This window comes from Panthera tigris, chromosome D1 (genome assembly GCF_018350195.1).
Source record: "Panthera tigris isolate Pti1 chromosome D1, P.tigris_Pti1_mat1.1, whole genome shotgun sequence".
NCBI classification, from domain to species: Eukaryota; Metazoa; Chordata; class Mammalia; order Carnivora; family Felidae; genus Panthera; species Panthera tigris.
The window spans coordinates 38,194,348-38,321,276 of NC_056669.1; the positions used below are offsets into that span (position 1 = coordinate 38,194,348).

Sequence of the window (126,929 nt, forward strand, 5' to 3'; positions counted from 1 at the left end):
TGGAGTTCTTTTTACAAAATATTTTTTTAAACCAAGCTTTGTCTCTAAGGCTAATTGCTAGTTAACAGAACTTAACGTAAATTAATGTAGTAATGTTACTTAAGTAACGTGCATCTCACTGAATCCCATATGCATAAAATACTTCAAAGCCCTTTAAAATGTATTTTTGTAATTTTGTCATTCTTAGAAATGACATCCGTTCACCTTTGCCATATTCTATTAGTTAGAAGCGAGTCACTGGGTTGTTCCCACTCAACTGATCACACAGGACGTATACACCAGAAGGTGAAGGTCATTAGGGGCTGTCTCAGGGGCTCTATCCTTTACCTGTCTTGTAAGGGACTTGATCTATCTTGTTTGCCACATCACCGTTAGAACCTCAACTGGAACTGGCATACAGTAGGTGTTAAATAAATACTGTTTAGTTACTTAATTAATTTATTGATCTGATAGACTACAATGGACAGGGAAAGAGCTAAGTCTGTGAAGTCAAACAGACCTGACTTGAATTTACGCCTTTGCCACTTGCTAGCTGTGTGACCTGAACATATTGCCTCAGTGTCCACATCTGGGAAATGGGGATAATAATATCTACCTTGCAGAGTTATTACAATTCATTTTAATCATAGATGGATGGATAGATATCATACATATTCATTTCATTTCATATCTATCTATCTATCATCATAATTCAGAGGATGACTCTCCTAACCTGGGAGTACAACTAAGCCTGGCAGCTGATGCCATGCACTGAGACCCCTTGGCTATAAAGACCAACCTGGAGAAGAGTGTGTGAGTCACTTCCCAGGAGGCTTCACTCCCTCCACACCCACCCCGGGGCCTTGTGTGGCCAAACTTAACCATAGAGAAGAGGGAAAGGGGGGGTACTGAAGCAGAGACGCGTACCAAAGTTCAGGCACACACTGCAAGCAGCTCATTTTTAGTTACCATCCAGCCCCAACCGCTCTCATGGTGAGTTTGTGCCAAGCCCTCGCGCTCTTTCACTCTGTCCCCCCCGTAACCGAGGGGGAGGCCCTGCCCCACAGAACTTCCCTGGTGCCATCTGGGGCTTGGGAGCTAACTGTGCCTACCCCCAAATAAGGGCAGGACTGTATAGGAAGCCAACCATCAGCACACATACTGACCAACTGAACTGAACTGCTGGGGTCACAATCAGCCGAGATAAGAAAAGTCCATCGAATGAGGGTGAAGCTTTTCTACTTCGGCAGACGGTTTCACGCTAAATAAAAAATGTACACAAACACTCATAGTAAATAATATGTCCATTACTTGTCTGTCCATTTGCTCCACAGTCATTTATTTAGTATTTGTGTGCAAAGCACCATGTATGGTACAAGAGGATTCACAGAGAACTGATATACAGTAGTCCCCCCTTAGGGGCAAAGGATGCGATCTACGACCCCCCGGTGGATGCCTGAAACACGGATGGTAACAAAACCTATATACGCTATGTTTTTTCCTGCACATACATACCTGTCATAAAGTTTAATTTATAAATTAGATGCAGTAAGAGATGTACAACAATAACTAATAATAAAATAGAATGTTTTGAGATGATGTGAGATGATAAGATTCCTAGTGAGGAGTGGAAGTGAGTGACGTAGGCTCCGTGACATAGCATTAGGCTACCGTCGGCAATAGGTCGGCAGGATCATCTGCTTCCAGAGGGCGGTGTGACCACAGATAACTGAAACTGTGGAAAGAGAAACTGGGGGGAATGGGGTCGGCTGTAATAACCTTGTGGCACGACCACAGATAACTGAAACTGTGGAAAGAGAAACTGGGGGGAAGGGGGTCGGCTGTAATAACCTTGTGGCTGTGCAATGGGGACTGCAAGGGAGCTCCTAACTCAGGTTTTCACGTAGGTAAAAACACCAACGGCAACCACAAAAACTTCGAAATGAGTTTGGAAGAATAAAAGATTCCTTGCTTCAATTCATACTTATCAAGCTCTGAAACCCTATACTAAGGAAAGTGCTAGGTGATGTGGTGGAGAAAAAAATAACAGTGAAAAACCCGCAGTTCCTGCCTTCAAATTGTTCATGGTCTTATGGGAAATAAAAGGGTAGGGGGAATTCTCTGGGGGAATAGATGGCTATCGGATTTTAGAAGAGGGAAGTTCAAGGCTTGGTTAGGAGACAGCAGTGTGGCTAGAATACATAAAGCGTGGGGATGAGGGGAACTTGGCAGGGGGTGGTGGGAGGCAGGCCTGAAGGGTGAGGCTTGGTTCTGACACGAAAAGCCTCATGCCAGGCCGAAAAGTTCCAACAGTATTCTGTGGGCAGCATCAGGCCGTAGATGGGGCACATAGGGGGCTGATGTTATCAGTTCTGTGTCTCCCAAGATCCCTCGGGCCCTTTGTATCATATATAGTTGAAGGGGAGAACGGTTTTGCAATTTCCCGGGCAAGAAATAACTGGGCCCTGAACCACGAAGGCAAGAGCAGATGGAAAGATGGGGAAGGATTCAAGAGCTAGATGGGAGGAAGAAACACTGAAATATGGGGAGATAAGTGCATATTCTGAAAGGATTTTTGGACTCTTTGGAGTCACCTACGTTACCCCTATTTCACAGATAGGAGAACTTCCTACCAGAGAGGTCAAGTAACCTGCCCAAGATCACGCAATTGCCAACCTCACCGGGGCTGAAGCGACAGCGGCAATTGTGGTTATCGCCATACCTACTGGTTAGCTCGGGCTGCTTGTAACAAAACACCACAAATTAGGTGGCTGCTTAAAACAACAGAAGTGTAGGGCCTTACAGGCTTGGAGGCTAACATCCGAAATCAAGGTGCCAGCGGGACTGTGTTTCCCCTGAGCCTTCTGGGGGAAACCTTCCTCGCGTCCTCCTAGCTTCTGGTGGTTTGCTGCCAGTCTTTGGTGTTCCTTGGCCTGTGGCTGCATCATTCCAATTCTCTTCACATGGCATTCTCCTTCTTTGTGTCTGTCTCCACGCTGTCACCTTCTTATAAGGCCCGAATTATACTTGGTGAGGGGGACCCGCACTACTCCAGTACCACTCCATCTTAACTAATCTATTCTCAAAGAAGTTCACATTCTGAGGTACTTAGGACTTCAATATCTCTTTTTTTTTTATTCTCAGTGGGGAGGGTGGGGCGGGGAGGCCAAAATTCAACTCAACCCATGACACCGTATCAAGTTGTCCTGAAACAAAACAGCATTCTCTTGGAATACTTTCTTTTTTTAATATGAAATTTATCGTCAAATTGGTTTCCATACAACACCCAGTGCTCATCCCAACAGGTGCCCTCCTCAATGCCCATCACCCACTTTCCCCTCCCTCCCACACCCCCCCATGAACCCTCAGTTTACTTTCAGTTTTTAAGTGTCTCTTACGGCTTGGCTCTCTCCCTCTCTAACTTTTTTTTCCCCTTTCCCTCCTCCATGGTCTTCTGTTAAGTTTCTCAGGATCCACATAAGAGTGAAAACATATGGTGTCTGTCTTTCTCTGTATGACTTATTTCACTTAGCATAACACTCTCCAGTTCTACCCACGTTGCTACAAAAGGCCAGATTTCATTCTTTCTCATTGCCACGTAGTATTCCATTGTGTCTATCAACTACAATTTCTTTCTCCATTCATCAGTTGATGGACATTTAGGTTCTTTCCATAATTTGGCTATTGTTGAAAGGGCTGCTATAAACATTGGGGTACAAGTGCCTCTCTTGGAATACTTTGGCTTCCCTTGCCTAAATACATGTAAAGTTCCGTGAGGACCTATATGTGGAGGTCAAGTCCTCAAAAACAGGCAATCTTGACTCCAGTCAAGGTAAATCCACTTGGATTTGAAGTGATTGGATTAAGGGAGGCAGTGTGAAGGGATCTCACCCTCCTGCAGTGTTTCCCCAGTCAGCCTCTGCATTTTGCCTCAGGTGTGGCCTTTCACAGTTCCCGAGCTTGCCCACAAGCTATCAGTTTATCTGGTCGTAAAGTGGGAAGATAGCAGCTTCTCAATTCCTTCTCCCTGGTACGATAAGCCTTGGATGAACAGAGAATGGACAACATTTCATCTTCCATAGCAAATGCATTTTTCAGAGGAAATGCCTGGTGGAAATAATAGAATATTACCACTCTGTAGTTTTCTTGACTGCTGACTAATGAGAAACCAGAGTCTAAAATAGCTGATTTGGTCTCGCCCAGGAAATGCTCTCCCCCCACTTCCTCCTATTTCCTCCCCTGGGCAGCAGCTCTGACCTCTAACCTGCCCTGGGGCTTTCACATCCCCTTGGACTCCCAGTCTGACCAGTCTGCAGAAAGCCTTTCTCAACTCCTCCCGGCACCAGGGAGCACGTCCCCTTGAGGGATGTTCAGACGAAGAAGGGGAAGACTAAGAACAGGATAGCTTCAGATACCTCACGGCTACACCTTTCTTGTAAAGAGTGCCAGGACTTTAGAGAAGCGTTCAAAGGCTCACTGCATTCCCTCCAAGCTCCCCCAGAAAGGTAAAACTTAGATCACACTAAAGCACCTTCATTTGGAGCTTGGGGTCATTCAAACAGAGTGTGAACAAAATTTAATTTTGCCCTAGCAGTAAGGATTTGCTGAGCAAATTAATGCAGGAGTGTAAACAAGGCTTCTTGAGTCCGCCTAAGAGCCTGTAAAGGACAGCCTGCTTTCAAGGCTTGGAAGCAATCCTTTTACATGCTAATTACAAACCCTTCGGTGTTTGTGAAAGCGGGTCCCTCTGGGATTTCTATTTGCCAACAAGTTGTTTATTTCCAGTGTAAAGGGAGTGAAGGGTCTATGAATTATTGAGCGGCTACACAGTGTTTTGCCTGTGCGGGAGGAGAGGTTGCTTATCTTTATCTTCACAGCCATCCTCGGAGCTAAGCAGTGCCCCCGGGGTTGCACCTGAGGAATGGAGATTTAGCCCAAGGCACCGGGAGCCTAGGTAGTAGGTAGGTTGCGGAGCCGGATGCAAAACGGGGGAGCCTGAAAGCCCTGCTCCAGCATGTTATCAACGTTTGAACATACTAAGTCTGCTTCCTTCCAAAATATATTCCCAAATTCAGTCTCCTCAGTATTTCAGAATGGCCTGTCTCTAAGCCCAAATTAGCTGGCTTTCGGAAACTCTGTTTTCATTTCAGGCACAAGGAAAATGAGGCATTCGGCGACCGCGAAGCAAGGGGTCAGGGGAGAGGCAGGTCTGGGCTACTACCTGGTGGTCTGTGTGCCTTCCTCAGCTCTACCAACCACTCTGCAGGAAGACACGATGGAAAATCACTCCCTCTTTGTTACATCTTTTCCTCTTCTGGAAAGATGTGTTTTCCCCACTCTCAGCAGAGACAGACTTCCTGTGGTCTCTGGGTGCAGGCCAGATAGGTGAGAAACCTGCTGGGAAGTGTAATAGCCTGGGATGCCAGTTAGGTGGGGTTAACCCTTTGAGCCCTTTTCCGGTACTGTAGGCACTGTCTGCTAAGGTCAGAAAACCTGACAAAATGGCAGGCGGTAACATCATGTTCTTAGAACAACTACAGAGGTCTACACTCCCTCACCATGAAGCGATATCTACAAGTCACATCATAACCTTCCCACTTAGACTTATTTTTAAAGCATACACAAAACACATTTCAGTGAAATTAGAGAACTGGAGCCTTTGACCCAGAAATGAAACAGCTGTTGGCTTCCAGACTGCTCGTGGTTAGAGAGAAGGCTTGAACCCTCAGATGCAAGTTCAAACTCTGTAAGGTACAGTATTGAACTTTGTATATAGTTCATGTGCCAAGAGCTGCCCAGCAGCACATAGTGCATGCAACTAAACAGGTTTCCAACAGTTATAAGGCACAATATATAAATCAAGCATTTAAAGTATTTATTAACGTTGAAATTTTTGAGGCAAAAAAAAAAAAAAAAAAACAAACCACTTGCATAGATATGACTCTTATTACCCACAGGACCCACTGTTTGGATGCAAATAATCTTAACTGCTTGCACACCCATTGGTACCCTTTCAGCTAAGGAGCCATTCAGTCTCAGCTTCAAGTGCAGAGGAAGTGCAAATAGCCTCTGCACTTCAGAGCTGAGTTTGCTTTGCTAGGAAACCGTTGAGCAAAATCCCAGCACGCTCTGATTCATTCTGCCTGCTGATTGGCCGCTCTCCTGGCCGCTGACGTCATCCTGTTGCTGGGTGGAAAACTGCTGCGGAGCTCTGGATCCAGACTTCAGATTCTTGTGAAGGGGACATTGTAATCAACAGCGAAATCAGATGGTAGCTCAAATGGAATGCTCTCCTTCGTGGGTGATAGTTTCAATCATTTTACGCCTCTTTTGTGTGCCTCCCCCCACCCCCACCCCATAATGTGGCAAAAGCTTTTGTGTGGCACTCTCCTCCAAGCCACCCAACCGCAACCCCGTCTAGAATACCTTTCTTCTTTGAGTGTCGGTGGTAGATGTTTTATACACCTCCCAGATGAGGCTGGCTTGCCGATTAGCTTATGTTCGCCTTTATCAACAGAATTGAAGTATATTCTTACTGGCTACTGTGAATTGTGAAGTAGCACTTCGGACTTTCTGCAATAAATGCCTTCCCAGCTCTCATTTATTCTCACGGTATTCTATGAGGCATTGATAAACGGGGGAGGTGAATGGCAAAGGCCAGCTGAGCTATTTATTGCCCTTTACAGTTTGCGAAGCACTTTCTATGCTCCTTCTCATTTGCCCCTCACGACAATCCCATGAACTGAGTATATTACTTCCTCCATGTTATAGGTAAGGAAACAAGTCCCTCCCCCCACCCCCCGTTGTCCGCCCCCCCCCCCCCCCCCGCCCAATATTACATTGTTTGCCAGCCACATAGTCGAAAATGACAGCTGGGATTCACACCCAGGCTTTCTGACTCTCCTTTCTGAATGTTTCTTATTCGGACGCAGCATCTGTAGCCCAGGGGGACTTAAGTGGCTTGCAAGGGTCGGTCCAAAGTAAATGGCTAACCCAGTGCCAGGATCCAGCACATCTCATTCTCAGTACAGGGTCTTTTCTTCTAAACCTCTTGTGAGCTCTCAAGACAGCATTCTTCAGGTTTTCTTTAGGGATGTTCTTAGATACACATTTATTTTAGAAATCTCTAGGCTTTCACAAGCTTTTACTTATTAAGTGAAGCTTTCAGGGGAAAAAATAGAAGGCTAATAATTCAGATGCACATTTGCATACGTTACATAAGGCTTCTATAAGAGGTAGGAGTCTCTAGTTGCAGGCTTATTTTAAGTTGCAATGGAATGACTTTGACAGAGCAGAAATCACAGGCTCCTTACCCAGCTCAGTAACTTAGATGGCAGAGGCATTTCTGCCATGGAAAGCCGGGCTCCTCCTCGTCCCTGAGGAGACCCTGGATTTCTCTTGTCGATCTCCGGCTGGGCTGATGAACCACCATTTGCTTGGCTTTCATCTTGTTCGTTGCTCCACACTTCTAAGTTGCTCTTCAACTTTTAAGACACATTTGAAATATTTCAGCCTCCCTAAGTAATTTGTACATACGCAGAGCAAAACCCAAGGAGTTACTCCTTGGAGCCCACCACATCTGGTTTGCTTAGACAAAAACAATACGCCCTCACTCAGCTTCATTTTAAAATGGGACAAAAATCCCTCCGCAATGACTTTGGAGGCTAAAATGTTGGAGGAGGGAATGAAGGAGTGAGGGGCACCGATGCCTCATGGAATTGTAGGTGTTTATTTTCTGTCTTGACCTTTGTGACTGCAGCCCCAAAACATAGTACTGCGACTTACCCATCACAATTTACGTAGCTGATCTCAGGTACTTTCCATGTTTCTGTCACTCTCTCAATAGTTACCTTTTCCCCCTTTGGGGACATTGTGGGGCTGCGTGTCCCTCTCAGTCCTCATGTTTCATGACTCCTGTGCGCGACTGACGTATTCACAGGTCACTCTCAATTGCAGCAAAACGCTCTATCTGAAACTGCTGACACTGCTCAGATGTCCATGTTTTCACTGCCTGTGGAAGTACAAACATACTGATTCTTGTCTTTCTGTGTTATTTCAAGCCGACAAATCATTTTTCACATTGAAAGCCAGAATCTTGGTCTCATGAACTCTCCAGAGGGACCCTAGGCAGTCTTCACAGCCAATCCTCTCCTCTCTGTTGAGTGAACACACTACACCTTTGCTCCTACCGTCCCTTGCCGGAAATGTGTATCTTACAAAAAGCACAGTTAGCTCTCAGTAAATGTTCAAGAAAAAAAAAAAAAAATCCTACAGCCACATAGCTAGTTGGTGGCACTTGAAATTAAAATTAGATCCTGACCTCACTTAAACAAATATTTTTTTGAGGAAGAAACACATTCACGTAGGTTAAGAAATGTGTACGGAATCCATCTTGTTCCAAAACCCCAGGCATGAAAGCTCTCTCCTGGGATCCCCGGAGCCGGATCACCCCTTCCTCTTAATCCATCAACTTCCCCTCCCTGACTCCCACTCTCTATCGGAAGATTCATTTTGCCTAGAAGGTGACAGAGCAAACCAGATCACGGAACATACATCATGCTCTGAGCTAGATGACCTCAAAGGACACTTCTGCATGGCATCCTAGGTCTTCCGGCCTTATGCAAAATCACGTGGGCTAGGTTGAGAATTCAGGCCCCGGAATCAAGCCTCATTCAAACCTCAGCTCTACAACACACCAGCAGACTGAGAGGAGGGACAGAAACCAATGCGGATAATTTAACCTCCCCCATCTGTTTCTTTTTTTCTTCTTCTTCTTTTTATCAGTCAAGGACAGTCATGGATGTACTTCTCATAGATGAGGATTAAAGAGCACGAGGCCCATGAAGTCCATATCGCAGACCTGGGATGTAGGATGTAAAAAAGTCCCAAAAAAGTCACTGCGTATTTTTGCCAAACAGACAAAAATTCAGATGCAATAAGGAAACAAACCAAGGCGATGAGGCATTCAGGAAAGCAGATTTCAAGAATGAGTGCCTGTGGTACCCATAGTCTCATTAAAGAAAAAAAAAAAAAACAAACATGTGAAATATGCGGGGATAAGACGAAAAACTACAAATACATCTAGAAGCTTAACATCAAAAAGAAGGACTTTTGCTGTTGTTCCTGAGCTTTGCCAAATAAAACCGTGGCTTTTATTACATTTGGTATGTTTGTTAATTAGAGTCCTGGGGGCAAAATCCAGCCCTTTTGATGTACTCTGTGGATGAAATTGGGGATCGGTGATACATAGAAGGAGTTGCACATTTCTTTTCTCCTGGTCTCACTGCATCACTTGCAGGCTCTGTAGAAGAAACTCCAGAGACCAAAAACTTTCACAAAATATCAGAAAACGTCTCTGGAGAGCAAAGCGCCTGAGGCTGTGGCGCCAACTCTGGGGAATGAACGTGAGCCCGCGTTACTCAATCATCATGGAGACCTGGGAAATGTCTGAAGGACTAAACTTTACATTTCTGTCCTGGAAATGTCTCAAATATCCGGGATGTTCTGTACAATTTCTTCAAGCCTATGAAAAATCATGCAGGCTAAGTTCCTGAGCCAATGTGTACTGAGTGTCCAGTGCACTCAGCACTAATGCACCTGTGCTCGGTGTGCGGAATCCCCTGATGAGAAAAACACCTGCCCCATAGGGACAGTCAGGTAGGCAGCAAAAGCAAAATACAATGTCACAAGTACTGTGACGTGGGGATGCACAGGGACCCTGGGTTCCCATCAGTACTGCACTTATCTCAGGCTACAAGACAGGGAGACACTTCCCAGGATAACAGTACCATATGGTCTCCAACATGCATTGATTAATCAATCAATAATCACCCAGAACGGAATCTCTAAATACTGCCATGCTAGGGGGCTTAAGGTCCCTCTGAGACCTGTCACCCAATTTTAAAAGTAGGATCTCAAATTAGCAAAAAGAAGACATGTTTATCAGATCTGCATATGGCATAAAGTTGGGAGAGAGCGCTAGTAAATTGACGACTTAAAAAGCAAGATTCGAAAAGATCTAGCAGCCTGGGAGGATGGCCTGAAACCAAGAAAAATGTAAAAATTTGTATTAAAAAACCAAATACATAAAAACAGGAGGAGAGAGAACTGGCTCAGAAGCAGCCTATGTGAGAAGACATAGGGAACGATGAACTGGAAGTTCTTCTTGGTTTGACTAACAAGCTTCTTTAACGAAACAAAATGTCATTATTAAACCGTAATGACCTTAAGGGCAGGGATCACACCTTAAATATTTTTAATATCCCTCCTTTGCCTACCATAGAGCCCAACACAGAGTATGAGCTCTGTAGGACTTTCTTAAACGGGGTCAGAAGCGAAAAAGCCTCAAGTAATAAGCTCCACTAAAGAATGGGTTGTGGTCAGGACCACCGGGGAAAGCTATAAACTCTTCTCTTATGTACAACTTTCCTGATACTGCCCTGGGCTTCCTCCTCCTGTTTCTTAAGCTGATAACCAAAATCAGAATCCTTTGCAAGACTTAGAAGTCTGACTCGATGCCCGCCTCACCTCCAGTCCCACTTGACAGGGTTCTTTTTGTTCACACACTGTTCCAGCTTTTTCGGTTCCTCCGAAGCCAAGAAAAAGTGCTGGACTCTGCACAGGAGACTCCTCCCCACCGCACCCTTGCCCCGCCTCACCCACAGGTTTTCCACCTGCTTCTCCCGGTTCACTATGGCACATTGCTTGAACTTGCTCAGGGAACCCTCCCTGAACCGCAGCCCAGGCCTGACCCCTTTATTGTACATTCTTCCAGCTCCCAATGTGTCCCCTTGCTAGCACTTTCTACAGGCCTCTTTCAACGTTAGCCAGGGAATTATTGTTGAAAATCTGCCTCCCCTGCTACAGCGTGCACTCCATGAGGGCAGGGGCATTGGCTGTCCTGTGTCTTCGCCACTGGATCCCACGTACCCAGGCCAGTGTTTCTTAAACTTTACTGCCTATGAATGGCCTCAGGGATCCTGTTAACCTGCAGATTCTGATTCAGGAGGTCTGGGGTGGGGCCTGAGATCCTGCATTTCTTCCAGACGATGCTGACATTACTGGTCTTCTGATCCACTTTGAGAAGGCAAGTTCCGCAGCACAGCCTATGCAACACCCTCTTCTTCCCAGATCACTCAGATGATCTAGTCCCGCCGAGCCGGTCTTCCCACCTCGGGTTCCTAGCGGTCCAGCCCCTAGGCCGCACACCTTCAAAGTGTCTTTCTGCAGTGTGAACCCAATCATGCTTCCCCCCTTCTTTTCAAAACTTTAGAGACTCCCTGCCACCTTGTAGGAAAAACAAACAAACAAACAAAACAAGCTTCTGGGTATGGCATTCAAGGCTTAACCCTGCCTACTTTTCGGGCCCTTCCTCTTCTGCATCACCATCTTACATCCCAGACTCCTGCCCTCTCGAAGCCCTTGCAGATCCTTAGACTCACTAGGCTATTTGACCCCTCTCTACCTTTGCTCGGGCCACTGACTTCCCTTGGAATACCCTCTCCGGCTCCATCTGCCTGTCAGAAAGCCACACTCTTGGTGGCTCAATCAGTTGAGTGCCTGACTTTGGCTCAGGTCATGATCTCCTGGTTTCCTGGGTTCGAGCCCTGCATCGGGCTCTGTGCAGAGCCTGCTTCGGATCCTCTGTCCTCCTCTCTCTCTGCCCCTCCCCTGCTCACGCTGTCTCAAAAATTAAAAAAATAAACTTGAAAGAAAGAAAGAAAAAGAAAGAAAGAAAGGAAGGAAGAAATCCACACTCTTAGGCTGTGTGAGGAACATTTCCAGGATTCCCCTCTCAAGGAGAACTGGCCTCTGCCTCGTTTGGGCTCTGCTGCAGCTCCTTGTGCTGTTCTAGATTATTTGCAGGACAGCTGTCTCCTTCCTGTCAGTGAGTCCTCTGAGCACAGAATTGTGTCTCATTTATCCCTGTTCCATTTATGCCTGGCACATGGCTGGCACTTAAAGAATGTGGAACACGAATGAATGGGTGTTACTATTCTCTGCTCCAAATGCCGTATTTTAAGGGGGATCCTTTGCCACAGTGGAGCCCTCCTAAGAAAGGAACACCAGTATTGGTCCAAAATCCACATGATACGAGAAACAGTTCAAGAAATGGCCTAAACATAAAGCGTGGAGAAAAGATGTGCCTGCGTTTAGTAGGTGCTCAATAAATATTTACTGAATGAACAAATGAGTCAGAATAGCTCTCTCCATCTGGAGCTCTCAACTAGAAGAGAGATTACCTGCGTTCTGAGTCATCTGTCGTTCCAGGAGCGTGAACATTATACCAAAGGCAGAGATCTCAGTCCAACAAAATGATGAATTTCCTAACAAGACCAAGATGTACCAAATTGCTCTCTCTCTACTCTAGGAGCCATCTAAGCCTTCTCTTTCTTTTAAGTGATGCGACTAAGTCTCTGGACCAGTAAGAGTTATGTTTGTGACAAATGACAGAAGAAAATTAAGTCGTGGGTGATTGATTGCCTCCGACGGTGTCACTAGGCGCCCCTCTTTTCCTCCCACCACCACTGCCCCTGTGCTGGCTTCAGTGCAAAGTCCCCCACAGCTCCAGCTCACTTGTCCCAACGCAAGGGAAGGACATCCTCCTGCTCCACACTCCTGTGACAGGTCCAGCTGGGACGGTGGCTGAACAAAACCCATGGCCCCAGGAAGGCAGTGATCTGGTGGAACAGAGTATCACCTGCCAATGTTGGACCCAGGGCAGTTGAGGGAGAAGGACGGGGACAGGGCTGAGAGTGAAGGAGAGGACGATTTCTCAGACCAAGACAGCATAAGAGTTACCCAACAGAGGGGCACCTGGGTGGCTCAGTCGGTTGAGCAACTGACTTCGGCTCAGGTCACGATCTCATGGTTTGTGAGTTCGAGCCCCGCATCTGGCTCTGCGCTGACAGCTCGGAGCCTGGAGCCTGCTTCGGATTCTGTGTCTCCCTTGCTCTCTGCCCCTCCCCCACTCATGCTCTCTCTCTGTCTCAGAAATAAATAAACATTTAAAAAAATTTTTTTTAAAAAATAAAAAAAAGAGTTACCCAACAGAAAAATAAGAGCAGGGAGACAAAAACCACAGTTAGCCACCACGGCCCAAATCTTTGTTCCTACCATAAAATGTGTAATTGCATTCAATAGTTGATGTGCACATAATATACATTTGGTTGACCACCACTGGTTATTAAAAACTCCCAAGCAATTCAACGCACATGTTACTAACCTGGTGAGAATTCACTAGACCAGAGGACTTTTGTATATTGACTTTTTTTTAAAATTTATTTATTTTAAAGTTGATTTATTTATTTTGAGACAGACAGCAACAGCATGAGTGGGGGAGGGGCAGAGAGAGAGGGAGAGAGAGAATCTCAAGCAGGCTCTGAGTTGTCAGCCCAGAGCCAGACGCAGAGCTCGAACTCACGAAACCATGAGATCATGCATGACCTGAGAGGAAACCAAGAGTCCGACGCTTAACCGACTGAGCCTCTCAGGCGCCCCTGTAACATTGACTTTCTTTATTCACCTCTTCAAAAAATGTTTATAATATTGAGGATATAATGATGAGGAGAACTGTCCTCATGAAGCCAATAATTTCATGGAGCAGGCAAACAGGAACAAAAACAATTGCAAAGCAGGTGACCAGTAGCATGAGGAAATCACCTATATCCCTATTATCACATCAAAATCTAAAAAGATAAAACGAAAGTTTAATCAAGCTTCTTCACCACTAAATATCAGTTTTCTTGGTTAACGTGACCAGCTGCCTCTCTGAGTGGTGATACAGATTGGCAGAAAAGTTATTTTTGCTGAAGGAATCTCAGTGTTTCCCTGGCGTATGGGAAGAAGAAACGCTACCCACTGGCTTGGGGCCGTCAGTTCCAAACCTAGCAAAGACTCACGGACGTCACATCGCGGATATTGCAATCCCCCACCTTCAGAGCACAGAAAACAACAGCTTACTTTCAATGAGATGAGCAGCTCCTATCAGCCACTGTGTCTATAAAGAATAAAAAAGGAGAAAGGGAGGAGATAAGCAATGTCTTGATTTGCAAACCCTTTAATTCCTTGCGTCACCCATACTTCTGACTTAAGTCCTCAGTTTCACTGATTTTTCTCAGGTTGATGTTTTGAACTTCTACCATGATCCCACAAAGCGTGCGACCTCTCAGGTGTCCCCTTCGCTGTAGACATTCTTTTCTTTGTCTGTAGTAACATGGCCTGCTCCTTCAGAACCTGCCGTAAGTGAGAAGGTTTGAGAATAACAAACCTCAGGCAGAGAATAACAATGCTATTTTACTTGTCTCTCTAGCCTTGATCATATATTTCAAGTTCGTTGGGTCCCGCATGATAGCAGTGGTGGCTGAATTTACAAAGCTTACCAGAATTCTGTTCTCTGCTTTTCACCTGGTTTAAAAAAATGTTTCCTGTTGCCTATTGAAATCTTAGCTGCTCTTAAGTAGCACGCTGTACTTATCCTGAGTTAAGGAACATCTAGGAAAGACTCGGGATTATTTTGTTATCCCCTTTTACAGGAAGCACAGATGTGCTACACTTAGGTGATCTAAGAGGCAAGGGGTTCCATTGTCATTGCTGGCCCACACTGTGGGCCCAGCTGGGCTGACATTTTAATTTGTTTCTTTTGTGGCTTCCATTATCCTGGGGACCAAGGTATAAACGTGTCTGGAATCACAATTTGTGGAAAGGCTAGTAAAACTTTGGAACAGTGCCAGGACCATTCAGTGCTTGGGATGGATTCCTTGGAGTCACTCCAAATGTATGGGTTGTCCATTTGTGCCATGTGGCCAGACTTGAGTCCAGAGTAGACAATTAAGACAAAATGATGTTTACTGCAGCTTTGCTGTACAATGGAAAAAAAACAAGGGAGCAGTCTGGAGAGGGTTGCCTCTGTGTTTAGAAGACTTCAGAAGGTTCCATAGAGGTATGCTGCTCACATGTGGAGAAGCTTGTGGATGCTTAGAAAGCAGTTGCTATACAGATATAAAAGATGATTTAAAGGGGAAGTGATGGTTAAGGACGAAAGGGCTCTGCTTTTTGGTAATTGTTCTGTCTATTGAAAGCAAAGGTAGCTCTATGCGACAAACCAAAGCGTGGCATCCTGGTTCAGCCTGGGTTGGTACCCCAGCTTCCCCACTTGTTGGTTGTCAGACTCTGAGAAAGTGAACTTCTTCTCAGAAAAGCAACCATATTGCGAAGTTAGGGTCAAATTAGGTAATACATACAAAATGTTTAGCATAGTGCCTGACCGCTGGAAAGCGTTCTGACAAGGCTCATAAGCAGACGATCTAAAACATTATATGAATCCAGTGGCTTATAAGGCTTTTGGGGTCTCAAGCCTTTCTGGAAACCTACTGAAAACTATTGGTCCTTGTTCCTCAGGGGGAAAAAAATGCACACATACAAAATGTTTGCACACAGTTTTAGGGAGTTCAAAGACACAAGGCTGTACAGCAAGGTTAAGAGCCTTTGTTCTAGGGCTAAGTCCATTCCAAAAAGAGAGAAAACTCCTCAGTTTTATTTATTTTGTATAAGTTTTGATCATTTATGATCAGAATTTCATAACTTTTTAGATTAGGAAGGGATTTTACCTAGTCTAAATCCCCTCCCCTTTGTTTGGAATAACAAAATATCAAGATCCTAAGAAAACACTTGGTGTCAGGGAACTCTATCAATTTCACCTTTACATAATTTAAAAGATAAATTTTCCTTTTATCAACTACTCTTCATTTTGAGATATTCCTTAAGATCTAGTGTATGTCCACTCTGTTCCTAACTCTGTACTCTGAGACACATTTACAGTGCTCAGCTCATGTCCATTCAAAGCCCCACGATGGACACAATGACCATTAATTCTGTGTATTTTGATCGGCACATCTGCTGTACCCATTTGATATTGTGCTATTTGTTGAACTATATTGCTGGAGTATAACTTCATCAAGTAGGAATTTGTATGAACAGAGTTATTGAGCACCGAGACTGGGACAGGCTCCATTCTCTCCTCCTAGGAAACATGGATGAATAGACAGAGATGTTTTCTCCCCATGGAGCTCATAGTGAAAATGATCTTTTCTTTTGGACAAACATGGCTAGGGTTGAGATTCTATACGTGGACAGGAACAGAGGTAACCTGCAAGTTTCCAGTCAAGTGAATGTCACCAAAGCCTCCATTACCATTCCCCAAGGACACATGCCTTCATTTGCTTAAACAATAGTTGACAGCATGGACAGCACTAAACACAGAAAAGCCAAAGTGTGTCTGGGCATAATCCCACCCATAACTTCCCTCTGGCAGGAGCAAGAACGATATATCAAGGGGTAAATAGGCCATGTTTAGATAAGTCATCCCTTGGTTTTTCATTGCAAAATGCTTTTAAACACTTCTACTTTGCTTCCAGGATGTTTTGGGTGACTTTTGAGGAAAATGTGAACAAGAGAGCAAAGGCCTCTTAGCTGTTTATAGTTAGAATGGAGCAGGGAATATGGCTGCCGATGTGGAGAAGACGCTGATTCATATAAGGAACAGGAGACTGGAACGTGAAAAATTGGAAGTAGGTCAGATAAGGGACTGGGCCAAAGGCAAGAGACACTAAAGGCTTTGAAATCATGGAATCTTGTTCAATCTACTCCTGGAGCCCCAGAAGCAGTAATGACACAAAGTCAGTGTAGCTAACACGTCACTGGGATCCATGGGCTCTGGGCAATTCACCTGATCTCACTCAGAATACAGGTAGAATGATGTTGCTGTAGCCCTGAAGACACAGGGCAGAGACAACAGTGTTGAGGTGGTGCTGACCTGGCTCAGGAACTGACAGTTGGGGCTAGAGCGTCCACTGACCTCAGCTTCCTGTCCTGTCTAGTGGAACGGACTACTGGCTTTCATCCTGAAGCTACTTTGGGTAACACCAGGTCTACGGAAACTATCGCACCAACACACCCAAGCATCTCCTTCCCTTCTTTGCTTTCCTACCTAGAACAATCTCATCCATTTTTGTTGCCCTCCACACCTACAGCCTCATCCTTGTCTGGCTAAATATACTCCACAGTTCTTCAGAAAAGGGGAAACACTCTCCGTGACGTTATCAGGAGGATCTAACTCAGCCTTCACTTCAGCCCTTTTTTACCTGAGACGTGACTGCACAATAGCCTAAGAACCACAGCGAAAAAGCAAAAATCATGTTCGTCACATCCAAAGAAGGTGAAATTAAGTGAGCTGTGTCGTTTGCTCAAGAGAACAAAATCATTTGCTTTTGACCTGGTAATGCAGTGACCTTTCTTACGTGCACCCGTAATGTGCAAGCCACAGTATTTTTGGCAGAAGACTTTCTTATCTCCTCTCCCAGTGAACGCTTTGATAGACGACAGTATAAATATCCTGTAGCCTGGGTCCTTGGTTTTGTAAACAACCAGGAAACAAATAAGATATTTTGCCTGGTGACCAAGGCAGACTCACAAATAGGCTCCTATAAACAGAGGGGAATTGTAAAAGGCAAAGACAAAACCGATGGTTTGGTCCATGCTTTATATTTAACTTGCCCATTACACCACTCAGAGTACCCTCACAGCCCAGACCTATGTTTAAAAAAAAAAAAACAGACCTATGAATGTGGTTAAGCCCTTGCTTGAGTCATACAGAATCCATCAGGTATATTATCTTTCATGATTTTGTTCATGTCACAAAAGGTAATTGCCTCCCGCAGACTAAAACTGGGGATCTTCAGCTATTGGCTAGTAGGCAAAACTCTTAAAGTATTCCAAGCCACTCTATCTCAGAATTCTAGCTTTTAAATGGATATAATATTTCCTTTTCCTGAGCTGGCAAACTGCCATCCTTCAGTTAAAACCTTAAGTAATAATCCTGACTGGCTATCTCTAGTTTAGCAAAAATAATGCATTGAGCACAAGACACATAAAGGTACATACACATACGTGTGTGTGTGCACACACTCACGTGTATACATGTATAAGCCCAAGTTCCAGAGAAGATCATCCTTCTGCACCCAGAGAGAGGTTAGAATGAGGAATACATTGTCGTCACCTCATTTCTCCAAGCACTTATGTTCTTCGTTATTCGACGTTATCTCTGACAGGGAGTTCTCTATCTTGGAATGTGATTCGATAGGCTAATGGAAAGCAAAAATGTTCTTTGCAAACACGAGTGCAATAAAGATGCTTAATGATAAACCTTGCATGTCATCAAGCACTTGAGGCCCTTTTAAATCAAAACAAACCGTGGCAAATGGTATGAGGGAACCCAGAACATTAAAATTCAAGTAAACTTCAATGCCTCTTGGAAAAAAGTACGATTGTTGTATGAAACCTTTAAAAATAACAACAGCGAACATCTGTCGAGTGCTCATGATAGGAGGAACACTGTTCTATGCACTTGGCATATACTTTTTATTTAACCCTCAAACACCCTCTAAAGTTCGATACTTAAAAACGAAATTTGAAGAAACATGAACAGTGACTAGAATACACAATATCGCGATAGAACAAAAAGTTTTCAATTTTGCCCTTACAGAGCTCTTTTTTAAAATTTTTTAATTTTTTAAATTTACATCCAAGTTAGTTAGCATGTAGTGCAATAATGATTTCAGGAGTAGAATCCAGTGATTCATCCCCTACATATAACACCCAGTGTTGATTCCAACAAGTGTTCTCCTGAATGTTTCTTGCCTGTTTAACCCATCCCTCCAGCTACAACCCCTCCAGTAACCATTTATTCTCTGTATTTAAGAGTCGTTCACGTTCTGTCCCCCTCCCTTTTTTACATTATTTTTGCTTCCCTTCCGTTCTGTTCATCTGTTTTGTATCGTAAATTCCACATGTGAGTGAAGTCATATATTTGTCTTTCTCTGCCTGACTTATTTCACTTAGCATAATAACCTCTAGCTCCATCCACGTTGTTGCAAATGGCAAGATTTCATTCTTTTTGATTGCCGAGGAATATTCCATTGTATATATATACCACATCTTCTTTATCCATTCATCAGTTGATGGACATTTGGGCTCCTTCCATGTTGGCTATTGTCAATAGCGCTGCTATAAACACTGGGATGCATGTGCCCCTTCAAACCAGCACACCTGTATCCCTTGCACAAATACCTAGTAGTGTAATTGCTGGCTCATAGGGTAGTTCTATTTTTAATTTTTTGAGGAACATCCATACTGTTTTCCAGCGTGGCTGCACCAGTTTGCACTCTCACCAGCAGTGCAAAAAGTTCCTCTTCCTCCGCATCCTCGCCAACATCTGTTGTTGTCTGAGTTGTTATTTTTAATCATTCTGACTGGTGTGAGTGGTATCTCATTGTGGTTTTGATTTGTATTTGCCTGATGATGAGAGATGCTGAGCATTTTTTCATACGTTGCCCTTACAGAGCTCTTAGGCAACATATTTCAGGTCACTGCTAAATTTGTATCTTTATATTTACATTTATAAAGACATATATGTATAGAATTATATGAAGGTTTTTCATTTTCCATTCCTCGACATTCTAGCTCCCCATAGATGTGTGAATCTCTGGATGTTCAGGCTTTCTCAGAGACATAGGAAATGCAAAGTGACAAGTCTCAGACACACGGAAATAACGGCAGAGTGATGTCATCAATAGCAAGTCCAACACAACCACAACCCTTCCCTTATGGCCCAGGGGAAGAGCCATTTCCTTCTCTTCCCCATCCATAAAGTTTTCAAACGTGTGGCAAGGCACACCTGCAATGATGATCCTCATTGATGAGGTGAGGTACCTCCCTCATTTTCCAAGGGCTTAGCCTAGCCTAAGAACTATTTACCTAGGAGATAGAGAACAGTTCAAGGCTTGCTGAGCTCAGAACAAGCCCAATGTAAAAGAGACAGAGAGAGGCCTTAGAAACACAAAGGAGTAGTGGCAAGAGAGAGAAAGAGAGAGACCTTAGGAAGAGAAAGGAGCAGTGTCTCCTACACAGGCAAGACATATAAAGCACAGGAATGGAAACGAAGAAAAGCCCAGATCTACTAAGGCTAGTGATTGGCTCTACAGAAACAGCTCAGTTTGTTAGGAACATTCCACATCTGGCAAGTTGAATCAAATTAAAACACTTCTATGTGCTTATATTTCCAAACCAAAATGACCTCCTCATATATGCCTGGTCCCCTCTGGACCCCCATGAAGACCACCAAAGTGATCTTTAACCTGCAGGTTGACACAAAGTCACGCTCATTCACTTTATCTTTTTCTCGACTACTTAGTTCTTGGAACTAAGGAAATTTGAGGAAATTGAACTTTGATTTCTGTTTGGTTTTGCTTTTTTAAAAAATCTTTTTGGTTCAAAAACCCTAGAAAATCATTAAACAGGGCCAGCAGGCATTAAGTCTGAATGAAGAATAAAGAGTGAGCAGGGAGAAGACTTTTTGTCTCCCAAAGTTTTCTTCACAGGCAGTTGCTGGCATAGGCACTTTGGAATCACTTTGGCATTTAACCTGAAGGGGAAAAGCAGTTTGGGTAATAGATTACTGATATCCATTGTGCAACTAGGAACACAAAAAGTTTCTAAAAAGTTTGAGGTTCGTGCAGAGCAGACTTTCTTCATGAAACGTGGGCTGTAAGAATTTTTTATGTGCAAAAACTAACCTGGGGTTTTCTGGCCCAGTGAGTTCTAGTTCTTTCTTCTGGGCTGTCTGACTTTCACATCCATTTACTAATGAGAACTAAAAGTAATATGTCATATTTGTAAGTGCTTGACATGGAAACGAAGGAAGACTGTTTCAGTCCGTCTTTTTTGCTTGAAAGAAACAAAGGTGCATTCAAGTTACTCCATAAAATTGGTGGCGGGAGGAGATTAGATGGGGGAAGGGAATTATTACAAGAATATGCAGCAAGGACTGAACAGGAAACACATCAGCACTGAAGGCATCTCTAACGACGAGTGTCTTAGTGCCTTTGCTTTCTTTCTGTGTGTTACTATGGCTGCCTCAACATTCACTCTCTATCTGTTCTGATCCTTCAAAGTTTGAGCTTGCATATGGTTCACGGCATCCTCTTACAATCTGACTGCTGCCAACTGGCTTAACATCTTAGCTTCCCATTGCCAAATCTCCAAGAGAGGCATCTGATTGGCCCTGGTTATCATTTTAAGCTAGTCTATACAGATGGCTGGCTGGGTTACAGAACGGTTGCCTTCAAACCAAGTGTCTACCCTTTGGTCCACTCATCTGAGAAGAGGGGCAAAGACATGGCATAAGAGCATGACTATTTAGAATGAGGCCCCAGTGGAAAGAGAAAGATATGGATGGGACAGGCTGAGAAAAGTATCTCTAGTTTGCTGGCAGATTACAGGAAACCAGTTTATCCATCTTCCTTCTGAGTGGAGCTAATCTTAACTAATCACAATAGACCTGGACTATTTTCGGAGTGGCATGGGAGCATGACAGCGCCATCTTCTTTCCTCTCCCTTGCCCTCAACTTTATCACCTTTATCTCCATTACATCTACCACTCTATCGCCATAACTGACCAAATGCCGAGGAATCTGCAGACTTCTGTATCAAAGTATTCGGACTTTCAACTTAGAGCGCCAACAAAAGTATTTCTCATTTTCCAGGGTCACTCAATTGTTTTATTTTAGAGTATCATGCCGGTAGACAATAAAATATTAGAATAGGGATCATAGATACCCCTTGGCCCACTCCCATGGCATTTATTGCAATAGGAATTCAATCAACAGAAGCGCCCAAACTATATTTGGTGAGTGTTGGGAGATCTAAGTCAGCTGACCTCACCATTTGGTCACCTAATACAGAGAATCGGTTCAAAGAATATTTACAATAATGACCGATTGTACAATGCCAAGACATGAGTGCATTAAGACTATTAACTCTGGCATCCAGCAAATATGTATTCAAATCACAGCTCTGTCTTGCAATATCTGTGTGACTTTGACAAAATTGCCAGTCCCTGTGAATCACTTGTTAAGTGGATGTAATAAGAACCAGTTCACAGGGGTTTTGTAAATATCTAGGCAAGATAATATTTATAATATTATTTAAGATAAATAAATATTTAGGCAAGATAATTTAGGCAAGATAAACCTGCATAGGTTATTGCAACATGCCTGGAACATAATAAGCACTCGGTAGGTGATAGTAATGGTTTCTATTGCTCTATTATCATTCACATGGGTGTTATGGGGATTGCAGAATGTGGATGAGAGATGTGAGGATTATCTTCAAAAACGAGACATCTTAGGAGAGATGACATAGATGTACTTATTAGAAGTGGGCATGCATAGAATTTGCACATACACAAGCGGGACTCAGAAAAATGGTGGGCTAAGTGGGAAATGTTATGTGTGAAACAATGTTAAGCGATAGTCTTTAATCGGGAAAAGGAGGTTCAAATTCTGGTGAATTTTTAATAGGGATAATGCCTCTGCAAAAAGAAAGGAGAGATCGCTCCCAGTGTGAAAGTGTATCTGCTGTAATGTAACAGGATGCCTAGGAGTTTCATAACTGGAACATGAACCCTATTAAAAGAGGGAATTAGAGCATCGAGCATTGCAAATGGAAAGGACCTATTGGATGGAAGACATGGAAGTCATTGTCAGAAACTAGGGACAGCCCACTGCTTGGGTGTACATTTCACTTCCCTGGGGAGGCTTAAACCTCCTGGGTTAGTGTCCCCTGCTGTATATTCTCTTCCTGTGTTTTCCCTACTAAAATACTCACTGCACAGTGGTATTACTTGTTTAAGGTCTATCTTCTGCTTATAAGCTCTGTTTGACCCTGACTCTCCGTTTATCGCCTTGTTTCCGCAACTGGCCAAGTTCCTGGCACGTGGTAGGTATTCCACAAACATGCTGAGTGAATGAACGCATGAATGCAAGAATGAATTAAGTAATGAACATGGAATTCAGAGGTGATTGCATCATATACTGGTCTGCATTGTTCTCTAATATTTATAAGGATTAGTCCTACTTTCCTGTTGACATTATAAATTGCGTTGAGACACAGCAAAAATTCTGCATCATATGTCTCCACCACTATGAGGTATCCAGTTACAGGCATAAATGGTCAAACGTCTTTCTGAGCTCTCTACTAATAATCCTTTTTACCCTCTAGTCTCCATTTTCTATTCTTTTTATACCAAGGCAGAAATTATACCTCTGTCTCACTATTACGTTATAAACATGTCTTTTGTTACTTTTTCTCACCAGGACTTACCACTTGGTAAAGTCCCTGTAAATAAGTAAGTGACTAAGGGAATATCTGGACAGTACATATTTCAGAGCACACTATCCAAACTTTCAGACTTCTAGAACCTCACACATTGCTGTTGTGATTTCAGGCTTATAGATCATGCAGGAATGCATCACCTCAAGCCAACATTTTGGGTTGAAATTGCTGTCTTTGTTGTTACCATTCACACAAATGTTGAATGTTTCTTCTCTTGTTAACAAGGAACATTTTACCGTTGCATGAAAATATTTTTACAATTTTAAGATAACTTGAGAACTTTTGTTGGTAAAAGTAACATGCTCAGTTGCTTCCTAGTTAGCGAACTCTAATATATCCCATCAGTTCATCCAACAAGCTTTTTTGAACACCTCTTAGGTTCCAAGCACTTGAATTACTCAGATCAATAAGACTGGCCCCTAAAGATGCTCCAAGTCTTTATGTATCATAGCCACCTTCAGAGGGCCTGAAAGTTGAAGTGTAGACTATTCCTTTCTAAGGGCCCCTTCAGTCTCACCTCTGTCCTGCATGTTGACTCCTACAAATCCCTCACAACAGACTACCATGGCATTTAAGACTTCTGAGTCTATAGATTATACTTCCTCTCTATGAATTAGATCCTACTCCCAAACTTCCTTACTGTCATGTAGATTTTTCTGTTTTATCCATCTACTTTCCCTTTTGGACAGCATATTTTACAATCATCTTGCTTTAAAATATATAAAATATTCCTCTGTCTGAGTTTTCTCATCTCTGAAAGAAGGATATTGAGAATTTGGGACCATGATTTTGGAATATCAAGGAGACAAACAGGTTAACAAGGAGAAATAATCCCTGAGTGAACAAAGTATAAACCGGCACAACTCTGGCAATTTTTAAGAATAGAACTTTTACTTTCTCTCTGCCTACTTGAAGAACTTCTCCTGCTTCTCCTTTATCCTTCTTATACTAGATTCTCATGGAAATCCTAAGATAAAGCAGATCCACAGAATTAGAGCTTGAAAAGGTCTCTGTACTCCAACATGAGTTAACCACGAATAAAATAAAGTTTATGCCTTAGGGTCCAAGGCCCTGGGAGAGGTCCAAGCAACGTGTGCACATTGTTATATTTTTAATTAAATGTCAAAAATAAGGGTTTTTTAAGTTTATTTATTTATTTTGAGAGAAAGAGAGAGCGCAAGCAGGGAAGGGGCAGAAAGAGGGAGAGAAAGAGGTAGAGGGAGAGAATCCCAAGCAGGCTCCACACTGTCAGTGCAGAGCCCTAAGTGGGGCTTGATCTCACGAACCATGAGATCATGACCTGAGCCAAAATCAAGAGTCAGACATTCAACGGACTGAGCCATCCAGGTGCCCCAAAAGTAAGCTATTTTAACCATTACTGGTAAAGATTATAGTCTCTGCAGCCTGATTTACTTCCTTCAAACTTCCCCCTTGTGCTGGAGGAACTGGGGCAGCCATGGGTATTTTTGTTGATATGGCTAAGGAGCAGTTGAGATGGAGATACCCTTAGCCTGGGTATACTGGGTCATATCCACGTACATGTGGATCACAGTTGTTTCAGGGGGTAGTTGTTCTTTTGAGTTGTTCCAGTGTAAGGATGGATTCTAGGAATAGTTCCAGTGCCCAGTGGGCTCATTAACTGGCATCATGTCACAAAGATGTAGGATTAGAGGCTGTTTCCTGATGCATATCTGTCTTAGGGCATTCAGCACTGGCAATGTAAGCTAGGGAAAAGATAAATTATCTTTCTATCCTCCCTGAGAAGATAATATTGCAAAAACCATTGTCACATGAAGAGGAAATCAGCCCCCAAAATGTAGGAAAAAAAGTAATAAAGGGTGGTATCGGATAGTTAATTGATAAACAGTTATTGGATTTTGTGATATTTATGGTATTTCACCCTAAAAATTTGTTGTCATTTTGTTACTGATTTTAAGTAGCTGTTCACTTTCATAGCTAATTTTGGATCTATAATTTTATATTCTTTTCATAAAAAAGATTCTTATTATATAAGCTTCAGTCTCCCCACCTGGATTTGGCCCCAGCCCTACTTAATCACCTCTCCACATTTAACAGATGGGGAAACTGAGGCCTAACCATACCACATAGTTCCAAGCAGTACTGAACTAAACCCTAGGTCTCCTGACTTTTTGTCTATTGTTATCTTTACCCACATCATCTTACTTTTGAGAAGTACCTAAAAAATCAAATATCTCTACTAAAAAAAAAAAAAGAAAGAATCAAGTAAAAAAAAAAAAATCTCTTGCCACAGTATGTAATAATAGTAAACCCTTACATAGCATTTCTTATATGTTAGGCATTGTTTTAAAGTGTTTCACATATAGCTCATTTAATCCTTAAAACAACTCTATGATTAAGCTAATATTGATACCCTCATTTTCAGAACAAAAATTTGTACAAAGAATGGTTACGTAACTAAAGTAAGGTCACAGTTTGCAGAGACTATAACATCCTTTGTACTGTGGATCCAGCAGCAAACATTTTTTAAGGGCTTATGATGTTCTAGGCACTTTGTTAAGCACTGTAGTTAGTGCATTATCTCGTTCAATCTTTAAAATCACCTGTTAAGATAAGTAGCATTATTACTTCATCTTATGCTTGAGAAACTGAAGTACGGAGAAATTAAACAATTTGTGCCCAAGGTCATATGTCTGGTGAGGGCCAAAGCCAGGACTCAAATCCAAGCTTGGCTCCAGGGTCAGGGCTTTGAGTTTCTGCATGATACTGCCCATCAAGGAAATACCTTCAATGACCTACCATTGCCACAATTCCTGTGGTTCCTTTCCCCTAAAGTTACAATTAGAATGGGTATGTGGGCAGAATTAGAATAAGGAGTGGGGTTAGCAGCCTAAAGGATATAGTAACCCCTTCTTTGACGACTGTTCTCCACCTTGTGAGATTTATATATAATCTCACTGTACACATACACACACACACACACACACACACACACACACGTTTGGATCTTAGTGGAATATTTGTTCTTTGAAAAATGAGCTTTGAAAAGAATTTTCTTGGTGGTGATGGGTGATTGAGTGTGTGTGTGTGTGTGTGTGTGTGTGTGTGTGTGTGTGAGAGAGAGAGAGAGAGAGAGTCAAGGCCATACATCATAATACTCCCTGCATCTGATCCTGTCCTCAACTTTTGCTGTCCCTTAGAGATGGCCACTTTATTTGTGACTCATATCCTGTGATAAAGTTAAGAATGACAACCAGCGGATCAGTGACTTAGATGCTGCAGAAGGTCTATCGAGGTGGCAAGTCCCTACAAATGTCAATAAGATAATGTAAATTAAGTGGCAAAATGTAATCCCTAGGGAGTGACAGAGACCTTGGTAAATAAAGTAGAGACCACATGTCCAAACTCGAATAGCAGATACCGGCCTCCAGGAAACGGTTGCCATGTGGCAATATAAGCCTAGTGTGACCATATCTTGACCATTCTTCAAGAGAAACTAGAAATCTAGATTTTTGGTGTAAAATCTCCTAAACTGTAAAAATTTTAAACTAATTCAAAAAAAATTTTTTTGTTTTTAAAGCACTGTGCTCGCTAACATTGTGCAGGCCAAACACACAACAACAAACCCCACATCAGTAGGCCTCTCCCTGGCAGTCTGCTCCAAAGGGGGTTAAATGCAGGAAGCTCCGAAATGGGAAATGACAAGGGAGGACTGACAGAAATTTGGATCTTGGTGGAATATTTGTTTTTTGAAAAATGAGCTTTGGTAAGAATTCTCTTGGTGGAGGTGGGTGTTTCAGGGTGTGGGATGGATACGGGCACTAAAGCAGTGGACTTTTTGGATCAGATCCTCTTAATTTCTCCTCTGGTGTAGCATTGGTCTTGGGCCCAAGGAAAAAATAGCAGAAATCTAATTAACAGCTCAAAGGGAGCAATCAATTTACAATTGTGTGAAGTGCAAATTCCTTTGTGCACGAAACAAATTACAGTATTTGCAAATTTGTAAATAATGCAGCACTTTGGGCTATCCAAATGCTTTGGATGCCCCCAGGGAGAAGGAAACAGAAGTCTGAGGAGGCAAAATGTTAGAAAATGACCTATTGTCTCACGAAATGGAATTTTAAAAACATCTTTAGTAATTGATTTTTTCAATTGAATCCTTATTTAGGAACTATAAAGGGGCCCAGTTCTTAGGTCAGTAGGAGAATATCTAGAGAAGTAAACAATTTCACATCCAAAAGTCACAGCATGTTATTTACAGAGTAACTTGTTTCAAAATGTCTGAACATAAAAAGTTGCCCCCAACTCTTCTTATGCTCTTGGTTTGTGGCTAGAACTTCCAATTTATAAAAAGAGATAGCAAGCCCTGGCCATAACAGCCATTATGTTCAATGTCAGAGAAGGAATTGGTGACAGTTCAGGACATGAATCTGGTCTATCTGTTCCATAGCAATAATTTTGTGAACCGTTCAATTCACAGAGATTTATGGAGGCCCTTTTATAAAATGCTAAGCTGTTATTAGAGATTCACAAGATGCCCTGGAAGAGTGTATGGTGTATTTAGGAAAGTAACAGTGAAAACTCATTATTTTTGCCCAAGATTTTTGAAGCACTTCTCTTTGGGTTGAGCTAGGAATTGAGAATAAAGTAAACGTAACTTCATCCTTACCCTGAAGGTGTTCACAGTCTAATGAGAAAATAAAATTTAAGCCAAACATCTCAGTGCGGAGATGGGTGCTAAAGAAGAGATATGAGGGTGAGCGCGTGGACACTTTGACAAGTGCTTGACTCTACCAGGAGATCTTTCAACAGGCGATGAAAATCGCCAGGCAGAAGGGCGTGGAAAGCATTAGAGATAGAGGTAAGTGGACTATTTATGGGCCTTATGTTGGAGAATGACGGTTCAGATTTGTGCTTTTCAAATATTCTTTCCCCTGTGTTCTCATTCACTATAAGAGGAGTGCAAATTGGTTGAACCTTCCCACAAAATATTTTAGCAAATCGTTAACAGGACCCTTAAAACATATTCACATCCTTTCAGTTAGAAATTCCATTTCCAGGAATGAGAGGGACTGCCAGAAACGTATGTATGAGGAAGCTTATCACAGCATTATTTATAACCATGAAAAACTGGAAACAGCCTCCATGTTCAATAATGGAGTAATGGTTAAATAAGTTATGGAACATTCAAACCATGTGATTTTAAGCTCTAAATGAAAAAAAAAAAATCACATCTTAAAAGAGTATTTCAAAACAGGCAAAAGTTATTTTAAAAAACAATGTAAAACAAGGGTGCCTGGGTGGCTCAGGGGGTTACGCGTCTGACTCTTGGTTTCGGCTCAGGTCATGATCTTGTGGTTTCTGGGTCCCAGCTCTGTGCTGATGGTGCAGAGCCTGCCTGGGATTCTCGCTCTCTCTCTCTCTCTCTCCCTCCCCGTCCTGTGCACTCTCGCAAAATAAATAAATAAACTAAAAAAAAAAAAGAAAGAAAGAAAGAAAAAAAGAAAGAACAATGTAAAACATTTAATAAAGTATTATCCTAATTTTATAATAAAAAGTTGAAAAGTACTTCCCAGTGTTGGTAATTTTCACCAATATCTTAACTTTTCTGAGGTTTTTTTTTTATTCCATACATACCACACAACAAAAGGGAGTTTCTCCTTGTTCTGTGCGAAATCTGAAGAAGTGACTTTTGTTTTCTTCCCTCTTAAAAGTGTGATCCAGGATTCACAAGTCAATTAGCCTCTGAGTCGCATTCCCTTTATAATGACCAGGCTGACTAGAAAAGGAAAGGAGACCACGTAAGGAATGGAAGAGCAAGGAAGGATCCAGAAGTCGAATGTTAACATGAGAACAGAAAAGAACACGTATGATGAGAGTGTGGGAGGTGAGGACTAGAAGAAAGGGTGGGGGTTGTGTGCTGAGGAGTTGCCAGATTGAAGATTTCAGGGGTGAAACATAGACTCATACGTAAGGGTTCCATGTAAGAAATGTCCCAATGCAGTACCTGGTTAAATGCCAAATAAATGGCCCTATGGACAATTAATGTTATAAAAGTTTGGAGGAGTTTGGTGGAGACCACCATTATTTGGTCACATACATGAATCTATGTATCGGTCAAGCTATTCCCTTAAAACCTCCCTTTAGCAATCTTTGTCAGAGGGTGTAATTGTGTAGCCTCCACTCTCTTGGCCATCTTTTCTGGGGAATTTAGTTACTGAAGAGCTTAAAGAACCATTGTGAAAGGATTTTAACTACTAAGTAAAAGGAACGGTTATAAGAATACGATGGAAAACAATTTGAATCTAAAGTACTATTTGAGAAAATTCAATCTCTGCACAAAAATTCACTTCAGCCTTCAATATCTCCTATCCTTTAAAATGCATTCACATAAAATCTGCTTTACAAGGGAGAACCAGCCAGGAATATAGCCCAAGAAATTTACCACTAAACAGGGACACATATGTGTTTCAGTTCTTAGGAAAACTGTGCCTTGCTAACTTTCTCCCTGGATTTCTTGGTTCTCTGCATTGACGAGCCTATGGTAATTTCCCTCCTTAATGTTCTTGCTTTTACAGTTTTTTTCTGATTGTCAAGCACCTTCCCCACACCATTGCTATTCTAGGCTATACATGTCTACAACAGCATCAAGTGACCTTTAGCTATTACTAGTTAAGTGGATCAACACATTTACCCAACCGCATAACTCAGGCCCTTCAGGGGTTTTCCAGTCAATTTTAATGTATTTCAACCTGACACTGGCAGATTTCCACTTCCTTTGTTCCTTGTGTAGACTTGGTTTATGTGTGTTGGTCTCTAAAAGGGACAGAGGAGGCAGCTGTTGAAAAAATAAGATTGACACTTTTAACCACACAATTTGGTCTAATAGCTTTGATATGCTAAACTTGCTAGCTCCTCCAAGTGTACCTTTCTGATTTTGCATTACAACACCACTCTGAATCCCTAAGGAAACCAGGCTCTGTGTGTGTGTGTGTGTGTGTGTGTGTGTGTGTCCGTGTGTTTTTTAATTAAAAAGAAAAGGAAGGAAAGAAAGAAATGCAAACCAGTGAAACCGTTGTTTGACATCATCTCCAGATTCATTCTGCGGACTGCAGGCCTTCCCAAATCCCGGTACACTAGAGACCTCTAAAAAAGGAGAAGCTGAGACTACAGATCATGTTCTAAAGAGCGAAAACAGGTGATGTCATAACGCACAGTCCTGTGTGGTCACGGCCAAGGCCGGGTGGGGAGCCTGGGCTCCAGTGAGCACGGAGCTCCGCGCCAGTGGGTGAAGCAAGTTGTCTCCGGGGCCCAGAGGACACCCGTGAGGACCCGGCACCAATCAGGTTCTCGCTTGGCGCCTGCCTTTGTTCTCACTGGGGAGCAGGTTTCCGGGCGTCTTGCGTCGGGAACCCGCATTCGACCCGCACGCGCGTTGCTGGCCTCCTCAAGAGACCTGGCTCCCCCCTTCGCCTGTTCCCCCTCGCTCTGCCAGCCAGAGCGTTCCCCATTTACATGTGGCTTCTCTCCCTAGAGCGTGGACGCCAAAATCCTGACTCACCATTTTTAGCTTTGGAAGAGGCAAGTCCAGCCCGATAGTTTACAGACGATTTGTTCTTCCTTCCAAACCTTCCTTCCAAGCCAAGGCTCTATGCTCTGCATGTTTCTGATCAACTGCCCCAGAAAGGGCTGTTAGGTGAAAGGATAACCCTGTTTCTTTGGCCTTTTCGTGCTGGACGAATAAAGGAACTTTCATTGCTGAGAGGACTGCGAGAAGGTGTTTCAGAGGGAGGAGGAAACCGCTAAACCAGAGGTTTTGCGTCTTTCTCCTCCTACCTCGATTAATGGTGTAAATCTAGCTCAAACATCTACCTCTACCCCCAGCCCAAGCCTTAGGTAATGGGTCTTTTGCAAAACAAGGCTCAAGATAAATGATGCATAAAGTTCTTTGAGATCCCTGGGTGCCAAGTGCTACGTGACTGCAGTCTTCTTTACAGCTAAGCTAAGATTTTGGCTGGGAGAAAGCCTACCAACTGTCCTGACAATGTGAACGTTTTAGCGACCGCCCCTCTCCCGTCCCCAACATCTCTCAAGAAACCAGGAAATATTAAGCTCAGTTTTAGACCCTCTAGCGAGGCTCTAGCTCCCAGCTATTTATCTCACTCTCCTTACCATTTTTGCAGGGACCTAGAGAAGGGGGCGTGGCCAGTCTTCGGGGGAGGGGCGGGGCCTCCAGGGATAATTTGCATCCGACACACCCTCTTCCTCCTATTGGCGGACCGCACAAGCTGTATTCCCACCCACCCCACTACCTAACTAACCCGCCATCTCTCTTCAGTTCCAAGCCTCGGAGATAAACTTAACTTGCCCGGAGATTCAAGGCGTCCTCGGCGTCTGTGATTGGCCGGCGCAGCTCCCAACCGGGCTCTAGTTGCTCATTGGCTGCGGGCTAGCGGCCCAGGGGCGTGGCCGGGGCTGTCCGAATGGCGGGAGGGGGCGGTACCGGAGCGTGGAGGTGGTGAAGGTGGTGGGGAGGCGGGGGCGGGGCCGCACTGAGGCGCTGCGGCGGCGGCGGAGGCGGCGGCAGCGGTGGCGGCTGCTCGTCCTAGCCTGGCGGGGGCGGGGGTCTGGAGGATGGGGGCGGGAGGAACAACGGGCCGGTGAGGAGCAGCCGCCGCCGTCTCCGCCGGCGCTTCGGCAGCCGCCGCGGTGGTCGCCTCGGTCAGCGCCGTTCACTCTCGGGCCGGCGCCTGCCATCCCGACATCTCGCCCGGGGGAGGCTGAGGCTGAAGCGCGGCCGGCGGCAGGGGGACGGTCCGGCCCCGGCCCCGCAGCGGCGCGGGCGGCCGCAGTGATACCCAGCCCCGGCCCGCCGTCCGTCTTCGCCCTCGGCGCCCGCAGCCAAGATGAACCGGGGCGGCAGCAGCCCGTCGGCCGCCGCCAACTACCTGCTCTGTACCAACTGCCGGAAAGTGCTGCGGAAGGTACGGGCTCGGCCTGGGGTCCAGCCCGAGAGGGGCGCTTCCTGCCGGCGGGGCTCGGGCAGCTCGGCCCGGGGGCGCACTGTTGGGGCGAGGCTCAAAGCCATCCCGGGGCACCTTCCCCACGCCGAGACCGAAGAAGGGGGCGTGGGTTGAGGGTGGAGGTTTGCACTGCTGCTTTTTATCTCCGCCGGGACAGATGCTAGTCCCGAGGGGTTGGGGATTTTTTTTTTTTTTCTTCCGATTTTCTTTTTGCTGCCGGTAGTCTTTTTCGGCTCACCTCCCTGCCTTGCCACCTCCGGCCTGCTCCGCGGGCGGAGGGAGGGGGGGAGCGGTTCGATCCTCCTCCCGGTGCTGTTGATGGAGGTCGGTGTGAAATCTGAACAGCCTGGTCTGGGCTTGAGGAACCTGGCTGCGTCTTTGCTGTGGCTAACTCTCGGCGGGGGTTGTTTTTGTTTATTCGGTCGCTTCTGCCTTCCTTGCCTGCTCTCCCTTAATACCCCCCCCCCCCTTTTTACATTCTTTTGACGGTAGTCTTGTGTCTGTAGTTCAGTGTTGAAAGGAACTGGTAAAGCAGCTTGAACTTTATGCCCATGGGAAATGCTGTTCGACCTTACAGTTCCTTTGGGGTTGGGGGAGGAGGAGACGGAGGTGGACGTAGGTTATCACTCCTTAGCAGCACCCCCCCCCCCCACCCGCCGCCCCTTGTAGGTCCAGAAAAATCAGAAGTACAATCAGTTTATTGCTCCAGAGTGACTGATAGAAAGTTTACTCCAGAATTGTTTAGTTTACTTGGCTTAATCACTCCGTTGAGGGGTGGGGGAGGGGAGTGAAAAGATGTCGCTTTAGAGCGAGAAAAGCTTTTAATCAGACTTTAACAGCCTCCACTGGGTAATACTATGATCAGTTTATTTTTCTCCAAACTCTATTATTACATTTCATCAAGTGGAAACGTTAGTTGGGGTGCTTCTGTTTGTCCAGTACAAATGAATTAAAATTGCTGAGCTGTGCAAATACATCGGGACTGAAAGACTAGGGTGAATACGGCACCGTTTTTAGTCAATTTCCCCAAATACAGTTCAATTGGGATTGTTATTTATATATTAAAAATATAAAGAAAGCATGTAAGTAAGCAAGCTCAAATATTTGCGCTCTTTGTCCAAAAACTGTTTTTCTTCCTCTGTGGGTCAGGCCAAGTGCCAATCAAAGTTGTTTTTCAAGCCTCTTTTCCCTGCAGTAGGGCTGCTGCTCCCCCCCCCCCCCCCCATTTTATTTGAGATCATGAAGAAAGCAAAGAGATTTTAGATTTGAAGTTAATCGAACAGTTAAATATGCCTTAAATTGTGTTTATTGGATATGTTTCTCTTGAAACAGATTTTTATTAAATGTGCATGTTGAGTATGTGCAGTTATTTTTTTCCATAAACTCTGGGATCGAATTACAGTTGATACTTGCTCAGCTCATTGTAGGGCAGCTTGTGAGAAATGTAATGGATCAGAAGTGCAGATCAGCTTAGTTGAATGTTAACTCTTTCACTTCAGGGTTAGATGTCATGGGAACCTAGCTTTAAAAAAATTATTATTTGCTAACTTCAAAAGTGGTTAGTTATGTTTTTAACACGAAACAAATTGTTGAGACACATTTGCTTAAACACAAGCCTGGTTAAAATAACAGCTAGTTATTTTTTTTTTTTTGACTGAACAAGGAACTATATTGACTTTGACTTTTTTTTAATGCCTCTGGCAATTTGGTAGGCTAATAAATTTGTTTGGAGGTGATATTAGGCTTCAAAATCTAGTTTTTCTTTTAGGAGAACCATGGTTATGGATCCATCACACTTTGCTAGCATTCTTTATATTTTCCTCTTAGCTTTTGAGAAACTATTTCTATTTACCTAGAAAGAACATCCTCATTTCTAGTCATTATTAAAAGAAAGAGGTGTATGGAAAATGGATATTCACCATTTTCATATTTTATAATTGCTATGTACCTCTGCCAGTATTCCAGTTTTTAGTAACTCCAAGGTATTTAATATTGATTCATGCAGTAGCATGAAATAACTTTAGATGGAAATGGGATTGTTTGAGCCAGTTATGACATGACTTGGCAACATTTGTAGCTTTTAAAGAGTGCTATTCTTCAGTGCTCTTAAAAGAGATCAAGTGCTCAGCATTTTAAATTCTTTGTCATTCTAAAAATAGCATGGAAGCGTTTATTTCTAATAAAGAGATGATTTTCTTTTTGCTAGAAAGTATATGACTTTAAAATTCATCTGTAACTCTCAAAATGCGATTCTTTGAATTGATCTTGTGTTTTCTACTTAATAAAGTGTTCAGTGCTAACCAAGTGAGTCACAGCATACTGAATTTTAGTTCAGCGTAGTCCATAATCCTCATTAATGATGGGGAAAGAGTCACCTTTTATGTGGCATGAAGCTATATCTTTATGTAGCTTAATCTGTTGCAATGTGTTGAGTTTGGGGGGAACTTCAAAAGGAACTGGATTCTTCAAATGGAATAACTTGGTTTATTTAACCCGATGTCTGAAAATTGAGCTGTATATTGTATGGGAGTCAACATTTATAATTAGAAGTGCCTTTACAATTTGGATTCAGTGCCATCAAAAGTAGAAACACTTTTTAAAATATTGAATATACCTAATTTGGTATCTTAGGTCAGGAACAACAATATATTTCCCAGATAGGAGAACAAATGAGCAAACAAAAAACTATCCTCACATCTATAACTCTATATAAAGTCTAACTTGCTCTGTTATCAGTGAAACAATTCAATAAAGCTTCTAATAAAAGAGGAATTGCTTCTACTTACTTTGGGAAAGTTAATGAGTTTTGAAGTGTCATACATTTTACTTGAAGAAATTCCAGTGACGCCTAGATAAATTTTAAAGCGAAGTACCAAACTGCATTAAGGTAGGTAACTATCAGCCCACTCATTTTCTGATGAATAAAAGGGGGCATATGACAATGTTTTTTTGAGTATTGAGCAGCTCGTGCTACTGAGGTGAGTAAAACTGCATGTAAGTTGGAAGATTTAACATTTGAAAATTCTTCATGTGTTCAGGTAGTTCTAGTGATAGATCTTTATTGGTTATTACATTTTTCTGCTTTGTTTATATAACCACTTATTTTGACAGCTTTTGGTGGGTTTTTAAGTGTAAAGACTGAAAATAAAATGGGGACTATTAGATGGAACCGTATGAACCACTTTTATAATTAAAATTGTCAATTAATAGCAATTTTTTCAGGTCCAACCAATAGAATGTAATTGCTTTGACTGATTTAGTAGCCCTAGTCTACCTCGGTTAATCTGGTTTCTTGCATATATATTTTTGATAAAAAAATAACAGTTTTTATTTTATCTTAACTGAACTAGGTGGAGATTAAGCAGTGAATTTATGACAGCAAACCATTATGCAGTGGTTTTCACACTGCTTTTCAGGGAGCCCTAAGAGGCGTCAGTGTTCATAAATGCATGAGTTGGATTACATTTTTCAGTACCTTTAAAATTATTTTTAAGTTAGAACTTAAAAATACAGCTACCCAAAAATACGTTTTCCCAAATTTTAACAAAGTTGTTATAAAAGTTATCTTTTGTTCCAGGATTATTCTTGTGCAGGCCTTGAATTAAAACTTGTTCCGCTACCTTTGTACGTATTTGAACTTTTTTGTTAATATGATATTGATAGGAAAGATTGTCATTGATTACGAAGGCTTTGGCCTTCAAAAAAAAAAAAAAATCCTTCCTGCACATACCTGTTCATACTTTTACTTGTGAGAACGCAAAGGTGTTGTTATCAGTAGTTGTTACTTTATAGCTGAAGCATATTACAATCCATTGCTTTGTATGTTTATATGTTTCATAGTTCAGTTTCAATTGAAAGTTCATTGGTAAAAGGGATTCTGTTGCTTTCTCCCACCTCCCCACCACCCAATAAGTAAACTGCCAAAACATAACTGCTAAAGTAGTGATGCTGGGAGCCACAAGATGTACTCATAGGCAGGTCTTGTAACGTGGGGCAAATTAAATTCCTGGAAGGCTAGCTTCCTCTGCAAAATGTAGATAATCTCTACTTGACTTAGGGGTTGCTGAGTAGCTCAGGAGAGGTAATGTGCGTTCGAGTACTTTGTAAACCATAAAGTACGACTATGAATCTAAGAAAAACATGAGCCTATTTATGTTCCCAGAAGACTGTAGTTCTTTGTGACTCGTGGCAGTCTATTTCAATACATACTGAGTGATTTGGTTAGTCTTCACCTTTCTGTCCTTTTTAATTATTGTCTATAAATGAGAAGTAAAGATATTCTGCAACATACTGATTTTTGATTTGCATATTTCTATTTGTACCTACCCCACCCCCTCTTAAACAGAGCAAGCCGGTGAGCGCTGCTTTCATTTTTTCCAATAATTAAATAAAATGAAATTGCCTTTTGGGCACTTCAGCAGATGAGGGGAATTAGCATTTAGTTTGAAAAGACTACAAGTCAGAGATGATCATATTTAATACAAGCTGGGGGAAATCCAGCTGGGTTAAGCAAAGAATGTTTAATAATTCTAATTTAGGAGAAGAGTTATGGGAGTAAAGGGGTCTTAGTCTTTTCATCTTCTCCCTTCTCCCTTTTTTTCCCTTTTGAAACTATTGGGTTGTAACTTCAGTTTGCCTAGACTTTCACAGTTTTTAGAGTGCTTTCACATGATGTCAGCTGTTTCTCACAAACAGAAAATTTAAGTGCCATGACCTCTGTCATAAAAAGTCCATTTCATTCTTAGAACTGCTTCTATAATAAAACTGTATTCTAATTGTCCCCTGCAGTATTGAAGCTGCCAGGGAGTGTCCTCACTGCCAGCCTCCGCCTCTGTGAGTGCCTGTAGGTCCCCACAAACTCTCCGTCTGACCACTCTTTTTATTCCTAGCAATGAATGTTGTCAGGCATTCCTGAATTTTCAGGACCACTTTTCGTATTTTGGAGCAAATATTTATCAATATCATGCCTGGGTAATAGAGCCATTAAAAGTGCAAGCTAGACAAATGGATTTTCCTATATGAGGGTATAGAAAGTTAAGTTTACTGATAGGGTTTCAGATCCCACATTGTAACTAACAAGGAGCTCTGCTCGTGGAGTTTTGGTGTGCTATCAAAGAAGACGACTCACAGTTAACTCTTTTATCTCTCAACTTCTTATCTGTGTCAGGCCAGATTTTCCTCACATACTTCAGTCAAAACATCGCAACAGATTGCATGCAGAATCAGCCATGAAATTCAGCTGTCTTATATTAAACAGACACTAAAGAGATTTGCACAAACGTAAATGTCACTCTGCTCGCTGTTTTTTTGTTTTGGAAAATAAAGTTATTTTCGTAAAAATACGTGCCTTATGTTAACATGTAATGGTTTTATTATTTTAAGGGAACTAACATTTAACATTTTCTCAGTTTTAACTTCTAATACAGTAAATATTGACAGTTATAACCCACACATCAACAAAAGCTGTTCGGCATTCTCAGTAATTTTTAAGAGTGAAGGAGTTCTGAGACCAAAACATTTGAGAACTGCTGAGTCAGAGTTCATATAAATGTATGGTACATATAAATGTAATTCTCAGGAGTCTATGGGGGAAAATAAGAGGCTGATACCACTGACAGAAAATGTGGATAAGGCCATCTCATCACCTCTATTTTGTGTGGGGATGACTTGCATATGCTGCCTGGCACCTTTTCAGTGACATTCTAAAAGCTTCTCTACTACCATAGTGAGACTGAGGCTGACTAGAAGTGATCTTTACTTTTTGTGGGCATCTGGTAGAAACCAGGGAGGGGGAAAACACACATCTCTGGCTCTGAAGGAATATTCTCCTAAGTTCTACACAATGACTGAAGAATGGTCAGATCCAAAGATTATGTCCATTGTGCTCTAATTGGTTTGTTTGGGGCTGAAAAGGAAAGAAAGGCTCTGAGTAGCCGGGTTAGCCTTTTTTTCTTGAAAGCTGAGACATGTGGGAGAAGCAACCAAAGAAGAGACAAGAAAGAATCAGAAAAGTATCAGTGCAGGCTGCTGATAACAAGCATGGGTAGAATAAAGGAATGAAAACCACCACTGTAGACAGAAGATAGGACGACCCTGAATGTAGGAGTTCCTAAATACTGCAATCCCCAAAGATACAGCGCATTTTGTATTTTGTGTGTAGGGGGTGCAGTTACCCTGTCCACACAAGCTATGGCAGACAATCTGTTCAATGTGGTCCCCAAGGCACCCGCATAAGGATCTATTTATCTGATTAGATCTGATGACACCTATAAATGACTACCAGTATCTGAACTGTCCTCGGATATCACGGGGGGGGGGGGGGGGGGGGGGATGGGGGAGGAGGTGGGATTCACCATATATAGTAAATACACAGCAAAGCCAAAATGTTTAGTCCTGTGTCCCACAGTTACATTAAACAAAGAAGTACATGTGGTATAAACTGTTTAAAAATACATATCGCATACCATCAAAATCTATAGTTAACATGTAGAATTCCTGCTTGTCTTTGGAAATTCTTCTTCAAAACTCTTAGGAGGTCTCAAAAGTGTTTCCTAATCTTTAAACCGTTTTCCTTCTATCTCAAGACTGCCATGCTGTCCATTTATCACACTTCACACGTTAAATTATGATGAACAATTTACATAGATCTTTCTGCTACTAGGTTGCCTGTTCTTTGGGATCTGGTTAATAGAAAGTTTATTTTTAGCAAAGTAGAATTTTGATTTAAAGATCTATTATTCTTATAACTACTGGCGGTGTACCTATATTGGATACATACAATCTGATAAAATGAAGACTTTTCTATTTTTCCAAGAGATGTTTGATATTTGTCTGATATATCTGTTCTTTGTGGTCATATTTTGTTCTATTTATGAAGAACACATTGAGAAGTTCAGAACAAAGATGATTTTAGTGATAAAATCATCTTTGCAACCACGGAAATGTTTCAATGAAGTATCTACTTTTTGTAAGAGGTTCTTTTTTTTTCTTTTTTTTTTTAATGTTTTTATTTATTTTTGAGACAGAGAGAGACAGAGCATGAGCAGGGGAGGGGCAGAGAGAGAGGGAGACACAGAATCTGAAGCAGGCTCCAGCAGCAGGCTCCAGGCTCTGAGCTGTCAGCACACAGCCCGACGCGGGGCTCGAACTCACGGAGTGTGAGATCACGACCTGGCTGAAGTTGGACACTTAACCGACTGAGCCACCCAGGCGCCCCTGTAGGGAGTTCTGATAGGGAGCACACACATCAGTTCACTAAAAGGGTCAGGACACTGATGTTAGCTATTGGTCCTTCTGAGAAACATAAAATGTCCATTGCTTTCATATGGACACCTGTTCTGTCTCCTGGAATGTGCTAGTGTTTTATAAGGGATGGCAGTTTTGGAGTACTTAGGACATACCTTCAAACTTACAAGATTCTTTGTAGGCCACCTCCTAAGGTTCTTTCCACATACTATCCTGGCTGAGGCTTTTCCTCTTCTACTTCCCCCAAGTCCTCTATTTTGGAAATCTCCCAAGCCAGCTGTGATCTTCTTGGCCAGCACGCACTCCCTTGGTAACTGAACCAGAGAATTGGTCCTAGGCCTGGACTGCCCCTTAGTTAGCCTTCACTTTTCAGATCCACCCAAAAGTGAGTCACTTGCTGGTCCGTGGGCCAGGTTATTGACTGCCTCCTGAGGGGCACCTCAATATTATCGGATATTTAATGGTGGGTCGACATTTTGTTGCTCAAAGCTTCTAATAAGGAGTAACAGGCATTCTACCTTACATTTCATGAAGAATATATTGAACATACCAAATATACATAAGTATGACCAAGTATAAAAATGGCTGATTTAGGGCCATATTCTTTCTTGCACCAGAGATTTCTTAAGGTATAAAATACATATTTGAGTAAGACTTAACTTTTTTTTCCTAAGTAATAGCAACTTGTAATGGAGGCATATGTTCTCATTTCTAGATAACATTTTATTCTTACCTCTCCCTTATCGCAAAGACGAAACTAGTCACCAGAAGAAATGAAATCTCTCTTTCTAGTAGCTAGAGGCTGAATATTGAGAAGACTGAAATTGACCTCATGGCTAACTAGAGCTGGATTTTGTGGAAGATCATTGTAATTATCTGAGATCGTAACTCTTAGTTTCGAAATGCATTTTATAAAATCAATAACGATACTAGCTTCTTTTGAATACCGCCTGTGTGCCATAGGCTGCTAAATATCGAAACCCTGCATATGTATCCTATTCAATCATCACAATGAACCTATAAAGAATTATTACTCACATTTTATGGATGAAGAGATTAGGGCTCAGAGAGCTTTAGTGACTCCATTAGGATCATAGTACCAAAACAGGTCTAACTCCAAAGCCTGGCTCATTATACAGGTATAAGCACCGCATTTCCTTACATTCCACGTTTTCTTTATGTGAACGACTCGCACAAGACATAAAATTAATGAAACTTAACAGGACTTGATTACTTAAGAGATTAATAAGAGTGATTTCAAATTCAGATATTTTCTACTAGTTTATTTTTACATTAGAAATGCAAATTTCTCTGAAAGATTAAATTGATTGAGAAATAAATTGAAGTTCTCATTGACAGTTTTGCCCTATCTGGTTAGCTCTCTTATCTCTATAAATCTGTTGTTAATTATCTTACCAGTCTTCCTAATCCCAGGATACATTTTTCCTAATTTTCCAGCAAACTGTGACCTATTTCTTTAGCCAGTCATTCATTAGTTCGGTAACATCGATTCACTCAGTACTGTTGAAATAATCTGACAAGGGACACTGTCTAAAAATATTTTAAGTGTTTGGTCTTTTGAATAGGACCCCTAAGAAATGTTCCCAGCTTTTGGTAATCTCTTTGGGTAAAAAAGAGTTATTTATGAAGATAAGAGATCATGTGAATGCTCATTTCCACCATTCATTTTGGCTTTCTGTGGTAAGGCAAAAATGATGGTAAAAGGAAACAAAGAGCCCCTGGGACTGCTGTCCTTCCACTGGCTTCCCCACCTGCATTCTGTGTTCTACGTCCACAGAAGACTTACAGAAGAGTTTCCGGTCTTACCAAAGGTGTATGTTAGGGAGAAGAGTTTGTGGGAAGATGGCAGTTCTGCTATTCGTGAAATAGAACTCTTGAGAGTTTTCCATAGCAACACAAAAAGATTCCTAGTTAAGCACTATGAATATTACAGGTATACTCAATAGGCGTTTACTGATTATCTTGGAAACCTAGCCACTAGGTGGAACATTGTTTCCAAGGGAAAATACACTCCAAAATCTGAGTAACTGCTTCACTGGAGGCTTCCCTAACTTTGGTATGCTTAACACTAAAAAAAGGGTAAGTGATTTTGACAAAAAAATAGTTTTTAGTATGTTCATTCTGGGAATATGTTTGGTCATTGTGTCTAATTCTGTTAATGCATCTCTATCCAATAGAAAATTCTGTTAATGCAGCTCTATCCAATATTCATGTAACGGTTGAAAAGAAGGGGATAAAAATTGGGTGATAATCAGGTGTTGGGATAACCAAGGGCCCAGCATCAGGCTGGCTTATCCTTCGGTGCTTTGTGTTTACTAAGGCTCTGCCCCAGCTTGGTGCATTTTAAGCTGGGTGGCATATTTTTTACTACCCATTTTGTCTTTAAGGTAATATAAATGAAAATCAATTTTATTTTATTTTTATTATTTTTTTAAAGTTTATTTATTTTGAGAGAGAGAGCATGAGCAGGGGAGAGGTAGAGAGAGGGAGAGAGAGAATCCCAGGCAGGCTCCGCACTGTCAGCACAGAGCCAGATGTGGGTCTCAAACCCACAAACGGTGAGATCATGACCTGAGCCAAAACCAAGAGTTGGGCACTTAACCAACTGAACAACCCAGGTGCCCCAAGAAAATCAAAATAAATCCTCAGCGAGTTTCCTTTTTATATGAAGCTAGGAATTTAACTTGCATATCTTATTGTTTGGGGTATAAAACGATAAAGAAAACAAACCCAGCCAATTTACTTCACCAAAAGAGAATTAAAACAAAAATCACCTAAGCTAATGGTACCTTAGCACTAAACCCCAAGTAATATTCAAATTCTTTTATTTTACATAAACATTTTTGTGTATTAGTTGAAATTAGTGAATTCTCAGGTGGGGTAAAGAATATTTGTTGTAGTCTTAGTTTTTGAAATACAGTATGACCTGTATAGTTAATAATCTTCTAAGATACTGTTTTGTATTATGTAACTATTAAGATAACTACAAGGTCTAGGTTTTAATATTCTTGAGGCAAAGTGCATGGTTGAACACCCAAGATTAGCATGAATTTGCAAGTGTTCTTTTATGCAAGAGAACTACTTAGTATTTAGTGCCCTTAGAGTGAGGGACAGTACATGTTTAGGTAAATAAGAATGTAGAAACAATTCTCTCTTTTGGTAAAAATATATACATTGCCCTTTTATGCTTATTCTACATCTCAATGTTATTACCCCTTCATGGCCTTCATACTCTTAAGGAGTCAAGGAATGTAAAGGCTGTTAGCATTTATAAACCACTTGCATACTATATGAATGTCTGTTATATTTATTAATTCAGCTCCTACCTCTTAGGTACTGAACTCACCGACAGCAAGGACATTAGGGCTCTTGCCTAAGCAGTGTAATTAGTTGCAGCATACATCTGGATCTCATAAAGAGAACTTCAAGATTATGCTCCTCATTTGACAGATGGTATAGAACAGTGTTTGGCAGATTTTTTTTTTTTTCTGTAAAGGACTAGCTAGTAAACAGTTTAGGTTTGCGAGCCTAAAGTAAGGCCTAAGTAGTTGTGTGACAGCTACTCAGCTCTGTCCCAGTGTTGCGAGAGCAATAGATAACCCATTACAGAATGGATGGTTTTGTACCAATAAAACTTTGTTTATGGTCACTCTAAGTTTAACTTTATATTATTTTCACATGTCATGAATATTCTTTTGTGGGGTTTTTTTTCAATTATTTAAAAATGTAAAACCCAGGCAGTACAAAAAGAGACAGCGGGCTGGGTTTAGCCCGCAGGCTAGCTTGCTGACCTCCAGGTGTAAAAGACGGCGCAAGGAATTTGGCATCTTCTGAGTTGTGCTAGCTCATGCTAACATAGGTAATATGTAATAGGTAATATTACCTGTTAAAAAAAATGTCTGTGTCATTCTAACTGTATAAAACTAATCAAATGCCACTCTGTAATAAACACTACATTTATAAAAACGTCTAATTGGAATGACCTATTTAGTACCTGGATAAGTTAGGACGGATCCAAAGTAAAACTTCTGAAAATCTGTAGTTACTAAACACACTAGAAAGCCCACATGTCAGGCCATTGAGCACTTCTAAACAGAGTGCTTTTTCACCTCTTTGGAAGTAACACCTTTTCACACCTTGTTTGATTTTCAGTAGCAGAACCGGTATGTATTACAGAGCTTTACATTGTAATTATGGTTACTTTTTTGAGAGTTTCTCGAAACCTAATTTATACGAATGGTTTGGATTGATAGGCCATAGTGCAAAACTAGTTTCTTAAGAGTCCGAATGTATTTTGTGCTGGTCAGAGTCCCCAGTTAGGACTGCAGAGCTGTGTCATTCATATTGTCTTTGAGGTCTTGGGTGGAGCGGGCATATGATAATTCCATAGATATTTCTTAGGACTGCAGCTAGGCAAGGCAAGAAGCTTCGTACTTTTTCTGTAGTAAATTTTAAACTGTTGAACTCATTGTCTTATTCCATTAAAGTCCTAATTCCCTAACTACCTTCCTCCACCAACAGTATCACAGTGGCAGTCAAGAAATGTGTCATCTGGTAAAGGAAAAAAACACACACTCCAGAGCCGACAGAGGTAGTACCTGAATGCAGAGATGTATGAGCGTTGATGTGGGCAGTGTGTGTGAGGGGAGGGTGATTCAGTGGAGACAAACCCCACCTCCAGCGAGCAGACGTGATGGCTGTCAATACTTTATAAAAATGGAAAACCATTAATTATCCAGAATACTTTTTAGGACAGTGAGCTTTAAAAATTTCACACTGAGCATTTAGTCAGTGAGTAAAATGTGGCACCGTTTATCAGGGTTGAACATTTGTAAAAGCATGAGTATATGATGTTTTTCCGTGGTTGAGATCTAATGATATCCAAAGCAATGACGCAGTTGGTACAAAGTACAAGATTTAGACCGTGTTCAGTCCAGAATTTTCATTGAAATGAAGATCGACAGCTATGCATGTTAATATTGTGTGCTTCAAATGAGATCTGATAGGGAGTTCTTTTGACCAACCCTTGTTATGATTGCATATTGTTATGGTTATACATGGGAGAAATAAATGTGCATAACCCAAGTATTGATATGGTTGACTATTTTATGTTATGAAGTAACCACTAATCTGATGCACTTGGTTTTAAGTATAATTGACGTACGTTATGTTAGTTTCAGGTATACAGCATAATGATTAGATGTTTATATGCATTGCAAAATGATGACCACAATATGTCTAGTTACCACCCGGCACCATACGGAGTTTCAAAGTTTTTCTCTTGTGATGAGAACCTTTAAGATTTACTTTCTTTGAAACTTTCAATTTTGCTATACAATATCGTTGACTGTAGTCACCATGCTGTATATTACATCCCCACTACTTATTTATTTTATACCTGGAAATTTGTGCCTCTTGATCCCCCTTCACCAATTTAACCCACCCCTCTATATCTTTCCTTCCCTCTATATCTCCCCTTTCCACCAATCCATTCTTTGTATCGATGAGTTTGATTTTGTCCTGTGCATTCCTTTATTTTTTTAGATTTTGACAGGTAAGTGAAACCATACAGTTTTTGTCTTTCCCTGTCTGACTTATTTCACATAGCATAATACCATCAGGGTCTATCCTTGTTGTTGTAAATGACAAGATTTCTTTTTTTTTTCCCCCCCATGGCTGAGTGGTATTCCATTGTGTGTATATATCACATCTTTGTCCATTCATCCGTTGATGGGCGTTTAGGTTGTTTCCATATCTTGGCTGTTGTAAATAATGCTGCAGTGAACATGGAGGTGTATAAAGCTTTTTAGATTAGTCTTTTTGTTCTCTTACGATAAATACCCAGAAGTGGAATTGCTGAATCGTATGGTAGTTCTATTTTTAATTGAGGAGCCTCCATACTTTTCCATCCATAGTGGCTATACCACTTTACATTCCCACCAGTAGGATACAAAGCCTCCCTTTTCTTCACATCCTCACTGACACTTGTTATTCCTTGTCCTTTTGATAATAGCCATTCTGACAGGTGTGAGATATCTCATTGCGGTTTTGATTTGCATTTCCCTGATGATTAGTGATGTTTAGCATCTTTTCATGTGCGTATTGGCCATCTGGATGTCTTTGGAAAAATGTCTATTTAGATCCTCTGCCCATTTTTTAATTTGGATTTTTTGGTGGTTTTTTTTGTCATCGTATGTGTTCTTTATATGTTTTCAATATTAACTCCTTCTCAGATATATGATTTGCAAATATTTTCTCCCATTTGGTAGTTGCTTTTTTATTTTATTGATGGTTTCCTTGCTGTGCAGAAGCTTTTTAGTTTGATGTAGTACCATTTTTGCTCTTGTTGCCTTTGCCTTTGGAGTCAGATAAACAAACAAACAAACAAACACAAAAGCACCAAGAATGATGTCCAGGAGCTGACCACCCTTGTTTTCTTCTAGGAATTACATGTTTCTCATTTTACATTCAAGTCTTAATTTTGAGCCAACTTTTGTATATGGGTTAAGATAGTGATCAGTTTCACTCTTTTGTACGTGACTGTCCAATTTTCCCAACAAATTATTGAAGAGATTGACCTTCCCTGTTGAATGTTCTTGCCTCCTTTGTCCTAAATTAATTGACTATATATGCTTGGGTTTATTTCTGGGTCCTCTATTCTGTTCTGTTGATCTATGTATCTGTTTTTTTTTGTCTGTTTGTTTGCCAGTACTGTACTATTTTGATTACTATAGCTTTGTAATGTATGATGTCAGGGAGTATGATCTTTGCTTTTTTTCTCAAGATAGCTTTGGCTGTTTGGAATCTTTTGTGGTTCCATATTCATTTTAGGACTGATGCACTTGGTTTTTTTAAAAAACAAATCCTGTCTGGGGCTCCTGGGTGGCTCAGTCGGTTGAGCGTCCAGCTTCGGCTCAGGTCATGATCTCAGTTTGTGTGTTCGAGCCCCGCATCGGGCTCTGTGCTGATAGCTTAGAGCCTGGAGCCTGCTTCGAATTCTGTGTCTCCCTCTCTCTCTGCTCCTCCCCAACTCATGCTCTGTCTGTCTCTCTCCTTCAAGAATAAATAAAAACATTAAAAAAAATTCTTTTAATAAAAAAGTAAAAAACTAATCCTGTGATGTAAAAGCAGCCATTAATGGAAAATATTTTACTTTTAATTGATGGTAAGCTTTTAAAGGTAAGTACATCAGTGCCTTTTTCTTTTGTTTCCTTTACGAATGACCTTTATTAAAGCTATTGCAGAGAACATATTTGTCACAACGGCAAATGGAAAGAATTGTTAACTAACGAGTACCTTGATGATAACTCCATTTCACTGCAGATATTTATAGCAGCAGTTGAATTTTTTAAAACCTGAGTAAGAAACTCAGAATCCTGCCATCAAAGCCCTGGCAGGTGTTGCATCTTTTGTTGCCGAGGGCCACTAAAATTTGAACCTGTCGTGACTTCATCCAACAATTGTAGCTTTTAATAAACCACTGTGTTCCCATTTATGAAAGGTACTCTGATGTGAAAAAATGAAGTAGTTTGTCCTCTCATACTTCTGACTTGTCCCTCACTTTGTCAGTAACAGGTATGCATTTCATGACCGTAAAATAGTAGAGGAGGATATTGTGACTGTAAAAGTCCGTTTCTTTTTATTCGATCGTTATAGTCATTTTAATGCCTTTTAGTGTTTCTGGATGATTAACTATTTTACAGAGCCGTGGAACACTTGAAAACCAAAATGCAGTGTGCTGCCAGTTGTAGATCGGTCAATTCAAGATAAAGGATTTCTAAAATGAAAATGGAAATCCGTGGGAAGGCTAGACTGGACTCACAGAAACTGCAACATACCTTTTCTGGAACATATGTAATGCATAATTGGTTTACAGTTGTTGCTAAAAGAAATTTACATTCAAATACTAAGTACCTTTGCACAAGTTTATAGCAGAGAGTTGCTTTTCAAGACCAGTTAGTTGATTCACGGGAGACACAAGCCATTTTCTGATGGGCAAGGGTGTGTTTTCCTGAACGTCATTGCAACCCCAGCAATGACCTAACCACTGGATAGCAAGTTTTAGGAATTAATTTGGTTTTGATTGAAGTAATATCCTTTCCAGATTGCTAGGATTGACTCTCCCGTCCCACCCTCAGACTGAAGCTATTGTTTTATTTAAAATGGTTCACTTGGGTTGAAGTCATTTATTAACAGAAATAACAAGTCCGTAAGTTAGTAAGCTTGTTTAATGTCTAGGACAATGGTTCTTGAAGTGTGGTCCTGGAACCAGCAGCATCAGCATCACCTGGGAGATTGCTAGAAATGCACTATTTTGGAATCCACTCCAGAGCTGCTGAATCAGGAACGTTGGAGGTGAGGTCTGTCCATCTGTGGTTTAGCAATCCCTCCAGGTGATCCTGATGTACTCTTAAGGATTGCGAACCTCTGGTCTATGGTCATTAACCTAATGCTTATACAAATCAGAATTGTGTGTGTCCCTTTTATTTTCAGTATGTATTATTAATTGAGAAATACGGTGAAAAGAGGAGATTGTTTCAGATTAAATCAATACTAAATCCCTACCCTTTATAGGTAGTAAAAGTAGGACGAGCTCCAGAATCAGAAGGATTCCTTTGCCTGTTTAAAAAATATAGTTGCAGATTTGAGACCATCTGGTACAATATGTTCTCACCTGAAGAAATCTAATGTCATATTCTATTGTTGCTGGATTCTGAAGTTTAGCTTCAGGAAAAAAAGAGAGTTGGATTTTGGAAGCTGTTTTATGACTGAAATCAAATGAAAATATCTTTTGGAATTGCTTGTTTACATAGAAATAAGTGTTTTAGCACCAGCATTGATAGACTTTGCTGGGCCTCACCATCTTAGATTATTTTTATTTCACAGAAGATTGATGTTTTAAGCTTTTGTGGAGAAGATTATACTGGACATTTTGTTTTTCTTAAACAGAAGGAGAAGTGACACTATTTGTCCTGAAGACAGGTTTAGGATCGAAAGATGGGGTTTTTTTTTTTTGTTTATTTGTTTGTGTATTGTTTTGAGTCTTTTAGGCAAATTTAAATATGCATGTAAACTACGGATATTCTTTTTTACCTGTAAACTGATAGCTTACTGTTCAGTTACACACAGGGTGTCAGAAAGCTGAATCAGGAAGTCTGAAAAGTAACACAAAGGAAACTTAAGCACTATTTATTATATGTGGGCTCTATATAAATCAAAAGGATAAAAAATTGCTCGTTGAAAGGAAACAGTGTTTTGGCTAGTTGCAGTTCTGTCCAGGATAGTGAATATGAATAATTTTATTTTCTTACTTGGTTGCATATAATTTCGAGGTCATGGGAATTTTTCTCTTATTGTCTCTCGCTGAGTAGTAAAATCTAACCTGTGTTGATCTGAGGAAAAATAATGGATTGTACTAAATTGCCCCCCACTCCCAAATTCCCTTATGTGTTAGCTGCCCCAGAAGCATATGTAATTACTTGATTCTAACCCATGGAGAGTGATGCGTTTGTATTGACCACTTTTCTATCCTTCTGTGAGGAAAGGACTAATATAGTACCTTAAATAGAACTGTCTCCATGGCAATGGGCAGTCAGCTTTTGACTTTGAGACTCATAAAAAAGGAAATTTAGAGAGGCATTTTCATGGTCTAAAATAGCAGTGCAGCGAAAGTGAGGTATGAGAATATTTCCTGTCAGTTATTGCATGTCTGATTAAGCTAGCATATCTCTTTTTTTACATAGCACTTTTTATCTGAGCATTTCAAAATGCTACACAATTCCTTCTCTTAATTAATGAGTGATAATCATTATCTTCAGATTAATGGAAAACTTGAGAAGCTCAGATGTATGTTTAGGATTGGGACCCCTGTCTGTGAAAAAAGAAAGGGGGGGGGGGTTGCCTAGCTTTAGTTGTAATTTTATTCTCATGAAGAATAAAAATACTGAGTTATGGGTCGTTCTTCATTATATTGAAATAGAGTTCTCTGGGGAACACTGGAAGCAATGACAAGATTACAAATCAACACTTTATGCTTATGTTTCCCCCCTAACTGCTTCCTATAATTATGAGTCTCTGGATCAGTTCTGTTTAAAAGACTGTCCTGGCAACCTGCCTGCCTTCCTTGTTCCTTCTTGCATCTATACCCACTTAAGAGGCAAAACTTTGGTTGGGCCACCGAGCTTTCAGTAAAGGTCAGTGAGAGTACTGTATCCTAGGGGCTAAAGAATGAGACCACATTATCATTTGTAATCTTTCGTCTTTTCTATATTTCCTTCTTGACTAAGCCTTATCTCAGTATAGGGTTAATTTCCAGTTGAATCATGTCTTACCTTGCAAGTATCATCATTAAATGCTTAATAGTCTAAGGTTACTTTTAACAAGGGAATTCATGAAACAAACATGCGACATAAATCCAATGGAATACTGGGCAGCTCTTAGGATTAGATCTATGTATTGAAGTGAACTGATGTCTATAACAGGTTGTTGAGTGGAAAAGGCTTTTTTTTTTTTTCCAGGATGTGAAGTTTTTCATATTTATTTATTTATTTTTCATTTTCATTTTCAAAAAGGTAAAGAGATACAGAAGAGTTAGACTCCAAAATTAATAGTATCAATTCCTCTGTGATGGGATTACTGGAAATTCTTTTTTTATCTTTTACTTCCCTTCATTGTCTTTTGTTTGTTTTAACAGTAAACACGTATTTCACAAATTTTAAGAGCTATTACTATTTTGAAATAATAAGTTGAACAAATAATTTAATGGAAGGATAGTGCCGAGAGTAAATCCAAATGAGATGGTAAATTAAAGGCCCATTGAGACAAAAACAAAAGCTCATAGATTTAATAGATATCCATAGTAGCTGTGGGTAAATTGCCAAGGGAATAATAATGTGTGTGTAGGTGGTTAATAAGGACCCAGATATGTAGGCATAGATGTACACAATCTGGAAAGGAATGAAGGTATTGTAGCTCTCCGTTATCATATTAGTTATTCCAGGATTTCTCTTGAGGAACCTGATGTCCTTACTAATATTTAAACAGAAAATTAGTTTTTCTCTTTAATTTTGAATTCAAAAGATAGCTATAGTTGTATTGTTTTACCTTTATACCATGTGGTAGATAAGACTTACTGTATAAATTCCAGGAATTTATCAATTATTTAATTTGAACACCATCTATTAATCTAGAGGTGTTACTTATTAGGACCTGAAGATAGGAATAGGTGGTTACTTTATGAAATAATTTAGTTAATTAATAATTATATTCCAGCATTTTTGAAGAATAAGAGGGTATGCATAGTATAACCTAGGTTTCAGAGAGCTTACTGTGTGGTTGGAGAGAAATATATTTTCTAGATAACTATGAAAGAAGGTAAAAATGGAAAACATATATTATTTTGGCGTTTTATAGATATTCGTCGATTATTACTTGTCTTTAGCAATTGCGAAGGCGTGAATAAAATGTCGATCATCTAAATACAATGTGTGGAAAAGGATAGTTAAATATTAAATACTTTTTAAAAATTTTCAAGGCAGAGCGATGTGATCTTGGTGGCTATTTTTAACGATTTTTTTAATCTAAATTTTAATTTTTGAAAATGATCATCACTCAGTAAGGAGTATCTATAACCAATTATTTTCTTAATGAGGGTTTCTCACTTAAGTGGCCGTATTTTCCAATTCCGTTTTCCATTCTTAATTGTCTGGGTCATTTGTTGAGCAAAATATTGAGTTAAAGGACTACTGTGAGCCAATTAATAGTTTTGTAAATCCAGTCTATGCTATAAATCTCTCCTTTAACTTGTTTGATAATGTTTAAACATTTTGACTAGTTACATGGTGCTCTGAGAACTCAGTGTTGCCTAATTCCAATAACAGCAAATATGTAGTTGGTAATATGGCACTGTTTTAAGCAGTTTACAGGTATTCATTCATTCACTCATATAATTTTTCTCACTACCTGTTTAATAGCTTGCTTTTTACCCCTTAGGTGAGGGAGAGATTCCCAACTCTGGGTCATGGCGATGGCCAGACACACAAAACATTGGACAGATGAGATGAGCAGTTTGTTATATATACTCACAGTCCAAGGGAAGAAAACACTGCACGTCACACAGGGCCACGTGGCGGTTGCATTCAGGAGTGAATGACCACGGTCTGTGGGGAAAAAGGCTTTTGTCGTATCAGGAGATTAAAATACCCGCTCCTGTGGGAATCTGTGATTGGCTTATTTGAGTAATTCCATTGGCTGATAAGGAACTGAAACCTTCTACTCGGGAATAAGCAGGAATTGTACCTGGTCCATTGGTGAGGAGAGTTGTTTGGCCTGGGGACCTTATCCATGGTGAACAGTGTAAGGATAGGACTTTGTACTTAGGCTATTTGAGATCCTCCTCGTTTTATTAGATGTCAAGGCAGCACATGATATTGAGCCTTAATTTTAGAGTTCACGCCATACTACCCTTTCAGGTAGGTACTCTTATTAGCCCCATTTCATGGGATAAAGTTACCAGGTACACGAGGTAACTTGCTTAAAACTATGACAACCATGCCCTCAACTATTTTCTTGTACATTTGCTTTCCCTCAACCTAGATGGAAATTCTCAGTATCCGAAAAGAAAAGCATATAGAAATGAACTAACTCGGCATTTTTATTACTAATTGCCAACGAGTTTTCATCTAAGTGCCCTGATGATTTTATTTCATTTCTTTTCATAAGTCTATAAACTCTTATACTTCAATATTTGCATTTCTTAATTGAGAATTGCTACACGTAGTTCTTATGAAGAGAGGTGATAGTTTTGGTTTCTTCTTTAGAGAGCCTTTGAAAGCAGAAAAATAGTAAGATAATTTAGATTTTATTTTATCTAGCATAGAGGGAATGGTCTACTGGTCTTCATTTCTAAAGGCTAGTATTTCTATGAGTAAGTTATATTTTTGATAAATAGGTAAGATACCTTTTGGTTGACAGAAATTTTGCTGGTTTGCTTGATTACAACCTTAGAATTTACAGACTTGATTTGTCACTTGATTGTCCCTGTTGTTTTATAAACATACTTTATTGTATGCCAAGAAGTAATTGGTTATTATCTGAGATATATATCGTATTTTTTTACTCTACTGGTGTCAGGGCATCTCAATATTCTTGATACAATTGGTCATCTTTTCCTGTGAGTTTGGTTTTCAAATAATGCAAATCTAATTATAAATTGCCTAAATTAACTGTTTTTGTTCTTTTAAAAAAAATAGGACCAAATCTTTGATGTAAGGAAGATAAGTATTTTTATAGAGTATTATTTATAATAAACTATATGACATATTTAAAGGCAAATTTTCCACATTTGAGTTCCTCTCATTCCCTTCATCTTGCCTGTGAACTTTGTCAAGTTAACTTTTTTTACATGAAACAATTTAACTTCGATGTGTTAAAGAGTCTTGAGTCTGGGATAGTGGGATGATGATAATAAATTTCTTTAGTCTTCCTTGTTTTTTTTTTTTTAAAGTTTATTTACTTTTGAGAGCGGGGTGGGGGGGGCAGGGTAGGGGGGAAGGGGCAGAGGGAGAGGAAGAGAGAATCCCTTGCGGGGCTTGAACTGAGGAACTGTGAGATCATGACCTGAACTAAAACCAACAGTCAGCCGCTTAACTGACTGAGCTACCCAAGCGCCCCAGTAAGACTTGTGTTTAAGTGATACAGTGTTGGATCATAACCAGTGTTATGAGTTCCACCCATACTCATCTGGTGTTAGAGCTTTCCATCCGATTTCCCATCATCCTCTTTCCACTGCTTTGTAACTCAAAAATGGGGTGGGAGGATATAGTACTAACAATAAGCTAATGCATTTCTTAATGCAGGAAGGTCTTAGGAAAACATAATCCAGAATGAAGGGAAATTAGTAAATCGTATCAGAAATTCTATCTAAAATTTGAATATAGGGCTACTTTTCATTTTATGCCCACTATATTCCTGACCCAGTAGTGGGCTTTTTCTTCATACCTTATCTCATTCCACTTTCATAACAATCTCACAAAGTTGAGATACCATCCTCACTTTATGAAAGAATAAATTGAGGCTTGAAGAGATTAAATATTTACCTGCTGCTTGGATGCTACCGTGTTACCGTTATAATGTATTGCTTTTCTTTTTCTCTGGGGAAATGTGTATTTTTTGAAACACTGGTTTATCTTTTTGTAATAAGCAAAGCACTATCGTTCTCCAAATTAGACAAAACACATTTTCTGGGGAAAAGAGTTTGTTAGCTTTTGTGGAGAAGGACACCAAAGCCTTATAATGTTGTAGAATATTACCATTCAAGACTGAAGAATCTGTACTTTGTGTTTTGCCACTATAGAAATAAATGTGACTTCAGTACTTCTGAAGGAACTTAAACCATGCCCTCAGTTCCATGTAACATTCTTATTTGAAACTTCCATGCTTTTCTCTAAGATCAAGTAATAACATTAACAAAATACAAAAGAAATTATTGGCTATCTGAAATGCAAGAGCCTGTTTAGTGTGTTAAAAGTATGTAAAAATATTTACCAACTAAATCTTGCTGGTTAAATAATCACATGTCTAATCAGACTGTTATTAAAAATAATTTTAGTCACATTATGGGCAAAAGTGATTTAACTTTGGCTAAGTTCACTTCTGCTCTTGATCAAAATTTAAAATCACCATTTGATTCGTCTTTAGTTTTAAATGTTTATTTTTGAGAGAGAGAGAGAGAGAGAGACGGAGCACAAGCAGGGGGAAGGGCAGAGAGAGAGGGAGAGAGAGAATCCAAAGCGAGCTTCAGGCCCTGAGCTGTTAGCACGGAGCCTGACACAGGGCTTGAACTCATGAGCCATGAGCCACAAGATCATGACCTGAGCTGAAGTTGGACACTTAACCTACTGAGCCAGCCAGGTGCCCCGGCATTTGATTAGTCTTTAAATCCTCTAAAAATTATCACTGGACTAGTTCTATTGGTTTAGAAATGTACTTTGTGAACTCAGTCTTTAGGTCTTGGTACCACTTGTGCTGAAGGAACTGAATTGTTCCCACTCTAATACACCGATCTTGGAGCGAAGATAGTCTGGGGTGCAACTAAGAAGACTAGAAGTCTTTGCTTTGGAAAGTAAAACTAGGCTTTGAAGGGCTATCAATAAAAACTCATGGGGAAGATCTATAGCTTCAGCCTTTGCCATTTGGACGCTGCTATTTGGAACCCAGCTGCCATACTGGAAGGAGGCCAAAGCAGCCCATGTGGAGGAGAAGCATGACACCCCAGCTAGTAACTAGCACCTGCCAGCCATTTGAGGGAGGCACCTTGACCTAGTAGCCAACCTACACACTCTGATAGTTGTGTATCTGTTTGACATACTGATGATCATATGACTCTTCTTTTAGAAGAGAAGAAAATGTATTATGGGGAAATTGCATTCTAGTGAAGAAATAGCTGAATTTGAAGACTGGTTAAGATTATGTGAATTCCTTAAAAAATAAGTTATGGAAAATGGACTCACTGAGTAATCCTTAATGGTGAAGCTAAAATTCTACATTATTTATTTTTTTAAATGTTTATTTGTGTATGTGTGTGTGTGTGTGTGTGTGTGTGTGAGAAAGAGAGAGAGAGAGAGAGAGAGAGAGTGTGTGTGTGTGTGTGTGTGCATGTGCATGAGGGAGGGGCAGAGAGAGAGGGGGACAGAGGATATGAAGTAGGCAGTGTGCTGACGGCAGAGGGCCTGATACAAGGCTCGAACTCATGAACCGTGAGATCATGACCTGAGCCAAAGTTGGGTGCTGAACCTTCTGAGCCACCCAGGTGCCCCTACAATACATTTTTAAATAGAAATATCTGAGAACAAGACCATACATCATTGTGAGGACTTTGAAAGATCATTTACAATACTAGATTATAAAGATTTTTAATCTTATAAAGCAGCATGGATCTTTTTTTTTTTTTTTTTTTTAATTTTTTTTTTTTTTTCAACGTTTATTGATTTTTGGGACAGAGAGAGACAGAGCATGAACGGGGGAGGGACAGAGAGAGAGGGAGACACAGAATCGGAAACAGGCTCCAGGCTCTGAGCCATCAGCCCAGAGCCTGACGCGGGGCTCAAACTCACGGACCGTGAGATCGTGACCTGGCTGAAGTCGGACGCTTAACCGACTGCGCCACCCAGGCGCCCCTAAAGCAGCATGGATCTTTATAAGAAATAGATTTTGTTTTATTTTAAGTTTTTTTTAGAGTACAGTATGTTTTCTTAACTGGATCATTTATACAGAACATAGAGTGTAGAATACTAAAAAGGTTTTTAGATATGTTTAAAGTGAAAATCATTCCGTTATGAAAATATGTAAATTATATAGTATATCTATAATGGGTTATTTTCTATTTACATTTCTATAAAATGTTTTATAACATTTTACCAAAAATTCAAAATCTGAGTTTATCAGCTTATTAATAGATTAAGTAAAATGGCTATCTAAAATATAATGTTTATTTTAAACTAATAAAGACAATGAGAAGGTAATTTGAAAGCATTTTGGTTATTTTGCTTCTGAAAACTCTTTTTCGGCATTTAGAGTTGCTCACAGCATTCTGTAAGACCAGAGAATGTGAATACAAAAAGGCCCTTAGAGATCATCTCTTTCATTTTTCAAGTGAGAAAATTGATACCCTGGAAACTGATCAAGGTTTCTCAGTGCTCAAGAAGGGAAGAGAACTCAGGTTGTTGGTACCTTTTTCATTATATCATTTTGCTTGTAGCATTTAGTTACATAGTATTCTGTTTATTATTGTTTGAGGTACCTATATCTAATCACACCAACTAGTTGTAAATTCCTTTAGGTAGCTTTTCTACTTTTTATAGTCTTGAAAGAGCAATTATGTAAGCTATTGAACAGTGAAGAATTCAGTAGTGCATACTGATTGATTGGTTGGTTGATTTGAATGTGTGTTTTTAACTTGGAATGCCCAGTGCAATACTCTGGTTCCTAGTCTATGTCTTTTTAGTGCTTAAAAATTAGTAAAGCTTAGATCATATGAATCATCTTTATTTTGAGTTAACTAAAATACTAGGGATTTAGTCTACTAACACTCAAGCCTTAAGAAGAGGCTGTCCTTAGTTTTTAAGTTAAATTAGTTACATAGAAGGATAAAGAAGAGAAGGGTGCATGAATAGCATCTGTATACAAGCTAATCTGGAAAATGGGAGGAGATATCAGAAGAATAACAAATTGGAGAAAATCTTTTTGATAATTAGAAGATAACTTTCAGAGAATTTAATTGTAACATAATTACAGCTCTTTCAATCAAAACTACACTGAGAATTTTGTTGCCAAAACAAATTCAAAATATTTGGATGTGGAATAATTCTATTCAGTGTTAAGTGTGTGTGTGTGTGTGTGTGTGTGTGTGTGTGTGTGTGTTGTATGTATGTGTTAGAAGTAGCATGAGTCTATGATGATAATAATTGCTTAAGATGGTTGTTGTCCAAAAGTAGCTACTTAATATCATTAAATGTATAACAGTCTTAGTAATATATAGAGATGTTATATGACCAGTCAACATTTATTGAGCAAAACGTTTAAATTTATTATCAAGTAAGATGGAACCCTTCTTTTATTTTTTTAGTTTTATTTTTAAGTTTATTTTATTTATTTTGAGAGAGAAAGAGCACACAAGTGGAGGGCAGAGAGAGAGAGAGAGAGAGAGAATCCTTCTGCACTGTCAGTGCAGAGCCCAACATGGGGCTCGATCCCACAAATGTGAGATCATGACCTGAGCTGAAGTCAGTAGTCAGACGTTTAACCAACTGAGCCACCTGGGTACCCCTAGAACACTTCTTTTAGAATTATGTTAGTGAAACAGAGGGAAAATCCATTTAAAGGTATGATCAGGTGTCATTTAAGTGAGAACCCAGAAGAGGATCGGTTTGAATGACTCAATGTAGAGAATGTAGGAACTGAGTGAGGTCTTGTGAGAGGAGTTGGCAACACTTTAATAAATACGAAGAAGAAGGGCACCTCTGTGGCTCAGTCAGTTACGCGTCAACTCTTGGTTTCGGCTCGGGTCGTGATCTCACAGTTCATGGGATCATCCCCCACTGACAGTGCAGAGCCTGCTTGGGATTCTTTCTCTCTCTCTGACCTTTCCCTGTTTGTACTCTCTCTGTCTCTCAAAATAAATAAATGAACTTTTAAAAAATATGAAGGGGGCGCCTGGGTGGCTCAGTTGGCTAGGCATCTGACTTCGGCTCAGGCCATGATCTCACGGTTCGTGAGTTCGGGCCCTGCATTGGGCTTTCTACTGTCAGCACCGAGCCAGCTTGGGATCCTCTGTTCCCTTCTGTCTCTTTTCCTCCCCCACTTATGCTCTTTCTCTCTCAAAAATAAATAAACCTTAAAAGAATTTTTTTAATATGAAGAAGGAATGTGGCATTCCACCTAGACGTTCAAGGACAAAGGAACAAAAGGCACAGGAATATGCAGGGGCATCTGGGTGGCTCAGTAGGTTGAGCATCTGACTTCAGTTCAGGGGCCATGATCTTGCAGTCTGTGAGTTCGAGCCCCATGTCGGGCTCTGTGCTGACAGCCCAGAGCCTGGAGTCTGCCTCGGATTCTGTGTCTCCTTCTCTCTCTGTCCCTCCCCCACTCATGTTCTGTCTCTCAAAAAATGAATAAATTTTTAAATTTAAAAAAAGTGTTTAAAACAGAAAGAAATATGCCAAAGAGTTTTTGGGAGTCAGCACACCAGGGTAGCTGACGTGAAGTGCTCATGTCAGAACACTTGGAAAACACATACTGGAAAGCTATGCAAGGGGCAGAAGGTTGAAAACTTTGCCTTCTTCTTTCTACTGTCCCCTTGCTCCCCCCACCCCACCCCCATAGCTGGGGATATAATGATGTATTAAAATGGGATAGTGGTGGTGGAAATGGAACACATACTCATCCCGAAAAGAGACTTTGTGAACTGGTAGTAAGATAACCTAGTGTGAGGTTGCTATTAAATGTTAGAGTGTCCTGAATGGTAGGAAGTGCATGCCTTCAAAGTTTTGTTTTGTTTTTAATTTTTTTTATTTTAGAGAGAGAGGGCACATGAGCAGGGGGAGAGGGGCAGAGGGAGAGAGAATCTTAAGCAGACCCCACACTCACCACAGAGCCTGATCTGGGGCTTGATCTCAAGACCCTGGGATCATGACCTGAACCCAAATCAAGTGTCCAATGCTCAACCGACTGTGCCACCCAGGCACCCTGGAAGTGTGGGTCTTTAAATGTGGATGAAAATAATCAAACACTTCACTCTTGCCAGCAGTCTCATCTCCATGAAATGCATTTCCTTCTGTATACCTACCTTGTAAACTTCTATCTCAGGATCGTTAGAGTCCACCTAAATCCAAGATGCCTCCTTCTCTTATTTCTTTTTTATCTGTTGGTGTCACCATTATCCATCTATCCACGCTTCCAATTCAGCATTCTGTGAGGCAGCCTAGACTTCTCTCACTACCTCCTCTCGTATCCAGTCAGCCAGTCCATTCCATTTATTCTGTCTCCTAAGTAGCTCTCCCCAAAATGCCTTTTCTTAATCCTTACTGCTTAGTTAACCCAAGCCTTCTCTCCTAGAAGTCATAGTAGCCCTCTAACACGTGTTCTGTTCTCCAGCCTCCCCCACACCAGTCCATTTTCTCGTCGATGTCAGAAATGTTTTCTTAAAAGATAAATAGAATCTGTTTAATATTGTCTGTTATTTATATGAAGTCCTAAACTCTTTGGTATGGCATTCAGGATATGACTCTTGCCTTATTGTGTCTCTAGCCTTATTCCCTCAGAGAATCCCTCAGGGATAATGTAGAACATCATGTAGTTCCCCAGCTGTGCCACAGCTTTACATTTTCTATTCCTTTTACCTGGGATGTTGTACCCACATATACCCATCTATTTTCTAGGTGGCCTGAAACACTTCTGTCTCTTCCTAGAGATGTATCCCATTGGGAAAGCTTTTTTGATCCGCCTTGCAGGCAGAGCTAAGTATTCCTCCTTTGGTCATCTCCGCTATAGCTCCTAACGTCTATTGTAATTGTACATCCATTTTTATTTACCTGATGTTGCCTGGAGGTCAGCACTTACGCTTTATCTTCATACTCCCAGTACTCAGCCCAAGCCCTTCCAAATAACAGCCTTTTAAAAACAAAACATCTGTTGAACAAATTAATAGTTCTTTATAAAAGTCCCAGTGTTTCACTTTAATCTCAGTAAGGTTTAAACACACGTAACACATTTTTTCGTCTTCTAGTTGTATTATAAGTTACCACAACTTTATTTTAATAATTGCCATGTAATAAGTGCCTGTTATGTGGCAGGTACACTGATAGGCACCATTAAAAAAATTACCATAAACATGTCTAGCTGTACAAAAGCAGAAAACATAGCACACTGAACCTCCAAAAGCCATCGCCAAATTCAGTATTGGTTAAGACTTTGCCACTTTTACTTCTTCGATCAGGTATTGTCATTGTTGCTGAAGTAATTTAAATTCGATCTCAAAACCCATTTTCTTTTTTTTAATTTTTTTTTAACAGTTATTTATTTTTGAGACAGGGAGAGACAGAGCATGAACGGGGGAGGGTCAGAGAGAGGGAGACAGAATCTGAAACAGGCTCCAGGCTCCGAACTGTCAGCACACAGCCCGACTCGGGGCTCGAACTCACGGACCGCGAGATCATGACCTGAGCCAAAGTCGGCCGCTTAACCGACTGAGCCACCCAGGCGCCCCGTAAACCCGTTTTCTTTTACCCTTGCATTTCTAAAATACGCGAATATATTCCTGTATAACTACAGTGGTAACACCACACCTAACAGAATTGGCAGTAATTGCTTAATACCATGTAATATTTCACTGTACTCATTTTCCTCCCATTGCTTCTGTCTTTCGGGTTGACCTTTTCTGAATTAGGTCCACCAAAGCCACGTCTTGGAAGTCTCACTTAAGAGTAGTCTCTCCTCTTTTGCTGCTGTTGTTGTTTCTCAGGCCTTTAAACAGTTGGCTAGTTGTCCTACAGAATATTTCATAATCTGGATATTTTTCTGCGTTTCCTCGTGTTGTCTTTTAAGTGTGCCTCTAACCCTCTGTTTCCTGTTAACTTGAAGTTTGGACTCAAAGCTTGATTAGATTCAGGTTCAAGTTACTTTTTGTACATAGACATTTTCCTAATCCTTCTTTATGGCTGTATCAATGGGATAGATTCTTAGAAGTGACCTTGCTGGGTCAAAGGATAAATGCATATGTAATTTTTCCAGGAGTTGTCAAATTCCTGTCCGTGAGAGTTCTTTGATTTTGGCATTCCCACAAGTTTTGAGAGTGTCTGTTCCCTTATAGTGTTGTCAATAAATAATATGTTGCCTAACTTGGATTTTTGCCAATCTGATATAAGAAATATATTTGCTCTTCTCTTTTATGAGTAATTTCTTCTCTTAATGCCCATTCTTTATCTAGTTTTTGATTTGGTTTTGGTTTTTTCCTCTTGATTTTTAGGAGCTCATTATAAAATTAGAGAATTAACTATTACCTGTGTTAAGTTGCAAGTATTTGCCATCTGATTTTGCTTACGGTATTTTTGTAGCGTGCAAATTGTGTATGTGTGTGTATGCGCACATGCATATGTGTGTGTGCATGTGTGGTTGAACTACCAGGTTGTTTTTTTTTTATTGTTTCTGGACTTCGAGTCATAATTAAGAAAGTTCATCGGTTTGTGCATGTGTTCATATGTCAACACAACTCTTACTTATAGAAATATATTTTACTATATGGTACAGGTAGCCCCCACTCCCAAATTGTGCTTCTTCCACAGGGTTTGCTTGGTCATTTGTAATTGAATGTTTATTTTACAAATAAGAAAATGAGCGCTTCCATAGAAGTTCTGTGACCATGTAGTAATGAGAAAAACAAACCATCATAATTGTTCTTAAGAGTTTCTTAATACTTTGTCTTAATATGAAGGTTAAATGTAGCAATCCTTTTGCGGATGACTGAAACCATTTATAAGGATACATAATTAAAAGAGGGACAAGAGCGTATTGGAAACATTTATTTCAATCAGTGGTTCCCAAAGTGCAGTCTGTGGATCTCTAGACCTTAGGTCAAGTCAGAGCAGAGGCATCACACGGTAATGGTAACCCCCGTTTTCCTCACCGCCCTGTAGTCACAGTAAACAAGTCAATTTCACTCAAGAATAATCTTGATGTTGATGAGACAGTAGAGATTATACATTTTATTATATCTCGACCAGTGAATACTTACCTTTTTGAGTCTGTTTCAGAATAGAGAATATGGGCAAAGCTCTTCTGCTCGCCAAACATGGTGGTTGTCTCAAGGCAAAGCAAGTGTGACTGAGTTGTGAGTCAAACTGTTCATTTTATTGAACACCATTTTTCGTGAAAGGATGACTGATAACCATCGTTTCAGACTTGGGGATTTAGCAGACATTTTCACAAAAATGAACACGGTGAGCCTGCCGCTTTAAGGCAAACAACTGACAGGATTTATTGCCAATGATAAAATTTGAGCTTTCACGAGAAAAGAATTTTAGAAGACTGGTATCCTTTACCATGAGCTTTGACCACTTCTCAGTACTTGCGGGTGTTTCTGATGTGATCAGTGGTGGTAGTAACAAATCTTATTTTTAATTTTATGTTAAATGTGTCAATATTTTAAAAACCCGCAAAGCCCAGGGAACCAATACTTTCTAAATGACCAGTGGTTAACATTACAGAAGCACAAGTGGGTAAATGATCGATTCAAAGTACAAGATAAGCCAATGGCTTTTAATGTGACGGAGTAAAGAGTTTATTGATAAGTCTTCAGATTCCACAGTGCAACAAACTTTTAAAAACTACCATTTGTCCGGTTTTAGTGTAGTACCAAAGGATGTGCAAAATTATGTGAAAAGGCTATTAAAATATGCCTGCTTTTCACAGCTACACCTTTGTGAGGCCAGATTTTACTCATGGTGTATAATCACTGCACCAGATAACAACATTTTGAATGAAGAAGGAAATATAAGACTCCAGCTCTTTTTCTTTTTTTTTTTTTTTTTTTTAATTTTTTAACACTTATTTATTGGTGAGAGAGAGTCAGCATGAACGAGGGAGGTGCAGAGAGAGAGGGAGACACAGAATCCAAAGCAGGCTCCAGACTCCGAGCTGTCAATACAGAGCCCGACGCGGGGCTCGAACTCACGGACTGTGAGATCATGACCTGAGCCGAAGTCGGACGCCCAACCGACTGAGCCACCCAGGTGCCACAAGACTCCAGTTCTTTTTAATTAAGCCAGATATTTGCACAAATGTAAAATAATGCTTCTCTTCTCAGTAATTTGTTGTTGTTTATAGTTTCCAAAAAACTCATTTGTGTTAACATGTAATGGGTTTTTTTTTTACTTTTAAATGTAAACAAATAAATTTTTGAAATGTTCGTTGGTTTAATTCCTTAAACGGTGATTATTGAGAGATGTTACTTACATCTGGGGTCAATAATTTTAACATAAAGATGTCCTGACATCAGGAAGTCTGTGAACCATCCATTTAAATGAGCATAACCATTAATGGTTTTCATTGTAATTACAATAGGTGTTAAGCTTCCCTTGTGAATATTAAAGCACAATTTTGTAGTCCTCTGTTTATAGACTTTGACAACTTAGAACAGAAATGAACTTAATGAGAATTTACAGATCAGATTTTTCTATTCCGGGCAAAAATTAAAACACAACAGTTCTTTTCAAAACTACGCAGAAACTTCCATTTTTCTTTTTAAATTTCACTAAAACTGAGGTTGAGTATAATTCAACGTAAAATCAAGCATACTTTAATTGGCTCAGCTGTTGTGTTCCTGGAAGGCTGTGTGAAAGGTATTTTCTCCATTCAAAGAAGAGCATGAGTTCTTGTTATTTTTGAATACTCAGTGTGTAAAGAAGTATTGGTTTTCAAGTGGTGAAAATGCTTACATTTTGCGAATCTCTAGAAATCAACTGTATTTAATGTTTTCTTCCTTTGCGTCCTCTAAGCTAAGCAAGGGATCTGTATTTTGTTAATCACTGTGGCTTGAAGGATCTGGAAACTGGCCTGGCGTTTTGTGTTCCAGTAGGGTGACATAAAGGCCTTTTGATTTTCTTACAACCTAGTCAGTAGATGCTGAGTTATAGAAGTTTGATTTAAAACTGTGTTTCCATTGGGGCGCCTGGGTGGCTCAGTGGATTAAGCATCTGACTCTTAGTTTCAACTCAGGTCATGATCTCATGGTTTGTGGGATTGAGCCCAGCGTTCAACTCGGTGCTGACAGTGTAGAGCCCGCTCGGGATTCTCTCTCCTTCTCTCTCTGCCCCTCCCCTGCTTGCTTGCTATCTCTCTCTCTCAAATCAGTAAGTGAACATTTAAAAAGAAAAAGACTATGTTTCCCTGTATACCAAGGGAACTACAGTCACAGCACTTTTTTTGTTTCTCCAAAAGACTTGTACTATTGACCATATACTGATTACCATCAGAATATTATGTAACTGTATTTGTCTCTAATAGGAGTCTTACTTTCTAAAACTCACAATTTTAATGTCTTTGAATCTAACGAGTACATAATTTTAATAGTAAATCTTTGTAAAATCAAGGAGAGTTTTTATTATTACAGAATACAAAACTTTAAAAAAAAAATTTTTTTTAACGTTTTATCTATTTTTGAGACAGAGAGAGACAGAGCATGAATGGGGGAGGGGCAGAGAGAGAGGGAGACACAGAATCAGAAGCAGGCTCCAGGCTCTGAGCCATCAGCCCAGAGCCCGACGTGGGGCTCGAACTCACAGACCGCGAGATCGTGACCTGAGCTGAAGTCGGACGCTTAACCGACTGAGCCACCCAGGCGCCCCTTTAAAAAATGTTTATAGGGATGTAAGTCTCTTGTTAATACTTTTGGGGAACTTGGGGAGAGATCTTATAATTGGTGGTAGAAAAGTATATTGTCTATATGTTAATAGGGAAGTATTGAGTTAGGTAGTTATTACAGATTTGCGTTGTCTCTCAGATACAAAGAGTAATAGTTTTCTCTTTTTTTTTTTTTTTTTTTTTTGAGAGAGAGAATCTCAAGCAGGCTCCACACAGGGCTCAATCCCATGACTCTGGGATCATGACCTGAGCCTAAATCAAGAGTTGGACGCTCAACTGATTGAGCCACCCAGGCGCCTCTCTCTCCTCATTTTCTTGGACTTTAGCCCAAAATTTTAATAGCATAGTCAGCACATATATTTCGTACTTCTGCATCTCTTAAAAAAAGTGCTCAATGCTGAAAAACTTATATAGGAGCCTTTGTGGCTCAAGATTAGTGTCACAGCATGTTATAACATTATTACTGATTTCTAGAAAATACTACAGATTATAGGAAATTGCAGATATTGCTTGTTTTATCAATATAAAAAAATAAACAAGTGGGAAAAAGTGTCACATAAGGGAATTCAGAGGGTACGAGGAAGGTAATGGATTGATATCCAGGACTGTGTTTATTAGTTTAACTTCTTGTTTCTCAATAAGAATACAGAGAATGACCTCAAGTCCATAGGATGCTCTTGCCGTGCTGAAAGAAGAGTAAAAGGATGGAAGAGCCTGTACCAGACTCCTGTCTCCTAAGTTCAGTGCAACAAATATACGAGTAGCTATTATTTTCATGTTGCTGTGTTATGCAATACTACAGATATTGCATCAGAAATCGATCATGCTCTTTAAGGTGCTTATTTATTGTTTGAGAGGAGTAATAAGATAATGATGCACATTCATAGCTATAAGAGAAACAAAATTGTGAATCTTAAGAAGTATAGCTTTAAATTCATAGCAGAGCTTGGGAATTGGTAGGAATGGGGGGAGGGGAGCCCAAAAGAGACAGTATTGGAGCTGGATCTTAGCACCTCAAGGAATGGGGAGAATTTCAATAGACATAAAAAAGGGAAGACAGAGTCTTGGGGAAAGCTGGTTCAAATCTATCTGAATTCCACAGACTACAGAAAAGACTTGCCGTATTAGAACTACCAACTTTTATTTTTTTATTTTTTTTTTAAATGTTTTTATTTATTTTGAAAGAGACAGAGAGAGAGCAGGTGAGGACCAGAGAGAGAGACAGAGAATTCTAAGCAGGCTCCACGCTTATCGCGGAGCCTGATGCGGGGCTCGATCTCACAACTGTGAGATCGTGACCTGAGCCAAAATCAAGAGCCAGACGCTTAACTGACTGAGCCACCCAGGCGCCCCAGAACTACCAACTTTTAATTTATAGGTGACTCTAACTTGATGGATTCATGCTACTCTGTGGCATTACATGGAACGTAGAAAGGGAGGTGTGTTCTTTGCTGCTCGCCTCTCGGGTGACCTTGGACATGAACACGATTTTAGATTGGCTCCGGTCTAAAGGGTTACCTAGCTAGCAGTATGATACTACTTGTGCTGTTTAAAGACTATCCTAGCTTCCGATTTGTTTTTAATGTTTCCACCTTTGTAAATTTGTGCCACTCTGTGGCTGTACAGGGTGCTAGTGGTCCTTTCGTTTTTGCAAGTTTGCTATCCCGTAGTCAGTATGAAAATGGAAGCACTTGCCTGCACTTTGCACACGTGTTCACCGTGTGTTCTAATGAGTAAAATTTAAGAGATTTTGCACTAGCCAACATTTAGAAAGTCATTTAGAAATTTTTTCATTTAGAAATTCAGCTATTCTGCAGTGCAAATTTAACTCAGTAGCTACCCTTTGCTCTATGGATATACATGTTTAATTATTGGTGGGATGAGACGTATTCATCTTTGCATACTTAAATACACCTACCGCAACAACTATGATTACTGATTCCTGCTAGTGACAAATAATACTTCTCCATAGGCGAGTTTGTCTACCTTTAGGCCCACAGTTGGTAAAACAAATTTCCCAGATGGTTCCTACTACTTTGGCACACCAAGGTTTTTAATTTTTTTAATGAGAGTTGCTTAATCATGATGTCTCGTTATTTCTTGGAGCTCCTTTTTTGAAAAATGAAATCGATAAATACTATTATTTAAATGATGATTACATAAGACTTCCAGAAATGGACGAGACGTTTCCCTCACACTGTATACTGTATTAAGATGAAATCCTCAAAGACGAACAAGGCACTTTCTGAGCCCACCTGGACTGGGCAGCCTAGTAAGGGAATGAGGAGGTAAAGACATCACTGAAACAAATACACTTGATGAGGGCATTGCTTTTGGTGGAAGTGTTATGAGATTGCAAGTTAAAATTTTCATCAGTATGTGTTGTTAATGCTGAAGTTCACAGTCAACAAGGTCTTTGCATTGTTCTTCCGGTGATTCTACCCAGGGTTGGAGCTACTGTCGTAGGAAGGACTCGATAGGCTTTCTTTCACTAGATCAGTTCAAAGGAGTCCACTCTTGGGCCCAGGCCCTGAGAATGAGGCAGGATCCCCTACCTGTGAACGGGAATTTGAAGTGTTCTTTGGAGTGTCAGTGCATTTCTGCCACACCCTCCGATGCCTGGCTCGGCTTCTGATGCCCAGTGGTTCTTTGCACCACCCTTCACTCTAAGGAATAGGAGAGATGTTGGTGAGATTTCCCCCTGGGTATAATTGCCATTTTCTGCTTCCATATCTTTTCTCACAAAATAACCTTAGATCTCCATTATTATAATATCAGGTAGGCTAATACGTATTATAATCTAGTGTAGGAGAAGTCACAATTTTGTTAAATTGTCTTTTAGGCCATTTTGGGGTGGTGGGAACATAAGGTATATTCCAGGTCATTACAGAAATTTAAATGTGAATTTACCGTAAAATTACCTCTGTTGTAGTTCATCTTGAAGCCTGTTCTTTTCTCGTTAAGGTATGGATAGAGAGAGTTTATATCTCTGTTCCTCTCCATTTGCCCTTTTCCTCTGAAATATGTAATGTCATCAATTTTTATAAAGCCAGCTATTATTCCTGAAATTGTCTGCCAAGGAATAAAAAAATGGCATCAGCATTATTTCATAGCATAGAGCCACCTGTCCATCTCTGCCCTTTTTGCAGTGGTTTGTGCCAAAGTGAAACATCTGTAAAAACAGGAGATTCAACAACCGAAATGTACTATTCGTGTTGATAATTGCAGTTGGCTTTCTTATAGTCACACTTAAAAACTCTGTTTGGGGCATGTGTTTCATATGTCAGATGTTTTGTCACTGTCATGTGTTAAAAAAAAAAAAAAAAAAAAGAACGTTGAAGCTATAAAACTGTCTTCTCAGGATATCTTTTAAAACTGTGGGATTAGTATGCTCCGTAGAGTCAAATCTCTGTTTTGCCATCATTTTTTAAAAATTTTATTAAGTTTATTTATTTATATTGAGAGAGAGAGAGAACAAGGGAGGGCAGAGAGAGAGGGAGACAGAATCCCTAGCAGACTCTGGCTGTCAGTGTGAGCCTGATGTGGGGCTCGATCTCACAGACCGTGAGATCATGACCTGAGCCAAGATCAAGAGTCAGACGCTTAATCGACTGAACCACCCAGGTGTTCTTGCCATAATTTTTATATGTTGAAGATATAAAAAGAAAAAAAAAGCTCTTCTTGTAAGTGTCTCTATGTAAAAACTTAATTGTACATATTACTCAGTATTTTTCTGTCCTATAGAGATAAATTCATAAGCGGTTTTTACATTTTAATAAATAGAATGTTATGTGTTTTGCTTTTCCATTGTAAACTGGTGAGATGGGTAAAAATTAAATTTAATTAAAAGTATTTAGGAGCAGGAAGTGCAGAAATTAATTCCGCTGAGCAGTCAGCTTTTTAGAGCCAAGTAATTTGTTGATTACCTCTAAAAACTCATAATTTTAAGAATTCCTAACTTCCAAGTATCTTAATTTCCTATTGGGATTAATTTATATAAAGTTATCTGGTAAACTGCTTGGCTGTTGCATGTCAAAAGAAGCAACTTTCTAAATATAATTAATCTTCATCCTTTCAGTGTTTTCTAGCAGATTATTACTTAATAAGCATAATCTCTGCTGATGAATTTCAAGCACAGTTTCTTTCAGCTATAATGACATATCTGAAAAAAAGAAACTTTCCTTATGGTAAGAATGGTAGCATTCTTGACCTTAAAACCCTTGTAAAACAATCTTAAAACACATAGAACTGACAGAATATCAGTTCCTATAACTATTTTTTTTTCTTGATTGAAATTACAGAGTTTTGTGGGAAAAAAATGTAAACAAATCCTGTGACTGCTAAGACATTTGAAAACAAAGCACAATTACATTTACTGTTGTCTAAAGTTTCTTGAAATTTTCTATACTCTTTGATTTTTTAACACTAAAGTCAACATTTTAGAGACTTTCTTCTTTTTCATTAGTAATTTGAACACTGTCATCAAATTAAGACTCCAAAGAATGGGATCTTCCGGCTTTTCTGCCATTACAGTTAATTTGTTGGTTTTCCAGTTTTAATATGCAAATTAACTTTGATTTGATTTCCATAAAGTGACTGTAATACGTGATACATGTTTATTATGCTTATATTCATCCCTGAAATTTTAACCATTCTGTATTTTTGCAACATCCCAGTTGCTAAAGTCAGGACTGATTGATGTTATGGAGCAATGCTGTACCACAGACCCTTTGGCGATGATTCGAAAAGTCTAGATTGGCATTGTATACAGCATGACACTCATTAGCAACATGTGACTATTGTACACCATCAGACATGACAAGTGTAATTAAGGCACTAAATTTTTAACTTTATTTAATGTTAACTTAAATTTCAATTGCCACATTGTGACTAGTGACTACTGTAATGGACAGTGTAGCTTCAAAAACTTTAAGGGCTAATTTGGGGATTTTATTTTATTTTTTTTAATTTTTTTTTTTAATGTTTATTTTTGAGACAGAGAGAGACAGAGCATGAACGGGGGAGGGTCAGAGAGAGGGAGACACAGAATCTGAAACAGGCTCCAGGCTCTGAGCTGTCAGCACAGAGCCCGACGCGGGGCTCGAACTCACGGACTGTGAGATCATGACCTGAGCCGAAGTCAGACACTTAACCCGACTGAGCCACCCAGGCGCCCCAATTTTGGGATTTTAGATGTCTTTACATTTTTTAATTTTTCTAAACCCAACGTGGGGCTTGAACCCACAACCCCAAAGATCAAGAGTCACATGCTCCACCAACTGAGCCACACCGGCGCCCTGGGATTTTCGATGTTTGTAGGAATAAAACAAGGCCATTGTACAAGAGTTGCTAGTACAAACAAAACCATTTGTTTCTGCAGAATAAGATATTAGTTTTATACTTAGAAAGAGGAAAATATGGCACTATTCTTCTCAAAACTAATGCAGCTGCAGGTGACTTTCACTTCTAGAACAACCCTTGAATTCTTGAATTAGAGCAGCATCTGTTGAGAAAATATAGCTCTTCTAGTTTGGGTGCTTTGTTTTGTTTTACATTAGGGAAAATTGGCAGAAGAAAAATAAAACTAAGACCTTATTTTGTATTGTGCTTTGCATTTTTTTTTAAATGTTTATTTTTGAGAGAGAAGATCCCAAGCAGGCTCCATGCTGGTAGTATCAGTGTGGGGCTCGACGCCAGGCTGGACCTGGGGCTGGACGCGGGGCCCGAACTCATGAACTGTGAGATCATGACCTGACCTGAAATCAAGAGTCAGATGCTTAACCGGCTGAGCCCCCCAGGTGCTTTGCATTTTTGTGTGTGTTATGTTCTCAAAGCCTCCCAAAAAGAGGGAACAAGAAAATTATTCTTATTTGTGAGAGGAAAGTATTTCTCAACTCCTGTGGCTGGGGAGGATCTGTGGAGAGGATGACTTAAAGCTTTAGTTGGGAAAAGGCAGTTACAGGATTTGTCTAGTGTTTGAACGCAGACTCGTAGGGTGCAGAGTCCAAGATAACTCTGAATCGGAACCAGGGCTACTGGTGCGTGGCAGTGATTTTATAAGTCAGACAGGAAGGTGAGACGGGACAGTGGCTCTGGGATAGAAGGTTAGTTTTAAGCTTGGTTTTAAGGTGCAGAGAGTACAAACAGGTGATGTCACAGGCCAATCAAAGCGCCCCAAAGCCAGACTGAAGGGCAGAGAAGAGCCAGATACAAGGAGTCCATTGCATGGCTTGCTCGTTTTCATTCACATGCCCTTTTCTCTCCTCCCTCCTCTCCCCAGGACAGTGACTGTCACACCATTCAGTAAATGTGGTTTTAGGTAAGGAAGATGGAAGCCCTGGAAGAAAATACTCACTTGAGAGAACGACTGTTCATGAAACAAAGGCAGAGGGTGTCTAGGAAAAGTGTAAAAATGGCCAAAGACTAGGTAGATCAGGTGGTCCGGCGTTATGGAAGCAACCAAGGGGACACATCTGAATCATGCAAGGAGGCAAGAAAACTGGCCATTGTGTAAGGAGCATCTCAGCTGGGATCTGAAGAGCACGCTTGTGTGAAAACCACAAAAGTAGTGGTTGCCAAGGGCCGGGGGGGGGGGGGGTGGAGGGAAAAGCAGAGTTGTTGTTCAGTGGGTATAAAATTTCAGTTATGCAAGAGAAAAAGTCCTAGACATCTGTTGTATAACATTGTACTTAACAGTTAACAATACTGTACCGTACTACCTGACTTGTCCCGAGGGTAGGTCTCATGTTATGTGTTTCTTAGCATAATTTTTTGAAAGGGAGAAACAGTTTTTATTTTTCTGGAGACGATCTGTAATACGAACAGAAACGGAGATAACGATTCTTGGAACGGGCCGATTTTGTGTGTTTTTCCTGAATTGTCCTTCTCTGGATTCACTCTTAATTTGAGAGCATTTCTGCAATTACGTTAAAATGCTTGGTTATGGGATTGAGGAGGTGTGATCATCAAGCTGATAGCTCAGCAGAGAAATCATTTCTCGTGTCAAAAAGGCATTAAAAATGCCTAAGATGTGATTTTAAAAAAGTAAATGAAGAGTCTAGAGAGGTGCTGTCTGGCAGAACCTTCTGCCTTGGCACACGGGAATGTCTGCACTGTCCTTTGCAGTAGCCATGGGCGCATGTGGCTGGTGAGTGTGTGAAGTGTGACTAGTGTGACTGAGGAACTGTACTTTTAACTTTATTTAGCTTTAATTAATCTAGATGTAGTCATATGTGGCTGATGACTACCTTACAAGGCAACACAGGTCTAGGGACTTCAGAAAAGTTAATCGGGGTATGAATGAGGTAGGAAATCAGTCCTGGATGCTTGTTGTTGTTGTTATATAAAGTTTCTTTATTTCTGACACACAAAGAGGGAGAGCGTGAGCAGGGGAGGGGCAGAGTGGGGGGAGAGAATCCCAAGCAGGCTCTGCCTTGTGAGCGCAGAGCCAGTTGTGGGGCTCAGTCCTACGAACCCTGAAATCATGACCTGATTTATTAACTGAATTACATAGTGATTTTTAGAAACCAGTCATATTGGTAGTAAATCATTCTTTGTCTCCCACAGTCCCTTTGTACGCTTTTAGTTTATTTTTCCTTCCCTATATTTTCTTTGAATTTTATTTATTATTTCTAAAGGACATAAAAACCTCCACTCATCTCCCCATTGGCATTTTCCTCCTCACACCTGTGATTGGTCCTCACAGTCTCTTAACTGCTTTTTTCATTTGAAATGATTAGTCATCAAGGAAATTACTTTTCATGTAATTAGGCTGTACTATAAAGAGAATATTTGAAATTTTGTTTTCTATAACTTACAGAGGCTAGCAGAGGGACGAAAGCTGTTATTTTCTTTTAAATTATTTTTCTGGGTAAAACTAGATTGTGGTTGATGTAGACCGGAAATGCCAATATTAGAAATTCTAAATCACTCCTTTTTACATGGAGTCCTCTAGTGTATTTGACCAGTAGGCTGCGATATGCTTATCATTACTTGATAAATACAGCCTAGATGCCTTTCTGAAACTTGAGCAGGTTTAGGTGACCATTATTCAATGTATTTATTCTGATACGATTCCGAAAATTGATGGGGATTGTGTGCCAGGCTCATGAGGGCAGGGACCCTTTCTGTTTCACTTCCTCTGTATGCCCCGAGTCTGACGCAGTATCTGATTAGGTTCTCAAAAACTCGTTGAATGCCTGGCCGCCTCCTTTTGTCAGTTTGTTTTGTAACTGCGATTGAAGTAAGGGATTTGATTAGCTATTTTGTGTTTGGTAGGCTTTCTGATTGTAAGGAATAGAAAAGATTCTGGCTACCTTTCTGGAGGGAGAAAGGGGCAGGAGGAAGGGAGAAAAAGACACAGGAGAGCCCATGGTTAGACTTGACTTCCTCTAGTGACTCCATAGAAACTCTAGTGCTGTTCTCCTTGGAAGCAGGTACTATTGTTGCCTCCTCTAATGCTTCCTTCTTGTGTTCTCTGCTCTGCTTCTGAGTGCTATTTTGTTGCTCTTCTCTCTGTCACAGTGCATTCCTTTCATACAAGTCTAGCAACTCTAGATCTTAGGGGTCCAGCTGAGTACCCTCAATTCTGTTTGGGCAGAACTTTTGCATCAAGGCACCCGTAGGCTGCAGATGAACCTCTGTGTTGATTGGTCTAGTCTGCTGTGGCCAGGAGACGAGGTCACGTGAACTAGATACTGCCATCCTTGCATAAGGAACCGTTTAGAGTGGCTTCCTCAGTTTACAGGTTTCCTGAGGAGGACTTAGTGGCATCTGAAACTTAGTACACTCTTTTCCAGTAGACCTCTGTTCTCATGTTTGATTTCCCACGCAGTCTTTATAATCTTTGTCAACCGTGACATTGACATACATTGTGTTAGTTTCAGGTGTACAACATAATGATCCGATGCTCACCTACATTGCAAAAGTCGAGTTACCGTCTGTCACCATGCAGAGTTCCACATTTTTTGGTCTTGTGATGAGAACTTTTTAAGAATTACTTTCTTAGCAACTTTCAAATTTGCTATGCAATATTATTGACCGTAGTCGCCGTGCTGCACATCGATCCCTGTGACTTACTCGTTTTATAACTGGAAGTTGGTGCCTCTTTATCTTCCTCACCACTTTGCCCACCTCTCCACCCTTCTCCCCTCTGGGAGTCAGCCATCGGTTTTCTCTGTCTAGGAGTTTGGTTTGGTTTTGTGTGTTCATTTTTTTTATCATTTAGATTCCACATGTAGTGAAATCATACAGTATTTACCTTTGTCTAACTTCCGTCATTTGGCATAATGTCCTCAAGGTCTATTCGTGTTGTCACAGATGGAAAGATTCCTTTCTTTTTTTATGGCTGAAAGGTATTCCATTGTCATATACAGTATAGTACATCTTTACCCATTCATCCATTCATGAATACTTAGATTATTTCCATATCTTGATTATTGTAAATAATGCTGCAGTAAACATAGAGGTGTATTTATATCTTTCCAAATTAGTGTTTTCATTTTCTTCAGATAAGTTCCTAGCAGTAGGATGGCTAGATCATATGGTAGTTCTATTTTTAATTTTTTTTAAGTTTATTATTCATTTTTGAGAGAGAGAGAAAACGCTCATGCAGGTGGGGGAGGGGCAGAGAAAGAGGGAGCCAACGCTGAGCTCGATCCCCCGACCCTGGGATCATGACCTGAGTCAAAATCAAGAGTGGGCACCCCTCCATTCAAGTCTTTAATCCATATTGAGACAATTTTTGTGTGTGGGGTAAGCATAGTCCCTATTTTTGTGTTGCGGTTTCATAGGGCCTCTTTTTTAGAACTTCAGAATATTGCTTTTATTATAGAAAATTAAGTGGCTCTCCTCTCTCTCCTTCTGGCTAAGAAGGACTTCAAGACTTGAGAGCCTCCCTCTGACCATTTCTGTTCTTCAGCATGCCTGCAGAGAAGTTATTACCTGATTGAAATATTTCTGGCTTTGTGAATATCACACTTAAATAGGGATACCACATATATTTTTAATTAAAAATTTTTTAACAAAAATTTTCTAACTTGAAAAACTCTAACCCTCAGACACACCATTGGCGGTCTACCAGTTCCTTCTCAGTGTAGCAAGAGTTGCCCTAAGCATCACTGTGCTCTCCATTTCTTGGATTAAGTGAACCTCCACTTCTCCACGTTTCACATTTTTTCTTAAAGCTTCACAACTTTATCTTGGGCATGTTTATTCCTGCCTTATTCAGGAAAAACCCCCACAGGTCAGGTCATTGCTTTGAGGAGTCGCAAGCAATCCTCTGAATTCCACCTTTCGTTGTAGCTCAGATTGAGGTGTAACAGTCCGCTAGTATAATATCAGATACGATTTTATTAGGGAGACCGACCGTTTTCAGCCATGTCAAAAATTGGCTAAAAATCTCTGGTGCTACAGAATATGACAAAGGGAAATGAAATTTCAGAAGCCTACTGTGTATCCCGCGCTGGGATAGGAGCTTACCCCATTATCTGTTTTTGTTTTTAAGTTTTATTTTGATTCCAGTTAGTTAAATACAGTTTTCATATTAGCTTCAGGTATACACTGTAGCGATTCAGCACTTCCCTTACATCACCCGGAGCTTGTCTCAAGTGCACTCCTTAATCCCCATCACCTGTTTCACCCATCCCCCTCCCCCCTCCCCTCTGGCAACCATCAGTTTGTCCTCTGTAGTTAAGAGTGTTTCTTGTTTTGTCTCTCTCTCTATTTTTTCCCCCTTGTATGTTTGTTTTGTTTCTTAAATTCCACATAGGAGTGAAATCATATGCTATTTGTCTTTCTCTAACTGATTTATTTATGCTCTCTAGGTACATTCATGTTGTTGCAAATGGCAAGACTTCGTTCTTTTTTTTTTTAATTTTTTTTTTAATGTTTATTCATTTTTTGAAAGACAGAGAGAGACAGAGCACAAGCAGGGGTGGGGCAGAGAGAGAGGGAGACACAGAATCTGAAGCAGGCTCCAGGCTCTGAGCTGTCAGCACAGAGCCCGACACGGGGCTCAAACTCACTAACCGCGAGATCATGACCTGAGCCGAAGTCGGACACTCAACCGACTGAGCCACCCTGGTGCCCCAAGACTTCATTCTTTTTTATGGCTGAATGATATTCCATTGTGTGTATGTATACATATATATACATACACACAGTGAAATATCTCACTTCTTTTTTGTCCATCCATCAATGGATGGACACTGGGGCTGCTTCCATATCTTGGCTCTTCTAAGTAATGGTGCTATAAACATAGGGATGCGTGCATCCCTTTGAATTAGTGTTCTTATATTCTCTGGGTAAATACCCAGTAGTGCGATTGCCAGATTTTCTGGGTTCTGAGATTTAAACTTTATTTTGATTTTATATAATTCTATTTATTTATTCAATTTGGTTGAGTACCTCAGCAATAAATCTGTACCAATTTAACTTTCCTTAGAAAGTCATCATTAATACATAAAACTTTTCTTTTAAAAACAGGATAAAAGAATCAGAGTGTCTCAACCCTTGACAAGAGGACCAAGTGCCTTTATTCCAGAGAAGGAAGTAAGTTTATCTGTGTTAAAATACACTAAGTGTGACTCACAAAAAAGCAACTTCATTATATCAAAGAATATTTCCATTTTTTAAAATATTTTTTTAAGTTTATTTATTTTGGGGGGAGGGGAGGGGCAGATAGAATCCTAAGCAGGCTCCACACTGTCAGCACAGAGCCCGACATGAGGCTCGATCTCACTAACTGTGAGATCATGACCTGAGCCAAGATTAAGAGGTGGACACTCAACCGAATGAGTCACCCAGGCTCCCCTCTCCGTTTTTAATATGGAAGTAAACCTGTGTTTTGCTCTTGTTTCTTATTTATATGTCAGAGAACCACAGAGGTATTTTCTTTTGAATGTCACTTGCAAGTTTATGTGTATAAGAATCTGCCTTTTTATTTTAGAGTTAGTTGTCCTATGAGGTTAGAAAAATTAAATTTTACCCTATTTGACTTCAAATATAACTTTTCTGAACAAAGCTGCTAACAGTAATGAAGTTTTTTTTTTTAATTAAGTTTAATATTAACTTGAAGGTTTTTGGGTTTTTAAATAGCCACCATTTCATGGTGAATATAGGTTATATAAATGTTAAGAAAATAAATATTTTGAAATGAAAATATGAGTTTCCCAACTAAACCTATTAAACAAAACATGCTGTTACATCATTAGCAATTACTCTTTTGTTTTGGTTCTAAGTCTCCGGGCGGAATGTCAACATAATCTGTATAATCTGTACCTTTGGTGAAGGTGGGGAGTCAAGATGGTAAATGCAAGAAAGAGAGGTTGTAAAACATAATGCAAAGGAAATTATAACCAATAGAAGATTTGTGCCTGTTTTGTGGATATACATCTCCATGAAAGATCATCGCAATGTGCAGGACTTCCTAGATTCCTAGGTGCCTCGCAGATAGAAACTTGAGCTAAGAAAAGTTTAAGAACCACTGATTGAGGAGTTTTTCTCTGCTTGAAGGAGTTATTAACTTACTGAATATGATTGTATATGCTGATTGACTATTTACTGCAAAGACATTCATCTTAGAGCATCGGCGTTATTCCTATACTGTTCTTAAAGTAGTCAAAAAAGATTGTTTACAGAGCAGCTCTTATCTGCGGGGCATTTTCTGAACAGAAGGGAAGAATAGAATTTGAAGAATGTCTACCAGGTCATGGCCAGTGTCAGTTTTTCTGCATCTTCATTTTGCTTTTTTAGTGACCTTACCGTTTGAATGGAAAGGTTAAAGGAAAGTGAACAGTAATGTTTGGAGAACTCGGCATCTCTAGCTGATCTTGGTAGTGACCAGTCATTAGAAAGACAGCTGTGCCGATGCCCATTTTCCTCAGACAGGGTAGGGGCGGCTCTTGGCGGAGTGATTGCCTCATATACATAAAGACTTCCAGAAACAGCTGTGTTCACGCTGTGTATCTGAAGGTCATCTGGTTTGCAGAAGCCACCACTGTTTTCGGGACCTCTTGCATCTATTAATGTCTTCCGCGTCAGTTAAACAAAAGAAACTGCTGGGGAAAACAAAACCAAACCAACAAATCTCTTTTTAATGACACGTGGTTGACCCAGATCTTACTGCTGTTCACATCACTTGGTCCCTGTAGTTGACAAAATGTGGGGAAATGGGCAAATGAAAGTGTATGTGGCTTTTTAACTAGCTGAACTGAAATTGCTCTTTTACACCAGTGTAATTAACATTTCCTCACAGTTCACACTTTTCAAACATTGTATTTCCTTTGGGATTACATTTTCCTCAGTCAATAGTGCCTTTGTGTAATTTGTACTTATTTTTTCAGAAGAGACTGTGAAGCCAGCCCTAAAGAGTAAACAGAGTTTCTGATAGCAGTACGGGTCTTTAGAAAGACCATTAGCCTGGACTTCAGAAAATCTGGATTCTAGACCAGGCTGTGCTGTTAACTCGATGCAAGAGCTCGAATTTCATTCTGAATCTAAAGTGGGGAAAATATTCTTAAGTCTGGAATTCTAATTCTAAAGTATCAGTAAGTAATGAACCAATCATAGAAATATTCATCTCCTGTCCATTAATTCCCACAGAGCCAGCTCTCTTCTACAAGGTGCTGATAAGCTCTTAGCACCTTCAGAGTCAATTCTTGGGGTGATGCCCAAGCTGTCATTGTGTATAAAGCTATATGGACTCATGTATTCTTGAGACAGCTCTTTTGATTCCCTGGGATGGAGGACGTCCATTTTAATAACTGACCTTGTTTGTAGTCATTAATACAATAGGCTGAAAATAGGAATGACCGTATTCTAGTGTCCTTACTAGTTTTTCCAATGAACACTTTCTACAAATTATCATATTTTCCTTTGTCCCTAAAAGAACTTCAGAAAGCTTTTTATTTTATGTTGAACGAAAACAAGCAAAAGATCAGACCGAAAATATTTGCCTTAAGATTATGTGATTAAGTATCTTCGTGGGCCGTTGCGATAAAATTGTAAATACATGAATCAAACGCCACTGCTTTCGCCTCACCACGAAGTGGTGTAATAACGGCCAGGCAAGTGGGCCCTGAAAATTTTGCCTTATGTGCCTGGTGCAGCAGATGGAAGCTTCTTTTCTCCAGACTCGTAGCTGTGTGTATAGTGTTTGATAACTCGACATTTGTTGTCTAATAAATGACGGTCCCAGAGCCAAGAAAGAGTGGTGCTTTCTTTTTTTTTTTTTTTTTTTTATTTCTGTTTCTAGCCTGAGCAACTGCGTAATTTCAGTGTCTGTTCCTTTGAAAAGAACATTCATTTGCTCCGATGGTGGCATAATTTCGGTCAACGAAAGATACGTTAGTTCTCGGTAATCATTTTGTGCGTTTCTTAGGTTGTCCAAGCAAACACAGTGGATGAACGTACTAACTTTCTCGTGGAAGAATACTCTACATCCGGTCGCCTGGACAACATCACACAGGTCATGAGTTTGCACGCTCAGTACCTGGAGTCTTTCCTGCGGAGCCAGTTCTACATGCTGCGCATGGACGGCCCCCTTCCTCTGCCGCACCGGCACTACATCGCAATAATGGTGCGCTGGGTTCCCCGGCTCCTAATTCGCGGGACGTCGTCCTCGCGCGCTCCTTCTCCGCCCTTCTAGTGTGTGTGTGTGTGTGTGTGTGTGTGTGTGTGTTCGTGTGTGTAGAGCTGCGTATCATTTTGTAGAACTAAGAATTGAAGAAGCCCGTGGCTTTTCGGACACCGTCTCTTGGATACATTTTGACTGCTTTCAAATTCCTTAAGGCACTGAATATTTCTCACTTAAGTGTGTCAGTCTCTTCTCTTGTTAATGATGCGTCTAGGGTCCAAAGCGATAGCCCTAATATCCCACAAGTTTGGGGTTTGCTACTGACACCTTGTTTTTATTACGAATATGAAACAGGTTGGTTGTGACCTCTTGTTTAGCCGTTTAATACGTGAAGTGCATCACTAATTGGGCCAAAGAAAAGTATCAGCACCAGTGGAGACTCTGGATGAGCGAATTCTTAAATGGATGATAACACTGCCAAGTATCGTACTTGGTACAAACTAGTTAATGTTTCGCTGGGGGTGGGGAGAGAATTATAAATCGGGATGGTAGGCAGCAGGAGCGAGAAGGATAGAAAGAAACAGTGCTACAGTTGGACTGTTAGTGGAGAAAAAGAGGAGGGACATGGCCCAAGTGCCATGTGTTGAGAGTGTAGGAGAACAGCTGGGGAGTTAGCAGGCTAGTTTAACGTGATGATCCTGTTTATGCACTCCCTGCGGTTTTAAACAAGAGAAGGGCAGCGTTCTGTGTTCTGTCGACTGATGAACACGCCCGAGACTGTAATTCCGGCTTACAGTGTTGACGACAGGCCGAAGGCAGACTTAGAATGATCACAAACTAAGAGAGAAACAAGATACAGAAAACAGAACGAGCAAACACTGCTATTTCGCTGAGAGGCAGTTCCTGGGGAAGAGAGCTGTGAAAAGTCTGCTTTGCATGGATTTCCCAGATTGGCGGTTTTGACTGCATAGGAAGGAACAGTGTCCGCCGGCTTCAGTTTTATCTCAGTAGGGCTGATGTGCACAGATAATTCTGAAATCACAGTTATCTTGCCGGGGTAAGAGAGACGGCCAAATTAGCCTGCCTTCTTGAGTGGGGAGAATACAAGTTAGTGAGCTTTTACTGTGTCTCAGGTAGAATATAGTTTATATCACTTACCATAATGAAACAGACATGTATTTTCTTGACACAGCTAGAAAGTGGATTCTAGGTTGATCTGTGCCAGCTTCTGGATGAGGAAGGAATTGCCTTCATGTGACAAGTGTTTGCTTGTACAGATATCAGCCACGTGTATTGAGTCAGGAATCTATGGCAGTATTGTGATAGAAGTTTTAGAAGGAAGAGGAATCTGTAAGAAAAGAATTACTGGTGTTAAAATTATTAAATGCCAAATAAATGATTTGTTTAGAAATAGTAGACTAAGACTTTTACCATGATGGTTCTGTCAACTAACTCTTTTTGTGTTTTAGGCTGCAGCTAGACATCAGTGTTCTTACTTAATAAACATGCACGTGGATGAATTTTTAAAGACAGGAGGGATTGCTGAGTGGTTGAATGGCTTGGAATACGTACCACAAAGACTGAAGAATCTTAATGAAATAAATAAGCTGCTAGCACACCGACCCTGGCTCATCACGAAAGAGCACATTCAGGTACCAAGTGCTGGGTTGTAAGAAGGTTTACTAATGATTCTAACTAAGAGCTTTTTTGTTTTGGGTTTTTTTGTTTGGTTGGTTTTTTTGTTTTTGTTTTTGCTTAAGACTTAGTTTTAAATACTTGCATATTAGAAAGTTAAACATAGTATATCAGTATGTAGAAGAGATAAATGTAGAAAGTCTGTAATTTAGATGCAGATGAATATGCCTCCTTAGGTAATCAATAATTAGCTCTATGGGTACTTTAGTGAGTGGCCAAGAGAAAAGTTGATTTCTGTTTTCAGGCAGGAGGTGGAACAAAGAAAATAAACTGGCAGTTTAGGATACCCGGGTTCTCACATGTTTGTGACCTTTAGTGAATTCACTTCTGCAGGCCTCAGTTCCCCCGTCTGTAAAATGAGGGGCCTGGATTAAATGAGTTCTAAACCCTTTTCTGGCCCTTAACATTTCATAATTTTAAGATTTGCAAGATACAGTTTTGCAAATACAAAGTGATTTGCCAAGTGGTGTGAACACTGAAATGCTCCCTGGACCTGCCAGCTTAGACGAGAAACAGAGTTGCAATTGACTGGAGCACTTGGTAGCAGAAAGGAGCTTCAGTGAGGCCATTATGCAATATCCCGGCACTGTGCTTGGCATTTGGTAACTATTCAGTACCTAGCAGCTGTCATTGAAATTACTATCAGAGAAGTCTTAGGTATTTAAAATCTCTGCCTCTAATGTATATAAATGTTCTTGGTTTTTTTGATACTCTTATTAGACTACATTTTTGTTAATTATTTCCCCAGTTAAACCAGGCCGAGCTTTGGTTATTCTTTATACTCGTAGCTTTTGAACATCTGTCTGGGAACACGTGAAAACATAATGCTGTCCTGAAGTTTATGTTCTGATTTGATAATGTGTAACTTAGATAGAAGAAGTAATCATTATTTTTATGTCATATGTTAATAACTTGGTGCCCTGTGGTTTGGTGGGTCTAAAAGGGGAGACCCTGCCCTTACCCATGCTTGGAATCTAGGGGAAGAAAGAAAGAGAGGTAATGACGATGATCACCGCACCGTAGTGTATGAAGGTATGAATAAAAAGAATGGGACCAGGAAGCTGCATGAAAGAGGTAACATTTGAGACAGGTCTTGAAGAGTAAGTGGGAATTTTCAGGTAGCAGAAGGTATTCCAGACAGACAATGGAAACATTTTATGTTGGGAAAGTAGCCAATAGCTTTGGGTGACTGAATCAAGGGCAGGTTATGTGAGGTGGGGGTAAGAGATGGGAAGAATTGAGAGCATGTTGTTATGACACGGCAGATACTGTACTAAAGAATTTATGTCCTATCCTTAGAAAGCTGTGTTCTCCAGAGTCATGTTATGTCACCTCAGGGGTACACAAGGCAGTTCTTCAAAATGTTAGCAAATCGTGTATATGCATGCATGTGTGCACATGTATTCTCTCCTTAATCAGTTCCTCTACTTGTATATTTTACAATATTAGTAGTACAGTATATTTTTATAACTAACTATATAAAATGTACTTTATGAGTATTTTTTTTTAGTATGTCTTGATTTATACGTAAATGTACGTGCTCTCGGGGGTTGGGCCCCTCCAACTGGCACTGTCAGAAGTATATGTGATCAGAAGATGTCGATCCTAGGGAATCCCTAGGATAAAGAATGAAGAACCATTAAAGGTTCTTGAGCTGAGTTGTAATATGAGTGTATGTGGTGGTGCAGAAGACAAATCACAAATGGTACAGGCTAGACACAGGGGAGCCAGTCATAAAGCCATTGCCGCAGTCCACTTGAGAGATGACTTTTTTTAAGCCCTGGAGAGATAAAGAGGAGCGATCAGACTGTATGTAAGCAGTCTGCATGAGAAAAAGCAGGGCTTGCTGACTCATAGAATGTGAGGGTGGAGGGGCTGGGTGAGAGAGAGGAATCAGTAAGGTTTCTACCTTCCTGACCGGGAAAGAGGCAGTGCCATGAGCGGGACGGCATACACGCAGCCCTGAGAATGGAAGATTGTGACATCTGTTTAGTGATGTCCAGTTACCGGAGGAAACACAGGTCTGTGACTCAAGATAAAGGATAGATTAGAAATAAAATCAGACAGTTATTTACAGATAAGTGAAGATCAAGTTGAACGAATGGCCGATCCTTCCAGGGAGATATTGCACAAGGAAAGGAGATCATGGGTAGAAGAGAGCATTTCAGAGGCAAGCAGAAGAAGGGGGCTGGGAGGGAGATGGGGAGACATGCATCGCAGGGTAGACAGGGTGCAAAACAAATTAGTGGGAGTGCTGAAGGCAAGGGAGGTTAATTTCAAGGGAGGAAGTAAGGAAAACATAAATTCTACAGAGATCAAATAGGATACGTGCTAAAAAAGAAATAGATCTGCCCTGTTGGAGGTCATATGTGCCCTTAGTGAAAGTAGCTTCTGGAGCTTGCTTCAAAAAGCAGGTTCTAATGAACTAAAGATACAGAAATGAATGTGAGATGCGAATTTCGAGGTGATGAGTGTTGGCTGTCTGTCCTCTCAGGTTTAATACTCTTGGAGAAGACTGGCAAAGGCATTGTAAATTCTACCAATCCTTTTGGAAGTCTCTTTGGCAGCATTAGCAAAAGTCTTCACATCATAATTGCCCTAAAAGTCCCATTAGGAGTTGTTTCTAGAATATGAACACAGCTGTAGCATGAAGATGCTATTTATAATAACAGGTACACAAAAAAATAGAAGCAATTTGAGGATCTGACAGGGTATTCGAAGATGGAGAAGTAGTTCCATATTTCCACTGCCATGCGATAGATGGCCCACGCTTAACGTAAGACCGTGGAGCCTCGTGAAAATTGAACATGTCAAAATGTGAGGCCCCCCAAAATAGAGGTATCCTCTGATGACGTAATTATGCTTATAAAAATAAAATAAAATACATAAAAACTATATTAGGATGGTAAATTGTGATTAATTTTTCCTTTTTCCTGAGCCTTTGGTAATATATTAAATTTCATGTGTGTGAGTGTGTGTGTGTCTGAGTGTGCGTGTTTGTGTGTGTGTGTGGTTAATGGAGAGTAAAGCAAAAGAGGTTTTGGTGGGGGGTTGGCTGTGAAGTGAGCAAAATTAAATAAAAGTTTAGGTTCGTGGGGAGCAGCAGGACACAGACATGTACCCCAAGCAAGAGAGCAAGAACACTGATGGGAAAGAATCCCCAGTGGATTGCCAGATGGAATTGGCTCTCGGAGAAAATGGGGATGGAAGCAGCACTGTTTTCAATGGCTTCACTTGTGATTCCATCATTCAGCTGGAGGATGAAGTAAAATAGCATACGAAACAGTGCTCTGAAACTTTTGAAGTTCTTGTTCAAAGGTGAGGTATGGTTTCTATCATCTGCCGTAGGCTCTTTCTCCATCAGGAAAGATATCTAAAAGACGACTAACAAAGTTGCCTTACTGAATTGGGTTTTTTTGTGTCACTTTTCAGGTAAAAGTCTTTACCTAAAAACCTTAAAATGAATGGTTTTGCAAGATCATCCCTAAAGTCCCTTCTAGCTTCCGTGTTCTTTGATTCTCTGAAATATCTTATGAAAACCACATAACATGTAAAAGTGCTTTGGAAGCAGAAGTTCCATTGAGCGTGTAAGGGATTTAGAAGAATCTGCCACAGAATTATATTGTTAGGTTTCACAGTTTAATGCAATATTGTTTGGCCAAAGCCATATCTTTGTTATGTGAAACATTTTCAAAAGGGAGTTTTATGTTTGATTACTATAAATGGACATAAAACTGGCGGAGTTTTCATGCTTTCCAAAATTGCTTTGTAGCATTCTGTGATTTTCATTTTTACTCTGATTTGCTTTTCTTGTTTCAGAAACTTGTCAAAACTGGAGAAAATAATTGGTCTCTGCCCGAACTGGTACATGCTGTGGTCCTACTGGCACATTATCATGCTTTGGCAAGCTTTGTTTTTGGTAGTGGCATCAATCCAGAGAGAGATCCAGAAATCTCCAACGGATTCAGGCTAATATCAGTCAACAATTTCTGTGTTTGCGATCTCGCTAATGACAACAGCATAGAGAATGCATCCCTCACAGGCAGCAACTTCGGGGTCAGTTTTCTGAACTTTGTTTTTCTTTACTATTTTGCCTTTAAATTCCCCAATGTTAAAAATATCTAAAAAGAAATCATTGTCGGACTCTACAGGATATCATATACTTGAAATATTTTTGTACAGTTTTTCTTACTGTAAAAATGCAACCTGTACACGAAGTTCTGAATTGTCTTAAGAGGCTTTTAAAGCAAATAGATATTATTACAAATCATAAGGCTGCCTCATTTTTTAAAATAAACTGTAATATATACCAAATGCTAGAATTCTAGGTTAAATATATCTATACTTGTCAATTTTCTGTGTTTGCAACTGAAGCAGAAACATCATACTTCTGAAAATGTCTGAAATCTGTCATTTGATTCCCTTTGGAGTTAAAACCCGCCTAAACTGTGCCCGTGCCACTGTACATAATAAGGTGACATTGGGAGACAGAGACATGTACTAGAATAATTCTTAATAACACCCAACATGATCTTTCCTGGCTCCAGATTGTAGATTCTCTAAGCGAGCTAGAGGCCTTAATGGAAAGAATGAAAAGGCTTCACGAAGAAAGGGAAGATGAAGAGGCATCTCAGGAAGAAATGACCACTCGCTTTGAGAAGGAGAAGAAAGAAAGTCTTTTTGTGGTCTCTGGAGATACTTTTCATTCATTTCCTCATTCAGGTGTGCTTCTGCCTAAGCCCCCACTGTCTTTGCCCTTGACTTGCTGTATCCCTGACAGACCACCTTCGGTATTTTTCGTATAGACATGTAGAAGCGACTCTGCGACCACCATGTTCCTCTTATGTAGGCCTCCTCCTCCACCTTGCCCGAATGCTGGTGCTCTCCCGTTAGGTTCATGCATCTTTCAATGCACCCCAGGTCCAGCTGACAGGAACTTCCAGCTTCGCAGGACGCGCTCTGTCCTGCAGAAAATGTTATTCAAAGCAGAACAGTTGCTTAGAAAGTTAAGAGATACCGGATTCATTCTACTTTTGTGATGTTTTCAAGTGATAAGTGAAATCCTGTTTCAATAGATAACATTCTTATAATACATCTCTGCCTTTTTTGTGTGCGCGTGGGGAGCGTGTGGGAGGATTGTTCTCGCACTGTTACTTTTCCACATTAGTTCTAAAATTACATTGTACTTGCGTTTGCAAGATTTCTTTGGAGAAATCTTCAGAATTTAATAAAAATGTATTATTTAGGTCATTTTCTTGTATGGAATTTGGAGGAATTCATTCTCTTTTAAAAGGAGGAATTCATTCTGTATTAAAAGCTAGGCTTCTTGGCTCTAGTCTTAAAAATGTACTTTTTTTTCTAATACTCTCAGAGACATTGAATTAGGAGACTTTTCAGTTATGACTAAAAAAGATGTTGAATACCACATAGTAAATGTTGTTAAAATAGCATTGACTCGGTAGAAAGCCGAAACCCTTCAAAGTCATCAATCTACATCACATTTTAAAAATAGAGTTCCATTGATTTAAAAAATTTTTAGTCTTAAGCCCAGTCTCATAAATTCCAAGGGTAACTGATTTGGCCACAACTTGTTTGTTAAACATAACTTGCTTGTTAAACATAGCACTGACCAGTAGTTCTCAGAAGTTTTGCCAAAAAGAACAAAAACCCCTTTTATCATCTCCCCTGACGATCTTTTTTATGATAGATTTTTATCCACCAAATTGAGTATATTAAGTTCTAGTTTCTCAGAGCTTCTAAGCGGCAGGAAATCCCAAGTAAAGAAACATGGTGTTTTAGGTATTAGCTTAATATCCATTCTACAAACATGCCTTGAGTTCCCTAGATGGTCTTGGCACTGTAATGGGAGCTAAGGCTTTCAGGCTAAATAGGACCCAACTCCTACCCTTTGGGAGCTCTCAGTGCTGATGGGAGAGAAACAATTTCAATTATGTAGCAGAATGTGAACAGTATAGGAGCTTAGAAGAGGGCCCTGAATCCACTGTTGGTGGGAGAGGAACCTGCACAGAAGGGGCCCTACAAGACTTCCTCCAGCCATTTGGTTCTAAGAGACTTGAGTGCAAGGGGGTTGGTGGCAAACAGTCAAGTGAGCCAAGGCATGATGGTAAGGAAACAGGATGCTGGGCACAGGAACAAGTGGTTCCGTGTTGTTAGGGCAGAGGTGATGATGTAGGTAATGTCATCACATAAGCCGGTTAGGTAAACAGAGGCCTTATCGTGATGACCTTTCTAACCTTCAGGAGCATGCAGTCTGCCATATTTGGGACATTTTGAGCTAAGAGGTCTGGAGATGTCTAGTACACTGCTTCTCAGACTTTCACTGCATGTGAGTCCCTGGGGGAATCTTGTTGAAATGCCGATTTTGATTCAGTCAGTCTGGGCTAGGACCTGAGAGGCCACATTTCTAAAATTCCCCCCAAGTCCTGTCAGTGCTGCCAGTCTGCAAACCACACCTGAGTAGGAAGGAAGGGGCTGGCAGATAGTCTGAGGGTCAGGAAAGGGTTTGATTTGTGTGTTTGTTTTTTTAATTTTTTAAGTTTATTTATCTTGATAGAGCGTGTGCGTGCACACAAGTGGGGGAGAGATAGAGAATCCCAAGCAGGCTCCCACTGTCAGCACAGAGCCTGAGGCAGAGCTTGAACCCACAAACCATGAGATCATGACCTGAGCAGAAATCAAGTGTCAGATGCTTAACCGACTGAGCCACCCAGGTGCCCCCAGGAGAGGGTTTTAAACTCAGGATGAAATTTTGGAAGTTATAGGCATGTAATTGGGAGTTAAAATCAAAAGAGTTATTTATAAAAACCATCCAGAGAGAATACATGGGACAAAGGAAAATTATAAACTTAGGGTGAACCTTCTGGGTAAACCAATATTTTAAAATGTGAACATTTTTATTAAGGTTAGTAATATCTATTTGCTTTCAGACATTAACTTTTTTTATTTTTTTATTTATTTATTTATTTTTTTTTTTAGACATTAACTTTTTTTAAAAATTTTTTAACGTTTATTTATTATTGAGAGACAGGGAGATACAGAGCGTGAGTAGGGGAGGGGTAGAGAGAGGGGAGACACAGAATCTGAAGTAGGCTCCAGGCTCTGAGCTGTCAGCACAGAGCCCGATGCAGGGCTCGAACTCAAGAACTGTGAGATCATGACCTGAGCTGAAGTCGGTTGCCTAACCAACTGAGCCACCCATGGACCCCCAGACATTAACTTTTAAGAGCTTCTCTAACATCACTAGAGCTTGAAGGATAGAAATATTTTATTTCTTTTAGTCGGTTTTGTTTTTAATATTGAAAATACATTCTGGACCCCAGCCTCTGCCTTCTTGGACCCTTGAGCAGGGACTTCTGCCTTCTACAGTGAATTTTTACTAGCAAGTTTTAAATCCTAGCCAGAAATTATGTTCTAGTTTTGACAAGAGAGGCTGTATCATTTGTAAATCATTCAGGGAAAGAAATCATTTTGTTGTTTACTCTTAACCATTCCCAATACTACATTTGCTAGTCCCACAAAGGTAACAGCAAAAGGACTCTGTACGATGGCTTATGGAGTCATTTTTATAATCTTAACCATGTTTTAAAATGAAAATAGAAATTTATATTTTTTCTGTAATGAATTTCTTGGTTTGACCAGTGTGGTAAAGCATTCCAGATTCCATGTGGAGATTCTAAGAATAGCTTTTCAAGCCTTTTGAAGAAAATGTTTAAAATGTTCTACAGAGGTAGTATTCTATAGCTTGGTAACCGAGTTAACTAGCTTTTATTCTTTTTTTGTTGCTCAAGTTAGAAAGCCATCCCATTACTGTAATAGAGTGTTTTCTGTGTTCTGTTAGGGGCAGATGAATCCAGCCTGTGTGCAACATACTATTTCCTTTGAGTCTAGACTGAAATATTTGTTTTAGATAGAGTTAAAATTGGAGTTTTAGATTTGTTGATCAGAGTACTAATTTTAACTTCTCGAAATAAATTTAGAGAAAAAGCATTTGTAGTTTGAGAGAGCTTTGTACATTTCTTTCCGTGGATGAAATCGGCAAACAGGTTTTGATTGACTCTTAATTTTATTTATTTTTTTAAATTTTTTATTGTTTTAAGTTTATTTATTTTGAGAGTGAGAGTGAGAGAGAAAGAGAGAGAGCAAGTAGGGGAAGGGCAGAGAAGGAGAGACGCAGAGCCTGATGCAGGGCTTGAGCCCACGAACCGTGAGATCATGACCTGAGCTGAAGTCAAGAGTCAGATGCTTAACTGACTGAGCCACGCTGGCACCCTAACTCCTAATTTTAAAATGAATAAAGGGATATTATTCGTAGGATAAATTCTATCTTATTTGTTTAGTTACTCATTGTTTATTTAAAAACGTTGAAAGGCATACGACAACTTTGAAAATGCGTATGAGCAAAACAAAAACTAGCATCACCATCAAATGAACCAGTCGTGTAATGGTCAACTCTCGTATCGGTATTTGCCAAATGAAACCCAACTGGTTGTGCAGTGTGGGTGGAAGGATCACGTCAGGAGAGAAACTGTTTCACACACTTTAGTTATCACTCACTGTTCTTGGTTTGATTTTACTTCACAACCTACAAAACTTCTCGTTTTCCTAGCACTGCAGTGATCGCTGCAAATTTTTAATTTTTTCCCTCGTTTCTATTGATTAGTCTGTGATGGACTGACTTAAGGAAAGCCTAACGTCAATCGTAAATGTTAAGAGATAAAGGATCGAAAATGCCATTTTCAAAGTGTTTCCATTTACCCGAAGAGAGTTGTGCAACAGGGGGAGACAGCGCAGTGGTTGTGGGTTGGGCGAGGGATAAGTCTGAGATTTTGTTTTAGAAAACGGAAAGTCACTTGAAAGCTTCAGATCAGATTACGTAGTCCGGTGTTTCCAAGTTTTCCACATCCTCCTAAATGAATCCGCATGGTATTTCTTACTGACAGTGGTGTAACTGACACTTAGTTTACTTTTTTCTTAAGGAGGTACTTCTTTTTACATTAATGAAACAAACAAACAAAAAATAGATACTAAGTACATAGCATAGTACCTTGTATATAGTAAGTCCTCAACAAATGCCAGTCTCTTCTCATTTGGTATAATAAAGAAGTTAGGTAAGAATTTTAATATTTCCAAAGTTGGGTAGCCTGGATGCTTGATCTCCCCTGACATTATCAAGCACCCATTAGGCCATGGCAGTGACCTAAGGAAAGGTTAAACCTTGTAAGGAAAGAATAATTATTGCTAGGATTTTCACAAAAGAACAGAGATTAAAGATAATGAAGGCAGTACTAATTGACCACATCTTCTGGATGCATTACTATAATTGTACTTGTTTATTTAAGCTTCTCAAGACTGGTTAAGAATTCGTTTTTTTATGCCATCAAATTGTTTTAGGAGCTATTTAATATTTGTTTATTAATTACTTATTAAGTATTAGACTTATTTGATACTGATTAAAATAACTTAATAAGAAAACATTGGTCTTTGCATGGAAGGAGTATTTTTTCTCTTATTTTGAAAAGAGCATGTTCACTTTCTAGAGTAGAAGGTAGTAAATAAAGGTAGCTCATTCCCTTTCAGTGGTTGAAATCGGAAAAAAGTATGAAGACAGACTAACCTAAAAAAAAAGTGAGTTAGAAGAGAGTTGTTTTTACACCAAATTAACATGCACTGAGCATTTAAAATTTTTCAGTGGTGGGCTCCTGGGTAGCACTCAGTTGGTTGGACATCTAACTCTTGACTTCGGCTCAGGTCATGATCTCCTGGTTTGTGAGTTCGAGCCCCACATCAGGCTCCATGCTCATGGTGTGGAGCTTGCTTGGGATTCTCTCTTGCTTCTCTCTCTCTCTCTCTCTCTCTCTGTCTCAAAATAAATAAACTTTAAAAAATGAAATAAAATTTTTCAGTGGTAAATTTTTACTCTTCTCAAATATGCAGAAGCCAGCTGTCTTAAAGGTTCTTGTAGTCTATCTTCCTGAATGCCACGTTTATAGTATTTTAATCACAATCTCATCAACACATTGTTTACTTCCTATGTTGCATGCAAGCTTTTTTTATCTCCACATGCACAGGAAAGCACACATAGGTTAGGTGTAAAACTCAGTGAATTTTCCCAAACTGAATCTTCCTATTTTAGCACCCAAGCCAACTAAGAATTAGAACAGTGGTACCCAAAAAGGCCACTTTCCTCCCTGCTGAGTTCCCTTCCCAGGCCCTCTCCGTAAATGCCGGCTGGTGAGCTAATCATGAACTACACTACACTCATTTTTTACCACGAACACATCCAGATGAAACACCATCAAATTTTAACAAAATCTACCTTAACTTTAAGCTCCACTGAAGTGGTCTTTTCCCTTCGCCTCCTCTCTTTCCCTCTTCATCCCGCGTTGAGTTCAAATAACGTTTAAGCTTTATACTCCATTTAGATGCGCGAGTAAACCTAGTGTATTGATCCTTTGCCACTACTGCTTAGATATTTCAGTGTAGTCATTTTCTCGCCCAGACAACTACACTTACATGCTGATTGCCTCTGTTTTGGTAATGAAATTGTATTCAAACCTTAAGCCGTAAAGTCAATATTGTCACTTCGGAAATCCATGGAAAAGCTAAAAAGTGGAGGGAAATGGAACAGTTGCATTGATCTGTATTCAGTTTCCTTTATACTAGAATGTTCATTGTTGCCCTTAGATTTTGAAGATGACATGATTATAACATCTGATGTCTCCCGATACATTGAAGACCCTGGTTTTGGGTATGAGGATTTTGCCAGACGAGGAGAAGAGCATTTGCCAACATTCCGAGCTCAGGTAGAAGATGCCTTTTGTTCAGAGGAACTAGAGAATAAATACTGTCCTCTAACTGTGAAACGTTGAAATGTAAATCCATTGACTTCTAAAGAAATTAATGGTCATTTTGATAGAGTCTGTAAATCCTTTTACGTAACCTTGTTTTTAGCCTAGTCTAATTTAATCTCCCAGTAGACAGCTTATTATTTTATTATTTCTATGTTTCCCCCTCTAAGAAAGGAAAAGGAATCTGTCTTGTTCAGTTACTTGCATTATTACATGGTAATTGTATAATGTTCATACCATTTTTTTTTTTTTCTTGGAGAGGAGCAGGGAGGAAATCAAGCGATTAAAGTTCCATTTATAATAAAATGGCATTTGGTAATAAGATCACCCACCGGTAGCTCTGGGCTCAAGCACCACCCTACTCCCACCCCTACAAAACAGAGCCACCATAGCGATATGGCTCCTAACAAGAGTGTAAGTTTGAATTAAGACAGACTCCTTGGCACTTGTCCACGTGATCTGCTGATTGTGTCACTGAGCAGCTTTGGTCACGTAGGAATATTCCAGCATTCTGGAAGGTGTTCTTCCAGATAAGGGTGTCGTTTGCATCCTACCTGACTACAGGAGGTGGCCAGAGTTCATCCCAACATGTCAAACCGTGGTCCCCACTGAGGAGGCACTCTCATCTACAGACCGATGTGAAAGGTTCTTCGTAAAGCTTTCAACTTAGAATTAGAGTTGAAATACGTTCACGTACTTGCTTCAGTAATTATATTTAATAAAAATACACAGTGTAAATGGAGAGTGACCATTTTGCAACTGGATACAACTTCTCCTTTTAGGACTATACCTGGGAAAATCATGGGTTCTCCCTGGTGAACAGACTTTATTCTGACATTGGACACCTTCTTGATGAGAAGTTTCGCATGGTCTACAATCTCACCTATAACACTATGGCCACCCACGAGGATGTTGACACCACCATGCTGCGCAGAGCTTTATTCAACTATGTTCACTGTATGTTTGGAATCAGGTATGTTCGTTGTCAAGACAGTTTGGAACATTTCTAAATGAAAATTCTGGCCTGAGCCTTGCTTCTGTCTTCTTCAACGCTATATAGTCCTAGGGAGAGAATATTACCTGTGGGCTTCTGATTTTTAAAAATTCCTTCCATTTTAGAGAAGAACATTTTTCTTTGTTTAACTGTGGGGAATCTTAGCATGTACCTGTAAATACAATAATAAGAGTTTATTGAGGAGGGAAAAAAATCAGTAATCATCGGGGGATAGGATCGGCTCAGACTCATTTTAAGAATCCTTCCTGTAAGAATCAGGGAGTTAAAAAACCATCTATTATGTCCCTTAAATGTTGGTTTGTTTGTTTATTTTTAAAAGAATAGTAATTAGGGTTTAAATAAAAGTAGGATAGATTGTGTCCTCATAAAGATCACAGGAGAACACTGAAATGAAACCATCAGTCAATATAAATTAATGGCCTCTAACTTTAGAAAATTGGCATTGAGAGAACAGTGAGTACATGAGCGAATGAGATTGAATGGTCTAATCAGGAAAGCTTTTTTGGGAGAATGTGCCTTTTTGAGCTGGGTTTTGAAGGCGTTTATGGAGATAGATTTGCAAAAAGAGAAGATTTGCCGTCATGAATACATTCAACTTGACTCTACTGTATCCTTTCTGATACAGGATCAGAAAACCTTTATGGAATGGAATTAGAATGCAATTTGTTGAGCAAAGTATCTTCTGTAGTTTTAATTTACAGAAATTTTCCTGACATCTAAGAGTAAAGCATTCCACCTAGAAGACACTATTGTGATGGTAAATAATAACTGTGCTCTTTGCTCATTTACCAGTCCAGACGATAAATTATCACAGAACCATCACATTTTGAAACACACACATTATATCTACCTAATTAAGAAAAATAAATACTAACAATTTAATTCAATTATGATAAATTGTATTCAAGACACTAAATAACATATGTTATGGTGATTATATTTACCTGTTGGATACTACCCTAAAAAGCTCAGATAAAAATCTTTGAATACTTATGTTTAACTAAGCATATTTTGGGGTTAAAAATGAACTGAAAACATAGAAGAGAAATCCCACAACCTCCCACTACTGCCTTTACCCTCCCGTCTGCCTCTGTGTCCCTTTACTCTGCTGTCTCTTCCCTCGTATTATGGATGAACTGTCCCCCTGTGCACTTGGGCACAAAATCTCATCTCCTCTCATTTAGGATCCCTATTCTAGAATAAAGGAGATGTGGTATATACATACACTGGAATATTACTCAGCCATAAAAAAATAATCAGATCTTGCCATTTGTGACAACAGGGATAGACTTAGAGGGTATGATGCTAAGTGAAATAAGTCAGAGAGAGACAAATACCATATGATTTCACTTATATGTGGAATCTAGAAAACAAAACAGAGAAACAGAAACGGACAGTTAAAGAGAACAAACTGATGGTGGGAGGGGGGCGGGTGTGTGTGTGTGTATGTGTGTGTGTGTGGAGGGAAGGCCAGAATTGGTGAAGGGAATCAAGAGGTAAAACTTAAAGTTATAAAATAAGTCATGATGATGTAATGTTCAGCACAAGAATCCAGTCAGTAAGATTGTAATAACTTTGTATGGTGGCAGATGGTAACTACCTTTGCGGTGAGCATTTTGTAAAATACATTAATGTTGAATCACTATGTCATACACCTATAACCAATACAGTTGGTTGTCAACTGTAATTAAAAGTAAAACTTCGGGGTGCCTGGGTGGCTCAGACAGTTGAGCGTCTGACTTCAGCTCAGGTCATGATCTCGCGGTTTGTGGGTTCAAGCCCTACGTTGGGCTCTATGCTGACAGCTCGGAGTCTGGAGCCTGCTTTGGATTCTGTGTCTCCCTCTCTCTCTGCTCCCCTGCTCACACTCTGTCTCTCTCTCTCTCTCAGAAACAAATAAACATTAAAACAAAAAAAAAAAAAGTAAAAATTCTTTCTTCTCTTTCCTGCAAAATCAACTTTACCCTGTTTATTGGATCGTTCCCGTTAGTATGTAAACAATCCTGTTCCTTCTCTGATCTTTAAAAACAAAATCCTTTCTTCATCCTACTTTTCCTTCTGGCTGCTGCATCCTTTTCCTGCTCCCAGGCGCCGCACATCTGTCACCATCTTCTCATCCCCCTTTCCCCGTTGAGTGCACTAAGGTACTACACCAGAGAAACCACTTTTGGGGAGGTTCCCAGTGATCTCTGGACAGCTGCTCCCAGTGCTCGGTGCTCAGCTCCTATCTGATCCGATCAGCCGGCGGCATCTGACACAGTGGATTAACTCCCTCCGCCTTGGAACCCTGGCTCCTGCCTTGGGGCTTTACATGTGCCCTGTTCCTCCTAGCCTTTGCTCAGATGTCAGCCACCCTACCTAAAATCAGCAGCTCCTCCTACCACAGGCTTCAATTTCCTTTTCTCTCCGAAGCGGTTAGCACCACCTGACATATTATGTGCTTGTCTTTTTTTTTTTTCCCTCTTTTCTCTCCAATAGGATTTCAGTTCCATGAGACCAAGGATTTTTTTGTTCAGTCTGTTCATCAGTGTATCACCAGTACCTAGAAGAGGACACGCAAAGCGCACGGCACCTAAGAGGCACTCAGTGAATATCTGTTAGAACAGTTAGTTGATGAGCTGTTGGCATTTAACTGCTAGACCATAAACATCTCTTGAGGCAGATCGAGAAATCAGAAGTTTGATTTTGTCATTATAAAACTGTTGTCCTCCTGCTCGTAGGTATGATGACTATGATTACGGAGAAGTTAATCAACTACTTGAACGAAGCCTGAAGGTTTACATTAAGACAGTGACCTGCTATCCTGAGAGAACTACCAAGCGCATGTATGATAGTTACTGGCGTCAGTTCAAGCACTCAGAAAAGGTGCGTTGCATGACTGCACGTTCTGTGTGCCTTAGACACGTGTCCACTATCATTAGGAAGGACTGTGAAAAATTGCACGTGAAAGTGTTAATAAATCAGCGCCATTAAAGAAGAGGAAGCGGCGTCATCTGGCTATCCCTTGAACAATGTTTTCAAATTCAGGTTTACTGAAGATTAACTAAATTTTTGTTGTGCGTTTTGTCCGGTGTGGTAAGTACTGCAAAAGCGTAGAATCAGCCGTTGCAAGACTGGATCTGAATATTGGTATTTTTGAAGTCCATTTAGGAAAATGTCTACCAGTCCAGCAACTAACAAAAATCAACCCTACTGAGATGTGTTAGGTGTGGTTGTGCCGTGCCCAGAAGGTATATCCATTTAGAGATGAACTAGCCATTAGAGTTAACCTATTTGTACGATAGTCTCTCATTCCAATTTGGTAATTTTGTATTTTGACAATATAATGCAGGACCTTTGAGCCAAATATATATACCCTTATGTAAGAATATTTCTTTCGGGGCGCCTGGGTGGCTCAGTCAGTTAAGTGTCCGACTTCAGCTCAGGTCATGATCTCGCGGTTTACAAGTTCGAGCCCCAGGTTAGACTCTCTGTGCTCCAGCTCAGAGCCTGGAACCTGCTTCAGATTCTGTGTCTCCCTCTCTCTCTGCCCCTCCCATGCTCATGCTCTGTCTCTCCGTAATAAATAAGCGTTTAAAAAAAATTAAAAAAAAAAAAGAATATTTCTTTGGATGAAATACATAGGAATCATTATGTAAGATCTAATAAATGTTAAGGATCTTTACCAACGTTGTAGTTGAAGAACTGGCCTTAAATCCTAGATCGTTTTGACCTGCAAGTCCAAGAATCTTCCATTTACACCACAGGTTCCCAGCTTTTGAGAGTAAGAAAATCCATTTAGGGTCCTAATATTCACTAATTAACTCTGTGGCCTTGACAGAAAATGTTATGGCCTCCATACCTAACGGATTTTATGAAGTCTTTGGGCCAGTCACACATACGATATATTTATATGTTTGCATTACTTTACTGGGTTGTATCTAGAAATTCCCTTTATTCATTGAGAGAATATCCCTAACCCGTAGAACATTATCAAAATAAATGCAATATCAAAACACATTTCTTTGTAGTCTATTTTGAAAAATACATTGGTATTAATTTTAACCTATCAGCTAATGTGTGTCTCCCCCAACACTTAGGGGCTTGTATCCGAAAGACTCCAGGGAAGGTACACATATCTAACAAGGACCAGACAGTAATTGCAAACTGCTGTAAGCTTCAGGTTTTCACTTCCGTACCTTTCCAAGTATACAGGAAGAAATGTTTTTAAAAGCTTTCCGAGGACTGAACATAGGCTCTGAGACATGTAGAGCTGATTTTTAGCCACATACAACTGGAAGAAGAGAAAGTTGCAATTTATTAAAAAATTGAAAAGTATGTGATTTCGTAATCCAGAAGATTGATTGGCTTTATACACATCGTGTACATTCTGACATAATGCTTGGTACTTTCAAGACTTTTAGAGGTCATTTTTGCCACTCACAAGATCCCTTTCTCTTTTATAGACACAGTTTTGTTATGAGCGTTCCATCATTTACACGCGTAGATATGCCGAGGCATGTGTGTTTGCATGTGTGTTGTACACAAGACAAACCCTTGTGAATGTCTGTTAAAAAAAAAAAAAAGGAAGTTTTTTCAGTTGTTTGTAATGGTCACTAAGTTGCTAACGTTGTCGTTTCTAGGTTCACGTAAATTTGCTTTTAATGGAAGCACGGATGCAAGCTGAACTTCTTTATGCCCTTCGTGCCATAACTCGGCATTTGACCTGAAGCATCACCCAGCGGAAACGTCATATGTGTGTAAAGACCTTTCCACACAAGAACATACATCAGAAGCTGTTTGTGATGGGCATCAAAAGTTATTCAATTCTCTAGTGTCAAAGTTTAGCCGTTCTCTTTGGCGGCTGTAATGTGCAATGATGTGTTTTATTTTTCTTGATGCTTAACATTACTAACAATTGCAAAAATAATACTGAGGAGCACTACTTTGCATTGTTTTATAGTTGGAGTTTTGGATACTGATCATAAATCACGAACCTGGTTTATTAATGCTTAACTTCAGCGCTTTTGGGTTTGTATGTATGTGTATTCTTTTATTTCCTTCTTTCTTTTTTTTTATTATTATTATTATTTTTTTTTTGGAATAAGGAAAAGCGCTTACAATCTGCTCAAGTGATTGTTTTTCAGATATTGGAATTCAGCAAAGAATGACCTCTTCTGGCCATTCTAAACTTTTAACGTTGTGTCCTAAATCTGATGGAGGAGAAGCATGCGCTGTTGAACTAAGCTGCTCACAGGACACATATCTGTGTCCCCAGGAGATTATTTGTCAGGCACTGTTTGTGGTTTTTGTTTGTTTGTTTTTGTTTTTTGGGTTTTTTTTTGTTTTTTTTTTTTTTACTGCTATTGGCGATAACGTGAAATGTGATACAGCCATTGTCCATAATTTAATGTGAAATTAATCATGATGAATTTTATAGCATGCTACTGAAATGCCAAATTCAGCTCTTTTCTTTCTCTTCTGAAACAGAAGTTTCCGTTTTCCGTATCAGATGTATATATTAAAAGCAGAATTATGCACAATCCTTTCTATCACTAACAGTCCTCCTCAGTCATGTAAGTCATCAGCGCTCACAGAGCTGCTCACCGCTCATTCAGTTGGCACACGCAAGCCTGTACCCACACAAGACTGACCAAAAAAGTTTCTTTGCACGTTTTTCTTTTCTCATAGCGTTTTCTATATCGCAGTAAGCAGAGGAAGGTTAATGTAGTTGTATTTTTTCCTGGTAGCTTTTAGAACTTCTTTCCCATGATTTTTCTTCTAATAGGCTGAGGAGTTGAATATTCAGAGGTAACAATTGTGTTTCTATGCATTAATGTGATTGAACAGCAACAACAACAACAAAAAGAGTGCAATATGTCGGGAAAAAAATACTCAGCTGAACTTTCCCCCCATTATGTCATTGCAGAAGTGTCCTTGTAAACAGAGCCATAAAGAAATTTTGTTCAAATTTCTTTATTGCACAAGGCTTTTGCCTTACTGGGGTTGAACAATATTGTTTTCCTAATGCCAAAGCACCCCCTTCCCCAGAAAAAAAAAAAAAATCTCTTTGGACAACTGGTTTAAAAAAGCTATCAAGTCTTAGGGGAGGAAGAAGCATCCAAAAAGTCACATTTTTGCATCGGTTTGTGTTGCCTGATTAGACTATCCTTACAGAGCACAATATTATGTGTTTCTAGCTTTAATTTGTATTGTGTTAATGAACCAGTGAAGTGCCTAAGAGATGCTTACAACTATCCAGTAGGACACGACCACACTGCTTAAACACTTTTTGGTTAACTAAGGGTGACTTGAATTTTCACAAATCTGCTAATTTTTTAAAAACAACTCCATTTTCTCATGGTAAATAATAGAGTCAAAATTCTCCATTAGAGTTCCCACAAAGATTTCATCAAAGACTGACTTATTTGTTGTATAGGACTTTTTCTCTCATGAAAGAATCTTGAGTTTTGTTAAGTCATTTTCCCCTTCCGTTCACTATCCTTTTCTGATACAGTACATTAGGTTGCTTTCTTTTAGAGTTTGTCCCAGATAAGAAAATAGAAAGATGACTGTAAACCTACTAACACAAGGTGGTTCTGCATTTTTAGATTCCAGGATCTCATTTGAAATCTTCCACGTGAGGAAAAAATCGCTAATATTTTTTAAGACAGGGTGGTTTATTTAAAGATATCATTCAGAGAATTCATGCCAGATCTCTTCTGTTTATTGCATATGCCATATGTTGACTTCATTCGGCATCACATCATGTAGATATGTCTGTTAACTGCAAGGAAAGTATTTAGGAAAATGATAAAACACGGATAATAACATCAATGCATATTTGACTTCCCTAACCTTAGAACTTTCGAGTTGAGGATATCTTTTATTCTTGATGTTTTTTTATTTTGTTTTGTTTTTTAACTACAATCCTTTCAGTTAATAACCCTGTATTATTGTGCAGGTGACCTGTATTACAGGATAAAAAAGGATCTTTATAAAATGGAAAAGAAGGAGAAATTCTCACAGAAAAACCATTATGAGCTTTAGACCAAAAGGGGAAACAAGGTGTACGTAATGAAAATGGCCACTTAGTTTTTGTCTTTTTTTTTTTTTTTTTTTTTTTTACCCCAGAAATGGAAGTAGTTGGAGTTTGGGTTTTGGAAATATTAGTGCCTTTACTAGATCTCTTTTCTAGCAGAGTTTCTTTTTAGCTCAGCATTGCTCTACTCATCAGTAATCAGGAACGTAAATTGACTTGGAACTATAAACAAAAACAAAACAATGTCTTTATGAACCTCAGTGAACCAGCCTAGAAAAATTGACTTCCGAAGGTGCTGGGGCACCTACTGAGACGCAGCACGCACAACATGAGTACCATTTTACAGCGAGGTTGCTGTGAACTTTCTCTAATGCAGACTTGAAATTCTGATGCGGTTTTCCAGGGTGGTATTTTTTCAGAGTATTGAATTTACTATGTAGTAATTTATAGTATAGCTTTTTATATTAAAATGTGATATTTTTCAAAGAGATATCTGGTTCAATTAGTGTAACGATATGATTATACGATACGCTAACCTCCACCTTGGGGCTCACATTGTGCCAAACTTAAATGTGCAAGTGTACTTGGAAAAACAGCACATGTGACTGTGAATTCTCTAACTTCGTTGCTTATTACGTTGAAATTAGTCTAACAAGCCACTGATAATCTGCCTGGTTGATGTCTATTTACTTCCCGGCTTCCCTTGTCATTCTTAATTTCTCAGAGCACCTTAGGAAATACCTAAATAAAGACTCTCCCACCTGAACGTCAATCTGATCTGTAAACCCATCCCTTGACTGTGGGGTTGGCCAGGCAGCTGGCCCCCTGGATCCTTCAGCTTCGGTCTCCTCAGATGGATCCTTGATAATCAGAGGAAACGAGGCTTGCTGAGATGAGACCACTCATTACCTTCTTTACCTTTTTGAACCAAGTATGTTGTCTCAGTCTCAGGAAGAATCTTTGTCCCATCCGGGGTACTTTTACAATAAAAGATGGCTAATGTGGAATCTGGGCCATGGCCTTGGCCTTTAGTTATGGCTTTAAACCCAAACAATGGCAGAGCAACACAGGGCTGTTTTCAAACAGAAAACTCAGTGGAAGCTTTATATTAAAATCATATTTGAACCAGAGCCCCTATTTTAATTGTTAGGAAGTCCCCTAAGGATTTTAAATTCTTCTAAAAACTAAATCACATTAGTCTACAGCAGCTTTTCCCTTTTCCACCTTACAGAGTTTTGTTTTGTTTTGTTTAATCCAAAATCCTAGATTCTTAGGCCGCAGCAAAATAAAATGATCAGCAAACAATCAAAGATCTATACTTAAAAATAGTTTACCACTTTAGTGCAGAGTGCATGCATGTGTGAAGGTAAGATTCTTTTAAACTCGTAAATCCGGTTCATCGGGGACAAAAATTAATTTCAGTGCATGTTATAAGAATGATTTGCACTGTGATAGTAAAATGAGGTTTTCGTTTTGTGTTGTGTTTTGAAGACGATTCTAAATCATCCCTCTGGAAAGCAAGACCTTAAACTCTTCTCTTTACCTAATGGACTTTTTCTTCTTTTATGCAAATAGACGGTCTTGCATGGAGTAAAAAGTATGCAACAGTAACGTTGTATAAATAGCATATGAAATTTTCTTAGTAGTATAATGCAACAGCACCCTGAAAGACACGGGGCCCCACAGTTCGGATCGAGTGTTAAGTCACCTAATTTGTATAATCAGAACCTATTCTCGGTGGCCGTCATTTTAATCTGTTTCCCTATCGTATCCCTCCGGAGACAAGAGAATCAAATGACGTCTTCTTTCCTCAGAGCAGTACTGTAACATGAATGTATCCCTCTCAGTCCACAGAACTGCAACGCCCCCCTGTGTGTGGAGCCTACGTCCACGCTGATTTGGCTTAGTTAGTAGTGTCTGCTCAGGTGAGAAGTAGAACAAACATCGCTGGGGTGAAACGGATCCTAGAGGTGGAGGCAGAGCCCTGTGAGGAAGGAGAAGGTTTTCAGTGAACGCATGGAACATTCGAGCGTGGCCATCCTCAGCATCGTGCGCCTGATATTAAGGAACATTCCCATGTGGGAGTTCCTATCTGCATTCAGTCCACCCTTTCCTGCCTGCTTTCTTCCCCCAAGTGCCTCAACCTCTACATGCTCGCCATCTTCCCCTTCCCTCAGCCCATCTTGGTCTGAAGGCCTCTTCACAATCCAAACCAAACATCACCAGCCACCTGCTGATAGTCACCAGCATTTACTTTTCTGAGTTCCTTTTTCTCCACTCGTTAAGAATAGGACTTTGTCCCCGCTCCTCTACATCCCCCAGTCATCCAGCGACATGTCGGCTAACCTTCTCCATAGACACCCTAGCAGATATTATGCAGCACCGAGTGTAATCCTGTCCATCCCATACTCGAATACCCTTTCCCGGCTGTCTCTACCTCATCCCCAAAGAGCCTATAAATTCAGAGTATCCAACCTTTTCATGGATTCACTCTCTGTTGTTCAGTAATGCTACTTCCATATTTTAATAAATCTTAGAAGATTTTTGCCTTCTATCAAAGTAGAAGTCTTTATATTTATACACGATACAGAAATGGAACTATTTCTACCATGCAGAATTTAGCATTTAGCAGGACTGTAAAGTGATTGATTGAGTTACCACCCTAATCTGGATCTATATTAGGTAATAAATACTGGTGTTAGTCCAAGTTATTTGAATGTAAATGAACAATTCTCTAGCAATCCAGACTGATGTGTAACCCCTCGGGGAAACAGGAAATTTCTGGCATATCCATGGGTGTCGTTACTTGGGCCTTGAAACACGCTTCTAAGAGAAGGACGTATGATAAAGAGTGTTGAGGTGGTCCCATTGGATCGCAGAAGCCCATTTGATATATAACATAGATAAAATACCACACAATTGGGTACATAAGGGTTTTTGAACAAGCTCTCCTGGATTAGACTAGGCTTCTAGCCCCCATTCCTACCTTGTGTTCTCCACGGGGGAGAAAAGTACTATGGGGTGAAAAGGGAATGCATTGACTTTGTAGTCTTTATTCCCCTGGCTGCAGTTCGGGTATATCCAGACTGTCCTTAAGGAACAAGTGCACAGAAGAAGCAACAACAGTCTTCCTCTCCAGCCAGTGTGCACCCTGTTCATGGCTGACGACTCTGTCCGGTTTCTTACACGGGGCATGTTCATCTACAGATGGCTGGCTGACCCGGTGATGAACCACCCTGTTTGGAAGTGTAGATTAATACAATCTGTGGTGGCATTTGAATGCTTTACGTTCCATTCGTGAACAACCCAACCTGATGGCAGAGTCTCATAGATGCCTTTAAGGTTCCCAGGAGTGAATCGATGCCTCATTGAGAAGTGACACTTAATAATGGAGACCGAAGGGATGGTTCTCGCAAAATCGTATGTGGTGAAGGGTTCATTCTAGCTTAAATTAATTCTGGCTGCACCACCATGAAATACAGAACTAACAAAGAAAAAAATACAGGGGTGGGGGAAGAAGGAGTATCTGATTTTTTTCAGTGCTTGTGGAAATCTTTGAGGTAACGATATGCATACTATAAAATAGCCTTTAGAACAAACACCCCATTTTACTTCTAGCTTATAGGACAACATCAAACATTAGTGAGTCTAAGTACGATAAATATAATTTTTGGTATATAAATTTTGCTAAAACAGTCTATTTTCTTGCATCCCTCAGCTTACCCTCTTAGAAATGAATGTATAATTTCCACAGAAAGATTATCAAAGGGAGAGAGAATCTCTGGTATGTAATGCTAAAGTATTGTTCATGAATTCTGATTAGCTAAGTGTATGCACTATGACATTTAGCAGATATCTTTCTTAATCAGTCTTTACAGATTTTCCACTGACTTCCAAATCTTGTAAGGAAGGACCCAAAGGTAGGATAAAGGAAACCTATCAGTTGGGTAGCCAAGTCGTTTCCTTTGTAACATTGAGAGACTATTTTCTCCTTTCTGAATTTCACTGGTTCTCTAAAATTAAAGGTAAGAGTTCACTGGTACCCTTGTTCATCAAGGCAAGTGATCCAAACTCTCTATCTCGTGCACATATTTTCTTTGCATCCGCATATCTTCTCTGGAAAGAAAATACGATTTTTCCCTTCCTCTTTCTCTTCATATGTACTCTTTTCAACTCAAAATAAGACAGACACAGGAAGCAAATCAAGCCAGTTCGGCATCATCTCCATGCTAATAGAATAGTCCCATCCACATGCACAGTTTGAGCAAGGTAAAAAAGAACCTTGTCAGGTCAACTTGGAACCTGGCCTTGCTTCTTGGATTAGCTCCTTCGAACCTGAAAATAACTTTCCTGGTCATGGAAGAACTGGATGTATCCTTTAGCTTATGAAATAGGATTTGAACTTGAAATCTTTTTTTTTTTTTTAAATCCTGATTCTGCAGGGCAGCTACATAATGAATGTATATATTAAGACTTTGTAGCTGAATTGCACATGAAATCAGATTGCCAACTTCTTGACTTTCAATTTTAGACATCATTTTATCCTTAAGTTGTGAGCGATATATGTAGCATGCTGTGAAACGTCTATTATAGTTCTTTAATTCATCAGTATTAATACAGAATTATCTTTTGCGTTCCTTGGTACTTTTTATTCAGTGTAATCAGAAGCTGTGATGTTTTGCCTTTGTAGTCCTGTGCTTTGTTACTGTAATTTTTTTTTTTTTTTACGAAGCACGTGACTTTGGACTAATGTGAGGCAGATGACATGATCTTTAAGACTGCTATATATATCAGTCTCTTACTATATAAGGTTTTCAATTAGAATAAGCTTTTATCAAATAGATCATTGATGCAATTTAGGATTCACGCAGTTTTCAGCGTCCAATGGTGGTCTTATATTTATAGTTTCAATTCTGAAGATAGCAAACTTGATAAACAGCCACTTTAAACTTGTTCTGGCAAACCAGACCCTGCTCTAGATGTAGTAGTCTAAGGTAGTTAACCATATAAGCCTTTTCAACTATTATGCCCTCCACAGAGTCAGCAGTTAAGGAGATTATAGAACCCATGAAAGCTTTTTGTATGTATAAGTAGGTTTTATTTTTCTTATGTTGCTGATTTTACAATTCTGACTAAAGCTGACCTGAATGGATCAGTTTATGTGTAATATTCTAGTGCTTTAATGGCTTTTTTTTTTTTTTTTTTTGGAGGGATGGGTAATATTATTTGAACAGATGCAGAAGGAACTGTTAGTGAGTCAAGACAAACACATTTGAAATAAAGGAACTGTGTATTAACATGTTAACAATTCATAACTGCACTTTTTATGACATTTTGAAAATCTATTTATAGGTACAGAACAATGGGTTTTGTTAAACTGTATCACATTTATACTTGCAGAAATTTATTTCATTGTTATTAGTAGGAATTTTATTGGTTCAATAAAATTGGCAAAACTGATCCTTGATTATTTGCTTTTATATATTTACATTTTTATTGGAGTAGCATTCTTGCGTAGGTTTGTTTCTGCTCAATTATTGAGACATGCGTTCGGAAAGACATCACAACAGTAAGTCGTTTTTTCCCCGAATTCCTGACCCACAGATTTCTGGTGACAGTTCTTATTATCACTTGATATTGTATTAATGGAATATTGCAATAGCGTTAAGTTGTGCAAAATATATAAATCCTGTTACCTTTTTAAATGTCATTTGTGAGGGGCACCTGGGTGGCTCATTCAGTTGAGCATCTGATTTCCGCTCAGGTCACGATCTCCCGGTTCAGGAGTTCAAGCCCCATCAGGCTCATTGCTGTCAGTGCGGAGCCTGCTTCAGATCCTCTGCCTCCCCCTCCGTACCCACCCCCCCAAAAGCATAAAATGTCGGTTGTGATCACAGCAAGAGGCAAATTAATTTCACCATTGTCTCTTGTGAGCCAAAACAGTAATGTAGAATGGGAATGGAGCATTGAACCTGGGGTCAGAGCCTGGCTTCGAAACTTTCTCTTTGTATTCCAGTGTTAGCTTTGTGACCCTAGAAGTAATTTAATCTCTGTGATCCATGATTTCCACACCACAGTCTGAGGGGAGTAATACCTCCTTGACGTGGTTATTTGAGAATTAGGTGAAATGTAGCCATGTATTCGAAATATACATACAGTGGTGAGTTCGAGCAGCTAAATGAGAAAGCCTGAAAGCAGTGTTGTGGCTAATTGAAACAGATAAGAACAGATGGGGAAAGGGAGGTTATAATGTGTAATGGGAAGTGATGGTAAAGTCCCAAGTAGAAATGTAAGATAGGCTTTTGGAAAGCTACAGAGGATGTGTAAAGTCTTTCATGTAGGGTTTTCTAAGCCAAGTCCTAATTTTGATTTATGCTGATTACATAAAAATCCCTATCAAAGGCGAGCGCTTTCCCTTTGTGCCGCCTGTCCAGCTGTAAGGGAGGATCGGCAGAAACCACCTCCTTGCTGATGAGAGTCTGTCTCTTTCAATAATATGCAACGTCCGGGGGAGAATTAGGGGAGGGCACATCCGGCCAACTCAGCCAGCAGCCTGGCCCTTCCCCACGGCCTCCCTCAACTCAAAGTCCCCCTTTTGAACACTGGTTCCCTGAGAATTTGTTAACAACCCTGAACCATTTTTTAAAGTGAAATAAAAGTCCATGTTTACGTGTAAGCTTGGTCGTTTCACATACACGATCTCATTTATGTCTCATGGTAACTTTGGAAAGAGCCACTGTGTCCATTTTGCAGACGAGGAAGTTGAGCCTTAGAGAGCTTTGTCTGCCTAAGAGTTGGCACCTAGAAGAGTCACACTGAGGACCTGAAGTCGTCTTTCTAATATCACTTTTTATACTAAACTTCTCCACCTTTATTCAGCCTACACTTCTTACTTGATGATGTAAGTACCATCAGCATGATATTTTACTAAAAAATGAAAGGCTAGTCCATGCTCCAAACAAGAGGTTAGAGAATTTTCCTCTCTGGGTAACTTGCAACTTTTTTGAATTTTAAAAAATAGGGGTTTTTTTGTTTGTTTGTTTTTTCTTCCAGTCCTGTAGGGGCGCTTCTATTTAAAATACAGTCCCCAGGGGAAAGGTTCCCAGACCAATTATATCAAATCAGTAGCTGTAAATTTAAAAGCTAAAAATTTTTCCCGAGAGAACAAGCCTGATCCTAAAGAAGACTGAGGAAAATTTAAGAATGTATTGCATTTCCGGGGTGCCTGGGCGGCTCAGCTGGTCAGGCGTCCAGACTCTTGGTTTCGGCTCAGGTCATGATATCACAGTTCATGAGTTCAAGTCCCACATCAGGTTTCACGCTGACAGTGTGGAGCCTGCTTGGGGTTCTTTCTCCCCCTCTCTCTCTGCCCCTCCCCTGCTCACTCTCTCTAAATAAATAAATTAATTAAAAAAAATTTTTTTTAATGTATTGCATTTTTATTCTTAGGAGCACTCTACTATTTGGTGGAAGTTACCAATTCAAAGTCATAGTTTCTAATGCACCTAACTTTCTCACTATGGATGGAGAAGAGAAGTCAGTGGCAGAAAATGTCTCTTCTCCCTAATCTCACATCCTTGACCTGTGTCAAAACACAGGTGAGCCAAACTCTCCACAGAACTCTTTCAAAGGAAGGTGAGGCTAGACTTCTTCATGCTCCCTGTTTGGCATCAGCCTGCTCCTAAAATAAACATTAACAAATCCGTCATTTTCGTTTCAAGGCGGAATTTCAGAAAACGGCCCTGGTTACACAACATTCCACCACCCATTAACTCTCTCCTTCACTTGGTCAGATGCATTAGTGCACGCCTCTTGTACACCCATTGCACAGTCACGGTGGCCTCTTGCTAACTCCCTCCCGCCTTGCTGCTGAGGCCAGTTGTAGGCCTCTGGCCAGGTTGGAGGCACTGGCCAGGTTCGATGGGGGAGAATGTTCGATGGGCCGTGGACAGCTGGCTTCTGGCTTCTGGCCCTGGGGATGCTCCAAGTGAGTGCTCATGGCAGGATGCCAGAGCCAACCGCCTTTGCACGAGGCATGTATAACCAGTACTGACCAGCACATTGACAAGGCAGTGCGAGATAGGAGCTTAGAAAACACATCCTAGAATAAATTCAAATCTCAGTGCCACCATTGCTAGCTATCTGGCCTTGAACAAGGAACTTAATGCTGTGGTTTCTCTGTTTCCTCAACTGTAAACTGCAGATCACAGTATTAAGAAGGACATAGCCCCTGTCCTTAAGAAAGGGGAAGTATGGGTAGGAAGAAGGTAATATAGTGACATCAGACAACATAGAAAAGAATAAAGTAATCGTTTGTAGCCCGGGGTCATAAAAATAGCTATCATTTACCAAGAACCTTCTCTCAGTGTTAGGAACTTTGAAGACATTATTTTATTATAATCTGCAAGTGGGTATTTCCTCCAGTTTAAAGAGTTAAAAAAAGGGGCGCCTGGGTGGCTCAGTCGGTTGAGTGCCGACTTCGGCTCAGGTCACGATCTCGCGGTCCGTGAGTTCGAGCCCCGCATCGGGCCCCTGTGCTGACAGCTCAGAGCCCGGAGCCTGTTTCAGATTCTGTGTCTCCCTCTCTCTGACCCTCCCCCATTCATGCTCTGTCTCTCTCAAAAATAAATAAACGTTAAAAAAAATATATTAAAAAAAAAAGAGTTAAAAAAAATAGGCTGAGCAAAATGAAGTGACTTGTCTAAGGTCAAACAGGTGGATGGTAGAACCACCCTCAGGTTTGTCTAGCTTGAGTTGCTCTTCTGTTTCTTCTACGCCATCACATTCTGCTTGGTGTTCTGAGTGAAGGTCTAACGGGCGCTTGTAGAATTGCTACGATTTGGATTTGCAGACTGCAGAACGGCACATTTAGGTAGAGAAGCCAGAGGGAGCAAGCCCCCGAGCGCCATGCTCAGGCCATGGGTGTGGCACTTTGCATTAGAAGATGAATTTGGAAAGTGTAATTTGCTCAGACTGTGCAGGGTCTTAAGGGTTAGGCTAAAATACGTGTACTTATTCATGGATGAAAGCCATTTTCAATAGGTCTTGAGCGCGGGAATGGACATGTCCCGCTTTGAAACCACAGCATCTCCTTGACAACCAGAGCCTGACTAGAATTTCAGGGCCTCGTGGAAGCAGGTAGCTGGGATGCCGTCTTTGGGAGGTGTCCTGAGTATCTTGAATAATTTCCTGAATATTTTCGCACATCCCCGACAGTGATGTATGGCACACCCTCACTGTACCGGAATGAGATCCTGGAAGCCATACTGTGGACATGCAAGGCCTTCCCTTCCCACGCAAGACCCTTCTGATGCCCAGGACCAACCCGAGAGCCGTCAGAAGGGAACTTCGTGCTTTCTGGCTGTGCATTACCTAAAGTTCAGGTAGATTGTTTGCATAAATGCAACAATTAATGTCCTGCCAGCAGCCACAACCTTTGAAATGTGACTTTAACAACTTATCAAGGAGTAGAGCCTATTTTTCTTGGTTCGTCTTGTGACTTGGTGTGGCCCACAGTATGGCAGAAGTGACATTGTATAAGTTGCAGACCCAGGTTCTAAGAAACCTCGCATGCGTCTGCCCTCTCTCGGAATCCTGCCGTGCCTGGGGCCAGGGTGCTGGAGGATAGGACACCTGCAACGAGTTGATCCAGACACTCTGGCCAAGGCCTTGGGTAGAGAAGCTCACCCAAGATCAGTAGTCGTTAGCTGACCTCCACCTGACTGATAGCTCACCGAGCTCAGTGCAGGTAAGCATAATCACCCAGGCGACCCAGACACATGAGCATACCTCATTATTCCTACTGAGGTTCTCTGCTTGAATGTTAGACAGCATTGTCGTGGCAACAGGTAGCTGGTGTCGTGTACGTGCTGGATGCGGTCAGTACTGCACCCCGTACAGAATCTGGATTGGGAAATTTCTTGCTCAGATCGCAGTTTATGAAGGATAGCCTGGAGAATAGTCTTAGGGATTTTCATTTGTATCTCCAGAGTCAATGCAGTTAGGAACTTACCAATCAGCCCTTTGTCAGCCCTGTCCTCAGAATGTCCATCTTCGCGAGGTTGATATATCACATTCCTACTAAGCTTGTTCTTAGGTCTTCACCCTCTATACTTTGGGCCCTTAAGCATGACTGTACCCATACCTGGCCTGGTGAGGTCAGGGCCGAAATATCCAAACTTCAGAGGATAAGAATGACTGAGGAGCTTTTTAAAAATCCAGATTCAGAGAACCACCCGCAGCAATTCTGACTGAGCGAGTACAGGCCTCCATTTTTAAAATCTCAAGTAACCGGGGGCCACACACCACGGAAAAAGAAAAAGGAAATCAACCCCAGAAGGACAAGTGGCTACAGAAAGTAATGATGAAATCATGAATGGGGGTAGGTACAAGGAAAAGGAATAGTTTTCTCCCGGCATCTCAGTGAAGGTTCCTGCTATACTTTTATTGCTCTCTCAGGTGGAGTGTAGGCCAAATTAATAGTTCTCAACCCTGGGGACTTTAAAAATACTGACATCTGAAAACGATCCCCCACCCTGAGACTTTGATGGAATTAGTTTGAGTTGCGTCCAGGTCAATTGGTTTTGAAATCTCTCCTGGTGATTCCAATGCCCAGCCCATTTTGAGAACCAGCGGGCAGAATTAGAACACATCCCACTTGAAGAGATTTCTTTCTAACAGTGGAAAAAATTGCAGCCCTGATTTACCACACTGACCTGCAGGCAGAATGTGGAGAAGAAAGATTAGGCAGAAATGAAAAAGAATTCCCAGCCGCTTCTAAGACGGCGTCCTCACGGTGGGATCTCAGAAGTGCTGGGAAGGTGAACAGGGAAACACACACCCATCTCACGGGACCCCTAGGAAAAGAAGACAAGCGCCCCTGCCCGCTTCTGAGCAGAGCACCAGTGCACATTGAAGTCATTCTAGATTTCTCTACATTTTTATATCTGTATTTCTATGTATCTACATTGCTGTGCCTATATGTGTACTTACCAGGATGGTGCATGAGCTACATTGTGTCTTCTGTCATCACTCTGCTCCCTGTAACTTTGTGGTAAGAATGAAATACACCCATGAAAAAAAGACATAGGGGGAATCTAAAAATTAAACGGACTCTGCTTTCGGTGGATGAATGGATAAAGAAGATGTGGTATATATGCACAATGGAGTATCACTCGGCAGTCAAAAAGAATGAAATCTTGCCATTTGCAAGCACGTGGATGGAACTGGAGCGAAATTAGTCAGAGGAAGACAAATATCATATGACTTCACTCATACGAGGACTTTAAGATACACAACAGATGAACATAAGGGAAGGGAAGCAAAAATAATATAAAAACAGGGAGGGCAACAAAACATAAGAGACTCTTAAATATGCAGAACAAACAGAGGGTTACTGGAGGGGGTGTGGGAGGGGGGATGGGCTAAAGGGGTAAGGGCCACTAAGGAATCTACTCCTGAAATCATTGTTGTACCATATGCTAACTAACTTGGGTAGAAATTAAAAAAAAAATTAAATGGACTATGCTAGACTGTAGTCTAAATTGTGGTTCTCAAACCTTCCCTCGGAGCATCAAAATCTACAGGAAAGTTCCTTAAAAATAAACATTCCTGGAAACACTCAGATTTACTGGATTAGACTGGAAGGTAAGGGCTCAGACGGTTTCCCTTTCTGTGAGCTCTGCACACAAATTTTTATGCATTCAGCACCATCCCTCGAAGTCCTGCTTTTGAGAACCATGTAGCTTTGGGGAGCAAGTCTCCTTAGACCACATTATCCACAGAGTTACATGCCCTTAAATGCACCTTGACTGCCTATACTCTCTCTGTGTTCAGTATTGGACTGGGAAACCAGATGGGGTCCAGGAGCTGACTGGGAGGCTGGGAGGTGAGCAGGGGAGGGGGAGGTTGTGGGCTTCAGAAGCCCCTCCACCCTGACTGCGGGCTCCAGGCATGGTGGTGATGGAGGCAAGATCGCTGGTACAGCCTGTCTACTTCCTGGGCTCTCGTGGAGCCTCTAGCTGCTCAGAGCTGTACTGGCCTGACTTTTCTGAAAGGAATATGCCCCTTCTCATCTCAGAATAGTAGATTCTAACCAACTCCTTCCACTGAACCCTGCTACGTAATACAGGATTCCGTAACTCTTTCTACCAATTCTGCCTGTGGCCCCCAAAAGGATTCAGAAGAACATAAAGTGCCCCCCTATTCCAAAGTGGAATGATGCCCCATGTATTCGGGACTGGCAACAGAGGTGACCCCAATCCTCTCGGTGACCCTTCCTCCAGCCCCGCTACTGGCTATGAAAGAGCCGAGAGAGAAGTGTTCTTTCTTTAGAAAGAACTGGGCTCGAGTCCCAGCTCCCTTCACAGAGACCACTCTGAGGAATTTATACATGTCTTGGGGAGTTTAGGGAAACTTACAGATTGCTATTCAACTCCACTCTAAAAGGAAGCACACAGCGAAACTGTGGCCTGGGCTTCCCTGGTGGGCAGGCCAGCCGGGGAGAGAGGGCAAGGGGCAGACACAACTACCCGCCCAGCACCTGCCATGGCAAGGATGTCCGCTCCCCTTATGGAGGCCAGGAGGGGTAACCAGGCTGCAGCATTTGAAGGGACACTGTTTAGGAAGAGCACCCTTGGGGCGCCTGAGTGGCTCAGTCGGTTGAGCATCTGACTCCGGCTCAGGTCACGATCTTGCGGTTCTTGAGTTCGAGCCCTGTGTTGGGTCACTGCTGTCAGCACTGAGCCTGCCTCGGATCTTCTGTCTCCTCCCCCCACCCCTCCCCTGCTCCTGCTCTCTCAAAAATAAAAAATAAACATTAAAATGTCTGCACTGAGCCTGCCTCGGATGCTCTGTCCCCCCCTTCCCCTCCCCTGCTCGTGCTCTCTCAAAAATAAAAAAATAAGCATTAAAAAAATAAAAGAGGAAGAGGATCTGCCAGAGTAAGGTTGCCCGCCCCACCCCACCCCCAAACACAAACATAGGCCAGACTGGGGAGAGGGTCCGCAAGAGACCACCCCCAGAGTACGTCTTCCGAGTGCATCCACTGTGGCCTGCGCTGTTGGCTTTTATTATAAGAGCAACAAAAGCTACAGCAGAGTTTAAAACTGTGTGTGGAGGAGGGAGGAAGGAAGGATAGGGACATGATGGGATTTGCATTTCAAGAACATTCTGGAGGGGGCACAGAGAATGGAGGGGCCCAGAATAGAAGTGTGAAGGCTGGTTTAAGGAGGCAGGCAGAGCAGTAAGAGGTGCAGGTGGCACCCACTGGGGTGGGCGCTGCACAGAGGGTGAGAGTAGATGGATTCCAGGACACGTGAGGAGTAGCCGCAAGCACACAGATGGGGGGACAGGCGTAAACAGTAAGAAGATGTCAGGACGACCCCCGGGTTCTTGCCTGGCCCAAGTCGCCACGTGCTGGAGCCACTTAGAGAACACGGGAGGGGGCCAAGTCATAGGGAAGAGACCATGTGTCTTTTGCCTTGGTCCCTGGGGGTCTGGGGTGCCTTTAAGACACACAAAAATGTCACGTAGGTGAGCTGAAGCTCTGCTCCTAGGTGCGATGGCTTAGGATGAAGAGTGAGAGATGAAGGTGACCTGAAAGCCAGCCTGGAGGCCAGGACGAGGAGAAGGCACTGTGCCAGGTTAGGAGGTAGCAAAGGGACTCCCAGAGACGCAGGCAGAAAGGCCTCGTGCCCCACCTGTTCTCAGTGGGAGCCACACAACAGGAGATAAACACATATGCTCCCGGGGACTTTGCAATCCACAAAACAATAGAACTACAAATCGCAGTAAGTGTTGTAAAGGGAAAGACAGGGGGAATAAGGGTGAATTGTGGCGCAGGGAAGGGTTGTTGGAGGAGGGGACGTTCCGCAGATCAGCTCCTCTCCACTGGGATGCTAATGGGGGGCCGCTGGTCCCAGGTAAATACGCCCCAGGATCCACGTTGATTTCTTTAACTCCTGGATTGAAGACACCAGTGCACAGGGAACAGGGACGTGTTTGGGGAGGAGGGGTGCTCCTGGCGCCCATTGTCTGCCTCCCCACTGGAGCCCATTCTTCCCTCCCCAGCAACTGCCAGGAGGTGCTGAGGACCCATGGGGACCCACTGACTATTTTTGACCAGTGAGTGTCTCCCAAAAGAAGGGGACAGGACTGGTGGGATTGGCCCAGGACGAATGTCTGGCCGGCCATCAATAAGTGGAGAGAAGGTACCACAGGCCCTGGTCCAGTTGGAAGATGTTTGGGCTCTTGTCCACAGCCTAGGGACATGTACAACCTGGCCTGCACTGACCCGTGAGGGAGCCAAGCCCTTGTTCAAAGTAAAGTGACAGAGAGGGTGTCAGGTACCACTCAGCCCTGCCAAGCAGTCTGCAAAGAAATGCTAACTGGGGTTGCCATGGTGATTTTTGTGGTGAGGGCACCAGGGATTCTGATGGCCTTGGAGATACAGCCCAAGACTTTTCCCGCCCAGGCTGCCTGAAATACACCCCAGACTAAAGGTGCATTTCTCCACCCAAGGTCCCTGTCGGACTGCTTTATTGGATTTCTTTAATTTAATTCTTTGCAAAGTAAACGGTGTGGTATTATTCATACACAATCCCATTTAACCAAGGCAAATGAGAAGCACCCTTGTAAGGCGGCAGCCTTAAACACTGTGAGAAAGCACCAAGTCACTGTGAAGGGAGTCCTTAGGCTCTGGCCTCAGATCCAGATTTAAATGTTTATTTCTTTTTGAGAGAGAGAGAGCGGGGGAGGGGCAGAGAGAGAAGGGACAGAGGATCGGAAGCCGCCCCGCCTGACAGCAGCAAGCCCAATGCGGGGCTTGAACTCTCCAAGTTCGACCTGAGCCCAAGTTGGATGCTGACCTGACTGAGCCACCCAGGCGCCCTCCCGGGACTCAGACCCAGATTCAAAGCCCAGCTCTGCCACCTACCGGCTCCGCCCCAACCGGTTCTGTGACCTTGGGCAGATTCCACAACTTCATCTTCCTTCTCGGTCTTCTAGAATGCGGATAATAGAACTTCCTTCCCAGGGATGTTTTGAGAATTCAGTGAGATAATGCCTGTAAAGGACTTGATGATAATAGGAGTAATTATGATGCTAATGTTGACTGCACACTTACAGTACACCTGATACGGTCAAAGCGGTTTACATGAATGAACGAGTGAAAGAATGACCTATTTCCCAGAAGTCCAGGCCTTTTTGCCTGGTCCCGCCTCTCCACATTCTTCCTTGTGCCCTTCCCCCCTCCTTAAGCCCAATACAGGGCCTTGACTGCAGCCACACTGGCCTCGCTCCTTCTTACAGCCCCCACCTTCTCTCCTGCCTCTGACCACAGGCTCCAACTGGGCTCCCTCCCACCACCTCTGTCTCCCCAACTCCTACTCTCTTTTCAGGTGCAAACCAAACGCCCCCTTTTCTTTGAAGCCTCCGGGGGCTGCAGGCAGGCCGCAGTCAGCTGCACCTTCCTCAGCGCTCCCACACACTTCCTCCACACCTAAGACTGATAAACACAAGCGCTGAGCAATGCGCTGAAGTCCCTTAGCTTTCTAAACCCATCAAATAACCGCAGGGACCCTATAATGCAGGTTTTATAATTGACTCTGCTTTAGATACAAAACGTGAGGCACGGAGATGCTAAGTAACTTGCCCAGTGCCACACAGCCCAGAAGCAGCAGGGCCAGGGCACAAACTGCAGAGCTAGGACCGTGGTCACCACACTATGCTGCTTCTCTTGGTGCAGGGTGCCTGGGCCCTTCTCTTCCGTGTCAGGCAGGGAGAGCCGGGGGACTGTGTTCCATCATTCCTGGCCCCCCCCCCACCACCCCAGGATCTCAGCACAGTACCCGGCACACAAGCTCATGCAACCTCCTTCCCCCAAGACAATAAACAGATTATTAAAGGAAAAACCACTAATCCAAGAAAACTCACCCACGTGTCCTGGTCTCCTTTTCTTTCTGTCCCTGATTTCTGATTGGGAAATTCCACTCTGATTCCTGTGCAAGGGGCCAAGTACAGTCTCTTTGAAGTTGATGTCTAATAAAGAACTTCTAGTTCATCCAATGCTTTTTAAAACAGCTTTTATTTTTCCCCATGGAGAGAAGCCTGGAGCCTAATTATAAACAGAGACATAGCATTTGTAGTGACACCTTTTCCCATTGAAAGAGAGGGATTCTGTTTTTATTTTTTTTTTTTTTTAAATTTTTTTAACGTTTATTTATTTTTGAGACAGGGAGAGACAGAGCATGAACAGGGGAGGGTCAGAGAGCGGGAGACACAGAATATGAAGCAGGCTCCAGGCTCTGAGCTGTCAGCACAGAGCCCGACACGGGGCTAGAACTCACGGAACGCAAGATCATGACCTGAGCTGAAGTCGGCCGCCTAACCAACTGAGCCACCCAGGTGCCCCAAGGGATTCTGTTTTTAAAGAAAAGAATAATAGCAGAATTCAAATGGCAATGGGGCTTCCAGAAAGGTCGCTCTCTGGCGGGGCAGCTCCTGGAGGCCGCTGGAGAGCCACAAGGGGAGCACTGTGAAGGCTGCACAGCCCCGTGCTCGTCTCTCAGCCAGAATGTAGCACGAAGATAAGCAGTCCTGAGAGACAGAGGATTTGGGCAAAATCCTTGGAGTTAGCAAGACTGAAAGGCTGCCCGGCTGGTGATTGTCCCTTTTCTTGCCTCACAGTTTATGGTCTAAATTGCACATCTCCAGGATTCTTTCCTTTCCCATCAGACCTGGATCAGGTCTGGGGCCAACTGGTCCTTTGCCCTGAGTGTTCCACGTTCTTGCGCCCCCCCGACCCCCCGCCCCCAACACACACACTTAGAAACAAAAAGTGTGGCTTTGCCAAGATTAAATGGTCTGTCTTTCAAAACTCCCCAGTCTGGCTCAGTTCAACGCGCACAAGAGGAGGCCTTTGAAGGTGCTACGGCTAATTTTTCTAATAACGCAAAACTACCCAGCGGGATCGAGGCCAGATAAAGAACAGACATCTTTCAAATTCAGGTCCTTGTCAGCTCTGTAAAAAAATGGATTTTTCAGCCAAAGCTTAAACATGTGTTGAAGCCCCAGATTTGAAAAATGTTTACAACCAGAACTGGGAGAGGACATGGGAGGTGGTAAGGAAATGTGGGGGCGGGGGAAACACTGGTGTAGGGTTTGGCTTCCAGTCTGCGATGACTGAGTTCATGAGCTTGCACACTCTTGGCCCCATTGGCAAGTATATACTGAGCACGTCCTGGAACTAAAACTTAGTGTGGAATCCGAAGGTGTCAGCCACAGGGCGCCACCCTCCGAGTGATTCATCACCTCACCACGGAGTTCGGGGCCTGAAATAAGTGAAGATCGGTGTATAAAGGACGTGGCACGTGGCAGGGCCTCTCCAAGTCACTTCCTGTCTTCTCTTTGGGCTGTTGGAGAGGAAGTGAGGTGACCACTAGAGATGTCCTGGGGCAGACAGATGCACTTTGACCATGGAAAGGGAAAGACCTGGGTGGGCCTGAGTGGCCAGCAGGATCGGCACGGGAGACACGGCCAGGGGTGAGGTGGGCCATGATGAGTGAGCTCTAGCTGGTGCTGGAAGGGAGATGGGAGAGGGGCACAGAACGTTCAGTCAGGGGCCCCCACCGCCAGGCCAACTGGTTTGGATTATCCTGGCTTCGAGATTGGGGTGCCAGACTCTGACAGCTGTGTGTGTGTGTGTGTGTGTGTGTGTGTTTGCTTTTTGCTTTACTAGGGATTTCTTATAGATTTGCAAAATCTGAATTTGAATGTCTGGGGTGGGGGAAAAGTTGCTCTTCAATTTTCAATTTCGCTCCAGGCCCCACTCCTCCTGCTGACCACCGGATTCATACGTTTCTGTTACCCTCCCCCAGGTCCTGTAGGAACTTGAGTTTGTGGATCCTAACCCGATGGGCAACGGGAAAAGGGGATGTTTTCAGAAGGATGGAAATGGTGTTTCAGAACTATCACTCGCATGTAGGGTTGGCAGATCAAATACAGATGCCCAGTTAAATTTGAATTTCAGGGGGTGCCTGGGTGGCTCAGTCAGTTGAGCGACTGACTTTGGCTCAGGTCATGATCTCACGGTTTGTGAGTTCGAGCCCCGCGTCGGGCTCTATGCTGACAGCACAGAGCCTGGAGCCTGCTTCTGATTCTGTGTTTCCTTCTCTCTCTGTCCCTCCCCCACTCATGCTCTGTCTGTTTCTTTCTGTCTCAGAAATAAACACTAAAAAAATTTAAAAAACAATTTGAATTTCAGGGAAACAACAAAAATATTTTTAATGCGAGTATGTCCCATACAATAAAAAGTTTTCACTGCTTTTCTAAAATTCAAACTTAACTGAGCATTGTGGTTTTGGTTTTGGCTGAATCTGGCAACTGTACTCATGTGGTGTGTATCAGATTATTGGGAGGAAAAGAGGATAAGATCAAATGTGGAGGTTGTACAGGATCCCCCAAAAGAGATCGATAATCCCCCTTACTGGGCAGGTGGCTGGACAGGAGGGGACAGAGGTTCTGAAGAAGGAACAGGCAGAACATCCAGGGGCACCTGGGTGGCTCAGCGGGTTCAGGGTCCGACTCTTGGTTTCGGCTCAGGTCACGATCTCAGTTTGTGGGGTCGGATGGTGTAGATCCTGCTTGGGAGTCTCTCCCTCTCTCTGCCCCTCCCCCACTTGCGTGCATGTGCACACTCTCTCTCTCTTAAAATAAACTTATGAAAAAAAAAAAAAAAAAGAACCCACAGCCTGGTCAGAGATGCGGAGCAAAGACAGAGAAGTTCCCTAAGAGTTAGAGAAGGACAATTCACACTGTCGCTCTGCCACTTAATTAGGCAGGATTCTCCCCGCCTCAGTTTCCCCATTAGCACCTCAAAATGTGTCACGAGGAGTAAAGAGGTGGTGGAAATGCCTTACAGGCGCTGCACAAGCATGAATTGTTATCACAAGGCCCCAGCCCTGTTCTTCTCCACATCCACGGCTGCTAAAGCCATGTGTCTTCCACGCTGTCTGTGCCTGATTATTTTTTCTTTTTAATTTTTTATTTATTTTTGACAGAGAGAGAGACAGAGCACGAGTGGGGAAGGGGCAGAGAGAGAGGGAGACACAGAATCCGAAGCAGGCTCCAAGCTGTCAGCACAGAGACCGACGCGGGGCTCAAACTCACAGACCGAGAGATCATGACCTGAGCCGAAGTCAGTCGGACGCTCAACCGACTGAGCCACCCAGGCGCCCCTGTGCCTGGTTATTTTGAACGCAAGGGTGAAATGTCACCTTGTCCCATTTCCCCCTGGCCCGTGCCCCTTGGACTTGTGCAATTCCCTGCTCTCCCACGTGGGCACTCGCACGTGCTCAGAGGTTCTTTCCCTCGGCAAACTTGATGAGGTTTCCTCCACTTTTTTAGTGAGCCTGGGTAAAAATGTTTCTGAGGGCAGAGTTAGGGACAGAGCCCCACAGGCTATAAATTCTGGCCCTCCGTCCATGACCAAACACCCTGCGGGGCCCATCTAATGTGCCTATACCCACACCTGGCTTCTCTGTGCTCAGCCATCAGGCAGAAGCTTGCTCTGGAGATGACAAATGCCGGTGGGTTCGGAGTCCAACCCTCTTCTCTGCCACTTTCCACCTCTGTCACTCAGGACAGGTCATGCGGTTTTTCCATCCAGAGATAAAGTTCCATTTCGCCTTTTGATGTCCTTTTAATTGTTTTTTTTTCTTCATGTCAATTTCACGAGTCTAAACAATTTCTCTCTGGGTTACAAAGGATCGGGGCATCAGATGCTCTCTCCTGCCTGGATTTCCTCAGGTCACCTCGCCCTGGGGGGCGGGAGGGGGGCTCTGCCTGCCTCACACACACACCCCTAAACAGGGGCCCCTTTCAGGACACGGCACCTTTCCTTGGCCTCTGTTGCCACCTGCAGGATCATTTGGGGGAGAGTTCAGTGACCTTGGACGGCAGTGGAAAAAGCAGGTTAACAGCAGCGTGAAGTCTTTGGGCTTCCCTCGCTGTCGGAGACTTCGTGAGGCACAACGTAACATCATCATCCCTCTGGAGCTCACCCTCCAACATTTAATTAGCTGAGGGACTTTGGGCCGGTCACTGCTTTGGGCCTGTTTCCTTATCTCTAAAACAGTATTTAATATGCGTAAAATTGCTTTGTGATAGTGATTGTTGATGGGTCATTCATTCACTTCTGTGTTCATGAAGTAAACACCACATCAATACAAAGACGCACAAAAAATAGGTCTTCCCTAGAGGAAATCATCATCTTACAGTGGCATCAGTCAAAGCCACAGGAAACTGTCCGTTCGTTGTGACACTTGCTGCAACAGAGGTATGAACAAAGCGTCACGTGAACTAAGTCGTGACTAACTCTGTCGGCAGCAAGCAGGCAAGACCTCACAGTGGAAGAGACATATGCGTTGGGTTTGGAAAAACACATAGGGGTTCACCGGAATTTGGAGAAACACACAGGAAATGCTCCCCATGAAGAGAGCCCGGGAAAGGACATTCCAGAGGGAGGGAGCCCTGAACCAAAATGCTTTGACCTCTCTTGCTCTAGAAAGTTCCCAAGGAGCGACTGAACGTTCAGATTCCGCAGTGGGCCTGGTAGGAGAGAAGTGTAAGGAGAGAGAATTTTGCTAACTTCAAAGCCAGGAGGCAGCCACTCACTTTGCCTGTGGTGAGGCTCAGCCCTGGCAGGAGGCTAGGATGTGGAGGAAAGGGAGCCGCAAGGTTGGGAAAAGAACATTCACTTCAGGGTCAGGAGGTGTGTGCTTCATGACCCAGGCTCTGCCACCCACTCAGCATGTGACCTTGGCTGAGTTAACCACCCTTTCTATGCTTCAGGTTCCTCATTTGCAAACAAGGGGAATAATACCCACCTCAGAGCACCGTTGCAAGATATACGCAAAAGAGTTAAACAGTGCCCGACACATAATTAGCCACTGGTGTTACTATTATGTGTCCGCCTTCAGGAAGTTCTTTTACCTCACCAAGCCTACTTCCCTCATCTATAAAACTGAGAATAACAGTGTTTTCCCTGCACGTATTAGGAACTGCGAAGATACCACCAAGTAACACAGACCGTGAAGTTCATAAAACCTGAGTCGTAAGTAAGAATGAGATAATCAAGCTGACATTTAAAGACTGTCTACTAAGTGCCTACTATTTCGTAAGGCATTTTCACTTTCATGACCTCATCTAACTCTTCCTGACAGCAATCTTATAAAGTAGGAAGCACGTTTAGGTGGCTCTTACATGTAAGAATCAGATGTTCTGTGAGCAGGTACCGATGGAGCCGTGAAGAAGAGAGGATCACGGGAACTACAACGGAGCAAAGGGAACAGCCGCGGCGTGCCTATTGGCAGCCCCGGGCGCAGTGCTTACACTCCTACATCCTACTCACTCTTTCTGGATCTTTCCAAACTCATGCCTTTCAGTGCCACCTCTATGTACCCTGACAGCCCCACACTTCTATCTCCAGCCCGGCCCTCTCCAGACAACCTCTCCAATAGTTCTTCTAGTAGACACCTCAACCTTGAAATGTCCCAAACTTAAGCTTTTCTGTGCCTTTCTCCACAGTCTTCCAGTCTCGGTCGGTGGCGGCTCTATGTCCACAATCGGACAAGAATCTTTTTTTTTTTTTTTTTAAGACTTAAAAAAAAACCCAAAAACTTTATTTCAGAGAGAGAGAGAAAGTGAGCGGGGGAGAGGGGCAGAGGAAGCTCAAGAGAGAATCCCAAGCAGGCTCCACACTCAGTGCGGAGCCTGTCATGGGGCTCGATCCCACAACCCTGGGATCATAAAGGGAGCTGAAATCAAGAGTTGGACGTTCAACTGGCTGAGCCCCCCAGGAGCCCCAAGAATCTTTTTTACTCTAGTTTGAAATGCACACCCACCATGTGACCACTTCTCTCCACCTCCAGCACCGCCCCCCCCCCCCACTGGCCTGAGAGAACACCCTTCCCACCTGGCTCATTACTGTGGCCTCCATTTTGCTTAATTGTCTCCCACCGTCTATTCTCAACACAGCAACCAAGGGGAACCTTGTGAAAAGCAAATGTCCACCTGCTGCTCAAAACCCCAGGAGTGGCTCCCCATTTCTTTCACGTGAAGGCCAAAGTCATAAACTGCCAAGCCCTGTATAATCGGCCCCCTTCCAACAGAAACGATTTCGCTATTATATGTATTGTCTATTGTCTGACTACAAGCTCAGCAAGGAACCATTAACTGGCACAGAGTGGGCACTCTATAAATATGTGTTGAATGGTTAAAGTGACTATTCAAGCACTGAATCGTAGAGTGGTAAGTGCTAGAAAGAAGATGCACTTTGGTAAGAGGAAATTCACAGGGAGGGAGGGGGAACTCCAGCTGGATGTAACAGCTCCCCAGCCAGGGCTTCTTCCGCCCAGACGGTGTGCACAGAGTAGGAGCTTTCCCATGCGACCTGACTTGGAATCTGAGGGATTCCATACACCCTGCCCTCCTTGGCCAGCTTTCTTTCGTGTGGAGACTTTGTGGCTCCTTAAAATGCAAACAGTTCTCAAGAGGACGAATGCAAGTACAATCAACCGGACTCGCACTGGCTCTGCCAGAGACAAGAGGCGCAGGAGACCCTCCCCGGAAGCCTTCCTGCAAGGTGACCGCGATGGCTGTGAAGGAAGTCACCTAGTCCCGCCTCACCCGTTAGGGAGGGAACTTGGGATAAGACTGCCCCCTGCTGGCAAACCTATGAAATCAGCGCACAGAGGAAGAGCGCCGGGATAATGGGAGCAAATACCTGCCGAACTCAGCTGAAACCCGATGCACTTGTTAGCACATCTCAGATGCGGCGCGTCACACACACACACACACAAAAGGGCACACGGGTTAGGGAAGGGTGGGCCCTACGGGCCCCACTGAGGTGGGTTAACAGACTGTCCGAGCCTGATGCAAGTGTACCTTTGATTCACCTAACTCCCCTGCTCTGAGTTCACGGTCTTCCAGCAACTTCGTTTGTTCGGGCCTCCCTTGGAGCTCGCCTCCAGGGAGAGACACTGCATAGGCGGATTCACAGGTGTGGACCCCCCGCAGCCCCTTCTCGGTGTAAGGTCACAAGTGACCCTCAGCCAGGTCAGCGCCTCCCGGTCCTTACCAGTCGGGTCACCAGGTGAGGCCGTTGGCGGTCGGGGGCGCCCAGCTCTGCCGGAGCCTCCAACGCTGGCCGGGTAGGGTCACCCTGGGGCGGGCCGGGGCCCAGACCCCGGAGCCGAGCGCTGGCCTCCCGCGTGCTCCGCCCTTCGCGGGATGGGCTCGAGCCCCAGCGGGGCCCTCGGCGGCTACAGGGAGGCCCAGGCGACAGTGCGGAATTGGGTGGATGAGAGTGCCCTTTCCTGGGAGTCTAAGGCCTCCTTCCTTCGCAGCCGGAGGCCGGGGAAGACCCCGCGCCGGAAGGAAGGACGGAGGTCCCGCCAGCGAGCCCCCTGGCTGTCCGACTCGTCTCAGCCCTTTCCCTTGGGCCCACCTTCCCCGCGGCGGCGGCCGTCACCAGGGATGCAGGGAGCGGGTGGGTGTCGGGAGATTGGTGGGGCCGCCGCCCTCGGACACGCAGGGCCCTGCGCCGACAGGACCCCACCCCACCTTGTGCCGCCGCCGTCGGACTGGGCCGGCTGCACTCGCAGGGCGCGCCACCTGGAGGCCGCGGGGCCCACGGCGACCCTGGAGAACGGTTCTCGCCGCGGGGCCCACGGCGACCCTGGAGAACGGTTCTCGCCGCGGCGCCTCCGGACCCCCCCCCGCCCCAGGCGGCCGACAGCCCCGAGCAGCGACGGGCGCCCCGCCGCCCTCCTCCCCGAGAGTCCGCCCCACCGCTGCCCTCGAGGGCCCAGGGGCTGTCAGAGGCGGCGCCGGCTTTCCCTGCGTCTAAGTCAGTTGCCCAGTGACGGCTGCAGGACCACCAGCTTTCAGAACTGAGTCTCCGCTCAGTCTCCCGGTACTGGATTGGGATAGGGAAGGGGGTTTCATCCCGGTTTGGGCCTTGTGTCCTAAGCATCGGCCTGTCCTTTTGCCCAGGAGGAAACAGGCCGAGCGGCCTCGGAAAGGCGCGCGGTCGCCCGGAGGAAGGGACAGTGCTGTCACCTGGCCGCCTCCCCGACGACTTCGGAACTTGGTGCAGTCACACGCAGCGGTGGGGGGGAGGGGGTGGACAGACTCGGTCCAGCCCAAGAGAAGGAGTGGCTTTCTCCCCCAACTACCCCAGGGGAAAATAAACAGTCGCTGGCATTTTCCTGCATTCCTGATTTTCAACCAAACCATTGTTGGAGATTGGCCACTGTGGGCCGGGGATGGAGAACTTCCCCTCGGGCGGAGCAAACCCGCCCATTCCCAGGCCAGCGGCGAAGTCGGCGCCCGCCCCGGCCTGCCCTCCCAGGAACAAAGCCCCTTTGTCGCCCGCCTTCCCGGGGCCGCGGCTGCCCCGCCACGCCCGGGGCTCCCTCCCCTTCGAGGACTCCAAAGCCGGCCAGGAGCCTCACCACCGTTTTTCCAGGTCCCCTGCCTGCGAAGAAAACAAAGCAGCCTTCCTCATCGCTCCGGGGGAGTGCAAGGGAAGAGAACATTTCCTGCCCTTTGAGTGTGGGCGCCCTTGTCTCCTCCCTGACAGCCTTGACCCCAGGAATTAGTTCTTTCGGGTCCTGCACCTTGTGCGAGGTCCCACAGTTGGTGAATGGCAGAGGGTCTCAAACCCAGCACTGTTTCAGAGAAATTACGTACACACACGCACACACACATGAATATGTACACATACGAATTTATACATGTGCATTTTTTTTCCTTTCCGCCACCCAGGGCTGAGAACGAATGCCATTTCGACGTTGTCCCCTTTCCATCACCAGAACTGTGGCTGGTGTGTACTTGCGTCCAGGCCTTCCATGTGCCCCAGCAAATAACACCCTCACTCCCTCCTTCACCCATCTCCCTTTTACCTGCCCCGCTTCCTTGGTTGCTTAGTAGCACTTAGGGTCACAGTGTCACTGCTTTGGAGGTCCCCCCTCATAGACCACCCCGCCTGCCTCCTCATTTAGATCTGAGAGGTGGTGCCTTCTGCTGGCTGTGCCCCCAGAATGGTCCTCTCCCTTCCGGCTCTGGCTTGTCAGCCCCCCACAATGCTCTTGCCAGTGTCTCAGCACCATGCCAAGACCTGGGAGGACCTGGTCTCTCCCATAGGCTCTGCAGAAGGGCAGAGCCTCAGGGATGCTGTGAATAATGGTCACCCCCCCGCCCCACCTTGGGGACCCGTTGGCAGCATCCACAGGCGTCCACGCAAGCTAGAGCCAGTCCCAGACCCAGGATGATTGCCAAAGGCAGAGGGCAGTAGGTGCTGGCTGTGGGGCCACTAAGGGACCACAGACCGAAAGTACAGACTGAGTGACTCCTTGGGGAGAATATTCACATGGGGGTGTTGGTTATTTTGCGGGAGGCGAAAATGAGGTGCTTGAAGTCACAGCTCCATATGTGACCGAATTCTCCTCCCACCCCCACCCTTTCCCTGCCTGTGCTCCTCCTCTGTTTGCCTTGGCTGTGGCTCACTTCGTCTTGCCAGATGACTCAGTACAGTTGGGAAGTTTTGCTTATTTGAGAGAGGCCTGTATACTATATGGGTACCAAGAGTCACACGCAAAAAGGTTGAATTAAATAAATAAAAATAAAATGCCCAGGACTGGGTAACTGATCCCTGGCACACTTGTGATCCTTGACCGATGCTGAATGTTTGGATCAACCAAAAGCAAGACCAGGGTCATCCATGTGGGGCTCAAGGACCCCCCAGTAACCTTGAGGCAGGAGGAACAAGTGAAAAACACACAGGCTCTAACCTGGCTTAGAATCCTGGTTCTGACACTGGCCGTGCCATCTTGGATCGGCTATTCAACCTCTCTGAGCTTCCGATTCATCTTCCACAAAAAATAGAAACCACAATTCTTTATCTTGGCAGGGTTTTTGTGAAGAGTAAATGAAATAACCTATTTGAAAGTGTCTCGTGTGCGGCAAATGCTCAGTTGAGTGTTAATTTCATTGTTGAAAATTCTATTCAAAATGAAGCCGAAGATGATTTCTGTCATCAGTCTCTGGAAAGACAGTCCTTCAGAGGTCTTTGGGCACCTCAAGCAGGAGCTGGAGATATTTAGAAAAGGAGGAAAAGAAGCTGGAATGAAGACTGGAGGGTTCGGGTACGTATTTCCTTCTTGGATTCTCAGTTTGAGTGCTAGGGGGAGGAAGCGTGGTTTTCTGGCAGCATGACGGTGTTTTGGCAACATCTTAAAAATTGTCTCCCCTTTTTGCTAAATGGGCCCAAGTCTAGTCTCCCCCCCTTCCCTCCTCCCGTCACCCCCTTTTCCTTCTCTCCCCTGTTTCTCCCGCACCGACTGGATCTCAATTAGTCCTTTTGAATCTCAATGTCCTCATCTGAAAGCTGGCAATCAGAGTAATGAATTCAGAGGGTCGCAAGAAGGGTCAAGAGAGATAACATATTCAATAAGTCAGCCCTATCTCCCTTTAGCCGCCTCATATTTTCCTCTTCCCTGTTGACTTCTAATTTTCCCTCCTTCTCCTTCTTCCCCTTCTCCAAAGAGATGGAAAGTGAGGCTGGATCAGCCGCAGAGACGAAGGGTGCGTCTGGGAAATGTGTGCTTCCTTTATACCATTCCACCCTGTCTGGCCGCTACCGTTTGAAGATGACCGCCATTGTGAGTGGCTCTTACTATCTTGTCACCTAACGAGCTCCCACCACCAGCAGCAGCCTCTAGGAGTAAACAGCCTCTGAATTATTTACTTTTAGGAACTTTTCACTGGGTGTGTGGTCACAACGTGGAACCCTACAATAAATAAATTCAATACTGTAAGCTGATTCCATTTGGGGCCATGCCTGAACTCAGCAACATTAAAAATGTACCAGCCTGTGCTGAGGGCTCCTTGGGCAGCTTCGTTGAAAGGACTTGCAGTGTTCATCTTAGTGCTTCGTTTGGGCTTAGCGATCTGGCTGCTCCTTTTGAGGATTATCCGGAAGTCAGGGCCTGAATGTTCTTGTGTCCAACAGGAAAGACTGTCCTGGTCCGGGGCTCAGCCCCTTACCCGTCAGCCGGTCCGCCCCTCTGTGGTGCCGCTTCCTTATACAGTTCAATCTGGATTGATCGCTTGATGCAGTTGTTTATCGGGCAACCATTTACTGTGATCCCTGCTGTGGGGGAGGGGGTGGTAATAAAGCCCCCACACCTTGCCCTCTATTCGGGACAACTCTGGAGAGCTCTTCCAGCTTCAAAGCTCTCCAAGGGCCTGCTGAGGCCTTTGGTATGACGGCCACAGCCCACCTCTTCCTCTGCTGGACACTGTG

The 126,929-nt window shown here is 41.9% G+C and overlaps 1 protein-coding gene and 3 long non-coding RNA genes across 9 annotated transcripts; 2 read left to right on the forward strand and 2 right to left on the reverse strand.

Moving 5' to 3' along the window:
* Positions 1-7,259: 7,259 nt before the first annotated feature.
* Positions 7,260-30,398, reverse strand: LOC102968165. 5 transcript variants are annotated; one of them, XR_006208782.1, is made up of 4 exons: positions 30,252-30,398; positions 28,825-28,966; positions 7,830-7,990; positions 7,260-7,463 (listed from the first exon to the last, which is right to left on the reverse strand). It is a non-coding gene; the product is annotated as an uncharacterized LOC102968165 (long non-coding RNA). The 5 variants fall into 5 exon arrangements; XR_006208781.1 differs by lacking the exon at positions 7,260-7,463 and adding an exon at positions 13,942-13,978 and having other exon boundaries at positions 7,690-7,990; positions 30,252-30,395; XR_006208780.1 differs by lacking the exon at positions 7,260-7,463 and having other exon boundaries at positions 7,690-7,990; positions 30,252-30,395.
* A 27-nt stretch (positions 30,399-30,425) lies between these two features.
* On the forward strand, positions 30,426-30,949 carry LOC122231532. The gene is made up of 2 exons (XR_006208784.1): positions 30,426-30,533; positions 30,722-30,949. It is a non-coding gene; the product is annotated as an uncharacterized LOC122231532 (long non-coding RNA).
* Positions 30,950-31,830: 881 nt separating this feature from the next.
* On the forward strand, positions 31,831-105,022 carry SESN3 (sestrin 3). Of its 2 annotated transcripts, XM_042959683.1 has the most exons (10): positions 31,831-32,171; positions 75,873-75,938; positions 78,769-78,966; positions 80,433-80,615; positions 84,478-84,714; positions 85,206-85,380; positions 91,363-91,481; positions 92,309-92,499; positions 95,262-95,406; positions 97,164-105,022. In XM_042959683.1, exons 1-10 carry the CDS (start codon positions 32,094-32,096, stop codon positions 97,248-97,250), a joined length of 1,479 nt encoding a protein of 492 aa, XP_042815617.1. In that variant the 5' UTR covers positions 31,831-32,093; the 3' UTR covers positions 97,251-105,022. The 2 variants fall into 2 exon arrangements, with proteins under 2 accessions (XP_042815617.1, XP_042815618.1); XM_042959684.1 differs by lacking the exon at positions 78,769-78,966.
* On the reverse strand, positions 65,709-92,473 carry LOC122231533. Its single transcript, XR_006208785.1, has 5 exons — positions 92,410-92,473; positions 85,444-85,622; positions 80,122-80,311; positions 67,310-67,460; positions 65,709-67,054 (listed from the first exon to the last, which is right to left on the reverse strand). It is a non-coding gene; the product is annotated as an uncharacterized LOC122231533 (long non-coding RNA).
* Positions 105,023-126,929: the final 21,907 nt, after the last annotated feature.

Coding starts and splice junctions, on each gene's coding strand:
- SESN3 (XM_042959683.1), top strand. CDS start 32,094: ATGAACCGGGGCGGCAGCAGCCCGTCGGCCGCCGCCAACTACCTGCTC. Junction 85,381..91,362: donor TCATTCATTTCCTCATTCAG/GTGTGCTTCTGC, acceptor TGTTGCCCTTAG/ATTTTGAAGATGACATGATT. Junction 95,407..97,163: donor AGTTCAAGCACTCAGAAAAG/GTGCGTTGCATG, acceptor TGTCGTTTCTAG/GTTCACGTAAATTTGCTTTT.